Source organism: Medicago sativa, chromosome 2 (assembly GCF_051527215.1).
Source record: "Medicago sativa cultivar Bolivia chromosome 2, Bolivia_mono, whole genome shotgun sequence".
Classification (NCBI taxonomy): Eukaryota; Viridiplantae; Streptophyta; class Magnoliopsida; order Fabales; family Fabaceae; genus Medicago; species Medicago sativa.
The window spans coordinates 26,444,951-26,574,469 of NC_140750.1; the positions used below are offsets into that span (position 1 = coordinate 26,444,951).

The window sequence follows — 129,519 nt, forward strand, 5'->3', positions numbered from 1 at the left end:
AACATATATATTAATATTAAAAGTTGTATATTTATTTCATATATATAATATTAATAAAAAAACTAAAATAATTTGCATCTTTAACCTAAGGTATTGGATAAGCCGCATGTTACACTTATAAAGAATATATATCTACATATTCTTAATTCTTTTTTTTTTTGAAGAGGCTAAAATAAGATATATTACTACGACATTTGGCCCTCCTAGCACAAGGAATGCTTAGGAAGAAACACCAAGAAATACAAAGAGAGTATCAGGAATATTTACAAAGCACCACCACTTGCAAAAAAAGAAAAAACATAGAAAGAAACCAAAATTAGCCTACACCGAGAATGGTAAACGGATTGAGCCACCAACCATGATAATTGAAAGGAAGAGAAATGGTCTTCACCTTCAACCACCTAAAAGTGACCGCCTTAATCTTGTCCACCACCTGAGGAATAGGACTTTCTAAAGTATTAAAAATTCTGTTGTTTCTTTCTTTCCATATTTCCCACGTTGTTGCAAACCAAATAACCTGTAATATCGATTGCCTTGACTTAGCAAGACCGCCAAAATGACTAAATTGAATAAAATGATCTGCCACATTTGCAGGCATAACCGCAGAAACACCAACCCACCGATAAATATAGTTCCAAACTGAGCCAAATAAATTACAATGTAAAAATAAGTGAGAAGATGTTTCGACCAAACCGCAACCTCCTACACAAGATTGAGCATCAACATCAATGATTTGTCGACGAAAAAGATTGTCCTTGGTCAATAGTCTATCACGAAACAAACGCCATGCAAATAACACCACCTTCAAAGGAACGTCCTTATGCCAAAAGACAGGAACCTGAACCTCAGAGCCAATATGAAACTGATCATTCAAATACTTATAAGCACTACGAACTGTGTAATTGGAAGATGAATCGAACCTCCACAACCATCTGCCATTCCTAGTTACCTGCAAATTAATATTATCAAGTAATAACCTAAGTTCCCCTACCAACTCCTCCTCCCAAGCGAACAACCTACGTCTCCAAATCCACGCTCCACCATCTATCCCCCACCCTAAAGTACACATCACTGACACTGACGCCTCCTTCAACATTGACAAATCAAATAATCTCCTAAATCTGTCCCTAAATGACACACCTCCCACCCAAGCATCAGTCCAAAACAGAGTCTTAGTACCGTCACCAACAACGCGACTAATATGACTATCAAACCAAACATCCTCACGCAACAGACATATGTCCCTCCACCACAGGGAACCATCACGGCCCCCTTGACATAAACGACCATCCTCCACACCGTAACGCGCCGACAACACCCCATACCACAAACTATTCCTATCCACCAGCAACCTCCAACACCACTTCCCTAGTAAAGCAGTGTTAAACTCCTTAATTCTCCTTACCCCCAAACCTCCAACCTCCTGACTCCGACAAATAGACTGCCAATCAATCCAAATAATTTTCCTGTGGTCTACACTCCCCCCCCCCCCCCCCCCCCCAAAAAAAAATTATTAAAAAATAGATTCAATAGAGGAGATGATACCTGATGGAGCCTTGAAAAAAGAAAGAGCATATACAGGCAAAGATGACAGGACAGACTTCAGCAAAACCAGACGCCCTCCCAAAGACAAATACCTCGACTTCCAACCCGACAGTCTAGAATTAATACGAGCAATGAGAGGGTCCCAAAACGACAAACGACGAGCGTTACCCCAATTGGCATACCAAGATACATGAACGGAATAGACCCAACCTTACAATTTAAGACTACCGCTGCCTCAGACAACCAGGAACCTGGAACATTCACCCCTACCAACATACTTTTAGAAAAATTCACTTTTAACCCAGACAGTTCTTCAAAAAGCAAAAGAATAGCTCGCAGAGATCGAATGTTAGCCCACGATTTTTCTCCTAAAATTAACGTGTCGTCGGCAAATTGCAAGTGCGACACTACCATGTTATCATGCCTTCCCACTTTGTAACCATTAAAAAGATTGTTAGCAATTAAAGATTCCACCAAGATATTAAACCCCTCAGCAGCGAGAAAAAACAAAAAAGGCGAAAGAGGATCACCTTGCCTCAACCCCCTCTCCAATGAGAATTCATCTGTTGGAGACCCATTTACTAAGACTGAAGCTTTAGCGGTCCCAACACATTCTTTTATCCACTTACGCCACAAAGTCGGAAACCCCATCTTCAACATAACATCCTTCAAATAATTCCAGTCAATAGAATCATAGGCTTTTTCGAAATCAACCTTAAAAAGAATCAACTCCTTCTTACATTTTTTTGCTTCATCAACAACCTCATTAGCCACCAAAATCCCATCAAGAATTTGTCTACCTTTAATAAAGGCTGAATGTGAGTCAGAAATAACAGAGCCAATTACCAAACGCAGCCTATTTGCAAGCACATTCGCCAATATTTTATATAAACTACCAACCAACGATATCGGGCGAAAATCATTAAGGCTTTGAGGATTGTCGACCTTAGGAATAAGCGCAATAAAAGTACTATTTATCCCCTTCGTCAGCTTTCCATTCCTATGAAATTCAACCAAAAATCGCATCACATCTTCCTTTAACAAATCCCAAAACTCCTTGATAAAACCGAAAGTGATTCCATCTGGCCCCGGACATTTAAAATTATCACAATCCCACACAGCATCCCTTACCTCATCAAGCGAAAAAGGCTTAATCAAATCCGCCCCATCTCGACGCGATAACAAACGAAACTGTAATCCATCCATACTAGGCCGACTTACACTACGGGATTTATAATGGGAAGAAAAATGAGATAGAACCGCGGCACGGACATTATCAACCCCTTCAACCAACACACCATCAACAAAGAAAAACGGAATGGCATTTCTACGCCTACGACTAGACATGATCCCATGAAAGAACTTTGTATTCGCATCTCCTTCTCGGAGCCATTGCAGACGCGACTGTTGCCAACAAATACTAGCATTGACCCTTGAAAGAGAGAACAACTCCTCAGAAAAACCATGCAACTCCTCTATCTCACCATCTGACAATACCGAATTCTCACCCTGAAGCTCAAGAGATGAAATTCGATCCTTTAAATCTGAAATACGAGACAGAATATTTTTTGCATGACGCTGATGCCACTCCTTTAAAGATAATTTAATCAGTTTCAATTTTTCCTTCAGAACATAACCGCCCCAACCTTCTAGCTGGAAAGAATTCCACTTCTCTGTGACAAAAGAATTATAGCCTGAGAAATTCTCCCAACATTTTAACATACGCACCGGCCGAGGTCCCCAATTTTCATCATCAATACAAAGCTGCAACGGACAATGATCAGACAAACCTCTAGCTGAGGCCACCTGAAAACAATTAGGCCACGTCAGACATCATCTTTCCGGTAACAAAAAGCGATCAAGACGGCTCATAGACTTCCCGTCCCCCCTGAACCACGTGTATCTACGGCCCCGAAGAGGTAAATCCACCAAACAGGAATCAACAATAAACTGATTAAAATTCACGCTAACAAATGGTGGCACACCAATCCCCACACTTCTACTTTCCTCCACATAACGAACAACATTGAAATCCCCACAAACACATACATTTTGATCATGCAGAGAAGCCAACCGAGCTGCCAAATTTTGCCAAAGTACTTGTTGTCGGTTAGAGTCACAAGGGGCATAAACATTAAAAATAGTAAACTCATCTCCTGACTTCACGAATCGACCTTGTATCCCTAACACGTGCTCAAAGAATATAGTAGACCACACCTCAACCTTTAATTCTAACATACATATATAAGAAAATAGACCCATTGAACTTTAATAATTGTATATTTATTTTCATATTCATAAATCAAATATTATTGCATAAATTTTACAGAAAATATTTATCTCAAATTTCAAATTAAATACTCCTTTATTTTGATTTTCATATGTTGAAGTTCTATCAGCACTCAACAATTGCATTATTTAAAAAGCGCACATTCACACATGTGTAGCTGCGTTATTATTTAAAAATATAAAATTCTCCATCTAATAATAGATTGGAAATTGAATCCTACACCTTTTGTCTATTGGAAAATCCCTTGTCCAGGCGCCAATATTCTTTTGGGATCAAATTTAGCTTTTCTATCTTCAAAAAGTTTCCATTTGGGTCCAAAGTGTTCAATCCATTCTTGATGTGTTTTATTTCCCGTAGTATATTCTTTAATCTTAATACCAGTATCATTACAAAATTGTAATATCTCATGGTTTTGAGCTTGAAATGCTTTCACCTCATCCAAATCATTTGCAGAATGCAAAAGAGCTACAATGTAGAACACGTCTTCATCTGGTGTAACTGTTGATGGTGTAACTGTTGACATCCTATCATCCCACCTGTGAATTTTCAATGCATATATTGAATATATTTAACCCTCACATAAGTATATGATTAGAGATAAACAAATAAATAAATTTATAGCCTTCAATTTTGACATATCTTAATACTTAGTAATGAAGTTAAATAAAAATTTTATGTTTTTCCTCTCTTATTTTATGTTGATAATTAAAATTTAAATAAGACTAATATGTAATTTATTGGTATCATCAAAATTTAAATAATTTAGTAACAAACTTACTTGTTTCTGTTCAAGGGGTAGACTAAAACCAATACGGCCGTAAGATTTTGCTTAAGAATAATGGCCTTGATCACACCTTCATTAAAATCTGAGATTCTAGACTTTGGTATAAACATGTTTAACCAAGGATGAGGAACATCCCAAAGGCCTTTTGATCTAAGAAATAACTCATCTGTATGAATTCTGTTTAGAAATTCCTCGTATGTCACATCTTTTTGGAACATAAATGTAGGGACAAACTTCAACCCTCGGACCAAGTTGTCAACTTCCTATTCAATAAATAAGAACATAAATTCTTTCAAAAAAAAAAAAATAACATAAATAATTAAGTTAAACATAAACATTGATTTCTAAATATAATAAAAAAGGTTAAGCATAGTTCTATCTCTTTTTTGTAGATATACAAAATGACAGAACCATTATAAACACTCACACATAAGTGGAGATGTTTGGGGTTCGAATTCCAATCATAACGTTCGGCCAAAAAAAATTGTCATTAATTTTTACCAATTCAACTAAAACTTATGGACAAACATAATTTTATCTCTAATTTAATCTCTAAAGTATATAAATATTTATAGACTAAAAATAAATAAATATTATATACGCCACAATATACGTAGTTGCTACAAAGTATACAATATGGGTTTTCATATACTTTATAGACTAAAGTTACATATTTTAAAGATTAATTGGATGGTTTGTTAAAATATGTTTGAAATTACCTCCTTAACACGTGCTTGAGAATTTGTGTCATAATATTTGACAAGCTCTAGGACATATGTGATGCCATAGGGATGTTATCCTTGGTTGATCAGAAGGTGGAATGAAAGATCCAATGGTGGCTTGTTCAATAAAAGCATGCCTTGAACATAATTTGCTCCATTTGTGTCATTTATTTTATCGAACGAGATTAGATGTTCTTGGTCTTTTGAAAATGTGGAAAAATCATTGTAAATTAGACGCAGCCAAATCACCTGCAAAACAAAAATAATCAAACAAAGCATTGTTGAAGTTAATGATGACATCTCATAAAAAATATATAGTCAGAATATGAGTCAAAAAAAATAGAGTCATTTTTTTCAAGGAAAAATACGAGTCATTTATGCACCCAAAAAATACGAGTCATTTTTTTCAAGGAAAAATAATGAAAATTTTCATTTTCATTCAACTAGCAGAATTATATTGCAATGAAACATCCACAAAGAATATTGATAGTTCTAAACATAAATATCTTCACAAAAGGAAGATTAAAATACTTGCCCTAGTCGGTGCAGGTAGAAGAGTTATTCTTGCTCTTGTTATCACTCCAAATTGACCTAACCCTCCAAGAACAGCAAAAAATACCTCTGAGTTCTTCTCTGACGAACAAGTTACAAACTCGCCTTCCCCTATAAAAACACGACGAAACAAACCGTATTAATGGAAATCACTTTAGAACAAATTTAATTTGGTCAAAGCAATGGAAAAATTAGGTACACTACTAAAAAAAAAGTGAGCACTGACATATTTATTTATTTTTTGGGTAAAAGATAATAATACTTACATACTCATCATACACTCCATTCGATTCCTTTGATAAAAGATATAAGTGAACAAATATTATATATTTGATCAAATATATCATCAACTTTTGTTAATAAACAAGATGATGTGACTGGTGGGAGTATTATTTTATTTTAGGGTTAAATATGCATATGGTGTCTTTAAATATCAAACCATTTGGCTTTAATTCTTACAAAAATATATTTTTTGCTTTTGATTTTTGTTGTTTTGTTTGAGTTACTTAAATCACGTACTCCCTCCGGTCACTTTTATAAGCAAAAAACACTTTTTTAGGTACATTGAATAATTGATGTATCTAACATATAAATGTGACTAGATACGTTAACTATTCAATGTACCTAAAAAAGTGTTTTTTGCTTATAAATGTGACCGGAGGGAGTATCATGTAGTATATTTGATTATAGTCTTTCAGTGTAAAGACTAAAATGAATATTATAGGAATGTGAATAGATATTGGATAGATAGACGAAATGGCAAAGCCATTATAAACTCTCACACACAAGTGGAGGTACCGGGGTTCGAACCCCGTTCATGGCATCCGGCCTAACAATTTCGGCATTTGGAATGCGAATAGATTTTACAAGTAAAGTAAACACACCGGCATTTGGAATGCGAATAGATTTTACAAGTAAAGTAAACACACAAGTGGAGGTACCGGGGTTCGAACCCCGTTCATGGCATCCGGCCTAACAATTTCGGCATTTGGAATGCGAATAGATTTTACAAGTAAAGTAAACACACACAAAAAAGTAAACACACAAAAAAAAAAATTATTCAATATTTGTGAGGATTAAAAAAACAATCAACGTACTAAAATCAAAACAATTACGTTTGTGAGGATTAAAAAAAAAATCAACGTACTAAAATCAAAACAATTGATATTTACGTGGAACGTTGCATATTTAAGCTTTTATTTTATTTGACATGCACATATTTTATAGAGAAATTCTTACATCAAATCAACTCTTACCTAAGAGATCATTCTTACACCCAACCAATTAAAATCAAACATCTCATTATAATAATAAAAATAATTAATATCATAATTTTTTCTTATTATTTTTAATATTTCTCTCTCATTTTTCCACTTTCCTTAACCAACAAAAACCACGCACCACCATTTATGTTTCCATTTCCTTAATTAAAATCACATTTTTTTTAAAGTTAATAACATGTATCATATTTTTATTGGTTGGGTGTAAGAATAATCTCTTAGGTAAGAGTTCATGCAAGAATATCTCTATTTTATAACGTGAAAAGATATTAAATAATTTATACCTGTAATAACATCCAATTCAAGAACATTGGAGATTTGTGGTCCAAATCTAAAAGTTTGGCCACCAATTCCAGCATTAGAAAGAGTGCCACCAACAGTTAAATACAAGTAACCAGTCCAAGAGAGAGGTGTGAGTCCATGCTTAAGTGTAGCATTCAAAACATCAATCCACAATTGTTCTCCACCCACATCAACATAACAACCTAATGGATTTTTCACATCACAATCAGACACTACAATTCCACTCTCATTTCTAGACACTCTTAAGTTGCGTCATATTCACAACAATTCCATTTTGTGCCATTGCTTGTCCAAGAACCGAATGGCCTTGTCCTCTAACGGATATGGTAAAAGGGTGAGGAAGAGAGTTTGAATAGTTTATCAAGTTGGCAATATCACTAAATGATGTTGGTTCCAAAACGGCAAAGGGACTTTCATGAATAATGTGGCCATAATCGGTTGAGGCTTGAGAAAAGTGTGGTAAGAACCTTGGTTCACTAGTACTTTCCTCTTGGTTTAAGAGAGGTGTTCTTTCTATTGTCATAATAGACTTTGATCTTTTTAGTGGTTTTAGAATTGGTGATTCTAGTTTTACTAATGGTGCAAATAGTTCATCTATTTGTATCTTTTCTTTTCCACTAAATTCTACACTATAATGAGAGTTACTTAGTGCATAATTCATCTTATAACTTATACTAAAAGGATGATTTCCTGGTCTCATAAGATCTTGATCTTTGAGTTTATAATGAATTACTAAAGATCTGTTCAGATCTATATCATTTAGGCTTAACCTATTTGTAAATTTATGTCGAATTTTATTTTTCCACCTATTAAATTTCCTTCACCTTTGGTTATTAGTGAATGCTTTTTATTCATCCTAGCATCTTCTATAAGAAGTTCTAGTTCTGAGTTTATTCCTTTCATAAAAGTGCTTTTTATGATTATTTGGATAGTTGATATATGAATATACCCTATCTTCTGTCTTTTTTCTAACGATAAGTGTTTTAACCTTTCGTTTATTTGTTCTTTATCAATCATAGATATTACAACAGATCCATCTGTTGATTCCATTGGCACGAAAACTTCTCCTACCATCATTCCATATTTTAAAATGTTTTTTCTAGATAGTTTTTCTTTTATTAAAGAAAAAAATACTTTTTTGTTTGAAGTTTTCTTCTGGTTTTAAGGTAAAATCTACCTTTTCTATATGATCTATTGATACATCTGCCATAAAACCAGATGAATTTTCTTTTATCATGCTAAATTCCATTGCAAAATACTAAAAATTGTAAATATAAAATTATACCTGACTTCTGGCTAGAATTTTTGATGATTCTGATCTTTCGACCTTCTGGATTTTGAAATAATCTTTCGATTATTGATATTGAAAACTTTAAAAATCTTTCGATTTGGTAATGACAACCTCAAATCCTGCGAAGTCCTTTCCCAACAATGTTTCTCATAAACTAAATGGTACTTACTTCATCGATTTTAGTTGTGTTTTACAAGTGAGCATCGAGGCTCTAATTTATAGGCAGATGAGACTCACAAGTTGGTCACATGTCTCTATCTTGCCAGCTAAAAAGAAAAGCAAACAAAACACGCAAAGGAAAAAGTAAAAACATTATCGCAAAAGGTGATAAGATTCCTTATCTAAATGGACCCCATCTGACTCAGATGATAAGGTTCCATTATTACATCATGATATCTACATGACGCGTGTCTAGGCTTTCTCTGTAGCCTTATCACTAGCTTCTGAAGTTGTAGGTATTTTGTTTTCTTCTGCCGACACTTTGTCTTTTGCACACCATTTACAGATATGCCCTTTGTAGGTTGAGAAGTATTGGCAACACTCCTGTTGCACTTCATCTGGGATCCGGTAGAGACCATTTTCGAATCCTGAGAATAATTCTTCGAATTGAAATGTTTGTTTGAGGTGCTCTGTAGAGACTTTTTTCTTTGAATCACAGACCATGAAACAATAGTCTGAGACATATAAAACCTTGTAATTGATAATGGATGACCCATATTTAATTAGGTAATCATAGAAACACTTCATTTGTTGAATGAATGAGATTAATGTCCATCCAACACTTGTTGCATTTGGTTCTAGATAGGTTTTGTTTGAAATGCCTATCTTTATGATTGTTCTTGGCCTTACAACCATCTGATTGTTTTCTTCTTTGAACCATGGGTATGTTTGTTCGAATTGGAGAAATATTTCTCTTCCTTTAGCAAGGAAATCATTAAATCTTTTTGTTGTATCACCAATCTCTTTTGGAAGATCAGCGAGTTCTTGAAACCTACAACCTTCTTTTTCCTCAAGATATACAGTCTTGAGCATCCCATAGTCATAGAATTCTTTAAGCAATTCCTTGGATATTCCTAGAACTGTATTAACTTTTACCCCATGTTTGGTATTAGCTAGATAAAAACATTCAAGTGTCAGTTCTTCTTTGAAGTTTGCTAGCCATCTCCATTTTCCCATGAAGTCATCAATGGTCTTTGGCTTATTCTTCTCTTTTTGGAGATTTATAATAGAGCCTACTGAAACCTTCTTTTTAGATTTCATTTTTGATGGTTGACCAATATCTTTTGCTATGGCCATTTCCTTGTAGGAAGCCTTATAAGCTTCTTTTGATTCTTCCATGGTTGGATAAGCTTTATGTCTGACATTTTTGCTATTGATGTGAAGAGTTGCAATTGCCCAATTGCTGTAGATGCCCTTCATTGGGCCGTCAAAGATGACATACACCTTTTTCCCTAGTTGTTCGTTGATTGGATCGACGACAACGTTTAGTTGGTCTGAACCATTTTTTGGCTCTTCATTTTCTTCTTCGACTTTGTCTGCCCATGACTTCCTTGTATCTTCTTCTGGCATAGAACCTGCTGAAGATGTTGATGAAAAACTTTGTTGTTCATTCAAAGTCTTTTTTGTTGGATCTTCTTTTGTTGTTGTTGAAGTTTCAATATTTATGATCTTGGTTAAACTTTCGATCATTTTAATCATCTCCCCCCTCTCTGAAGAGAGCTGTTTCAGCTTTTGGCTATGAATTTCAATTTGTTCATCCTTTTGTTTTAGGCTATTTTGGAGAACCTTTAGAGCTTGCTCCATTCTCTTGTCAAAGTATCTGCAAAACAATTATTTTCTGATTTTATTATTTGAATATAAGGATAGAATTGTTGGATGCTCATTTGCCATCGAACAAGTCTTCCCTGTTTATGATCAACTTTTAAATTGTAGCGCCAAAATCTGCTAGCATAAGTTGAATCAGTTCTTAATAAAAATCTTGATAGAATTAAATCCATTCTCCATTATTCTAAAACTTTTAAACAAGAAAGGGTTTCTTTCTCATTAATATGATATCTTGTTTCAGCATCTTTAAAAGAACCTGAAACATACTTGCATAAAACAAGTTCTTTATCCTTAATTCGGATGTTATTGCTTGAATAATCAAGTTTTGTATCAGTCGAAGCTGATTTTATATCTGATCGCCCATTAGGGATATCTGATTTTAACTATGGGGTTGCGCCCACAATGGTATAGGATTGTTGTGGGGTTTCATCCTCAACATATCCACTGAGATTTAATCCCAGTTTTTGTTTACCATTAGGTAGAGCTCTCATAACTCCTGCCCAAGTAAACTGATTTGCATCAACATTTACAACCAAAAAATCATTTTCTGTTGGGTTGTATAGTTGTGGTAAAACTTTTAGTTTTTCTTTTAAAGATTTTACAGCCTCAGTATCTTTTTGTGTCCATGACCATGACACTTTTTCAGATATTTTCTTCTGTAATTTTTTTTTATCATTTGCTAAATCTTGGAGAAATCCTTCATTAGCAATGTAGTTTAGACATCCCAAAAATCTTTGGATTTGTTTTCTATCTGCTAATTGATCAGGAAAAAGTAGAATTTTTTCTTGAACATGTGGTGATAAATCGAGTTTTCCTCCTTCTCTTATAATCAGACCAAGGAATTCGATTTATTGTTTCAAAAGTATTGACTTTTTCTTGGATAAAACAATACCTCTATCTTTTATTTTGTTTAAAACAGTTGTGACATCTTTGATATGTTGTTCTTTACTTCCCTTAGTGAAAATAAGAATGTCATCAATGTATACAAAACAAATATGGTCAAGACCTTTAAGAGTATTGTCCATAAACCTTTGATATATTGATGGTGCTTGTTTTAAACCAAATGGTAAAACATTCCATTCAAAATGTCCTTCTGGACAACTAAAAGCTGTTAAAGGTTTTGTTTCTTCTGATAACCTTAACTGCCAATATCCAGATTTTGCATCTAGAGATGAAAACCAATTACATCCTCTTATTTTTTCAAAAATGTAATCTTTTCTTGGTAACTTATAAGAATCACTTATGGTTGCATCATTAAGTTTCTTATAATTGATTATCATTCGAGCCTTACCTCTTTTTATCTTATTGTGTTTTCTAACATAAAAAGCTGGTGCTGAATGTGGACTGATAGAAACTCTTATTAGACATTTCTCTAATAATTCTGCTATCTCTTTATTAAATTCTTTTTTATCATCAGATGAATAGGGGATTTTGTATAGAACTTTAACTTCCTTCTTAGGATCCTTAAGCTTTATAACAATTAAATCCGGTATTTTATTTACTACAGAATCTAATGGATTTTCAGAACAAACTTGGTCTAAGTGATGTCCTAAATTTTGTTCAACTGTTAAATAAAACTTTCTTTTATCCCATATACATCTAAGTACGTTAAGATTTTCTTTTATTGCCTTTAAAATTTCATTTTTTGTTATAATATTTGTTGTAACAAATTCACTTTCTTCTGGATTATTTACATTAAACCATTTTAATGTTATAGTATCAAGTTCTTGAATAAAAGGATTATATAACTTTAAAAAGTTATTTCCTATTATCAAATCTATTCCAGAATCATGTTCATAAATTGATCTTACATAAAAATACTTATGTTCGATTTTTATGAAGGTATTTTTTTAAAACAAACCATACCTTATGTTTTGTTTTATCAGCAATTATTATTTCTTTTGGTTTTTTAAACTAATCCATTTTTTGGATATAGATTTCCTTCCAAAACATAGAGTTGCATCAGTATCGATGTAACCCATGATTTTCTTTTTATTCAAGATAACTTGAATAAATGTTGAATTAGGATTTCCATCTTTTAGGATCTTCCTACTCATTCTTCAAATTCTTCTTCAGTAGTATATTCAAAAATACTACTTTCATCAGAGTCTATATCTGATTCTATTGGTTCGAAACCTACATGCCAAATTAATTTTAAAGTTTCTTTTTTAGAATCTTTCTTCTTGGGACATTCATTTGCATAATGTCCTTCTTCATGACATAACCAACATGTACACGTTTTCTTGCCTTTAGGACATGAATTTTTTTTAGGATATTTTTTCTTTCTCCTAAAATATTTTTGTTTGTTAAATTTCTTAGGAAATTTCTTTTTCCTTCTATATTCTGATCGGTCAATCTTTCTGAAGATCTTTCTTTTTCTTCTTCTAGATTTTTTACAACCATAGTTGACTACTTTATCTTGTAGTTTGTCACAACAGAGGTTTATTTTTGCTTCTCTTTTAGCAATTTTGTTCATACATTGTTCAGACACCCATTGTCTTATTGTAGTTATTCTAGCTCCTAGGGTATTTTCCATTCCCATAATATTATTAAGTTTATCTTGAAAAACTTCTTCTACTTTTCTGTTGGTGGAAGTTTATTGTAAAATAATCCAAGAAGATTATATTCAGTTCTTTTGTTTTTGTGTATTGAATAGTAATATTTTCGAAATTCACAAATGAATGGTTCTATTTGACACATATCACAAATTCTCAAATTAAAGATTTTATGAATGTTAGTTGCTTCAAGATCACTTTGTCCATCGTTAGAATCGAATCCAAGAAATTCTTTTCTTAGTTCTCCAAACACATAGGTAGTTACTTCTGAATTCTTTTCAGGTAATTCTGGGTCTGGATCTTCTGAAAGAAAATTCCAAACACTTCCTGTAGTTTTAGTTTTGAGGTAATTAAAGATATCTTTTGATCCAAAAGCTTTTAATTGTGGATCTGTTTGAATGGTTACCATATTATCACGGTACCATGTTCTTAATTCTTTTGCTGCGTCTGCGCTGCAATCCAAGTCTAAGACATCTAAATCTTTATGACGGTTTAATACTGGAATATATTCTGATGGTATATTTGCATATTTCCTTTCATTTATTTTTTCTTGGATAATTTGTTGATCAATAAATTCTTCTTTATCGTCACGGCGTCCTCTTTTACGTCCTTGTTCTGATGATTCCGGGTTATCAGTTTTAACAAGTCCTACTTGTGGTTCGTCTTCGAAACTATCAAATGAATTATCTGAATCGAAATCATAGATAAATTTATTTTCATCCTATAGTTCTTCGGTATTTTTACCTTTTTCACTAATGTCTAGAGTGGCCATTAGGGTTTGTAACTCTTGTAGCTGGTTAGCTATTTCTTCTTTTGTCTCGTCCATTATGGAATTGGAGCAACAAAATGAAGTTCTTGTTTTGGTTCTTCAGATTTTTCTATCATATCTCCCCCCTCTTTCTTGATGAAAGATTGTAATTCTTCTAGGGTTAGACACTTATCTCTTATAGGTAAGGGTTTTAATAGATCGATTAAATCATCCATTTTTAGACAATTTTTCATCTTATAATTTTTGATTTTCTTCTAAATTAGATAGCTTTTCTTCAAGTTTTTCTTTGAACTCATTTTTTTGTAGAACTTCTACTATCTCATCTAGTCGTTTTTGGAGTATTATTAGATTTTCAAAAATGTCTTGTATATTTTCACTTAATCCTTTATTAGCCATTAGTTAGTTTTTGTAACTTTTGACTCAAAAGATTTGCTAGATTTTCATACTCCCAGTATGTAAAATAGTTGTCTTCAATTATTAAAAACGAGAATGATGTCTCTCTACACCATCTAATTTGATTCTTTACTTTCTTTATATCATTGTATTTAGGTTCCAAAATAAATGGTTGTGGTATTATTTTTCCAAATGGATTTATAAGACCTTCCATAATTTATTTGCTAAAAAATCATTTTTCTTTTGGCTTTTTTAAGTCGGTTTTTAGCTAACTGATTTAAAAGGTTCGACTTTTTTAGAAAAGTCGTTTTGATGACCGCACCGTAGAATTGCCTTTTATGGTCGGTCTTGGATTATTTTTGTTTCTGAGAGACGGGTACTACTTATACTTTATCACTTAGCGTAAATTTAGTATCACTTGTACTTATCTCATCTTATTTAACATAAAATTCATTTTTTTGTATTCTGAAGAAAGAAAGAAAGGAAGAAAGAAAAAAAAAAAAATTCCTTTCCTGATCTTAAATGACATTAGTGGTAGAACAGTTTTCCTTTTCCATTGTTGCTCCTCAGTCAATTTCACAAGCACTATTGGTCTAGTGTGACTCCATGGTTATTGGGGAATGGAACACTGTTTGATGTAAAAAAGAGTATCTAGTAAGTAGCACCCACAACAATAGGATTTGTCTTGACATGGGCTTAACACTTGAGACCTTTGGGTGTTTCTTTTTGGAGAATAAAAAATCTAGGGATAATAACAAAAAAAAAAAAAAAAAAGGAAGCAGCGTTTAATTATAACAATGCCTCTTATTGTCAAGATAATTAATAACATCTTTTGTTTGGTAAAAACAAAACCTTCTGATTTTGTCAAAACATAAACTAAACTTTGATGTAATGAAATGCTCTAGTGTCTAATCAATGTTTTGGACATTATGCATCTTATTTTGCATCATATGCTTTATATTCAATGTTACTATTGCTAGCTCTTGGATATTTCGCACATATAAGATCGTGAAAGATGTGGTTATTATCACCCATACCAATTCAAACAATAAAAGATATTGCTACAAGAGCAATGCTATATCTCTAGAAAAATAACATCAAGAATTCTTCAAGAATAAAGAGTAGTCAATCACAATGCACTATTTGCCACAATTCAAGGAGGTGTGGCTGAAAAATAGGAAGTGGACAAATAAATCATCCAATTAAAATTTGCCAACTGTGTCTTGAAAAATTCTTGAAGCTATTTTTCTTGAGAAGTAGCATTTTCCTTGCTACAAATGTACGTAGCCCTCTTTGTACAACAAAGCCACAATTTATAACCACAAGAAAACCTGTTATATTTTTAAGGTTTAATTGTAATTATTGTTTCAATTTTCCTCCCCTCACAGAGTTGATCCCATAATTTTAAAATCCATCATTTTTGCTCTTGTGTTTGGACTAAAAAGTTGTGATATCACATATTTAAAATGATATGACATGAACTTTGATGATGTAAAATGATCAACACTCATGAAATTACAAGAAAATCTTTAATAAATTTCAATTTCAACTTTAGAAATTATTCATTTTCGTTGTTTAATTGACGAAATATTAATAACAAATTTATCTAGATGGTGACATGATCAATATTGCACATGTGTTTTGATGATGTGAAATGATCGACACTCATATTTTAATCGGTGGCTTAATCCCTTTCACTATTTAGGCATAAAGCATGGGTTTGTAACTTTTCTAGTTGTTTTGTAAGCTTGTTTTGACATTGTATTCGTTTCTAAAAAAAATTGTGTTCTGGTCTGGCACGCCGTGTATTAGGCATATCGCTTTTGTTATGTTAATATATTCATTCTATTTTGATTTGTTAAAATTAATAATGATTAACTAATGAGTTAAATTGTAGTTTTAGTTCTCATATTTTAAAGCTCATAATTTTGGCTTTTTCTCAGATATTTTTTACTCAAAAATAGTGATGTGAGATGATCATCATGTGATATTTTAAGAAATTCTCTAAAATTTTCAGTTTCAACTAATTATCCTTTTTTATAATTTAATTAATTTTTTAAGCTAAACTAAGAGAATCTACAAGTTTGAAAATGTTCCAAAGGCATCACAATTAGATTGACACCTTAAATAACAAGATATACATGCATACTGATAAACATATAATAAAAAAGGAAAAATTTAATGCTAAAAAAAGGGGACCAAACCTTACCCAAAAAAGAAAACAAAAAGGAAAAAACGGAGAGAAAACACAAAAGAGAAACCAAAAAAAAGACCTATGAAGGAACCGAACCAAAACACAAGAAAAACAACAAAATATATGGAATAGATAATATTTTTTCCTATAACAAGTCGACTTTAGTTTTCTCTCTAAGTCCTATCTTCCGTTTTCTTCATCGAAGGGGTAGTTTTAAGTCAATTTTCGACCTAAAATCGTCCCTCTTCATCTTTTTTCTCTCTATTTCAATGAAAATAAGTGATTTTCACATAAATTTATGTTTTTTCCTTCGTGATTTCATCGTCTCAGTGTGTCGTTGTGTTGTTTGTCGTCTTGTGCGACATTATTTGACTTTTTTTCTTGTTGCGGTGTTAATTTGGTTCGTATTGAAAGATTGGTTATTCAAACAATGATTTGGGCATCAACGTTGCAAATTTGTAGTCATGTGTATTTCAGTCACTTTAATTTTATCATATTATTATTTTTATGCATTTTGTTGTTGTATGTTACTAACTTGAATGCTGTGAGTTTATTAATATATTCATCATTTACGTTTTTAGCGATGTTGAATGGTGTATTTTATCGATACGAATAAAAGAATATCATTTTAATTTGTAGAAAAAAAAACAACAAAATATGAAAAATTTAAAAACTAAAACTATCTGCAAAGAATTCATTCCTAACTAAGGCAAGAAGAGAATGGAAAGGAATTAACCAAATCATTTTGTGTTTCTATGAAAGAAATTACCTCAAGAGTGTTCTGAAGAGCGAGTAAAGAAGCCTAAAGAAGCGTTCATACAAAAATATATAAAACAAGCATCAATCATATACAAAATGAGAGACATTGTGGTAACAAGGTGACAAAATACATCAATCAAGACAGCATACATCAATCAATTATATAAAACAATGAATAGAGAGTAAAGAAGCGTTCATACAAAAATATATAAAACAAGCATCAATCAATTATATACAAAATGAGAGACATTGTGGTAACAAGGTGACAAAATATACTCTTCATACTTACTCGACATTTACAAAATACATCAATCAAGACAACATACATCAATACCTCAAAAAAAGAAAAAAACAGAGACAACATACATCAATCAATTTTAATGGGAGACAAGAGTAACAAATGAAACATCGTGCTAAAGGTTTGGAAAGATTACACTCATAATGCTAATATACTAAAAGGAAAATGTTTGGTTCATACTCCTTTAAAAAAAAGAGGTGTTATTTAAACAATTATTTGTGTGATAATTTTAATAACAACTATAAATGTGTATAGAAAAGTATGTATTGACACGGAAATCAAAACAATAAAGATATAAGGTATAAACATAATATGAATATGAGAAAGAAAGTTATCATAAAATATTTGTACAAAAATCATTTCTCTTAAAAAAAAAGATAGATATAAAATAAAATAAAGTTTTGAATGAGTGTACGAGAATATGAGATGTTTAAATATAATGGTTGATGATAAAAACAAGCATGAAGAAAATTCTAGATGAGTTGTGCTATCTGAACAACCATTTTAAAAATAACTTTTGGGACAACCATAAATTTACAAAGAAAATGAGGTATTGACACGACAACCAAAACAATAGAGAAAAAAAGTAAAAATATCATACAAGTATGAAAGAGAAAGTTGTCACAAAAATTGTCAAAAAATGGTTGTTCAAATATCATTTCTCATCTAGATTTAGGAAAAAGGAACAGAGACATTGCTTGTTATATTAATTATTATTTAATTAATCAGAATCAATATATATATATATATATATATATATATATATATATATATATATATATATTAGGTTCAGAAGAATTATTGGAAGAATTTTTTAGAGAGAAAGAAGAGATTCTTTCTTTGATTTTTCCTAGAGATTCTTCTACTTTGCACAAGTTAAATAGAAATCGGATTTGGTATTTGGATATATATATATATATATATATATATATATATATATATATATATATATATATTATAGAGTTAAATATGTTTTTGCTCCATACAAATATACCAACTTTTCGTTTTAGTTTCTCTAAAAAAATTCTTCAACTTTTAGTCTCCAGAAGTTTTTCATATTCACTTTTGGTCTCTCCGTTTAAGTATACTCATATGTAGAACTCATATTCTTGAATAAAAATTTGCAGAAAAGTTTATACTATTATAGTAATCCCTAAAAACAAATTAGAGTTTTTTAATAAAACATGAATTAAATATGAATTTTTATATTTTTGGTGATTAAAAATTCATATTTAATTCATGTTTTGTTAAAAAAAATATTTTTTTTTGGAGAGATATTTACAATATTATACACATTTCTGCATAATTTCATTAAGAAAAATACAGATGCAACACATGAGTTGACTTAAAAATTGGACAAAAAGTGGTGATTGAAAATTTTATTGGGACTAAAAGTCAAAGGAAAATTTTTGAGGGACTAAAACGAAAAAGTTGGTATATTTATAGGGACCAAAACATATTTAACTCTATATTATATTATTATAGAATATGATCCATTGTTATTTAACACTCATTGTTGGTGAATAGTTTGGTTGAGCTATATTTCTAAATTGACTGTGATGGGTTGTATCATTAGATTGAGGTCAATGAGAGGTCTTTGCCATCAATTGTTTAGCTATTTAAATGGTGTCGTCTTAGACAGTTAAGAATGTGAAGAAAACCTAGACGGTAAAGAGGATAGTCACCCTCTCGTACCTGCTCTTTGTCACCGACTATTTCTTTAACCATTCTTGGTTTAATATTAAACACAATACAAAGAAGACCATGAACACAAAAGTTTTATGAATTTATCATGGTAGATTCAAATTCAATTTCCATTAAACAGTATAAGGATGATAAATATGCATCAATTATATTACCCACTCAACATTCCAAATACTCAAAATTCTGACGCCAATATCTTTTGGGCAAAATCCGAACAAAACCAAAAACAATTCTCAAGCCTTTGATCCCATCGGCTACAAATATTGGGATTATGTCCATGCTTGGACACACATATTTGAAGGTGAGAAAAACACAAGAAGAGGGGGTTGAATTGTGTTAGCTTTTTCATCGTTTTCTCCTAAGCTGAAATTACTGAATAAAAGCAGATAGAGTTCCACTTCAGAAGTAATGTTCAGGATCTAAATGCAACGGATAAAACAGAGAGAGAGAGAGAGAGAGAGAGAGAGAGAGAGAGAGAAGAAAGTCACAAAGCAATTATACAGGTTCCTTCCACAAACCGGAAGTAGTCTTGTCCCCCTTGCACTTCCAAGGAGAGTTCACTAAAAAATGTAATATCTGATTACAACTACTCACTGCTAAAACTAGCAAGCGACTTCAAACTACTCAAGCACAACTGCAAGAGATTTCCTATGCTCCTGAACACAATCAGGAGATTTCTATTCAAACAGAATTACAAAGAAAAATGTTTGAGGTTGAACACTTGATATACAATCAGTGGTGTTCACAATACAAATCAGATACATACTCTTAAGACTCTAGAATTTCTAAGATATGAAAGTTGTTAAGAAATTCTAAGTGAACTTTTGATGCAGAACAATTTTGACAGAGTTTTGACACTTGTAAATTGTTGTTAAGTCCTCCTTTATTCCCTAACTCTTTACTCCTTTATATAGAGGTGTGAAAGAGACGTTGTAAAATTGCCAGCACATCAAAAAAGAGTCGTTTGAAGCTTTGATCAATCACCAATGATCTTTTGCCTGATATGGTTATTGTCCTATGGATGATCAATTTCAAATCCATTCAAAGTATGAAGGAACATCGTTGCAGGCAAAGCTGTTATTCTTGTCCTGTAGAAGAGACAAAAACAGAGTAGTGGAGGTAGTGGTTGTACACTTCGTACAATTGTACTTTGTTAACGTTCTTCGAAGAACAAGCATCCAATGCCTTCAAATCCTTTCAAAATAGTTATTGCTTCACTCTCCTGGTCTTCTGCAATGCTAGGCGTGATTAAATCCTTTGAACAACCTTTGAAGCTTTAAGTCTCTCATTTTCTGATGAACTTCGGCTTCTGGTGATGTTGCTTCTGATGAGGTGCATCTAATGATGACGTCAACACTTCAAGACCCCTTGACTTCAGGAGCACTTTTCTTCAGATGCTTCAAGTTTCATTCTCGTTGATTCCTTTGCTCTCCTCTGTTCCTTCAGAACCTTATAAGATACCAAAATTTTGTCTATGGTCCTGTACACTTGAACAAATATTAGCATATCCAATTGACAATTTTTAATACCTTGTTATCATCAAAACTCTCAAGGGTATTGTTAAACACATTTTGTTCCAACAATCTCCCCCTTTTTGATGATGACAAACATTAGTATTTAAAAATGTTCAATTGTTGTTAATCTAATTAACAAGTTGACTTTAAGGGTATGAGGTTTGTAAGCTCCCCTGAGTCCAATAGTACTTTAAGGTGAGGTTTGTAAGCTCCCCCTTAGTTCTATCCATGTTAATTAAATTTATCGTTAAAAACGTGATAAAACTCAGAATAATCTCACATTAATAGACTAAGAGATAAGAAGAAGGTCTTATTTATTTAACTTGATTAAAATTAAATTAATGGGGCTCAGAGCCTATAAATACTATACATCTACTCCCCCTTTTGTCATCAACAAAAAGTATAAAATAAAGACAAAAAGAAAGAGATGAGAAAAACAGTGAGAAATTCTATTAAACACAGAGTTCAGAAGCACAAAAAAATGGTTCAGAAGCAAAAACATATTTCAGAATCAGAAGCATGCAAAAAAAAAAACAAAGAAAATAAACAAGCTAAGGTGTGCAACTAAGGTTTGACTTGTTTTTGGAACATCTCCATCATCTCTTTGAGCATCTTGTTTGTAGTCTCTGCTTGCTGCTTCACTTCCTCTTTGAAGGCTTCATTGCTTCTGATCAGATTTTCTTCTCTAATCCTTGCTTCTTTCCTTAACTGCTTGTTTTCTTTTTCCAGTATAGAATTCCTTTGCACCAATTCCAACTCTGTAAAGGCGACTTGAAATTTATCTTGGTTAACCATGAGAGATCCAGCTCCTTAGGATGAACACAAGAAGGAATGACATCAAAAGCATTCCTGCCTGTTATGCACAGTTGAGTCTACTCTTGAGTTCTGCTGACTCTTAACCAATCCTGGAAGTTGTTTTGTGCAATATCCTGAGCATCAAGAGATGATCTTTGAAGTTCAGACATGACAAAATTAACTTTTTCTCTCAATCTCCTCCATTGCTTCTTATAGCTTTCTTCATGAACCAAGTTATTTCTTGCTGCAATTAACTTGTTCAGCTCCTGAAAAATGTTCTCACACACATCTGCTAATATAGTAGAATCTAGAAACAGGGTGGGTGGAGAAGGGCCATTTGTAGTTCTGGCAGGAGTACAAGCTAGAATGGCTTGGTTTGAAGATGAAGGTAGGTTAGGTTCAGCAAAAACAGTATTGGTCTCAGATGGTAGATCAGGTTCAGTTTGAGATTCAAGTTGATCAACAAAGACTTATTCAGGAACATGTTGTTCAAGAACAGATTGTTCAGGAACAGATTGTCTTTTCTTGGCCAAATTTCTTAATGTAATGCCGAAGGATATGTTTGAGTTAGTTGCATTGAGATGATATGGAAGTTGTTCAAGGTGAATGATAATATCTGTGTAGGTTATTGAGTCCATTTTTAACTTTGGTGCTTGTTGTTGGGGGCTTTCTAAAGTGACTTCCTCAGAAGCTACTTCAGAGGCTCTTTCTAGATTAGGCTCAAAACCTGGTAGATCTCCTGAACAATGATTAATCAATTCATCCAGAACAGTTGAGTCAGAAGTTTGAGTAGTTGGTTTGGGATGAGATGATGATGATTCATGATTAATAGACTCAGGTACTGCTGGTTCAGTTACACCCTCTGCATCAGCATGAATAGATTGAAGAGGCTGAATGAATGATGGTTGAAAAGGGTGATCAGCAGGTAACCTAGCACAAACATCAATTCTCATTTGGGAAATTTCACCTATACTTTGCAGTATTTGTGGATACACAGACACAAATTCCTCATTAGCAGACTTTTTCTGGTGTTTGATAGATGATGAAAGGCCTTTGTTTATTGTTGAATAGATTTGGCTTAAGGGAACATCATCTAAGTCTGAGGAGGTTGAGATAGAGGTTGAGTGTGAGGCTGAGGTCGAACTAGATTCTATTTCTATAATATTAGCAGTGTGAAGAGAATCAATATTACCTGGAGAAGCTTCTGAAGCATCTGCTTCTGTCCTGTCATCCTCTCTTTGGACTTCCTCTTGACCACCAGCTAGCACCAACTTCCAGCTTCAATTGCTACCATCTCTTGTACTTCTTCAGTAGCTTTGATTACTTCTTGAGCAATTGCACCAGCATCTTTTCTTACAATGCTCGAAGCAGGAACTTCAATCTCTTTTGCAAGTTCCAAAGCCTTCTGAAGTGTAGCAGCATCTTCAGCCTTCTTTCTCTTAACCTCTATGGTTAGTAGATCAGTAGTAGCTTCAATCTGCTCTTCTTCTTCTTCCATCACATAGTCTGCTACCTTTAGTTTCCTGACAGCATGCTTTCTTTTCTTCTTAGAAATTGAAGGTTGAGCAGGCAGAGATTGTGAGGATTCAGCTGTTTTGCCACTCCTTGTCCTCTTGTGAAGAACTTCAGCAGGTTCTAAGTCTTGGGCTTCTTCTTAAATGCATGGCACAACAGGACCAATATCTTGCTTCTGAGAGTCTCTCTTTTCCTTCTTAGCTCTCTTGGGAAGTGATTCAGGATCTTCTTCGATATACTCAGCTTCAGTGATTGTTCTCTTCTTGGATTTCCTTCTTTTAGCTACAGGCAGAGCACCACCATACATAGTGTCAGGAATGTCACTGAGCTTGATTGTCTTTCCTGTTTTCTCATAGTGATCCAGAATGAAGTTGACTCTTACTTCTAAAGGATCTTCCTTGCATATAGGAGGAAAGCCATTCATCAGGTTAGATACAGCTGATGACTCCTTCAGATCAGTGCTGAGTTCAGTGTATTGTTCTTTTGTGATCAGGTTCATGTGCATAAAAGTACTGCAATTGATCACTTTGCCTATTACTGTGCCTAGTTGTGCATCAGTAAAGATATTGATCTCCTTGAGAGTGTTCAGAAGCCCTCCTTGACGAAGAATTTCTCAAATAAGTCTTCCATAGGGAATCCAGCATCTTTTGATTGTCTGACTTTCCCTAAGAGTCTTAATCATGTGCCTGAAGATGTACTTAGTGATGAGTCATAATTTAGTCTATTTTAATGCATTATTTAGTTTAGTTTTATTAAGATTTGATTTTATTTTATTGCATATTTATTTCCTTTTTAAATCTTTTACTACAAATTGTTTTTTATTTTCTTTTAGGAACGAATATATGGTGGAAGGTGTCTTGGAGCAAAAGAAAGAGGACTGGAGCAAATACAGTGCGAAAATACGAAAATATGGAGACAAAAATATATCTCCACAAGTCTGAAGCTTGGCACGGCCCGTGCCAACATGTGGCACGGCCGTGCCACCCTCCAAAGTCTCTTCTGGTGCTTTTTCTTCGGGCCCAAGTTACTTTGTTGTAGTTTTACTGATTAGCCCTTATAGTTGCTTAGATTTTAAGTCAATTGTAAAGCTATAAATAGAGTAGCACTCCATCATAAACATTCATCTTTTGTTCTTGGAATAAAAGTTCACTTTATTGTTTTTATATTCTTCTTCTCCTTCTTCTCTATGTATACAATGAACATTAGTGAGTAGACTCTTCTTTGTCTTGGGATTGTTGGGTAAGTCTAATGACATAATCCTAACGAACCAAGCTTTAACCCTAATTCTATGTAATCGTAATTTCTAATTTAGATTCACCGTTTTAACATGGATTAACCATTATCAAACTGTAGAAGCGAAAGTGGAGGGTTTGATAATTGTTAATCCATCATCCCAAACATCAATTCATAAAGCGAGAGCGGAGCTTTGATGTTGGAACAAGTGAATCTAGACAATAATTGCAAAGGCAGCGAAATAGTCTTTGCAATTATTGAGACACAAATAGTTTCAATCCTTATAAGCATCTTCTAGAAATCAAGTCTGCGAAATAGGCTTGGTTACTAGAAGTAAACTCTCACCGAACTTTCATCGGAAAGGTGAGGGGCTAAAGGGAAACCGGTCTTTAGAAATTAAGGTGTAAACCATGGAATTAGAAGTTAAAGTCTTGTCTAGTGAAAGATTTGTTATTATGACGAACCAACGATCCCAAGACTCTTTATTATTATTGTTATTTACCTTTAGCAATTAAACCTCCTTTTATAATATTTCTTCTCTTCTAATCATTCTCTAAAAGTTAATTGAATTCAGAACTCCCTAGCGGAACGATACTCTCTCTTACTACTATTACTTCGATAGACCGTGCACTTGCGGTTTGGCCTATCAGGTTTTTGGCGCCGTTGCCGGGGAGTTGCTGCAATTTGATTAACTTTTTTTTTTACGATTAGACTAAAAAAAAAATCTTTTTCATTATTTTATTTTATTGTTTTTCTTTTTATATTTCTTTCTTAAATATATATATATATATATATATATATATATATATATCCATAAATAAAATAAAAAATCTAATAAAAAGGGAAAGAATATTTTATTATTTTTTATTTTTCTCTTTCCTTCTTTCTTTTTCTATTTCTTCTTTTCCCTTTAACTTCTTGGGAAACATAAAATAATAAAGATATGGCTGAGGAAGGCACTCTCAAAGAGTATGCAATCCCATCTTCAAATGAATCATACGATGCTATTGTGTACCCAACGGTTGAGGACAATTTTGAAATAGAACATGCACTTATTCAGTTAGTGCAGCAAAATTAATTTTCCGGATCACCCACTGAGGATCCGAATTTTCATATTTTAATTTTTTTAAGACTCAGTGGAACCTTGAATGCAAACCAAGAGGCCGTAAGGCTGCACCTCTTTCCTTTTTCCTTAGGGGGTAGAGCTAGTGCTTGGTTTCATTCATTGGAAATTGGTTCTATCTTTTCATGGCAACAAATGAGGCAAGTTTTTCTTGCCCGATTTTTTCCCTATTTTAAAACCGTCCAATTAAGGATTCAAATCACACAATTCACTCAAAAAGATGGTGAATCTCTTTACGATGCGTGTGAGCGTTTCAAAGAAATGCTTAGACTTTGTCCCCATCATGGTTTAAAGAATTGGCTTATTATTCACATTTTTTATAATGGTCTTTTGTATACCACAAAAATTTATGTTGATGCAGCTGCAGGTGGAGATTTAATGAACAAGAATTACACAGAAGCATACGCCTTGATTGAAGACATGGCTCAAAATCATTACAAGTGGACCGACGAGAGAGCCATCACTAGATCTTCACCCTCCAAAAAGGAGGCAGGTATGTATGAAGTCTCTAACTATGATCACCTTGCCGTTAAGATTGATGCATTAACCTAAAAATTTCAAAAAATAAATGTTAGTGCCATCTCTTCTTCTTCTTCTGCATCTCCTTTTTGTAAAATTTGTGGTGTATTTGGCCATATTGGCATTGATTGCCAACTAGGTAGTGTTGTTAGAAGTCCTGAGCAAGTAAGCTATGCTCAATATAATCAAGGGTTTAGAAACAACCAATTTTTTTTTAAACCCCTCAAAAAAAATTTGGACAACAAACACCACCACCCAGTTATGCAAACAACCAAAGAGTCCCTCAAAAATCCAGCTTGGAACTTTTTTTAGAAAATTATTTGATAAATCAATCCGAGCAGCTCCAAGAGCTTAAAAATCAAACTGAATTTTTGAAGGACTCTCTTGCCAAACTTACATAGAAAGAAGACTCCATTTCTACTCACCAAATATTGCTAGAGACTCAAATCTCTCAAGTAGCCCAACAAGCGGCTGCTTCCTCTCCTACCTCTAAAGTCCTTCTAGGCCAAACCGAAACCAACCCCAAAGACCGTATAAGTGTTATTACCCTTAGGGATGGTAAACAATTAGAGGACCCCGTTGTAAAAGTTAAGAACAATGAAGGAGAGATAGGGAGTGATGAGCCTCAAGGTGAGAAATCCATAGGAGAGAATGAAAAGCCATTCGTTTCACCATCTCATGAGCCTACAATTCCCTTAACACAAGGTTTTGTTAAATCAAAGTTAGATGACCAGTTTAGGAATTTTATTGAAATACTTCCAAACAAATTGCCACCTAAACTTAAGAATCTAGAAAGTTTTTCCATACCTTGTGTCATAGGATCTGAAAACTTTGAGAAAACCATGTGTGATTTGGGAGAGAATGTCAGTTTGATGTCATTATCCCTTTCTGAAAGATTGGGTATAGGATAGTTAAACAACTTTCTAACCGTCAAGCTAATGACTCTAAACGAGCGCTTCGTGGGAGGCAACCCATGACTTTTATTGCTTTCATTTTGTTTGTTTTGTGTTGTTTAAATTTGTTTTGTAGGTACTTGTCCAAGATGATGCAAAGAAAAAGAAAAAAAGAAAAAAAAATTGAAAAAAAAAAATTTAGAAAAAAAAAAAGTTGTGCCCAAGTCAGAAGCTAGGCACGGCCGTGCCTAAGATTTTTTTTTTTTTAAAAAATAATAATAAATAAAAAAACATTTAAAAAAAAATTAGGGAAGAAGATTGTTTGCTCGGATGATGATGCAGGGAGGAAGAAATCAACACTCCGCAACCATGGCATCCTTTTTAAAGATGACAAGCAAAGGAGTAGGTATAAATCTCTTATCTCTAAATTTATTTCTGCTTGTATATATCATGATGTTAATGTTATGGATATAGGAAAGAGGTAGGGATGATGAGGACTGATGAACTATTTATGTTGTGGGATATGCTTTATAACCACCATTTTATCATTTACTATTATTTGCTTGATTATCTTGTTTCAATTGATACAAAGAAACCGGATGATATAGGTGATATAGTGGTAGGTGGAATCATCACTTTTAATGCTAGGAAGTTTGGGGTGAGTGTGAATCAAGGGACCAAGAGGATAGAGGGAATTATTATATAGACTTATATACTATCACTACTTTGTCCTTCCTTAGAACTCATGACCCTACTCACAATTACCAATATGAATGGAGAATTATTAGAGCTTATTGTTTGATTATTCTACCCAATCCGGACATCTCTAATCCGAAGGTGGTGGAAAATTTGCTTTATGTTGGTACTAACCCACAGGTACAAGATGATGGTGATGATGGTGGTGATGAAGCGGAGGTAGGTGCAAACTTGCACCATGAACAAGAAGTCGGTGGAAGCTATAATGATGAACGGAGGGCATGGATGCAAACCAAAGTTCAAAGAACAAGCACCGACCTACAAAGACAAGGTGTTAAGAAACAATGTCAAAAAGGGGCAATCGAATAAATGAATAAAACAATCAAATGCTCTGAAACATGATCCAACACCTTCACCTCCAAAGTTCACCTTGTGGACCTCAATAAAATTGTGAACCTTCTTCTTCTTCTTCTTCTTCTTCTTCTTCTTCTTCTTCTTCTTCTTCTTCTTCTTCTTCTTCTTCTTCTTCTTCTTCTTCTTCTTCTTTCTCTTTTGCAAGTTCCAAAGCCTTCTGAAGTGTAGCAGCATCTTCAGCCTTCTTTCTCTTAACCTCTATGGTTAGTAGATTAGTAGTAGCTTCAATCTGCTCTTCTTCTTCCATCACATAGTCTGCTACCTTTAGTTTCCTGACAGCATGCTTTCTTTTCTTCTTAGGAATTGAAGGTTGAGCAGGCAGAGATTGTGAGGATTCAGCTGTTTTGCCACTCCTTGTCCTCTTGTGAAGAACTTCAGCAGGTTCTAAGCCCTGGGCTTCTTCTTAAATGCATGGCACAGCAGGACCAATATCTTGCTTCTGAGAGTCTCTCTTTTCCTTCTTAGCTCTCTTGGGAAGTGATTCAGGATCTTCTTCGATATCCTCAGCTTCAGTGATTGTTCTCTTCTTGGATTTCCTTCTTTTAGCTACTGGCAGAGCACCACCATACATAGTGTCAGGAATGTCACTGAGCTTGATTGTCTTTCCTGTTTTCTCATAGTGATCCAGAATGAAGTTGACTCTTACTTCTAAAGGATCTTCCTTGCATATAGGAGGAAAGCCATTCATCAGGTCAGATACAGTTGATGACTCCTTTAGATCAGTGCTGAGTTCAGTGTATTGTTCTTTTGTGATCAGGTTCATGTGCATAAAAGTACTGCAATTGATCACTTTGCCTATTACTGTTATACCCTAATTTTGGACCTAAAAATACTAATCAATCTTTCCTTTCTTGCATTTCAAGTTATTTGAACTATCTCTGATCAATTGCATCTTTCTCTGCACTTCATTTCAATTTCATTTGCAAAATTCACATGTAAGGGCATTTTAGTCATTTCCTATGTCAAAGTTTCTTTCAATCTTTTAAAAATTTGCTTGAGTCCTTTCAAAAAGTTTGAATAAGTCTCTGTTTCATTCTATGTCAAAACCCATTCCAAAAGTTGCATTTGAAGTCATTTTAGGTCAGTTTTGCCCCTAGGGGCATTTTGGTCATTTCAAGTGTCAAGTCACTGTTTAAATCCTAAAAATTGTCTCTGAGTCTTTCAATTTTGCTTGTATAAGTCTTTGTTTCATTTCTCTGTTAAAAATCCATTTTAAAATTTCATCTGAGTCATTTTTAGTCGTTTTAGCCCCCAGGGGCATTTTGGTCATTTCACACGAAATTTCGGCAGAGAGGTACTTTAAAGTACCTCATTTAGGCCATTGGTTCATTTCAGTCCGTTTTGTCAATTTTAGACGTTCCACTTTACGTTATTTTCCAATTACCAATTTTAATTCATTTTATTTTATTTTTTTAGTCCTAAAGTTTCTAATATTTGCACTTTAGTCCATTTTTTGTCCAAGTCATTAGGTCTGTACAGGTGTCAGTTCCTTATTGGTCCATTTGTCCAAGAGTTTGTTACAAGGTCCAGTGCCACGTGGCAGTATGCTATTGGTCCAGAAGCTACACTTGGCAGCCTATAAAGGGCTCCAATCATTGCAGTGCCATTCAGATGCTAACAACTCAGCAAAAAATCAGAAACAGATTCCACATTTCTCTCTCTCCTTCACGCAGATCAAACACCAAAAAAATTCAGAAAACCTCAAGAACAAGATGAAGATTCATCTTCATCCTCAACCCTAACCGCACCAAAACCACCACAAAATCCTCAGAATCAATTCAATTTCACATCAATTTTCACTAATTCAACCATAACAAAATCCATTTCAGCAAGCATTTCATAAAAAAAAAACAGATTCCAGATTCGACGAATCCTAACCGAATTCGATTGAACATCACGGAGGTTCGACGAAATTCGCAGAGGCTCTCAGAATCATCATCATCGAGCAAGAACCGCACCAGTTCTGCAATTCAAAGTGCGAATTCGTCACGAAGTGTGACAAACTCCAGCACCGATCACAGAGGCGCATGTAGATTAGAGAAGAGGAGGAACTCGAAGCTTGGAGCGAACCAGAGAAGAAGAAAGATCGAATTCGAATTCAGTTGCAACACTAAATCCAGCAAAGTCTCAGAATCACAGAATCAACGCAACAAGATTGCAAGTTCAACGAACTCGCAACCTAACAAGAACAACACGCATCAGAAAAGCCCAGGAGTTCAAAGATCCAAACAGATCCAGAGGTAACTAATCATTCCATTTCCGTACATGTTTGCTTAGATCAAGACAAATACGCAGTTGATTTCAAAGATCCGAGTGCAAAACTGAAAATAGGAGGAGAAGAGAAGCAGATTCCATAAAATTTTTTAAGAAAAAGAGCAAGTTAAGCCTTCCGACGCGGTGGCGCCGCCGCCGGAAACCGGCCGGCCGCCGCGTCGGAATTTCTGTCTTCTTCTTCTCCGTCCAAGCATTTCTAGAGAGAAGGGAGAGTAAGTTTGTTTAGAGAGAGAAAGGGAACTCTCAAATGAGGGTTTGGGAAGAGATTTCCCTTATATACTCCCTGCTCGCTCCTACGCGCGCGCGTGCGTTGTATTCCCCTGCTCCCTCGCCCTTATGACCGTTGATCTTGCTGCCTGATCTTGTGTACAGTCCAGATCTGTGCTTGTTTAAGCCTATCACATGCTGTGTGGTTTTTCACCGTTGGATCTAGGGTTTGCTAGATCTGGATCAATCCAATGGCTCCTGAGGCATCTGGATGGTCCAGATCCAGCATTAGCGTTGGGCCTGGGCCTATTGTTGCTTTTGATTTCGTATTCTTTCATTTTTTTGCTATTTTCACACTGTGTTTTGATTTTTACACCACTGCCTTGCCTAAAATCCTTTAAAAAATTCCTAAATCATTTTCTATGTGTTCTTGATATTTTCTTTAACATTTTTGTGGTATTTTTTTGTGCTAAAGCCTGTGAAAAATATTTGAAGTATTTTTTCTCTTATTTTTGTTAGAATTATTAATTTTCTTGCACTTTTTAGTCCAAAAAACCTTTAAAAAATTCCTAAAAAATTCATGTAGATTTCTTGATATTTTGGTAGTATTTTGTGATAATTTTCACATGTTAAAATTGGTTAAAAAATTAGGTGTCAATTTTCTTGCTATTTTTGTCATATTTTGTGCTAAAAATAAGTGGAACTTTGCTTGATTTTAATCCAAATGGCTTGATGAATGTTGGTGACCTATACTACTTGACTTCATAGGGTTGTAGCTACTGTTTGTGTTTAATTTTGTTGCATAATTGTGAATTTTGGTAGGTTACTTAGCTTACAAGTCATTAAGTAGTTAAATAATGTAAATATGCTCCAAATTTGTTTTAAAATGTCAAGTAAATCATGTAGCCTTAATTCCCATTCCAAAACTTGTTTCTAAACCTTTAAAATGTAATTGGAATGTGAGAATTATAGGTCACTTGGTTCTTGCATTTTATGAACAAACTTTAGCCATGTTTGCACTTATTTTCTATCTTTTATATTCTAGTATTTCTTTTACTTCACTTCTTTGATATTGTCATGTCCTACTAACTCCTTTCATTTCATGTTTCATATTCATCATAAGCATCTCTATTTCATCCCATATTCATCTCTATTTCCTTCTTGCAATTTAATTTGTATCAAAATTAGAGTGTAAACACTTAGGAAATTTTGTAATATTCTTCTTATGCTTTTAATTTCTTGGCAAAGAGGCCATAGAATGTATCTAGGGTATGATGTAAAGGACAATGGACTCTAATGATGTACACCGACACAAGCACCGACACATGCACACACACCACTTTAGGTAAATAGCTAGAATATGCATGTTTAGATGTATGTTTAGGATTGTATGTTTAGATGAATGCCTAGGATTCATGCTTAGAAAAAATCAATTTTTCAAACAAATGTGAACAACTTCACTCAAACCATTTTTCAAATAAACCTTGGGATCCAACATCCCATTGATTTTTCCTTTTATTTTCTTAATCAAAAATCCAATGAAAATAATCATGTTTAGACCATATTTTGCAAATGACTAATTCAACCTCACAATTTCCTAATCTCATGCCCTTGAGGCCTCTTTCTATTCTTCAAACTCCATTTTCAAACTTAAAATCAACCAACAAAAACAAAAACATTTTTTGAGAGAGAACTACGGTGGATTTGATCCCTTAAACGGGTACGTAGGCAAGGAACAAAATTCCTTCAATTCAACTAAAATAAAAATCCAAAAACATCCTTCTCCCTCCAATTCTTCACATAGAACATTCTTAGGTGTAAATAACATTTCAAAATAGCATTTAAAAATAAAGCGCACGCGTAGAAATTAAAGACGGTTCCTATAGGTTACTATAGTCGTTATGGGTGCCTAACACCTTCCCGTAGCGAAAACAACTCCCGGACCTCGATTCTCAAGGGTTTTGCTTACTTTTTCCCTTCCCAAGAAAAAATAAGATATCACCGGTTAAAAAGGTTCAAACGTAATCAATGTTTGACACCCGAAAACCAAGATAAAACAGCTGGCGACTTCACTGGGGAGATTCGAGAGTTACGCCTAGTCTTTATTTCCACGCTTGCGCTTGTATTTTTACTTATTGCTTCCTTTACTTGCTTTCCTATGTGATTAAATGTTTAATTTCTTGCAAACGTGTGGGGTGAGAATATCAAAAGTCCTGCACCCGGGCTGAGTGAACTTAGGATTTAGGAGGGATATAATCGACAATTCATTCCGGGGGTTGCCTCGTGTTTTGGATTATGCGATCAATCCCACATAGCTGAGGCATTTTGGGGGTGATGTTGTCGGCGCGTGTCGTCGCGTTTAGGCACTTTGCTTCTAATTGTTCTATGACGCTATGAACCGTAGATAACCAAACCCATCCATGGCCATTTTCTAGGACGTAGTGCGGAGGCTAAACCGAGTGTCGTCTCGAGTTTTAGTCGTCACGCGATACTACACTCAAGCTAGACCTTCTTACGTATAATCATGGCGCGAGTGTTGTCTCGTGGCACCATGAGATACGTCGGAGAGGTTGCAACTTGGGGACCTTTTTAGAACCCGGTTACTATTATCCTAAAACCATAGTTTCACCGGACACCGTGTCCACCCATGACTCCTCGACTTTGAACTTCAAACCCACCATGTTTTCTCCGAACTTGAACATAATCATGCATTCATGCATACATGCATACATGCATAAACTTTTTTCCATGCATTTATCGGAGGACTTAGACAAGTCATCTTTTGAACATCACGGATGTGAACGCCAAGTGATACCATCTCAACTAAACTTTTAGTTTTGCTCAAGATTTTCAAATAAAACCGTGTTTTTCCGTGATGTTCACAACCACTTTGAAGAAGTCCTCTGACAAAAAAGAGTCTTTTCGCATTTGCATATCATGCATCATATGCATCATTCATCGGTCACAGATGGCTTCCCGTCCTCATTGTCTCCTGGTTTTGTCCGCCACAGTCTGAAAAGTGGCTCGTGCTCGCCAAGTTTACCAACCAGATAGAGTTCATCAGACAAGATTGTACAAGAGAAGAAACATGGCTAACCTTGAGGAAGAGAATGCCAGCCCCTCGGGCCAGCCCATTGAAGAGTTTAATCTGGACGAAATTCTGAGGCTTATCAAAAAGAGTGACTACAAGATTGTTGACCAGCTGCTGCAGACTCCATCAAAGATATCCATCTTGTCTCTGCTCCTGAGCTCAGAAACTCACAGGAAAGTGTTGATGAAGATACTGGAGCAAGCTTATGTTGATCATGAAGTCTCGGTGGATCAGTTTGGTGGGATAGTGAGTAATATTACTGCTTGCAATAACTTGGGATTCGGTGATGAACTCCCCGAAGCAGGGAAACATCACAACTTGGCTCTACATATCTCGGTGCACTGTGGGTCTGATATGATATCTAACGTTTTGGTGGACACTGGATCATCGTTGAATGTAATACCTGAGTCCACACTGAGGCAATTAAGTCATCATGGAATTTCCCTGAGGGGTAGCAGCTATCTGGTTAAGGCTTTCGATGGATCCCGCAAAGATGTTCTCGGGGAAGTAGACTTGCCAATCACCATTGGTCCTGAGACGTTTCAGATTACTTTCCAAGTTATGGACATCAATGCTTCCTACAGTTGTCTCCTCGGAAGACCATGGATCCATGACGCTGGAGCAGTCACATCCACTTTGCATCAGAAGCTTAAGTTCATGAGGAATGGTAAGATTGTCACTGTGCATGGTGAGGAAGCATATCTAGTTAGCCAAGTATCATCGTTCTCTTGTGTTGAAGCAGGGTCCGCTGAAGGGACATCGTTTCAAGGCTTGACTGTTGAGGGTGCAGAGCCCCGGAGGGCTGGTGCTAGCATGGCCTCACTGAAAGATGCCCAGAAGGCTGTTCAAGCAGGGCAAGCTGCTGGCTGGGGCAAGGTGATTCAGATCTTGGAAAACAAGCGTAAAGAAGGCCTTGGATTCTCCCCGACATCTGCTGTTTCAAAGGGAACTTTCTACAGTGCTGGGTTCATCAATGCTATTACTGAAAATGCTGCTGGAGGTGGTTACGTGCCTACTTTTGTTATACCAGGAGGCACTGTGAGAAATTGGGAAGCCATTGATGTTCCTTTAGTCATGCATGCTTCCATGTAATGTGTCTTGTTGCTCATGTTTTCTTCGTTTTCAAAATAACAATCCTTTCGCTCTGCCCAAGGCGAAAATGATATCTTTGTAAGGGCGTGTTTGTTTCGGCATTGCCGTTAATCAATAAAAAGTTGTCGTCTTTCTCACGACTCTTTGTTTTTTTTACTTTTAGTGCCTTTTTCTTGGAAATAATGGTAATGCCAGAAAAAACCAAAACATCTGTATTTTTTCTTATTAATTTCAAAAATCTGCATAGAAAACATTTTTCTAAAAAATCATCCCAATCATATTATGCAGATTGAACCATAACAAACCCGTTGAACACAGTGACCCTATGGTTCCTCCAAATTTTGAATTCCCTGTATATGAAGCTGAAGATGAGGATAATGACTATGAAGAGATACCGTATGAGATCACTCGACTGCTCGAGCAAGAAAGAAGAGCCATTCAGCCTCACCAGGAAGAGATTGAGCTTATCAACCTGGGTACTGAAGAGAACAAGCGAGAGATCAAGATTGGTGCTGCACTTGAGCCAGAAGTGAAAAAGAAGATCATTCAACTCCTCCATGATTATCCAGATGTCTTTGCATGGTCCTATGAAGATATGCCGGGTCTAGATCCCAAGATTGTGGAACATCGGATACCGACAAGACCTGAATGTCCTCCTGTCAAACAGAAATTGAGAAGGTCTCGTCCAGACATGGCTCTTAAGATCAAGGCTGAGGTGCAGAAGCAAATTGATGCGGGTTTCCTCATGACAGCTGAATATCCTGAGTGGATTGCCAACATCGTGCCAGTACCAAAGAAAGATGGGAAAGTTCGAATGTGTGTTGATTACAGAGATCTGAATAAAGCTAGTCCAAAAGATAACTTCCCATTGCCTCATATTGATGTGCTTGTTGACAGTACTGCTCAATCCAAAGTGTTCTCTTTCATGGATGGTTTCTCTGGTTATAATCAGATACGAATGTCTCCTGAAGATAGAGAAAAGACGTCCTTCATCACTCCGTGGGGAACGTTCTGTTATAAAGTGATGCCGTTCGGCTTGATAAATGCTGGTGCTACCTATCAAAGGGGTATGACCACTCTGTTTCATGATATGATTCACAAAGAGATTGAAGTATATGTTGATGATATGATTGTAAAGTCAAGTGATGAAGAGCAGCATGTTGTGTATTTGAAAAAGATGTTTGAAAGACTAAGAAAGTACAAGCTGCGGTTGAATCCTAACAAGTGCACATTCGGTGTACGATCTGGAAAGTTGCTAGGCTTCATTGTCAGTCAAAGAGGCATTGAAGTTGATCCTGACAAAGTCCGAGCCATCAGAGAGATGCCGGCCCCTCAAACTGAGAAGCAAGTCAGAGGTTTCCTCGGACGTCTGAACTATATTTCAAGATTCATATCTCACATGACTACTACTTGTGGACCAATTTTCAAATTGCTCAGAAAGAATCAGCCTGTTGTATGGAATGATGAATGTCAGGAAGCTTTTGATAGCATTAAAGAATACCTGTTAGAGCCACCTATCCTTGTCCCACCAGTGGAAGGAAGGCCTTTGATCATGTATCTGTCAGTGTTAGACGATTCAGTGGGCTGTGTTCTCGGTCAACAAGATGAGACTGGCAAGAAAGAGCATGCTATCTACTATCTGAGCAAGAAGTTCACCGACTGTGAGACCCGGTATACAATGCTTGAAAAGACATGTTGTGCCCTAGCCTGGGCTGCCAAACGCCTGCGTCATTATATGGTGAATCATACAACTTGGTTGATATCCCGAATGGATCCAATCAAGTACATCTTTGAAAAGCCCGCTGTTACTGGAAAGATTGCACGTTGGCAAATGTTGTTGTCTGAATATGATATTGTGTACAAAGCTCAGAAAGCAATCAAAGGAAGCGTCCTTGCTGAGCATCTTGCTTGTCAACCTCTTGATGATTACCAGCCGATTAAGTTTGATTTCCCTGATGAGGAGATTATGTATCTGAAGGCAAAAGACTGTGAAGAACCACTGATCAATGAAGGGCCGGATCCCAACAGCAAATGGGGATTGGTGTTTGATGGTGCTGTTAATGCTTATGGTAAAGGAATTGGAGCCATCATTGTAACTCCGCAAGGGCATCACATTCCTTTCACTGCTCGAATAACTTTTGAATGCACAAACAACATAGCTGAATATGAAGCGTGCATCTTGGGCATTGAAGAAGCCCTTGACCTGAGAATCAAACACCTTGACATCTATGGAGATTCTGCACTTGTCATCAATCAGATAAAGGGTGAATGGGAGACTCATCATGAGAAGCTGATCCCATACCGTGACTATGCAAGACGTCTGTTGACATACTTTACCAAGGTTGAGCTGCACCATATCCCTCGGGATGAAAATCAGATGGCCGATGCTCTTGCTACTTTGTCTTCCATGTTTCGTGTCAATCATTGGAATGACATGCCCGTAATCAAAGTGCAACGTCTCGATAGACCCGCTCATGTGTTTACCATTGAAAATATGCCAGATCAAGCTGATAAGGATGTGAATGACAAAAAGCCTTGGTATTACAACATCAAGCAATTCTTGCAGAATCGTGAATATCCATCCGGTGCTTCCAACAGGGATAAAAAGACTCTGAGACGATGGGCTAGTAGATTCCTTCTGGACGGAGAAATCCTGTACAAGAGGAACTATGACATGGTCTTGTTAAGATGTGTTGACAAACAAGAAGCTGAGAAATTGATGCATGATGTACATGATGGTACCTTTGGGACCCATGCTTCGGGTCATACCATGTCAAGAAAATTGTTAAGAGCCGGCTATTACTGGATAACTATGGAACGTGATTGCCACAAACATGCCAAGAGATGCCACAAATGCCAAATTTATGCTGACAAGATTCATGTGCCTCCACATGCTCTCAATGTTATATCTTCCCCATGGCCTTTCTCTATGTGGGGCATTGACATGATCGGAAGAATTGAACCAAAAGCTTCCAACGGACATCGTTTCATTCTGGTGGCGATTGACTATTTCACCAAGTGGGTTGAAGCTGCCTCCTACGCCAATGTGACCAAGCAAGTGGTTGTCAAGTTTATCAAGAATAACATCATCTGTCGATATGGTGTTCCCAACAAAATTATCACTGACAATGGTTCCAATCTGAACAATAGTATGATGCAAGCTTTATGTGAAGAATTCAAAATTGAACATCACAACTCTTCTCCTTATAGACCTCAGATGAATGGTGCAGTTGAGGCCGCTAATAAGAACATCAAGAAGATTGTTCAGAAGATGGTCACTACTTACAAAGACTGGCATGAAATGTTACCTTTTGCCTTGCATGGTTACCGTACTACGGTGCGCAGTTCAACCGGGGCAACTCCTTTCTCTCTTGTATATGGCATGGAAGCAGTTCTCCCTCTGGAAGTGGAGATTCCATCTCTTCGAGTGATCATGGAAGCAAAGTTGACTGAGGCTGAATGGTGTCAAAGTCGGTACGATCAATTGAATCTGATTGAAGAGAAACGTATGGATGCTATGACTCATGGACAGTTGTATCAAGTGCGAATGAAGAATGCTTTTGACAAGAAAGTCCGACCTCGAGAATTCAAGGAAGGCGAACTTGTATTGAAAAGAAGGATAGGTCAGCAACCCGACCCAAGGGGCAAGTGGACACCTAACTATGAAGGTCCTTATGTTGTCAAGAAGGCTTTCTCTGGTGGTGCTTTGATTCTTACACACATGGATGGTGTTGAACTCCCAAATCCTGTTAACGCCGATATAGTCAAGAAATACTTTGTCTAGAAAGAAAAGAACAGCGTGGTAGGTCGAAAACCCGAAAGGGCGGCCTAGGCAAAAATGCGCTTTCCGGTGGATCGAAAACCCGAAAGGGCGATCCAGGCAAAAGTTAGGGACAAAAAAAATGAATATGAAAGAGCTCGCTGAGATTGTACGCAACTCAGGCAAGAATGAGCGCCTCGATGAGCCGAAAACCCGAAAGGGCGGTTCATGCAAAAATGAGGTTAACAATAAAAGACAAGTAACTATATCTGGCAAATCACCATCACCCCTTGGGGCATCTGCAACTGTCAATGATCGTCTTCATCAGAGGTTTCTGTACTTGTGAATTCAAAATTTCTATGAAATGTAGCGGTCATCGTGTTCAATGTATCACCAACCAATAAAATTACCATTTTCCAAGCTTTGTAAATCCGTGAAGTCATGCCTTTGGCTGACTTTCACTCTTCTACATCAATTTGAGCCTTTCTATTTGTTTGAAACTCTATTTTTCTTCCTATTTTCAATGCTATATACAAAACATTTTCTTTCTATTTTGATAATGTCAATGTCTGAAACAAACATCTTTGAAAACTAAAACATCTTTTTCTGTCTATTTTGAAAGCAAACCTGAGCAACAGGGTACATTTCAATGAAACATGCATGAATAAATGAATGTCAATGTCTATTTCAATACATGTTACAAGCAGGTTACTCCCCAGGATGATCTGTGGTCAATGGCAAGAATGAAAAAACAGAATGAAAATGAAAAAATGAAAAATGAAAATGAAAAGCTCGCTAAGTTGAAAACCCGAAAGGGCGGCTTAGGCAAAAATGAGCACCCCGCTGATTGACAACCTATGAAGGCAATTCAGGCAAAAATGGGGGCAATGAAAAGAATATTTTACTCCCCGGTGAATCGAAAACCCGAAAGGGCGGTTCAGGCAAAAGTGGGGTTTGAAAATGAAAAGTGAAAAGAATATAAAAGCATTGACCACAGATGCGAACATCCAATGATTACCCAGCACTGACACGCCTAGCAACGGCGACCTGTATCCAAGAACCTTCCAAGGGTCCTCCTTTACAAGTTTTATTGCCCTCAGCCATAGTTTCGATACGTCTCCCAACGACGGTCTCTCCAAAAGAGGTTTTCCCCTGTGAATATGTTGCAGCACGAGCCATTACGTGCCCAATCTTCCAATGTTTCGTCTGCCTTTGTGAAACTTCTCTGTCAAACTGCCAATCAATCATGCATTTCAAGCATTCATACATGCATAATCATGCATTTTATGTGCTCATACATCCAATAATCTTGCTATACCATACATACATGTTGCATATCCAACTGTCAACTGTCAAAATTCAATTTCAATCTCAATTTCAAACCATGCCAACTGTCAAATTCGAAGCAATTTCCAAATTCAATGTCAAACTGTCAAATTCGAAGCAATTTCCAATCTCCAATTACCAATCTCCAATTACCAATCTCCAATTCCAATTCCAATGCCAATTTCCAATTCCAATGTCGATTCCAATGACAATCTCCAATGACAATCTCCAATGTCAAGGTCAAATTCCAATTTCAATCCAATCCAAATGTCAATGTCAAATGTCAATGTCAAATGTCAATGTCAAATGTCAATGTCAATGTCAATGTCAATGTCAATCTCCAATGTCAATGACAATATCCAATGTCAATTTCCAATCCAATTCCAATCCAATTTCAATGTCAATTGCAACTCTCCAAATCCAATGTCAATGTCTATGTCTCAATCCAATTCCAATTTCCAATGTCTATGTCTATGTCTCTGTTCAATCTCAACTTTCAATCTCAACTTTCAATGTCAATTTTCAATTCAAACCAGTGTCAATCTACTCTCAATTTACTCTTGGGCCAACAAAAATGGTCAGGTCCATTTCCAAATCAAGTCAATAACAATTTACCCTCAATTGGTATCTTGTTAAGCCAGACTTTCAATTGGTATCTTGTTACTGGTCAAGTGCCAGGTTCGATCCAAAAAAGAACCACTTGTACCTGCTTATATACCTATGCTTCCGGACAAACGGCAAGTTCGATTTGAAGAACAGTTTGTACCCAGCTCATGCCTTGTTATCAGTCAGACGGCAAGTTCAATCTGAGGAACAGTTTGTACCCAGCTTATGCTTTGTTATCGGTCAAACGACAAGTTCGATCTAAGAGAACAGTCTGTACTCTCCCACATGATGTGGTGATAATCCAACAAGCAAGTTCGATCCAAAGAAACAGCTTGTATCAACCCTTTTTTGTCTATGTCTCCAGCCAAACAGCCAGTTCAATCCAAAAGAGCAGTTTGTGTCTGTCTATCTGTTTGTATTTTCAACCAAGTGTCAAGTTCGATCCAAAGAACAACTTGTATCTGCCTATATGTCTATGTTTCCGGTCAAGTGCCAAGTTCAATCCCAAGAACAGCTTGCACCTATCTCTTGTTTTGTATTCCTTGGTCAAGTGACAAGTTCGACCCAAAAGAACAACTTGTACCTATCTTTTCTACTCCCTGGTTTGTCTACCCTGTCAATGTCCACCTGAATCCCCAGTGACATGATAGGTTCCATAGACTCCAGTCGTTCGTCTTGCATTCATAATCAAATATTGCATAGCATTCATAATTTTGAAAATCTGAAAATGTATTTTTACGTCCAAAAACAGTGCAAATGTTAATATTTAAGTATCTTCGTCCCGTCAACTCTAAGACTTCGTCTCATGACTCTCCGGACAAAGAAACTTAAATAGGGGCAGCTGTTATACCCTAATTTTGGACCTAAAAATACTAATCAATCTTTCCTTTCTTGCATTTCAAGTTATTTGAACTATCTCTGATCAATTGCATCTTTCTCTGCACTTCATTTCAATTTCATTTGCAAAATTCACATGTAAGGGCATTTTAGTCATTTCCTATGTCAAAGTTTCTTTCAATCTTTTAAAAATTTGCTTGAGTCCTTTCAAAAAGTTTGAACAAGTCTCTGTTTCATTCTATGTCAAAACCCATTCCAAAAGTTGCATTTGAAGTCATTTTAGGTCAGTTTTGCCCCTAGGGGCATTTTGGTCATTTCAAGTGTCAAGTCACTGTTTAAATCCTAAAAATTGTCTCTGAGTCTTTCAATTTTGCTTGTATAAGTCTTTGTCTCATTTCTCTGTTAAAAATCCATTTTAAAATTTCATCTGAGTCATTTTTAGTCGTTTTAGCCCCCAGGGGCATTTTGGTCATTTCACACGAAATTTCGGCAGAGAGGTACTTTAAAGTACCTCATTTAGGCCATTGGTTCATTTCAGTCCGTTTTGTCAATTTTAGACGTTCCACTTTACGTTATTTTCCAATTACCAATTTTAATTCATTTTATTTTATTTTTTTAGTCCTAAAGTTTCTAATATTTGCACTTTAGTCCATTTTTTGTCCAAGTCATTAGGTCTGTACAGGTGTCAGTTCCTTATTGGTCCATTTGTCCAAGAGTTTGTTACAAGGTCCAGTGCCACGTGGCAGTATGCTATTGGTCCAGAAGCTACACTTGGCAGCCTATAAAGGGCTCCAATCATTGCAGTGCCATTCAGATGCTAACAACTCAGCAAAAAATCAGAAACAGATTCCACATTTCTCTCTCTCCTTCACGCAGATCAAACACCAAAAAAATTCAGAAAACCTCAAGAACAAGATGAAGATTCATCTTCATCCTCAACCCTAACCGCACCAAAACCACCACAAAATCCTCAGAATCAATTCAATTTCACATCAATTTTCACTAATTCAACCATAACAAAATCCATTTCAGCAAGCATTTCATAAAAAAAAAACAGATTCCATATTCGACGAATCCTAACCGAATTCGATTGAACATCACGGAGGTTCGACGAAATTCGCAGAGGCTCTCAGAATCATCATCATCGAGCAAGAACCGCACCAGTTCTGCAATTCAAAGTGCGAATTCGTCACGAAGTGTGACAAACTCCAGCACCGATCACAGAGGCGCATGTAGATTAGAGAAGAGGAGGAACTCGAAGCTTGGAGCGAACCAGAGAAGAAGAAAGATCGAATTCGAATTCAGTTGCAACACTAAATCCAGCAAAGTCTCAGAATCACAGAATCAACGCAACAAGATTGCAAGTTCAACGAACTCGCAACCTAACAAGAACAACACGCATCAGAAAAGCTCAGGAGTTCAAAGATCCAAACAGATCCAGAGGTAACTAATCATTCCATTTCCGTACATGTTTGCTTAGATCTAGACAAATACGCAGTTGATTTCAAAGATCCGAGTGCAAAACTGAAAAGAGGAGGAGAAGAGAAGCAGATTCCATAAAAAATTTTAAGAAAAAGAGCAAGTTAAGCCTTCCGACGCGGTGGCGCCGCCGCCGGAAACCGGTCGGCCGCTGCGTCGGAATTTCTGTCTTCTTCTTCTCCGTCCAAGCATTTCTAGAGAGAAGGGAGAGTAAGTTTGTTTAGAGAGAGAAAGGGAACTCTCAAATGAGGGTTTGGGAAGAGATTTCCCTTATATACTCCCTGCTCGCTCCTACGCGCGCGCGTGCGTTGTATTCCCCTGCTCCCTCGCCCTTATGACCGTTGATCTTGCTGCCTGATCTTGTGTACAGTCCAGATCTGTGCTTGTTTAAGCCTATCACATGCTGTGTGGTTTTTCACCGTTGGATCTAGGGTTTGCTAGATCTGGATCAATCCAATGGCTCCTGAGGCATCTGGATGGTCCAGATCCAGCATTAGCGTTGGGCCTGGGCCTATTGTTGCTTTTGATTTCGTATTCTTTCATTTTTTTGCTATTTTCACACTGTGTTTTGATTTTTACACCACTGCCTTGCCTAAAATCCTTTAAAAAATTCCTAAATCATTTTCTATGTGTTCTTGATATTTTCTTTAACATTTTTGTGGTATTTTTTTGTGCTAAAGCCTGTGAAAAATATTTGAAGTATTTTTTCTCTTATTTTTGTTAGAATTATTAATTTTCTTGCACTTTTTAGTCCAAAAAACCTTTAAAAAATTCCTAAAAAATTCATGTAGATTTCTTGATATTTTGGTAGTATTTTGTGATAATTTTCACATGTTAAAATTGGTTAAAAAATTAGGTGTCAATTTTCTTGCTATTTTTGTCATATTTTGTGCTAAAAATAAGTGGAACTTTGCTTGATTTTAATCCAAATGGCTTGATGAATGTTGGTGACCTATACTACTTGACTTCATAGGGTTGTAGCTACTGTTTGTGTTTAATTTTGTTGCATAATTGTGAATTTTGGTAGGTTACTTAGCTTACAAGTCATTAAGTAGTTAAATAATGTAAATATGCTCCAAATTTGTTTTAAAATGTCAAGTAAATCATGTAGCCTTAATTCCCATTCCAAAACTTGTTTCTAAACCTTTAAAATGTAATTGGAATGTGAGAATTATAGGTCACTTGGTTCTTGCATTTTATGAACAAACTTTAGCCATGTTTGCACTTATTTTCTATCTTTTATATTCTAGTATTTCTTTTACTTCACTTCTTTGATATTGTCATGTCCTACTAACTCCTTTCATTTCATGTTTCATATTCATCATAAGCATCTCTATTTCATCCCATATTCATCTCTATTTCCTTCTTGCAATTTAATTTGTATCAAAATTAGAGTGTAAACACTTAGGAAATTTTGTAATATTCTTCTTATGCTTTTAATTTCTTGGCAAAGAGGCCATAGAATGTATCTAGGGTATGATGTAAAGGACAATGGACTCTAATGATGTACACCGACACAAGCACCGACACATGCACACACACCACTTTAGGTAAATAGCTAGAATATGCATGTTTAGATGTATGTTTAGGATTGTATGTTTAGATGAATGCCTAGGATTCATGCTTAGAAAAAATCAATTTTTCAAACAAATGTGAACAACTTCACTCAAACCATTTTTCAAATAAACCTTGGGATCCAACATCCCATTGATTTTTCCTTTTATTTTCTTAATCAAAAATCCAATGAAAATAATCATGTTTAGACCATATTTTGCAAATGACTAATTCAACCTCACAATTTCCTAATCTCATGCCCTTGAGGCCTCTTTCTATTCTTCAAACTCCATTTTCAAACTTAAAATCAACCAACAAAAACAAAAACATTTTTTGAGAGAGAACTACGGTGGATTTGATCCCTTAAACGGGTACGTAGGCAAGGAACAAAATTCCTTCAATTCAACTAAAATAAAAATCCAAAAACATCTTTCTCCCTCCAATTCTTCACATAGAACATTCTTAGGTGTAAATAACATTTCAAAATAGCATTTAAAAATAAAGCGCACGCGTAGAAATTAAAGACGGTTCCTATAGGTTACTATAGTCGTTATGGGTGCCTAACACCTTCCCGTAGCGAAAACAACTCCCGGACCTCGATTCTCAAGGGTTTTGCTTACTTTTTCCCTTCCCAAGAAAAAATAAGATATCACCGGTTAAAAAGGTTCAAACGTAATCAATGTTTGACACCCGAAAACCAAGATAAAACAATTACTGTGCCTAGTTGTGCATCAGTAAAGATATTGATCTCCTTGAGAGTGTTCAGAAGCCCTCCTTGACGAAGAATTTCTCAAATAAGTCTTCCATAGGGAATCCAACATCTTTTGATTGTCTGACTTTCCCTAAGAGTCTTAATCATGTGCCTGAAGATGTACTTAGTGATGAGTCATAATTTAATCTATTTTAATGCATTATTTAGTTTAGTTTTATTAAGATTTGATTTTATTTTATTGCATATTTATTTCCTTTTTAAATCTTTTACTACAAATTGCTTTTTATTTTATTTTAGGAATGAATATATGGTGGAAGGTGTCTTAGAGCAAAAGAAAGAGGACTGGAGCAAATACAGTGCGAAAATACGAAAATATGGAGACAAAAATATATCTCCACAAGTCAGAAGCTTGGCACGGCCCGTGCCAACATGTGGCACGGCCGTGCCACCCTCCAAAGTCTCTTATGCTGCTTTTTCTTCGGGCCCAAGTTACTCTGTTGTAGTTTTACTGATTAGCCCTTATAGTTGCTTAGATTTTAAGTCAATTGTAAAGCTATAAATAGAGTAGCACTCCATCATAGACATTCATCTTTTGTTCTTGGAATAAAAGTTCACTTTATTGTTTTTATATTCTTCTTCTCCTTCTTCTCTATGTCTACAATGAACATTAGTGAGTAGACTCTTCTTTGTCTTGGGATTGTTGGGTAAGTCTAATGACATAATCCTAACGAACCAAGCTTTAACCCTAATTCTATGTAACCGTAATTTCTAATTTAGATTCACCGTTTTAACATGGATTGATCATTATCAAACTGTAGAAGCGAAAGTGGAGGGTTTGATAATTGTTAATCCATCATCCCAAACATCAATTCATAAAGCGAGAGCGGAGCTTTGATGTTGGAACAAGTGAATCTAGAAAATAATTGCAAAGGCAGCGAAATAGTCTTTGCAATTATTGAGACACAAGTAGTTTCAATCCTTATAAGCATCTTCTAGAAATCAAGTCAGCGAAATAGGCTTGGTTACTAGAAGTAAACTCTCACCGGACTTTCATCGGAAAGGTGAGGGGCTAAAGGGAAACCGGTCTTTAGAAATTAAGGTGTAAACCATGGAATTAGAAGTTAAAGTCTTGTCTAGTGAAAGATTTGTTATTATGACGAATCAACGATCCCAAGGCTCTTTATTATTATTGTTATTTACCTTTAGCAATTAAACCTTCTTTTATAATATTTCTTCTCTTCTAATCATTCTCTAAAAGTTAATTGAATTCACAACTCCCTAGCGGAACGATACTCTCTCTTACTACTATTACTTTGATAGACCGTGCACTTGCGGTTTGGCCTATCACTTAGGTACATTTGCCTTCTCCTTGGTCATGAAGAAGTGCAGAAACACTCTATGATCCAGTGAGGGTTGATCTCCACCACCACCTTTTGGTAGAAGATTCTCATTTTGGATCTTCAGGAGCAGCTTATGTTCCATGCTCAAATCACTGTACTTTCCCTTCTTAGTACTGTTGAACATGGTTTATTCACTCTTTCAATCCATAGACTAGTTTTGTTGTTGTCTAAGCCACTGACAAACCTTCCTTCAGATGCTCTTTTAATCACCCAAGCAATCACTTCTTTTGAAATAAACACCGGAATACCCATGATGCTTGATCTTATTTCTGTGCAGGTGAAGGGTTCCAAACCCATTTCTTCTCTTGTTTTACCCTTTAGACTGGGGTCTATCAGAACTTTCTCATCCATTTCCAACTGAGCAGCTTTACGATCGTAGACTTGTGCTCTAACCTAGAAGTGCCTTACCAGGTTCATGTATGTTGGACCATTCAACATGGTGAAGTAACCATCAAGATCATGAGCATGATAGTATGCTTTGAGCTCGCAACCATGATGAGCAAGAGAGATGAAATCAATAGGATTTTTAACCTGAACATTCAGTTCCCATTCTTCTAATGACATTGTTCTTCCCCTGATTTCATAAGCAGGTTTTTCTTGCATGGATGATTCTGGTACTGAACTTGAAGATGCCATTGATGTTGAAGAGAGTTTTAGGGTTCTAAGGTTTTGATTGAAAAAGATGAATTTTTCGCAAAGAATAAGTCACAAACAGAAAGTGTAGGTTGTGAAGTGAGTAATGTGTGTTTTTGTCTAAGTATTTTTAGTAAAACGTTTGCAATTCAGAAGGGGACAAACAAACACAACATTAATGACATAACGGGCGCGAGATAGTACATTCAAAGCTTAAAATCATCATTGCCCGCTTACGTTATACACCAAGACACTTAAGCCACGTCAGAGTTTTTCAGAGTAACTACCAAGTTAGTGGGACAGGTGCTACCAAAAAGTAACTTCCAACGTTTCCACTAACTCTGCTATTTAGGAGCAAAGAGTTCAGCTTCTGAAGTTAAGGTGCTGACATCATCTTCAGAAGCACATTTTCCTCAGAATCTCAGTTAAGAGCTTTTGATGGACTATAGCTTATGAACAACTTCAGAACCTAACTTCTTATTCAAAAGCAAGCAAATTTAATCAGACACAAAGTGCATGTTCAAATTTTTCTTTATAAAATCAAATCTTTCCATAGTTAAAGGTTTAGTAAATATATCAGCCCATTGATGTTCAGTATCAATGAATAGTATATCTAAAATTCCTTTTTGAACATAGTCTCTAATAAAGTGGTGTTTGATTTCAATGTGCTTTGCTCTTGAATGTAGAATAGGACTCTTTGACAAACAAATAGCAGCATTTATCTGATAGTCTTCCAACTGATGTTTCATCCAAAGTAGTTGTGTATAACAACTTGCAGCTGAGATGTATTCTGCTTCTGCTGTAGACATAACAATAGTTGCTTGTCTTTTACTAGCCCAGGATATCAGATTCTCTCCCAGGAACTAGCAGTTGCCACTGGTTGACTTTCTTTCAATCCTGTCACCAGCATAGTCAGCAAAATCCAACCGACTGATAATCTAGGGATTTCCTATAGAGGAGTCCAAGATTAGTTGTTCCTTTCAAATACCTGAAGATTCTCTTAACAACAGTTAAATGAGATTCTCTAGGATTTGACTGGAATCTTGCACACAAGCATACACTGAATAAAATATTTGGCCTACATGCAGTGAGGTATAACAAAGAACCAATCATACCTCTATACAGCTTCTAGTCAACTTTTGTTCCAGTATCTTCTTTGCTTAAGGTGCAGGTTGGATGCAATCGAGTGTTCATCACTTTACAATCTTCAAGCTTGAACTTCTTCAGAAGCTCCTTTGTATACTTTGTTTGATGAACATATACTCCTTCTTTGCTTTGATTGATTTGAATTCCAAGGAAGAACTTTAACTCTCCCATCATGCTCATTTCAAATTCATCCTGCATTAACTTAGAAAATTCATTGCAAAGAGATGCATTAGTAGAACCAAATATTATATTATCAACATATATCTGCACAACAAGAATGTCTTTCTCAAGAGTCCTTCTAAAGAGTGTTGTGTCAAGCTGACCTCTTTTAAAATCATTTTTAATCAAGAAATTACTTAGTCTATCATACCAAGCTCTGGGAGCTTGTTTTAAGCCATATAGTGATTTCTTAAGTTTATAAACATGGTCAGGATGCATAAGATCCTCTAAACCAAGAGTTTGCTTGACAAACACTTCTTCTGATATCACTCCATTGAGAAATGCACTTTTTACATCCATTTGATATAATATTATGCCATGATTTACTGCATAGGATAGAAGTAACCTGATTGCTTCCAATCTTGCAACTGGACCAAATGTTTCAGTATAATCAATGTCTTCTTGTTGACTGCATCCTTGAGCAACAAGTCTAGCTTTGTTTCTGACTACTTCTCCTTGTTCATTCAACTTGTTTCTGAATACCCATTTTGTTCCAATAATGTTCTTCTGCTGAGGTTTGGGTACCAGATCCCACACATCATTTCTTTGAAACTGATTGAGCTCTTCATGCATAACTATTATCCATCCATCATATGATAGTGCTTCATCAACTGTAGCGGGTTCAATCACTGATAACAATCCTATCATAGACTCTTCTTGTCTGAAGTATGATCTTGTTTTTCTAGGACTATCTTTGTTCCCAATGATTTGATCCTCAAGATGTGAAGACTTATACTTGAATGTGTTCTTGGATTGATTAGCTTGCTGAGAGCCATCTTGAGCTTCATCAGAAGCTACTTCCATCCTGAGCTTATGGAGTGGGTTCATCTTCTGGACTATCTTCAGATTCAACATTTTGATCAGGTTCTGGAGTGTCTTCAGGAACCTGTATATCTGCAAAACTTTCACCTTGCTCTGGAGTTTCATTTCCAGGTTCTTTATCATCAAATTTAACGTGCATTGATTCTTCAACATAGAGTGTCTCTGAATTATACACTTTGTATGCCTTTGACCTCTCAGAGTAACCTAAAAAGATTCCTCTTTGGGCCTTGGCATCAAATTTCTTTAGGTAGAGCTTGTTATTTAGAATGTAACAGGTACATCCAAATTGATGAAAGTAAGATATATTGGGTCTTCTTCCCTTAAGGAGTTCATATGCTGTTTTCTCCATGATAGGTCTGATATAGATTCTATTTTGGACATAACATGTTGTATTCACTGCTTCTGCCCAGAAATGTTTAGCCAAATTATTTTCATGAATCATGGTTCTTGCCATTTCTTGTAAAGTTCTATTCTTTCTCTCTACAATCCCATTTTGTTGTGGAGTTCTAGGAGAAGAGAATTCATGGATAATCCCATGTTTTTCACAAAAATTTTCAAATGGCTCATTTTCAAATTCTCCATCATGATCACTTCTGACTTTTAAAATTTTCATTTCTTTTTTAAACTGTATTTGAGTGCAGAAGTTACTGAATACATCATATGCATTATCCTTACTTCTCAGGAATTTTACCCAAGTCCATCTGCTGTAATCATCAACAATGACTAATCAATATTTACTTCCATATAAGGATGCAATGCTAACTGGTCCAAATAAATCAATATGAAGTAATTCTAAGGGTCTGGATGTTGAAACAATGTCTTTTGTTTTAAAAGATGATTTCACAATCTTCCCTTTCTGACATACACCACAAAGTGCATCTGAATGATAGTCAATGTCTGGTAGGTTTTTGACAAGTTGTAACTTACTAAGCTTAGAGATTAATCTCCAGTTAGCATGTCTCAACCTTATGTGCCACATCCATTTCTTATCATTCATTGATAGAAGACAGATTACCTTCTGATCAACCAGTTCAGAGAAGTTAATTTTATAGACATTCTCTATCTTTTTTCCCTTGAATACTATGGACTTGTTATCTTTGTTGATTACTGTGCAGTTGGTCTTTTCAAACATCACATCATAACCATTGTCACAAAACTGATTGATACTCAAAAGGTTATGTTCAAGACCATTTACCAACCACACATTATTAATTGAGATAGAGGAGTTACCAATAGTTCCTGTACCAATGATCTTGCCAGATTGGTTGCCTCCAAACTTCACATTTCCTCCTTCTTTCATTGTAAGGGTGAGGACCATAGACTTCTCTTATGTCATATGTCTTGAGCAACCGCTGTCTAGGTACCATGACTTTTGCTTTTCCTTTGCTCTTAGGCATATCTGCAGTATTGACAATTTTAGATTTAGGTACCCATTGTTTTATGGGTCCTTTGAGGTTAGTACTGGAGGTTTTACTTTTCACTTCTTGTACCTTGTGATGTAAGTTTGACAGCTTCTATTTAATCACCACCTTGGGTTTAACACCTTTTGGTTTTGATTCACCAGAAGCAATAACTGTCTTGTTCTCCTGAAACTCAGACTTTAAGATATCAGACTCTGATTTCAACAGACACTGAGGAACAGGTTCTGATCTCTTCAGAATCTTGATCTTTGAGTTCTTAGAATCAGTGTTTGTCTTTGCTTTAGGCTTAGTGTTCTTTGACTTTGAAATTTTTTTAGTCTTAGAGCAAGAAGCTTCAGGTTCTGACTGAACTACAGTTTCAACGTTAGCACCTTCAGGTACAAAGAAGGTTTTCAATCCTTCCTTGATGCATTCACAACATGCTTGAAGACTGATTTCATTAGGTTTCCTGATACATGGTTAGCAAGTGTACTAACTTATATCGAAGTAATAAAATTTATAAGATTCGTATCCACAGGGACTGTTTCGACTTCTACTCGGGAATGTCATTATTATTAAGGATGTTGTAAAATGGGGGGTGCACTGAGGCAAATTGGTTTTGATTGCAAATGTAAATAAAAATGGTTCAGGTAAAATTGGTTTGAGAGATGATATGGAGAGATGATTAGGTCAATCGATTCATCTATTCATCACTCATTAGCAACTTGTTTCCTAAGTTTACGAATGCTATAAAGTTCAAGACAAATTAACAAAATAGCTTAGGTCAATCCCTTGATCATAAGCCCTCTTTTCTTATTATAATTCCCTAATCCCTTAGGTGAACCTATAATCATCAAAGGTTTTGAGTCCGTTAATTCAATTATCACAACCTAACAACGCTCCATCCCTAGATTGTCCGTTAGATTGAACAGTATAAATATGTCAGAGTTACACGCTAGGGTCAGTAGTCATATATACTCTAAAATTAGTTATATTGGGTCAGAATCATAAAAGCATTAAGAACAATTTATACTGAATAAACTAGAATGGCATTCATAAAGATTAAGAGTTACAGGTTACATAAACATGAGCTAGAACAGAATCATCTCTTGACCTAATCACAAAGGATCTAGCTACTCATGGCTAAAGAATAAATAAATAATATGAAAGAAGGATTCATTACATGAAATTGGTAACCAGATATGAGTTTTGATGGTCTCCAACCTTCTCTCCAGATCTCTAGCTCCAAAAGTCAGTTTCTTTTTCCAAAATTTCCAACCACTGGCTCAGAACACAACTTGGCTTTTATAATAAAAATCTGACTCACGCCAAAATCGTAGTACGATCCTCCAAATTGTAGTACGATTGCCTCATAAATATCAAACCTGAATCGAAGCGCCATCAAAATCGTAGCACGATGTACGAAAATCGTAGCACGATGTAAGGAAATCGTACTACGAAATTTTAGGAGACAAAATGTCACAAAACTGCTCACAAATCGTACTACGATGCTTCATATCGTAGCACGATTTTCCTCTTGCTCCAGCATATAAAATCAATCCTTTTGTAGCTTCTAACTCATGCAGAATCACCTGAACTCGACTAAAATTACATAAAAACTGTAACAAAAGTGTTATATGACCTAGTGTCATCACAACCCCAAACTTGCATCGTTACTTGTCCTCAAGGAACTTACTTTAAAAATGAACTTTAACAGTAAAATAGCACCTACCTCATCAATGGTAAATCAAAAGTTCATCTTCTAGTCATCATTAGTGGGCTAACTTGCTTGGCATAACATTCATTCCACAACTTCACGCAACATCATTGAAAAGGTTCACACAGTCGACACACTAACCACTATATTGCCAAACCTTGAAAAGCTTCTAAACATCGATCAAAGTTACATTACAATACACACTTTTAAGGACTTTCAGGGTGTAACGGGGCTAAGGTCACAGGTGGGATTATTTGGGAAGTAGGCTTAAAATAACAAATTGGAGTTAAGCATTTCCTACTTACTTTGGCAATTTGGAACACCACAACCTTAAATAATTTGCTTAAATTTGAGAACTAGAGAACACAACAGAAGTTCCGGATCACTCAATTTACAAGTCTTTGTCTCAATTTATTTCATAACTATATACACACATTATTTTGAGTTGATTTTTTTTTTTGTATCAATTTGATTGAATTTTTTTTTCTCCTTTATTTTTCATTTTTTTCCTTTATATATATTTACTCATGTTCTCTATATCCCTCACCCCAAACTTAAAATGTTGCTATCCCATGAGCAACCCCAAACTTAGACTTTTGCAAACACACAATAAGTGCCTAACTCCAAAAATTGGGTTAAAATCCTAAGGTCTCTAGGCTTGTAATATGGTTTGTCACCGAAACAACGGGATCTAACCTATTGGCTCAAAATTGGCTTAAAAATAGGAAAAATTCAATGCAACGGGTAGGCTTCAAAGGCTCAAGGTACAAGCACTTTGCCTTAGTGCGTAAGTAACGTAACCAATTGACATAAAGAAAATTTGCAAGTCCCAGAAATAGTATCAGCATGGAACACTCATATTTACGAAAATTGAAAAACAAGATTTGGCTTTGGAACTTACTAGCTGAGGTTTATGGAAGTTGTCAAAATTCACACTGCCGTACACTTCAACAAAGGAACCTCATGCAAGCTCTACCTCCTTGAACTTTTGAATAACCATTGATGAACAAATGCTACTAGACTGGTAAAATTCAAGGGAAAAAAAGCAAATCCATTAATAACAAACAAATGCAGATGCAATTACAAAACATAGGGGAATTTAGAACTCACAACACTAGCAGCAGTTACACACATATTTTTTTTCGCTTTTTTTTTTTTTTGAAAAGAAATACCAGCCAAATAAACGAAATTAGAAAATATGATGGGTTGCCTCTCATCAAGCGCATTCTTTTACGTCATTAAGCTTGACGCCTCTGTTGGAACAAAATGTGTTTAACAATGAACCTTAAAGAGTTTTGATGATAATAAGGTATTAGAAATTGTAAATTGGACCAGCTAATATTTGTTCAAGTGTACAGGACCATAATTAAAAAGTTACATCATTTATTGGTTCTGAATGAGCAAATAAAGAGCAAAAGGAATCAACAAAATTAAAGCTTAGTGCTCCTGAAGGCAACTCGCTCCTGAAGAGAAAAAGCGCTCCTGAAGTAAAGCCGCTCCTGAAGTTAGTAAAGTGCTTCTGAAGAATAGTGCTCCTGAAGACAAGAGGTCCAGAAGCCACATCATCAGAAGCTGCATTATCAGAAGCTGCATCATCAGAAGCTGCATCATCAGAAGCTGCCTCATCAGAAGTCATTTCACCAGAAGTTGAAGATCAACTGGATTTGCAAAGATTCAAGGATTGAAGAATCATCACTGCAAAAGCTGTCTATTGGATTCGAAAACACAACAAAAGATTAGTGGAATCTTGCAACGGTCATTTCAAAGGTGTTTGAAGACATGTGCTTGCAATTTTGGACGAAAGCGTTGACATTGTACATTTGTACGAACTGTACAACCACCTTCTCCACTACTCTGTTTTGTGTCCACGCTACAAGACAAGAAAACAGCTCCAGAATACGGCTTCGCCTGCATAGATGTTCCTTTGGATAAGGAATGGATTTCAAATTAGTTCTTCATAGGACAACAACCAAATCAGGCAAAAGATCATTGGTGAAAGATCAAGCTTCAACAACGACTCTTTGATGTGCTGGCAATTTCACAACGTCTCTTTCACACCTCTATATAAAGGAGTGAAGACTTAGAGAATTGGTAATGCTAAACGAAAGACTCACAACATTATTACAAGTGCCAAACCTCTGCTGAAATTGTTCTGCATTCACTTAGAATTTCTGTGTCTCAAAGTTTCATTTTAGAAATTCTTAAGTTATTGAGTCTATATCTGATTTGTATTGTGAGCACCTCTGATTGTATATCAAGTGTTCAACCTTAAACAATTTTCTGTGTAATTTTGTTTAGTTAGAAGTCTCTTGCAGTTGTGCTTGAGCAGGGAAGTCTCTTGATTGTGTTCTTGAGCATAGGAAGACTCTTGCAAAGTGTGCTTGAGCAAAGGAAGTCTCTTGCAGGTGTGCTTGAGCAATTGTAATCAGATATTACTCTTAGTGAAATCTCCTTGGAAGTGCAAGGGGGACAGGACTACTTCCGGGTTGTGGAAGGAACCAGTATAATTGCTTTGTGTCGTTCTTCTTCTCTCTCTGTTTCATTCCGCTACGTGTAGATTCTGATTATCACTTCAGAAGCTGTTTCACTTAGCTTCTGATCAGTGTGTTCAGTTTTAGGAGAAACGAAGAATTTTTCAAAACACAATTCAACCCCCCTTCTTGTGTTTTTCTCACCTTCAATTGGTATCTAGAGCCTTGGTTCTGTTGATAACACCTAACAGTGTAACAGTCCAAGATCAAAGAAAAACATGTCTGACGAATCTGTTTCTGGAAATGGATCTGGCAATAACAACAAAAGTGTTGCATATGATTACAATTATGACAAGAAATCCAGTGTTGGAAAGATTCCAAAGTTCAACGGAGATCCTGAAGAATTTTCTTGGTGGAAAACCAACTTCTATAGTTATATCTTGAGCTTAGATGAAGAACTATGGGATATTCTAGAAGATGGTGTTAGTGGCTTAGACCTTGATGAAGAAGGAGCTGTTGTGGATAGAAAGAAACATACTCCTGAGTTGAGGAAACTCTACAAGAAGCATCACATTATCAGGGGAGCTCTTGTCACTGCCATACCTAAAGCAGAGTACATGAAGATGAGTGACAAATCCACTGCTAAAGCTATGTTTGCTTCTCTCTGTTCTAACTACGAAAGCAGCAAGAAGGTCAAAGAAGCTAAAGCTCTCATGCTTGTACATCAGTACAAGTTATTCAAGACGAAGGATGATGAAACTATTGAGGAGATGTACTCAAGGTTTCAAACCTTAGTCTCTGGGCTACAAATTCTAAAGAAGAGCTATGTTGCTTCTGACCATGTGAGCAAGATACTTAAAAGCTTGCCTGCAAGATGGAGACCAAAGGTGACTGCCATTGAGGAAGCTAAAGATTTAAACACTTTAAGTGTCGAAGATCTTGTTAGTTCTCTCCAAGTTCATGAGTTAAGTCTTAATGAACATGAGTCTACTAAGAAGAGTAAATCAATAGCTCTTCCATCCAAAGGCAAGTCATCAAAAGCTCTCAAAGTGGTTGAATCTGAAGAGGAAGAACAATCAAGTTCAGATTCTGAACCAGATGCTGCTGAAATGGCCATGGTCTCCAACAGACTTCAGTATCTGGCCAAGAAGAACATAAAGTTTCTAGCAAGAAGGAATAACTCCAGAAGCTCAAGGAAAGAAGATCAGAAGGGATGCTTCAACTGTAAGAAGCCTGGACACTTTATTGCTGAATGTCCTGATCTTCAAAAGGAGAAGTCAAAGAACAAGTCAAAGAAGTCTACGTTCAAACCAAGTAAATTCAAGAAGCAGATCAAGCAGAGTTTAATGGCAACCTGGGATGATTTGGGAAGTGAATTTGGATCTGATAAAGAGGAAGCTGATGAAGATGCAAAGGCAGCAGTTGGGTTAGTTGCCACAGCAACTTCAGAAGCTGGATCAGAATCAGATTCTGAAGATGAAAATGAGGTATATTCTAAGATTCCCATAGATGAACTTGTTGAGTCACTTAAAGAACTTCTTACACATTTTGAAGTAAGAACCAATGAGTTGAAGGATTTAAAAGAAAAATATGTTGATTTGGTAAAACAGCAAAAATCAACTCTATTGGATCTGAAAGCTTCTGAACAAAGACTTAGGGGCTTTGACTTCATGTGTAAAACTTATGAAGATCAGCTCAGGTTCTTATGTCAGAAGCTACAAGAAAAGTGTAATGAAAAACCTTTAAGCAACCATGAAATTGCTCTTGAAGATCATGAAAAACCTTTCTATGAAATTGGTTTTGACAGAAGCAGAGTGGCTTCTATGATTTATAGCATTTACAAGAACAATGGCAGAGGAATTGGTTTTCCAGAAGTTAAACTTGAGAAAACCAATCTCAAATCTTGTTGTGAATGCATCAAGGAAGGTCTGAAAACCTTCTTTGTACCTGAAGGTGCTGAGTTGGAAACTGTTGTTCAATCAGAACCTGAAGCTTCTGGCTCTAAGGCTAAGATTACTTCAAAGCCAAAGAACTCTAAGGAAAAGGCTATGATCAAATCTGAATCCAAGACTTCAAAGATCAGGATCCTAAAGGTGAAACCAAAATCTGAGGTTCTGAAGTCTAAGTTTCAGAAGAAGACAGTTACTGCTTCTGAAGTATCAAAACCTAAGGTGATGGTTAATCAGAAGCAATCCAACTCACAGCACAAGGTACAGGAAGTGAAGAGTAAAACCTCAAGTACTAACCTTTCAGGACCCATAGGACAATGGGTACCTAAATCTGAAAATCTCAATGATACAGGTATGTCTAAGAGCAGCACCAAAGCAAAAATCATGGTACCTAGACAGCGGTTGCTCAGGAGAAAAGTCTAGCTTCCTCAGCCTAACAATGAAGGAAGGAGGAAGTGTGAAATTTGGAGGCAACCAAACTGGCAAGATCATAGGTACAGGAACTATTGGTAATTCCTCTACCTCAATTAATAATGTATGGTTGGTAGATGGTCTTGAACATAACCTTTTGAGCATTAGTCAATTTTGTGATAATGGTTATGATGTGCTTTTTGAGAAAACCAACTGTATTGTAATCAACAAGGAAGACAAATCCATTGTGTTCAAGGGAATGAGAGTTGATAATGTCTACAAAATCAATTTTTCTGAACTGACTGATCAGAAAGTGATTTGCCTTCTATCAGTGAATGATAAGAAATGGATGTGGTACAAAAGGTTGGGACATGCTAACTGGAGATTAATCTCTAAACTTAGTAAGTTACAACTTGTCAAAGGGCTACCAGACATTGACTATCATTCAAATGCACTCTGTGGTGCATGTCAGAGAGGGAAAATTGTGAAATCATCTTCTAAAACCAAAGACATTGTTTCAACCTCCAGACCCTTGGAACTACTTCATATTGATCTATTTGGACCAGTTAGTATTGCATCCTTATATGGAAGTAGATATGGATTACTCATTGTTGATGATTATAGCAGATGGACTTGGGTGAAATTCATAAAGAGTAAAGATGTTGCTTGTGATGTATTCAGTAGTTTCTGCACTCAAATTCAATCTGAAAAAGAATCAAAGATTTTGAAAGTCAGAAGTGATCATGGTGGAGAATTTGAAAATGAGCCATTTGAAGCTTTTTGTGAAAAACATGGAATTGTCCATGAATTCTCTTCTCCTAGAACTCCACAACAAAATGGGGTTGTAGAGAGAAAGAATAGAACTTTACAAGAAATGGCCAGAACCATGATCCATGAAAACAATTTACCAAAACATTTCTGGGCAGAAGCAGTGAATACAGCATGTTATGTCCAGAACAGGATCTATATTAGACCTATTTTGGAGAAAACAGCTTATGAACTCTTTAAAGGAAGGAAACTCAATATCTCTTACTTTCATCAATTTGGATGTACATGTTACATTCTGAATAACAAGCTCTACCTAAAGAAATTTGATGCCAAGGCCCAAAGAGGAATCTTCCTAGGTTACTTTGAAAGGTCAAAGGCATACAGAGTGTATAATTCAGAGACACTCTGTGTTGAAGAATCTATGCACGTTAAATTTGATGACAAAGAGCTTGAAGATAAAACTTCAAAGCAAGGTGAAAGTTCTGCAGAGATACAGGTTCCTGAAGTTACTCCAGAACCAGATCAGATAGCTGAATCTGAAGATAGTCCAGAAGCTGAACCCACATCAGAAGCGTAAGATGAAGCTGCTTCTGATGAAGCACAAGATGGCTCACATCAAGCAGATCCTCCAATAAACACCTTCAAGCACAAGTCTTCACCCCCTGAGAAATTAATCATTGGAAACAAAGATAGTCCAAGAAGAACAAGATCATACTTCAGAAAAGAAGAATCAATGATTGGACTGATCTCAATGATTGAACCTACAACAGTTGATGAAGCACTTTCAGATGATGGATGGATCTTAGCTATGCAAGAAGAGTTGAATCAATTTCAAAGAAATGATGTGTGGGATCTGGTACCCAAACCTCACCACAAGAACATTATTGGAACAAAATGGGTATTCAGAAACAAGTTGAATAAGCAAGGAGAAGTAACAAGAAACGAAGCAAGACTTGTTGCACAAGGGTATAGTCAACAAGAAGGCATTGATTACACTGAAACATTTGCTCCAGTTGCAAGATTGGAAGCAATCAGGTTACTTCTGTCTTATGCAGTTAATCATGGCATAATATTATATCAGATGGATGTCAAGAGTGCTTTTCTTAATGGTGTCATTGAAGAAGAAGTGTATGTTAAGAAACCTCCTGGATTTGAGGATATCAAATATCCTGACCATGTTTTTAAACTGAAGAAATCACTATATGGCTTGAAACAAGCTCCCAGAGCTTGGTATGATAGGCTAAGTAATTTCTTAATCAAAAATTATTTTAAAAGAGGACAGGTTGATACAACACTCTTCAGAAGGACCCTTGGGAAAGATATTCTTGTTGTGCAAATATATGTTGATGATATAATATTTGGTTCTACTAATGCATCTCTTTGCAAGGAATTTTCTAAGTTAATACAGGATGAATTTGAAATGAGCATGATGGGAGAGCTGAAGTTCTTCCTGGGCATTCAAATTAACCAATGCAAAGATGGAGTCTATGTTCATCAATCAAAGTATACAAAGGAGCTTCTGAAGAAGTTCAAGCTTGAAGATTGTAAAGTGATGAAAACTCCAATGCACCCTACATGCACCTTAAGCAAAGAAGATGAAGGAGCTAAAGTAGATCAGAAGCTGTACAGAGGTATGATTGGTTCTTTGTTATACCTCACTGCATCTAGGCCAGATATTTTATTCAATGTATGCTTGTGTGCAAGATTCCAATCAGATCCTAGAGAATCTCATATGACTGCTGTCAAGAGAATCTTCAGGTATTTGAAAGGAACAACAAATCTTGGACTCCTTTATAGGAAATCCTTAGATTATAAGCTAATTGGATTATGTGATGCTGATTATGCTGGTGATAGGATTGAAAGAAAGTCAACCAGTGGCAATTGTCAATTTCTGGGTGATAATCTTATATCCTGGGCTAGCAAAATACAAACAACTATTGCTATGTCTACAGCAGAAGCAGAATACATTTCAGCTGCAAGTTGTTGTACACAACTACTTTGGATGAAACATCAGTTGGAAGATTATCAGATAACTGCTAACAGTATTCCCATTTATTGTGATAATACTGCTGCTATTTGTTTGTCTAAAAATCCAATTTTGCATTCAAGAGCTAAGCACATTGAAATCAAACACCATTTTATCAGAGATTATGTTCAAAAAGGAATTTTAGATATACAATTCATTGATACTGAAAATCAATGGGCTGATATATTTACTAAGCCTTTAACTGTTGAAAGATTTGATTTTATAAAGAAAAATTTGAACATGCACTTTGTATCTGATTAAATGCTTGCTTGCTCCTGAATAGGGTTTTAGGTTCTGAAGTCAGTTCAGAAGCGGTAGTCCATCAGAAGCTCTTTATTGAGGTTCTGAGGAAAACTCGCTTCTGATGATGACGTCAGCATCTGAAGTCCAGAAGCTGGATTTTATGCTTCTGAATAGTAGAGTTATTGGAAACGTTGGGAGTTACTTTTTGTGGTAACTTCTGGCCCACTAACTTGGTAGTTACTCTGAGAACGTACGACGTGGCTTATCTGCATTGGTGTATAACTAAAAAGGGCAATGATGATTTAATAGCTTTGAAAAGTACTCTCACACGCCCCCAATTTTGTCATTAATATTATGTTTGTTTGTCTTTTTTGAATTGCAATCGTTTTACTTTTAACACCTTGTCAATTCACACACTACTCACTCACAACAAACACATTTGCTCTCAAACCTCATGCGAATTAAGCGCAAAAACCCTAGAACCCTAAATTCTTCTTCAATCTTCATCAAATGGCATCATCAAGCTCGCATCAAGAAGTTTCAGAATCTTCTGCACGTATGATCCCTGAATATGACTACAGAGGAAGAAGCATGAAATTGGAAGAATGGGATTTAAAGGTTCAGATAGAGAATCCAGTGGATTTTGAATCACTAGCTTTTCATAAGTGTTGGATCAGAAGCTACTATGAAGAGCAAGGACTTCTGAAATACTTCAAGATGTTGAATGGACCAGCATATGAAGCATTGGTTAGGCACTTCTGGGTAAGAGCCAAAGTTTATAACAAAGCAGCATCTCTAGCCGAAGAAAGTCAAATGGTTTTGATTTATCCAGAACTGGAAGGGAAGACAAGAGAATAAATGGGACTTGAGCCATTTACAGAAGATGAAATCAGGTCAAGCATCTGTGGTATTCCAGTGAGAATTACACAATGGCAGATAGAAGCTGTACTTGGTCTAAAAGCTTCTGGATATTACTCTGGAATTGATCTTTCAAGTCCTGCTGAAGAACGCATTTGGAAAGAAAAAGCTAATTTGGTTATATAAAATTCCAAAAGGGAAAGGAAATATGCTAAATTGGGCATGGAAACTAAGATGCTTCTGAAGATTCAGAATGAGAACTTACTACCATGTGGTGGATGTGAAAAACCCAATTTGGCACAGAAAGTCTTTCTCCAGCACTTCATCAAGAAGGAAAAGGTGAACGTGCCAAAATACATGTTCAAGTACTTGATAGAATCTCTGAAACAGAGTCAACTGCTGAGTAAACCCTGGGTTCCTTATGGAAGGCTCTTATCAGAGATATTCTATCAAGGAGGTGTCTTGGACAGTCTAAGCAGTGCTCAAGCCTTCATTGATAAGATGATTGACACTAAGACTGGGAAGTTCATCAATGCTCATACACTTTTGCATATGAAGCTAATCAGTGAGGTCACCAAACTTCAAACTGATTTGAGTGAATCCCATGTCAGGTCTGATCTTATGAGGGATTTTCCACCTATCTGCAAGAAGGATCCTCTTGATGTGCAGATGTACTACATCAAGGAGCACTTTGAGGCAACCAACGAAAGAATCAGATTGGAAGACGTACCCGAGGAAATGTATGGTGGTGCTCTGCCACGAGCCAGAGGCAGAAAGTCAAAAAGGAAGATGACTGCAGAAGAGTACCTAGAAGTTGAAAAATCTGCGAAGAAGGCTAAAGTCACTTCTGATAAGCTTAAAATTTGTGGTTCTGGAATGCCATCAATTGAAAAAGCTATTGAAGACATGGACTCAAGTTTGATGCTGGATATTGGTATTGCTCTTGATCAACCTGCAATACCAAAGAAGAAAAGGAAGCAAGCAGTAAGGAGGACCAAAGATTTTCCTCTTATTACCAAGAAAGCTGAAGCTGCTACTACTGTGTCAGAAGCTATTGAAAAAGCTGTGGAGATTGCTTCTGAACTTCAAGAGAGGGTAATGACAGAAGCATCACAACTTCTTAAAATTCCTGGCACTGCTGAAGATTATCAAAAGAAGTCAGCTGATTGTTCAGAACCTTCTACAACAGGTAATGTCTCCACACACTCAGAACCTGTAGTACATGAGATATCCAGTGACTCTCCCTCATCCTCTTCAAAATCCTCATCATCATCATCTTCTGATTCTGATGATGATAAACCCATAAGTCTTCTGTTTCGTAAGCCAGTAAAAAGCCATTCAACATCAACCAAGACCAACAAAAAGCCCTCTCAGTCAAGCACTTATAAGCCAGTTGGTCACATAATCAATCAGAAATTAGGAGAAATGGCTGAGCAGAGAGATAGAGTCATCGATACCATTCTCCGCCATCACCCTCAACCTCTTAACATTCAACCACTCCACATGATTGTACCAGAAAATGTTGAGTCTACCTCACAAAAAGCCGCTGAGACAACCCCAGAAGCAGCTGCTTCTGATAAAGTTGTTTCAGAAGAACCACCACAACAACAACCACAACCAGAAAAAGCCCCTTCACCCCCTCAACCTGAACCTAAAACAATCAACCATTCCTGAACACATTGTTCCTGAACAACCAGTTACTGAATCAATTCTTGAACCTGAACCTGAACCTGCTGCTCCTGAATATCATGTTCCTAAGCCAACCTCTTCTTCCACAAATTCTTTACGTGTACAAGCTGTCAAAATCACCCACTACACTGGTGTGTGTGATATGGACACTGATTCTGAGAATGATCAAGATGATCATTCCTCTGATATGATTATCGACAACTATGCTAACCAACCTTCAACTAGCCAACCATTAACCACAAACGACCAATCAACATCAAGTCAAGCCATTGTACCCATAGCTCCTCCAAGACCCTCAAAACAACCTTCACCACCCACCATTTTTCTAGATTCTCATGTACTGCAAGATGTGTGGGAAGATATTACTTCTGAAGTACACAGGCTAATTAAAGGAAGAAGTGACTTGGGTCACAAGATCAGCTATCAGAAGCAATGGAGGAGGATTAAGGAGAGAGTCATCAATTTGATCTCAACTCTGCATGATTCTTGTCTACAAGCTCAGGAGGAGGCCAAGCAGAAGTTGGAAGATTGGATCAATGGGATTGTTGAGGATGTGGATGACATAGAAATCCTTGGTACTTGGGTGAAGAATCCTCTGAGCATAAGAGGAAGGGACCCTGAAGATTTCCTTCCTAACTATATTCATCCCAAGGATTTGGATTTAACTTTCCTCTCCAAGATCAACCTAAAGAATACTGCACCTAACCTGGCTCAGGAGAACACGGTACTAAAGGAAAGGAACAGATAGGGGTGGGAACAGGCCAGGCCGTCCGACAAGGGCCTATGGCCTAGCCTATTTAAAGCCTAGCTCGGCCCAGCTCGTTTAATAAAAAGGCCAGGCTCAAGCTTTTTATAAAGCCTATTTACATAAATAGGCTAGGCTAAGGCTTACAAAAAAGCCTACTAAGCTCGTCGGGCCGGCCTATTAAGCTTTTAATATATAATATGCATTTCATTATTGATAATGTTGATGCTTTATTTTTATAAACTCAAGCTTTCATTTGATTTGGCTATTTAGTAGCAGATATATAGCCCTTCGTAAGTATTTGTTATTTAGTAGAAGTCATATTTGTGTGTTTTAGGCCTTCATAAGTTTTGGCCTATTTAGTGGTAGGCTTATAGATGTTCCTAGGCCTTAGTGTAAAATTGGCTTTTAAATAGGCTTTCAGGCTTCATCAGGCCTTTAAAAAGGCCAGGCCAGGCCTCAAAAATAAGCCTATGACGGGTAATAGGCCAGGCTCAGGCCTATAATTTTTGAAGTAGGCCAGGCTTAGGCCTTACAAAGCCCGGCTCGGCCTAGCCCATTTCCACCCCTAGGAACAGAGAATTAGAGCAGAAGCTACAAGAGCAAGATCAGAAGCTGCTGAGAATTGAAGCTGAAATGGAACAAGCCAGAATCAGGGAAGAAAAGAACATATCAGAGATGAACCAGAGATATGCTGATATTCAAGAGACTCTGAAGCAGATCTTAGAAAGCCAATCCAAACCCTTAGTTGCACACCTGTAGCTTTTGTTTTAACTTACTAGGCTTCTGATATATTCTGATTTATTTCTGCTTCTGATGAAGTCTTTGCTTCTGATATTCTATGCTTCTGAACTTTTCTCACTTCTGAATATTATGATTGTTTATAAGTATTTGCTCTGATAATATTGTTTGCTATGCTCTGTTTATGCTATTTTTGAAGATGGTCAATATGCTTTAAGTTATATAGATATTTATTATGCTCTGAACCTTTTATCTTATGTTTTTCTTATCTCTTCTTTTTGTTAATTTCTTTTTGCTAATGACAAAAGGGGGAGTATATGTGATAGTATTTAAAGGCTCTGAGCCCCTTTAATGATATTTGAAATTTTTTTTTTGAAAAACTTCTATCTTTTTGTTTTACCTAAAGAGGGGTGTATCAAAAAGGGGGAGTATCAAATTTCAAGTAAAAATTAATTGAACCACTCTTCTCATCTATAACTCATTTCTTTTTAAGCTCTGATACTATTGTGCGCAAAATGAATTTAATTAACTTGGATAGAACTTAGGGGGAGCTTACAAACCTCACCTTAAAGACTATCAGACTCAGGGGGAGTTTGAGCTTACAAACCTCAGATTCTGAGCTTACAAAACTCAGAACCCCAAAGTCAACTTGTTAATTAGATTAACAACAATTGATCAATTTTAAATACTATTGTTTGTCATCATCAAAAAGGGGGAGATTGTTGGAACAAAATGTGTTTAACAATGAACCTTAAAGAGTTTTGATGATAACAAGGTATTAGAAATTGTAAATTGGACCAGCTAATATTTGTTCAAGTGTACATGACCATAATTAAAAAGTTACATCATTTATTGGTTCTGAATGAGAAAATAAAGAGCAAAAGGAATCAACAAAATTGAAGCTTAGTGCTCCTGAAGGCAACTCGCTCCTGAAGAGAAAAAGCGCTCCTGAAGTAAAGCCGCTCCTGAAGTTAGTAAAGTGCTTCTGAAGAATAGTGCTCCTGAAGACAAGAGGTCCAGAAGCCACATCATCAGAAGCTGCGTTATCAGAAGCTGCATCATCAGAAGCTGCCTCATTAGAAGTCATTTCACCAGAAACTGAAGATCAACTGGATTTGCAAAGATTCAAGGATTGAAGAATCATCACTGCAAAAGTTGTCTATTGGATTCGAAAACACAACAAAAAATTAGTGGAATCTTGCAACGGTCATTCCAAAGGTGTTTGAAGACATGTGCTTGCAATTTTGGACGAAAGGGTTGACATTGTACTTTTGTACGAACTGTACAACCACCTTCTCCACTACTCTGTTTTGTGTCCACGCTACAAGACAAGAAAACAGCTCCAGAATACGGCTTCGCCTGCATAGATGTTCCTTTGGATAAGGAATGGATTTCAAATTAGTTCTTCATAGGACAATAACCAAATCAGGCAAAAGATCATTGGTGAAAGATCAAGCTTCAACAACGACTCTTTGATGTGCTGGCAATTTCACAACGCCTCTTTCACACCTCTATATAAAGGAGTGAAGACTTAGAGAATTGGTAATGCTGAACGAAAGACTCACAACATTATTACAAGTGCCAAACCTCTGCTGAAATTGTTCTGCATTCACTTAGAATTTCTGTGTCTCAAAGTTTCATTTTAGAAATTCTTAAGTTATTGAGTCTGTATCTGATTTGTATTGTGAGCACCTCTAATTGTATATCAAGTGTTCAACCTTAAACAATTTTCTGTGTAATTTTGTTTAGTTAGAAGTCTCTTGCAGTTGTGCTTGAGCAGGGAAGTCTCTTGATTGTGTTCTTGAGCATAGGAAGACTCTTGCAAAGTGTGCTTGAGCAAAGGAAGTCTCTTGCAGGTGTGCTTGAGCAATTGTAATCAGATATTACGCTTAGTGAAATCTCCTTGGAAGTGCAAGGGGGACTGGACTACTTCCGGATTGTGGAAGGAACCAATATAATTGCTTTGTGTCGTTCTTCTTCTCTTTCTCTCTGTTTCATTCCACTGCGTGTAGATTCTGATTATCACTTCAGAAGTTGTTTCACTTAGCTTCTGATCAGTGTGTTCAGTTTTAGGAGAAACGAAGAATTTTTCAAAACACAATTCAACACCCCTTCTTGTGTTTTTCTCACCTTCAGCCTCAGCCACTGTTAGGGTGGCAAATATGAAAGAAATAATATATCATCTTTCTTCTTCCTCTTGTTTGGTAGGAATTCCATGAACTTCATACAAAAAAGCAGATGCTCCCATGATCCAACTGCTAGACTTTCAGCATTTGAGCTCTCCCACCATAAAGAAGAATAGATATACCTTTGCAAAGGAATGATTTCTTTCAACCCCATTGGTTGAGACTTTAGGTAGAGACCAACACTCCTCACTTGTGCATTTTCTTCTACCACAACATTACACTCAGTCTCCATCTCAACCAGTTACTTCTCACATTCGTTCGCTTTCCCAACAAGATCACCACACTAAACTTCAAATTTCTCAAATGAAACTTGATTTAATATCAAGAAATCATCTAAAATATTTTGAAGCTGAGTATTGTAATCGATGTTGATAAGCTCTTTCAGCCCTTCACAATATGTACCCTGATGATTCGCCTCATGATCACATCTCGTATTTAATCTTGAGATTTGATTGTCCCATTGTTTTATCTTCCAAGAAAGATGATATTTTTCATACTTCAGCATAACAATCTCATCTGTGTCATAAAGGCGTAACATGTCTACTAACTTGTCTATCATAGCTGCAAAACTTGGATAAACTTTTTAGCAGCAAAGTACAATGAGACAAACATGAAGAGCATAAATCGTAATATATATTTTTTTTCAATTTTTTAATATATAGACAAAAAATGTAAATGACAGAAATCCTAAACAATAACGAAATTTCCAAGCTGAAATAATTCAACAGTCCCCGGCAACGGCGCCAAAAACTTGATACGCAAGTGTACTAACTTATATCGAAGTAATAAAATTTATAAGATTCGTATCCACATGGACTGTTTCAACTTCTACTCGGGAATGTCATTATTATTAAGGATGTTGTAAAATGGGGGGGGGGGGGGGGGGGTGCACTGAGGCAAATTGGTTTTGATTGCAAATGTAAATAAAAATGGTTCAGGTAAAATTGGTTTGAGAAATGATATGGAGAGATGACTAGGTCAATCGATTCATCTAATCATCACTCATTAGCAACCTGTTTCTTAAGTTTGCGAATTCTATAAAGTTCAAGACAAATTAACAAAATAGCTTAGGTCAATCCCTTGATCCTTGATAGGCCAAACCGCAAGTGCACGGTCTATCAAAGTAATAATAGTAGTAAAGAGTATCGTTCTGCTAGGGAGTTGTTTAATTCAATTAACTTAAAAAGAATGATTAGAGGATGAGAAAAGTTTATAAAAAGAGAGGTTTAGTTGCTGAAGGTAAATAACAATAATAATAAAGAGCCTTGGGAACATTGGTTCGTCATAACAACGAATCCTTCACAATCAAGCCTTAAACTTTATAATTCTACGTTATTCTTAATTTCTAAGGACAAGTTTCTCTTTAGCATATCAAAGCTTCTCTCGAAGTCAGTGAGTGTATCCCTCCAACAACCACACCTATTCTCATGGGTGATTGCCTTTGGGACCCTTGAAGATCGAAACTTTATGTGTCCCAAGGTTTGCTAGACTATTCTCATGTTTCGCAAACCTTGTCTAAATTCACTTATTGTTCGAATATCAAAGCTCCGCGTTCGCTTTATGAATTGATATTTGTGATGATGAATTAACCATTATCAAACCCTCCGCGTTCGCTTCCACAGTATTATAATAATTAATTCATATTAAAACGGTGAATTTAGATAAGAAATTAAGGTAACATAAAATTAGGGTTTAAGGCTTGGATTGATTCGGATTACGTCATTAGACTTATCCAACAATCCCAAGACAAAGAAAGTCTACTCACTCATGTTCATCGTAGACATGGGGGAAGAAGAGAGAAAACAATAAAGTAAATTGCAAGGAAGAAGGTAAAGGAAAATAAAGACTTTTATTGAAATAATGCTGAAAATATTCTAAGCAAAGGTGAATTGTTTATGATGGAATGCTACTCTATTTATAGCTTTACAATCGACTTAGAAACTAAGCAACTATAAGGGCAAAATAGTAAAGCTGCAACGGAGTAACTTGGGCTTGAAGAAAAGCAGCAAAAGAGGCTTCTGGGGGTGGCACGGTCGTGCCACATGTTGGCACTGGCCGTGCCAAGCTTCTGACTTGGTGGGAACATATTTTTGCGCTGTATTTTCATAATTCTGCACCGTATTTGCTCCAGTCCTCTTTCTTTTGCTCCAAGACACCTTCCATCATATATTCGTTCCTAAAATATAATAAAAATCAATTTGAAGTAAAATATTCAAAAAGGACTAAATAAAGCAATAAAATAGACTAATTAATGACTCATCAATCCTAAGCCCTCTTTTCTTATTATAGTTCACTAATCCCTTAGGTGAACCTATAATCATCAAAGGTTTTAAGTCCGTTAATTCAATTATCACAACCTTAAAACGTTCCATCCCTAGATTATCTGTTAGATAGAACAATATAAATATGTCAGAGTTACACGCTAGTGTCAGTAGTCATATATACTCTAAAATCAGTTATATTAGGTCAGAATCATAAAAGCATTAAGAACAATTTATACTGAATAAACTAGAATGGCATTCATAAAGATTAAGAGTTACAGGTTACATAAACATGAGCTAGAACAGAATCATCTCTTGACCTAATCACAAAGGATCGAGCTACTCATGGCTAAAGAATAAATAACTAATATGAAAGAAGGATTCATTACATGAAATTGGTAACCGGATGAGTTTTGATGGTCTCCAACCTTCTCTCCAGATCTCTAGCTCCAAAAGTCAGTTTCTTTTTCCAAAATTTCCAACCAATGGCTCAAAACACAACTTAGCTTTTATAATAAAAATCCGATTCACGCCAAAATCGTAGTACGATCCTCCAAATCGTAGTACGATTGCCTCATAAATATCATAGCTGAATCGACGCACCATCAAAATCGTAGCACGATGTACGAAAATCGTAGCACGATGTAAGGAAATCGTATTACGAAATTTTACGAGTGAAAATGTCACAAAACTGCTCACAAAGCGTACTACGATGCTTCATATCGTAGCACGATTTTCCACTTGCTCCAGCATATAAAATCAATCCTTTTGTAGCTTCTAACTCATGCAGAATCACCTGAACTCGACTAAAATTACATAAAAACTGTAACAAAGTGTTATATGACCCAGTGTCATCATTTCCCTTCTGAAAATCGAATCCCTTTACCATTGTTTCTGTAAATGCTATAAATCATTTAAGCAACTTTGCTTTTGTCAATACCAGATATAATAAAATCGTCAAGAGCAATTTCATGTTTACTTAAAGCTTTTCCATTACACTTTTCTTGTAGCTTTTGACAAACAAACTTGAGCTTCTCTTCATAAGTTTTACAAATGAAGTCAAAGCCTCTAAGTCCTTCTTCAGAAGCTTTCAGATCCAATAGAGTTGATTCTTGTTGTTTCATTAAATCAACATATCTTTCTTTTAAATCTTTCAACTCATTGGTTCTAAGTTCAAAGTGTGTAAGGAGTTCTTTAAGGGACTCAATAAGTTCTTCTCTGGGAATTTTAGAGTATACCACATTTTCATCTTTAGATTCTGAGTCAGGTTTAGCTTCTGATGTCACTGTAGCAACTAACCATCTAGCTACGTTTGCTTCATCTTCTGCTTCTTCCTTTTCAGACCCAGATTCACTGTCTAACTCTTCCCAGGTTGCCATTAAACTCTTCTTAATCTGCTTCCTGAATTTTCTTGAGTTGAAGCTTGATTTCTTTGACTTGTTCTTTGATTTCTCTTTCTGAAGATCAGGGAAATCAGCAATGAAATATCCAGGCTTCTTACAGTTGAAGCATCCCTTCTGATCTTCTTTCTTGGAGCTCTTGTAACCACCTCTCTTACTCTGAAACTTCCTATTCTTCCTTGCCAGATACTCAAGCTTATTAGAGAGCATAGCCATCTTCTCAGTAGGATCTTCATCAGAATCTCAATCAGGTTACTCTTCTTCAGATTCAATAACCTTAAGAGCTTTTGATGACTTCCCTTTAGATGGAAGAGCAATGGATTTACTCTTCTTAACAGGCTCATGTTCATTTAGACTTATCTCATGAACTTTGAAAGAGCTGACAAGATCTTCAACACTTAAGGTGTTTAAATCTTTAGCTTCCTCAATAGCAGTAACCTTAGGTCTCCATCTAGCAGGCAAGCTTCTCAGTATCTTGCTCACATGATCAGAGGCAACATAGCTTTTCTTCAGTATTTGTAGTCCAGAGACTAGGGTTTGAAATCTTGAGTACATTTCCTCAATACTTTCATCATCCTTCATCTTGAACAACTCATACTGATGAACAAGCATGAGAGCCTTTGCTTCTCTGACCTTCTTGCTACCTTCATAGTTTGCACAGAGATAAGCAAACATTGCCTTTGTAGTGGACTTATCACTCATTTTCATATACTCTGCTTTAGGTATAGCAGTGACAAGTGCTCCTCTGATTGTGTGATGCTTCATGTAGAGTTTCTTTTGAGCAGGAGTATGTTTCCTTCTATCAATAACAACTCCTTCTTCATCAAGGACTAAGTCACCAACACCATATTCTAGAATGTCCCATAGTTCTTCATCTAAACCCATGACATAGCTGTCGAAGTTGGTTTTCCACCAAGAGAATTCTTCAGGATCTCCATTGAACTTAGGAACTTTACCAGAGTCAGATTTCTTGTTGTTTCCGTAATCATATGGAACAACATTGTTGTTCCCAGATCCAGAAGTGGAGTCTTCACCAGACATGTTTTTCTCAGATCTTTTTCTGTTACACTGTTAAGTGTTGAAATAACAGACCAAAGCTCTGATACCAATTGAAGGTGAGAAAATCACAAGAAGGAGGATTGAATTGTGTTAGCGTTTTCTTCGTTTTATCCAAAGCTGAAATTACTGATCAAAAGCAGATAGAGTTCCACTTCTGAAGTAATGTTCTGGATCTAAATGCAGCGGATAAAACAGATAGAGAGAAAGAAGAAAAACATAAAGCAATTATACAGGTTCCTTCCACAAACAGGAAGTAGTCCTGTCCCCTTGCACTTCTAAGGAGAGTTCACTAAAAAATGTAATATCTGATTACAACTGCTCACTGCTAAAACTAGCAAGAGACTTCAAACTACTCAAGCACAACTGCAAGAGATTTCCTACGCTCCTGAACATAATCAAGAGACTTTCTATGCTCAAGCACAACTGCAAGAGACTTCTATTTAAACAGAATTACAAAGTAAAATGTTTGAGGTTGAACACTTGATATACAATCAGTGGTGTTCACAATACAAATCAGATACAGACTCTTAAGACTCTAGAATTTCTAAGATATGAAAGTTGTTAAGAAATTCTAAGTGAACTTTTGATGCAGAACAATTTTGACAGAGTTTTGACACTTGTAAATTGTTGTTGAGTCCTCCTTTATTCTCTAAGTCTTTACTCCTTTATATAGAGGTGTGAAAGAGATGTTGTAAAATTGCCAGCACATCAAAAAAGAGTCGTTTGAAGCTTTGATCAATCACCAATGATCTTTTGCCTGATATGGTTATTGTCCTATGGAGGATCAATTTCAAATCCATTCCAAGTATGAAGGAACATCGTTGCAGGCATAGCTGTTATTCTTGTCCTGTAGCAGAGACAAAAACAAAGTAGTGGAGGTAGTGGTTGTACACTTCGTACAATTGTACTTTGTCAACGCTCTTCAAAGAACAAGCATCCAATGCCTTTAAATCCTTTCAAAATAGTCGTTGTTTCACTCTCCTGGTCTTCTGCAATGCTAGGCGTGATTAAATCCTTTGAACAGCCTTTGAAACTTTAAGTCTCTCATCTTCTGATGAACTTCAGCTTCTGGTGATGTTGCTTCTCATGAGGTGCTTCTGATGATGACGTCATCACTTCAGGAGCCCTTGACTTCATGAGCACTTTTCTTCAGATGCTTCAAGTTGTGAAGAAGATTTCCTTCTTAGACTTGGCTTGGTTTTGATGATAACAAAGTCACATCACAAAAGAAGAAAAACTATGGAGGGCTTAAATTGAAGAATGAAGATAACAGGACTTAGGCTTCAAAGTTATATTGTTGTTAGTATGATCCTTATCTTTTACTTATCATTCTTAACTAATGGAATAACTTAGAATGCTCAGAAAATAATTACAAACATTTTTCTAACTTCCCCATATGAAGCAATGCCTAAAAATTTCTTGAAAAGTGATTTTGCAAGAAAATATTTTTTCGCTAGAAAAATATAATTGATTATGGATACGAAATCATTAGTTATGCCAAATAATATTTGCTTCAGAATGTTTCAAAATATAATGGCATATTTGATTTAATAGCATAATGGATTATGAGGCCAAATCATGTTGCATATCATTTTTCTAAATGCTCGTTATTACATAATATAAGGTGCAATGGCTGGTTGATTAATTTGAGCAGCAACGGCTACCTTTTTAATTTAACTAGCAACGGCTATTTTTCTTTAAATTGACAACGTTCTTTTTTATTAATTTGGCAGCAACTATTTTCTTTTTTCAAAAGTAGCATTGCTTCATAAATATCTTTTTAATCTTTATAAATTCAATTGAGAATCAAAGCAATTTACATACACAACAACTTTCATTATCTCAATTGACATTTTCAATATCACTTGCTTTTAAACTTTCATTCAAATTGTTTGAAAAACTTTGCATACACTTTAACATTTACTAAAAAGTTTTCTGAGCACTAAGTCCATTTTTTAGAGTGATATTGATAAAGATATATAGCCATACATTTGTTATTCTTCAATTACTTTGTTGTAAAGTTTCTTACCATTGTTGGTGAGAATTATTGTTAAAGATAGTGGGGTGCTATCTTGTGATTGTTGTAAAAGGTTCTTTGATTCGGGAAAATTCAGAGTCCACCAAAAGTGTTTGGTGTTTGTGTTGTAATCAAGAGAGAGGGTTTCTTTCTTGTGTTTATGTTAGAAAGATTGTTAGGGGGTCTTGGGGGTGAGATTGCTTGTAACAAAGATTCTAACATAGTGAATTCCTTCGCGGGGTGTGAAGGGAGTGGACTGACCCTAAGGTTTAGAGGGGAACCACTATAATTCTCTCGTGTCTTTTCTTCTTCTCTTACTCTTTTATTTTTCCGCACTCATACCTTCATATTTAGTTTCCGAAAAAATTATCAAGAACGTTAATCTCTTAAAAATTGACCAATATTCCTAGAAACCTAATTCACCCCCCTTCTTAGGTTATAATCTGAACTTACACAAGCTTCATTCATGTTGATTCCTTTGCTCTCCTTTGTTCCTTCAAAACCTTATAAGATACCAAAATTTTGTCTATGGTCCTGTACACTTGAACAAATATTAGCATATCCAATTGACAATTTTTAATACCTTGTTATCATCAAAACTCTCAAGCATAATGTTAAACACATTTTGTTCCAACAATCTTTTGAACACAAAATAAAGTCGGCAAACATTCTTGTCTTATATACTTTAAACATGGTGTTAACTATACTTTTCCAAAATGGTTCCTTCAATGGTGGGACTACTTTGAACCAATTCCACAAATATTTCCTTCTCAAGTTCAAGAAGGATTCAAAGTGTTTAATAAAAGGATCAACAAGGACCTTGACAATCTTACAATTTAACCAAAATTCTTCACCAAATTCTCATTAACATGGATATTTTCATGGCAACACAAATACAGAACAAAACTGAAACCCAAATGTTTTGCCAATTCTACAAAAATAAGCTTTTGTCAAGTGGTGGATTCGTTTTGATATGTAATATAGATCACCCATGTAAAATTTTACATAAATATAAAATCATTTTATATGTAATTAAGCCTTATCAGGATTTTAATGGTGTTCAATAAAAATGCATGAACCTTTGATCTTGACGAGTTTTAATAACATATCAAATGATTTTAGATTTGTGTAAAATTTTAACCGGATCATCTATATGATATAAACTTAAAATTCAATAGTCAAATTTAAAATATTTGTATCAGGTAAAATAATAGAGTGGTTAATAACATATCAAATGATTTTAGATTTAAAATATTTGTATCAGGTACTACTTATACTTTGTCACTTAGTGTAAATTTAGTATCACTTGTAGTTATCTCATCTTATTTAACATAAAATTCATTTTTTTGTAATCTGAAGAAAGAAAGGAAGGAAAAAAAAAAAAGCATTCCTTTCCTTGTATGGTTGATCTTAAATGACATTAGTGGTAGAACAGTTTTCCTTTTCCATTGTTGCTCCCCAGTCAATTTCACAAGCACTATTGGGCTAGTGTGACTCCATGGTTAGTAGGGAATTAAACACTGTTTGATGTAAAAAAGAGTATCTAGAAAATACCACCCACAACAATGGATTTATCTTGACATGGGGTATGTCAAATGCATGGCCATTTGTAATTGTAATATACTATTAACATCTCCATTTAAATTAATACACACTTGAGACCTTGAGTGTTTCTTTTTGGAGAATAAAAAGTATCCAAAAGTTTATTATCAAACGACAAAATGCCGTGAAGAAAACAACCTCTCTAAATTCCAACAATATCTAGGTATAATAACAACAACAACAAAAAAAGCAGCGTCTAATCAGTGTTTGGACATTATGCATCTAGTGTCTAAACATAAACTAGACTTTGATGTAATGAAATGCTCTAGTGTCTAATCAGTGTTTTGGACATTATGCATCTTACTTTGCATTGCAGCATAGGATTTATATTACAATATTACTATTGCTAGCTCTGAGATATTTGGCACATAAAAGATCGTGAAAGATGTGGTTATTATGACCCATACCAATTCAAACAATAAAAGATATTGCTACAAATGTACGTAGCCCTCTTTGTACAACAAAGACACAATTTATAACCACAAGAAAACCTGTTATATTTTTAAGGTTTATTGTAATTATTGTTTCAATTTTCCTCCCCTCACAGAGTTGATCCAATAATTTTAAAATCCATCATTTTTGCTCTTGTGTTTGGACTGAAAGTTGTGATATCACATATTTAAAATGATATGACATGAACTTTGATGATGTGGCATATGCTTTGATGATTTAAAATGATCAACACTCATGAAATTACAAGAAAATCTCTAATAAATTTCAATTTCAACTTTAGAAATTATTCATTTTCGTTGTTTAATTGACGAAATATAAATAACAAATTTATCTAGATGGTGACATGATCAATATTGCACATGTGTTTTGATAATGTGAAATGATCAACACTCATATTTTAATCGGTGGCTTAATCCCTTTCACTATTTAGGCATGGGTTTGTAACTTTTCTGGTTGTTTTGTAAGCTTGTTTTGACATTGTATTCGTTTGTACAAAAAATTGTGTTCTGGTCTGGCACGCCGTGTATTAGGCATATCGTTTTCGTTATGTTAATATATTCATTCTATTTTGATTTGTTAAAATTAATAATGATTAACTAATGAGTTAAATTGTAGTTTTAGTTCTCATATTTTAAAGCTCATAATTTTGGCTTTTTCTCAGATATTTTTTACTCAAAAATAGTGATGTGAGATGATCATCATGTGATATTTTAAGAAATTCTCTAAAATTTTCAGTTTCAACTAATTATCCTTTTTTATAATTTAATTAATTTTTTAAGCTAAACTAAGAGAATCTACAAGTTTCAAAATGTTCGAAAGGCATCACAATTAGATTGACACCTTAAATAACAAGATATACATGCATACTGATAAACATATAATAAAAAAGGAAAAAGATAATGCTAAAAAAAGGGGACCAAACCTTACCAAAAAAAGAAAACAAAAAGTAAAAAACGGAGAGAAAACACAAAAAAGAAACGAAAAAAAAGACCTATGAAGGAACCGAACCAAAACACAAGAAAAACAACAAAATATATGGAATAGATAATATTTTTTCCTATAACAAGTTGACTTTAGTTTTCTCTCTAAGTCCTCTCTTCCGTTTTCTTCAATGAAGGGGTAGTTTTAAGTCAATTTTTGACCTAAAATCGTCCCTCTTCATCTTTTTTCTCTCTATTTCAATGAAAATAAGTGATTTTCACATAAATTTATGTTTTTTTCTTCGTGATTTCGTCGTCTCAGTGTGTTGTTTGTCGTCTTGTGCGACATTATTTGACTTTTTTTTCTTGTTGCGGTGTTAATTTGGTTCGTATTGAAAGATTGGTTATTCAAACAATGATTTGGGCATCAACGTTGCAAATTTGTAGTCATGTGTATTTCAGTCACTTTAATTTTATCATATTATTATTTTTATGCATTTTGTTGTTGTATGTTACTAACTTGAATGCTGTGAGTTTATTAACATATTCATTATTTACGTTTTTAGCGATGTTGAATGGTGTATTTTATCGATACGAATAAAAGAATATCATTTTAATTTGTAGAAAAAAAAACAACAAAATATGAAAAATTTAAAAACTAAAACTATCTGCAAAAAATTCATTCCTAACTAAGGCAAGAAGAGAATCGAAAGGAATTAACCAAATCATTTTGTGTTTCTATGAAAGAAATTACCTCAAGAGTGTTCTGAAGAGCGAGTATTATTTACCCGAAAAAAAAAGTGGTAGGATATATATTGATTACATCCTATAAATAAGTGAGTATTAGAGAGAGTGTTTAAAAACGAGTGTTGTCAGCATTTCTCTTTTGCTTTGAGTAGTGATAACAACACTCTATTTTAAACACTCTCTCTAATATTCATTCTTTTATTGGTTTAAATAATTGTGAATCTATATTTTGAAAATATAATCGATACAAAGTGGAAGGACATAGATCGATGAAAATATAACCGATGAAAATATAACTTTTGCTTTGAGTAGTGATAACAGCATTTCTTCTTTTTCATGCTTTATAATTTATTTAGTGAAGTTGTACTTTTTATTGTTTATGGAGTTACAATAAAATTTGTGATATGAATGTTTTGCTGTGAATTTCTTTTAATTAATAGCATGTAAATAATTAATCTATAGGGAGACAACAATTGTAATTTTTTTTTAAAGATGCAAAGGAAATTTTATTAGTATAAATAGCAACCTACAACATAAGTTATGTTGAGCAGAAGCATAATAATACATGAATGGATCACAGTGTGCAAGATACATCTCCCAAAATCAATTCCAACTAATATAGAACATAACAAAAAGCCACCTATATTGCATGAATGGTATCGTGTAAAAAGGCATTCATCCCGTTGAACACAAAATAAAGTCGGCAAACATTCTTGGCTTATATACTTTACACATGGTGTTAACTAGACTTTTCCAAAATGGTTCCTTCAATGATGGGACTACTTTGGACCAATTCCACAAATATTTCCTTCTGAAGTTCAAGAAGGATTCCAAGTACCTTCCAATTTAACCAAATTCTCGTTAACATGGATATTTTCATGGCAACACAAATACAGACAAAACTGAAACCCAAATATTTTGCCAATTCTACAAAAACAAGCTTTTGCCAAGTGGTGGATTCGTTTTGGTAGCTCCAAAGCAACGGGAAAAAATGTCACCATATGGTTAAAAAATAATGCAAAATATTTTCAGATTGCAGATCCTGAAACTTGTAGATTTCTCAATCAGAGAGCAAGAATAACAGCTGCCCTAGAAGCCTCGTCATCTGAGGATGACTTTGTAGAAAATCTACAAGGTGTCCATAATCTCTTAAAACAAGATAATTAGGAAAGCAAAACGGGAAAGCAAAATCAATATCTTTCTTCCTCCTCATCATCTACATCAAATTTTTGTTCAAATGAAGGCGTATGTTACGGAATCTATTCACCAATAAACTTAGCAAACGACTGAAAACAACCCTGCTCAATTATAATTGCATATATATATATATATATATATATATATATATATATATATATATATATGAGTCAGGATCCATTGACACCAGGTGTCAACGAATTCGTTAACACCAAATTACATCCGTTGATTTTATTTGATCCAAAGGTTGATATTTGTTTACTTAAGACTATCATGTACCATATCTTAATGTGATTTTCATTTCCTAATTTGCACTACCAGTTTCTCTCTCTAATTACTCATGATTTTCAATTCCATTAAACATTTCTTCTTTCATGAAATTTCCAAAAAGTGCATCCAACAATTTAGGTTATTAAAAAAAAACAATTCAGGTTATTTTGTATTGGTGATATGGTGTGGTAGATAGAATCAATTCAACAATCCATTGCAGATAAAATCATGATTTGTATTATTACGTGGCACAAAATTCTACCATTTTGATTCAATGACTTAATTTAAGTTTTATCGATAATGAGAAGAGATGATGAACAAAATATGGGTCAAAATAACGCGTGTGATTGTGGAAAAATAATTGATTTGTAATTGAAATATGAAATTAGGTTAAATATATTTATATTTTAATCTTTGATTCAATTGATCTACACCGCAATCAAATAGTGGGATTTTCATTTTCATGAGTAGCACATTAGATTGGTGAAATGTTTGAGCATGTGCAAACACGGGAAGGAGATGAATTTGAAATCACGAGTAATTAGATGAAGAAGAAACGGAGTAATTAGATGAATGTGCAGCAAAATTATTTTCATGAAAGAAGAAACGAAGCAGCTTGCTGCACATGCAAAACAAAATGATTTAATGGAATTAAAATCACGAGTAATTAGAGAGAGAAACCGGTGGAACAAATTAGGAAATGAAAATCACAATAAAATATGGTACATGATAGTCTTAAGTAAACAAATATCAGCCTTTGGATCAAATAAAATCAACGGATGTGATTTGGTGTTAACGAATTCGTTGACACCTGGTGTCAACGGATCCTGACTCTATATATATATATATATATATATATATATATATATATATATATATATATATATATATATATATGAGTTATGATAGAAGACATCTTTTGTGAAGGTGTCCTTTATCAAGTTACTCTATGAGCATTTGCGAAAAGACACCAACTTACTTTTATGAAGGTGTCTTTTAGCAAAGTTATAACTAAAAAGTGAAAATCACACCTTAAGGTGTGACTTGTTAAAAGACACCACCAAAGGGTGGCTTGTAACAAAACCATATATATATATATATATATATATATAACCGATGTAATGTTACAACAGTGTTAGACCGCTCAATATCGTTTACTCTATACATTTTATTTTTCAAATTTTTCTTATGGATTATAAGTTTATATCATATAGGTCACCCATGTAAAATTTTACATAAATATAATCAAAACTATCAAGGGTAATGTTAAACACATTTTGTTCCAACAATCTTTTGAACACAAAATAAAGTCGGCAAACATTCTTGGCTTATATACTTTAAACATGGTGTTAACTATACTTTTCCAAAATGGTTCCTTCAATGGTGGGACTACTTTGAACCAATTCCACAAATATTTCCTTCTCAAGTTCAAGAAGGATTCAAAGTGTTTAATAAAAGGATCAACAAGGACCTTGACAATCTTACAATTTAACCAAAATTCTTCACCAAATTCCCATTAACATGGATATTTTCATGGCAACACAAATACAGAACAAAACTGAAACCCAAATGTTTTGCCAATTCTACAAAAATAAGCTTTTGTCAAGTGGTGGATTCGTTTTGATATGTAATATAGATCACCCATGTAAAATTTTACATAAATATAAAATCATTTTATATGTAATTAAGCCTTATCAAGATTAATGGTGTTCAATAAAAATGCATAAACCTTTGATCTTGACGAGTTTCAATGATTTTTTATTTGTGTAAAATTTTAACCGGATCATTTATGCGATATAAACTTAAAATCCAACAGTCAAATTTAAAATATTTGTATCAGGTAAAATAATAGAGTGGTGGAACATTACATAGGCGTCAATTAATATATATATATACACACACACACACACACACACACACACACACACACACACACACACCTCCACGTAAAACATGAAGATTTAAATTAGCAAGTGTGCACATTTCTATATGTATACTTTTTTTTGAGGAAAATATGTATACCTTTTTATCAATCGAAAAAACATATGTTCATTTCAAATGTTGAATTGATATCAATTAAAATCATTTATTTATCTTCCATTATTTATGCTATATTTTTTTTTGAAGGAATTTGTTTATGCTATGTGTATAACATAAATTGTAGAAGAAAAATGAAAGATTTTTATTGATGTCAATGCAGCATGAGTAACTCTACTCAATTTTTGTTGATGAGTAATGTAGTTGTCACATTATTTCAATATTTTTTGTAATGTTAACTTCAGTTTTTTGTAAAAAAAAAACTTCAGTTTATAATTGTCTACTTAAAACATAAAACATATAGAAGTGTTCATCAATAAATTAGGTGTAAATCAACAAACATTTTTAATGAAACTTACAAAATTAAGTCTCATTTTACTAGTTTTAAATCATAAACATAAAAAATAAAAAAAATTGATCAAATAGAAATGACACACTTACTAATTAAGACCTTCATATTTTTAATTACGTGTAAATTACCAACCTTATATCCACACACACAAAACCAAATCATTAAAACCAAATCATTAATGTTTAATTCAAACAAAATTAAAATCTTTATACTAACAATTTAGAGTTTTTAGAAATAGCCTATTCCAAAATCCTCTCTTCTAAAGATGTCCACATCATCATAATCCTACTTGGCATTTGTTCCAAATATTTCTCCTAATTTTTAATACAAGCTTAATAATTATAATTATTATTAAAACCCGTTTTTTTTAAACATTAAATTGTACATAAAATACATAGTTGGTTACAATCAAATAATTATTAAAATAATAATTGTTTCGATTAAAATTTATACGTTACATTAAAAATTTGTACGTTACAATCAAATAATTATTAATATAATTATTATTCGATTAACATTTATATGGTACATTAAAAATTTGGTCAAAATTATAATAAATAACTTGAATAAATTATATTTTGAATTTTGGTCCGTTACACTATGACAGTAACCTACTAATTAAAAATTTAATTGTAGTAATTAGTTTTTAAGTTATATAATTAATTTTTATTCGTTACAAAATTATGTTACTTAATATTAATAAGATATTATTAAATTTCAAATGTTATGAAGTTAATTTATTGTAGGTTACATGAAATATAATCTAATCGTTTAATGCACATTTTATAATATTAAATACATTGATGATATTAATTTTAAAACGGTCAAATTAATAATTAATAGATATTAACAGTTATGGCACTATTTTTCTATATAAATAGTAGCGCTTTTGGGTACGAGTACACAACAATCACAAAATATAGTTTTTCTTTTTCTGTTCTCTGGTTCTCTGATATCTATGTTTTAAGTTATTTCTGTAATTTTTTCTATTACAAAGAAAAATGTCTACCAAACACGGCTTCATCTCTGATGTTTCGCCAAAAAAACAATAGTGGACATTAGTTGTGAGGGTTGTTCGTGCTTGGTTTATAACAGAGGTAATCATACATCTTATTAATTAGATATATTTTTAAGAATATAGTAATTATTTATAGTATTTTTATATTTTAAGCATAGTTGTACTTTTTCTCATTATTTTATGCAGAGTTGGCATGTCCCTTCCAACTTTGTCTCAATTCTAAATATGAAGATAAAGTACTACATAATATCAAAATTTTGAATGAAATCAAACTAAAAAAGTCAAATAATATCCAAAAAAAACTTATTTATGTTTAAACCCCGCTAAAAAAATTTAAATAAAATGTATCCCGTGCTTGGCACGGGGCGTTACACTAGTAAAATACATAGGAGACATCTATGCTCTCTGCATGTCACGTAGTACTTCCTCAAATTCCATGCAAGTACGACTGTATATATCTAATCTAGTTGCACTACAAGCCAAGCCATAAAAATAATCAAGGGTGACATGGATACGATGGTGTTTTAACACTGAATTTGTTTTTGTTTTTTTCTTTGTGATCACGTGTGTTGATAACTATTTTGTTGTTCTGGTTAGCAATAGCATGGATGATCCCCATAAAGATTTCCAGTATCTTAGTAACAGTCCCCACCATGAGCTTTTCTATTATCTCTTTCCCATTTTCCACTGCAATGCAGGGTACTGCCTTCTTTCCATTGTTTCATTGTCTCTCTTGAATAGTCGATATATGAACACTCCACTACTAATAAATATGCAATGCAATGTAAAATATGATTATGATGATTAGTTTAGAGAAAAATCAGCTTATGTAATTATGTATTGGGTCTTGTTAACTTGTCCCTTATGACACATGTGCAATGTAAAATATGATTATGATTATTGTCTTTAACATTACACCAATATTAAATAAGGATAGTTTAGTAAAATTATCATGTCTTTTGACATCATTATTGCATTTTTTTTTAAATTTATGTGTAAAAACCATAAATGACACTCATTTTAAAATGGAAAGAGTATATAATAACGAAAGAAAATCAGAAAGTACAAACAACATGGTTCTCTAGACAACGATGAGGCTATAGAGAACCCACGCACTGAAAGAAAGACACAAGGGCAACACCATTGGCTAGAGACAATATACGACCCCAAACCCACAAGAGCAAAAAAGAAAAACCACCTAAGGCTATACACCAAAAAGAGAGGGAAAGCCACACCCTGGTCACCAAGCAAGAGGACCTTTGAAGTCTGGGAACCACCCCAAACCCCCAAAGACACATATCAGATCCATCTCTGCCCAAAACCTGCCACCTCTAGTAGGTCCAACAAACACTTTTGTGCCATTATGGCGGGAATGGCACCTACCATTGCCCAATCCCTTTTTGACACGCGACACACCCTTATTAAAAAAAAAGACTTTCAAAAGAAACAGAGAAAACAGAGAAAGAAAATGCATGTGAGAAGAGAGAAAACACGGTCGGCTCAACACCATCATTAAATCTCGTCGATCCTCAAAACGCCGTCGACCCATCACCATCATCAAAATGTTGTCATTCTCCACCGATGTTCCTTTCTTTCCTCGTGCCTTTCTCACATTTGTTCAATCCCCACCGTCCTCTTCCTCTCATCCTCCTTTCTTCACTCCAGTGACCGAGCAACTGCGTTTTCTCAGGTGACCCCTTCTGTGAAATTTTCTCTAGCGATTTCAGATCAAATCGTGATGTTCAACTTTCATCGAAGATGCATCGAGAAATCTGTAGATAATCTTATATTTAAGGACAAATATTTTTTTATAAATGGTCTTATAATTAAGGACGGAGAGAGTATAATAGTTTGCAACTTCAACAAAATCACAGTACCACTTAAATATGGCTAAATTTTAAGTAAAGGTGATTAACTAGCCATAATATAAATGAACATGTTGAGCAGGGCCGTTCCGGTAAAATTGGAGCCATGTTCAAATATTAAAAATGGGCCCCTATGGAAAAACAAGATTTTTTTAAGCAATAGTAATAATCTATTTAAGTTGTAAATAACATAAAAAAATAGTCATTCTTATTAAGTAAAAGTAAGTTTGTATGGGAATGACTAACTAACTTGTGTTGAACTTCACTAACCACTAATTGTTTTAATATTAAAATTTGGGTTCATATTTCATAATAAAAAGAAACACCAAAAACTAAAAAAGAATCATCCCTTTGTTTAGTGCAAAATGGGTCTTAAGTATATTGGTTTTTGTTGCTTAAATAAAGTGTCTTTGTTATCTAAATAGTGACAAACTAATACTAATATCGGAAAAAAATAGTAGCAAATTAGTACTAGCATGCATGATTAAACTTAAAACAATAGAAAAAATACTAATTATTTAACGGATTTAATTTGCATTGTTAATGGAAATAGATGGAAAAAAAAAATCAAGTTATATAGTAGTTTTCTACATTCATAGTTAACTCTGAAATGCATTTTAAATTGTAATGACCTAGTAGTTGTGTATGTAATTGAGACTTTTATATTTGGTTCAAATTCACACAAATGCTCGGAATTGAACCTCAAGACCGATGACTCAAGTGCATTCTATTTTACCACTAAACTATTCCAAGATGTCTATTGATTTTTTATATTTTATTATATATACCTAACACTTTTGAGTGCTATATTAATTTTTTTTAGGCTCCTAAGATTGCGAGGCCCGGCACCGTAGCTCACCTTGCACATGCCAAGGGCCGAGCCTGATGTTGAGCTAAACGGTGGAGGATTGACTCAAGTTGCATTAGATATTTTAGGTGATAAATCATGTTTTTTGAAGAAATCTAGAAAGATGCATTATGATAAGTAATTGGCTTAAGAGGAGTGCTATTCATCGCGAGGTATTTTTTCAAGAAGTTCCGGCGAAATCGATGGTATAACCAATCAAAATCTGCTCATGGCCACAATTCACAGAAGTTGGTGGGCGGAAATAAAATTGATGGGCCCAGCTATAGTTATAGTTGTGCTATCGTGATCTTTTCTGAAAAATATATTCGCTATATGCAAACATTTCTCGTGGCTAAATTGTTCGAGTGCCAATGTTATAAATAGTGATTGCTGATTCATTACGTTTTTAATTAGTACTATTCGGTTTAATTAATTCGGCCTGTTGTGGACGTTGGGATGAATATTAAGTTTCCGAAAAAACGTCTGAGAGTCTATCCAATTCAATTAGCCAGAATAAATTTTGATTAGAAAATTTGACAGAGAGAATGTGTGTCATTTAACAAGTTTAAGACTCACAAATCACAATATTCAAATGAAAACACGTTCATTTTCATTCTTTGATCAAAGTACAATCACACCCATCAAGCATTTTGTGAAAGTAAGTTTATTTCAAGTACACACAATTTACACTTTAGCATATCCTTGAAGTCTATTTCAAGTACACACAGTCTAATCATGCCAAAAGTATCTAAAAAGTTTTTTCTACATTACTCTCTTTTGTTTAGGGTATTTACCCCTTCAAGATATCAACCAATCAAAATGTAATATACAAATGTAACATTAAATGTCAAATAAATGAGTCAATTTTTCAATTTTAATCCTAAGGTAACTTTTAATTTTTATTTAATTATATTTAGATATATAATCTTAATTAATTTACACTATAAGACTTGTAACAATTCAAATTTCACATCAAATTCAATCTATCATATACGTTCATAAATTTTGTTGTTGATAAATTTCGTTAAGAAGATTACATATCCTCCAATTCCAATTAGTTCAGCCAGTGCAGTGCAAGTATAAGATCATAATAATGGTTCATTAAGAAGATTACATATATATCCTCCAATTCAAATAAGTTCAGCCAGTGCAATGCAAGTCTATGATCATAATAATGTTATGTTCGAAGTCCAATTTACACAGAATGCATTTTAGAAGGGAAAAAACAGAAGAATAGAGGTGGAAAATATGAATGAATGCATTAGAAGTTAAAAAGGAAGATTTCACATAGTTCATTTTATAATATCAATTAGTAGATTATTAGCAATTAGTAGATTATTTGGTTTTGGAATGGAACAACAAAATTTATAAACGTATATGATGAGTTGAATTTGATGTGAAATTTTAATTGTTACAAGCCCTATAGTGTTAATTAATTAAGATTGAATACCTAAATATAATTAAATAAAAATTAAAAGTTACCTTAGGATTAAAATTGATTTTTTTTTTATAGAAAAAATTGACTCATTTATTTGACATTTAATGTTACGTTTTGATTGGTTGATATATTGAAGAGGTAAATATCCTCTAAACAAGAGAGGGTAATCTAGGCCTCACCAAAAATAATTCACGCCTGAAACATAGAGACACATGGATTTTCACTATAACGTCCAAAAATAACAACCATAGTCACTCATGTTCTTAATTTTCTCATGAATTTCTCAATTTCACAAAAACATTCATCATTTAAATCACTTACAACATCTCATGACAACATTTTATAAAATCAAATCAAATCCCTTATCCAACATCAAGAAGTTTCAAAAATCAACATTGGATTTTTAAATTTGAAGAACTAAAAGGTAATTAACATGTGAAACCTTAAAAGAGATAAACTAACTAAGAACTCATGTGATTTCAACCATAAACCATTTCATACCATATAATCCCCTACCAAACATATCCTCTATTCTTATGTTGATTTTCCCAAATGTCATTAATCTTCTTTTTTATATATTTTGTCGAATGCAAAACCTTGTAAACATTGCAGCACTCCAGAAAACATATATAAGTAGAAGAATTTTCAATATCACAAAGTTTCAAGTAAAGATCTTTGATATTTGTACGACTATTTGTGACAACTTTTGTGATAATATTCTTTACTCTTTTTTTTTGAACGGAAAAATTTATTTAAAACCAAATCTCTGCTCAAGACGAACAGAGACTGGTAAAACAGAGACTACAAAACAAAAGTGACATATATAGCGGAACACCTAAAAGAAACACAATAAACAACACCATAACACACATCACCTAACAAAGACCTACCTTCAACAACCATCAAAATCAACTTCAACACCCATGAAAACAACAACCATCAATACCAACTTCACCCCCTAAATCAACTCCATCGTGAGCAACCCCTGAAAATGAAATCCATAAACACCCATCGCCGACTACTAACCCCGACAAAAACCACTCTAAATCAAACATCCTCTTCTCATCACCATAGTCGAGTCACGCCTATAAATGTCATATTTCAACGCTCGTATGGCTTTCACCACCTTTCTTTTTATTGATCAAAAGCAATAGAGAAAAAAAGGAAGAGGATAAATAAAAACATAATGTGAGTATGAGAGCTGAGAATTGTCAAAAAAGTTATCACAAAATAGTTGTATAAATATCATTTCGCATTTATATAATACTAACGAATTTACTACTGTACACCTAGTTGTTTGTCTTTCATATAATTTGATCCATTATAATAGTCGTGTCCTCTCATATTTATTAATATCAAATCTTATAGTTTATAAAATATTTAGTAATTTTTTGATAAAATTATTCTTGATATCTAGCATTTTCCTTTTTTTTAAATATTGTATCTCTAATTATGTCATTAGTGTCATACCCAAAAACGGAAACTCAGAAAAACGCTTTTAATATTATAATTGTTTTTTGTTTTCAAAAATGGTCATGTTAACTTGTGCCCTTAGGGCATAAGTTAAGGAGCTTGAAAAAGAAATTAAAAATAAATTTTATATTGAAAGTATAACTTTTGCAACTTTTAAGATATTGAATGCACAAGTTCCAAAAAAAAACTTTCTACATTTGCTTTCTTAACTTATGCCCCAAGGGCACAAGTTAACATTTCCCTTTCAAAAAATATCATAATTGTTTTGATTGTTATTTCAACTTTGAAGTTTAAATAGAGCTTCAATTGATTTTTTAAGAAAGTAACTCAATGCATTTCATTATTTAAAATGGACATCACTATAGAGGTAGTAGTTAGCATTACCTTGAGATAACATCACTATTCAAATCGCCGCTCATCCCAATTGTGCCATAGATTGAATTACCCATGGCAACATAAAAATATGATTAATGGTTTGATTTGATTTGATTTAATGATACATTGAACATACACATTATATAGTAGAGCCATTATTTCTTCAAAAAAAAAAAAAAGTAGAGCCATTATAGAGATTGATTACCATATATTGGCATGCATGTGTAATGTTTTTCTTAATTGATCATGAATCACAAGTAAAAAAGTGTCGAGGTTTAGTCTCATTCATTGATGGTGGCAACACATTACATCTCTCTTCTATTCCCAACTTCATTTTGGTATAAACATTTCCATCATACGGATGTTGTGGACCTACATGCACAACAAGATGTAAATTTGTTTTGGCGTATATAGAGAGAACAAACAAAAAAGAGAGAACAAACAAAAATTAATTTACAAATTATTTTTCAACATTTTTTGAAGAGGATATATGAGATATGTTTCGTTAGGTATAATAATCTATCACTATTTGAACATGTGGGATGGTAAACATAGTTGTGCCCATCAAATTCGGGATTTTAGTACATATCTTCAATATGTGTAATTTACATGGAAAAACCCTTCAATTTTTATTGGCCCTACCCGTTTTGGTTAGTAATAAAATCCAAGGTATTTGAAGTCCGTTTTCATTGAATTTACTCCCTCTGTTTCATAATACTTGTCCATTTTAAAGAATAATTCTGTTTCACTTTACTTGTCACTTTCAAGTTTCAATACAACATTAATTATTGGTTTATCAATAATACCCTTACCTATTTATTGTAGAGATATAAATAATAGAATGAAATAATAAATGAGTAAGAATATTATAGAAAAAACACAAAAAATTTCATCAAAAATGACAACATTATTTGATTCTTTGGTATGTGTAATTTATTTAAAATGGACAAATATTGTGAAACGGATGGAGTAATTTATTAGTCATGCATGAATCACATGGTTTGTCAAAGATTACAATCTTCAATTTGAAGCATTATTAGTGGAATAAATAAAATTCCATGGAGTCATGCATAGTGGATATACTATGGTTTTCTTGTTTTGTTTGATAGCTCCTCGTACCTGCGAAATCTATAGGTCAAAGATTGTTCCTTGAATGCCATTTGTTATTCAAATTTAATTTAAATCCTTCCAATCAAAGTCTTTTGTTTACAACATGAGATCATACATTTGTCTTTGATTAATTTTTTAAATCAATTTGCCAGATCCCCAATAAAATAAAAGGTTGGTAGATATTTCCACAGTTCTAAATTTTATGTGGCCTATGTTATGGGACTTAGTGGTATATATTAAATTTATGGTTGATGCTAAATAGTATGTTATATATAATAGTAGCATTGGATTTGATTTTATCTCAAATTTAGATTTGATTAATATTTTATCTTGTTTTCTTATTAATTTTTTTGACCAATAAAAAAATCAATCTTGGTAATGGCCAATTGCTAGTGCTGTTAGTTGGTCTTTTTTTTTTCTTTCCTCAGAAGGGGCTAGACCCCAAGAAAGTATAACTAACTAAGCTAGAACCCTTGCAAAGAAACAAATTCAAGTAAAATATGCTATAAGGGAGTAACTAGGAAATCTAGAACAAATAAAAAAATCTTACAAAGTGATGGGCATAGTAATTTTAAATCTTACAAAGTGATGGGCATAGTAATTTTAAATTTGACTAAAGCACTTGCCACTTGATTGTCATCTCTCAAGGCGTTCACCCAATGAGGGTCATTAAGTTCACTAAAAAAAATCTACATATGACTTCCACTTTAGGATGACTTAAGAGTCTTAGATCACAAATTTTAGCCAACAAATAAGTTTTCAAATATTAGAATGATGGAACAAGGGCTACCTGAAACACAATACAATGGGTTAGAGTGCCGTTCTCTTCTCCCTATCTAGAAACCATTTGTGTAGTCCATTTCATGATAAAGGAGCGACAAAAGTGGCCCATAGTTTCCTAGAACTCTTATCCATGTGAATTTCCATACCAAGAATCTTCTTAGCAACACATAAGTCCTTCATGTCAAACTCTTTTTCCAACATGATTTTCAATTCATTTTCAACACGTAAATTATTAGTAGCAAACAACATATCACCACAATCAGGAACCGGAAGATAAAAGAATTGTCATCAAGACTCCTAACAAAACACAATAATCATACTCACATCTGTAATCAATAATAAAAAAACCTAATACGGTACATAGTCTATTTGTTCGGGGTCACCCACGTTATATTCCCACATCAAACTCATAAATAGTGCTGTGTGTGAGGGGTGTATTGGGAAATCCCAAGTTCCACATGGAATGAAGATAAAACCTCTTAATATTTTATAAAGCACCCTATAAATTGATGTTGTAAGGATGAGTTATGTTCAATATAAAAATCAAATATATGGTATCTAATTCGGGTTTGACCCTACCTGGTGTGTCAATGTTCGAACCTTATGTCAACAAATAACACCATATATTTGAGTCTACCCAAGACCCATTGATCTACCACTATCATGTCTCTTTCTATTGATCCACCCGACTAACGCTCTAGTTGTTTAGTCCTATGCATGAAGTGGGTGTTAAGATTCTACCATTAGATGATATAAGACTTGAACATAATTTTGTAAGTGAGTGCAAACTTCATTTTACAAATCAGTTTGATAATAATGAGTTAAAGCCAATATAAAATCTAGGAAAATGCTAGATATCAAGAATGGATTTTCTTGATGAATTCAAGAATGACATGGCAGAATAATCACCCTTAGATTTCAATATTATTTATTAAAGTTTCAAAAAAAGAAATACATAACACCCACCACCCCATGATTTCCGGCCAGGCTGAGATTTTATTGGCTAACATTAATTTCGGGATAATTTCTTGATAAAATCTTTCTTGATATATAGAATTGCTCTAAAATCTAATTGTCACCCTAAACCAAACATACAATTAATAACTAGCCATGATTAACAACCAAACCGCATATAATCTTTTAAATTCTATTAGAATACTTTTTTAGTGTCTATCTTAGTGACCGTTTGTTTGAGTATTCCTAATATTTATTTTGGTTACATGAGTATTCCTAATAATTCCATAAATACTTTTATTTTGTTTATAGAAATATCTAATTATCGAATATTATTTTATGAATGTATAACCCCTCAGGAGGGAGGCTAGCTAGCTACAATTAAATTAAATTATTATCAAACTGGATTCTCTTGCGTGTGCATGGCATACAATTGTTTTCTTCCCATATTTTTGTAGAATGCATGTCAGGTGCTTTTAATTTTTAAATTGTCACTCATCACCATATGTAAGGCTTAGCAAAGAACAATTGGAAATAAATTAGGCATAGTTCAACTAATAATAATTGATTAAAATATGAATCCCCCCACTTTACCAATTTAATAATGGAACGGAATCTATAATCTTTATTTTGTTTGGCTCAGAACATGTTTTATCTAGAAGAAAATCACGTTACTTATGTAGACATATTCTAGTGACTTTATCTGTACCAAAGACAGGCACATATATTTTTTTCTTGGGTAATGGTTTTGGTTCCATTTCCAAACTATATACACTTTGCATTGATTACGTGTTTCAAATATATAGATATAGATAGAGGCTATATCTAACAAAATCTTTGGCCCAAAGGAAAATCTGTTGTGATGTATCTTTCTCGGTTCCCATTGACATTACCCTTCCATGAACAAGAAAAGTTGAACGTAACATACCTTGTTTCATTACAAGTACTCTGGTCCCCAAAACAAAATCTTGGAAGATCCTCTTGATAATTACCCAATTTTGAGGAAATTCTATTTTGGCCAATATAAAACTAATATATAGAACAGTGTCATGTATATACATATACATGAATCTACAATTATCAATGAACATATATAGTTGGTCCAAGTGGTAGAGGAATTCAAATATCCTAAATATTTGGTTAGAGATTTCATCTCCGACTTTTGTGTACGAAAAAATATGTACAAGATAGAGAATTCATCTCGTGACTTGTATACATAAAAAAATGTTTTTGATAGAGATTAATCAATATTAAACGATACTTGATATTTCGTACATATAACGATTATAAGATTGGATTGTAAAAAAAATACTCAAAAGTTTGAATAGATTTTTAAATGAGAATTAATCAAATGTTATATTGTAGTAGATACATCAAACATTTAATATAATTAGAAGAAAAAATGAAATGAGAAATACTTGACCAATGTTGACGTTGACCCATTAATTACAATCCAACGGTCCAAGTTAAATTGAATTTTTCACAATGTATAAAGACCAACAAGATTATTTTATTTTTTTGTGAAAGAAAAGGCCAAGAACAATTAATAGAAAGAAACTTGTGGGTTCAATTACTGGGAATCTTGGTGATCACGATGACGATACAAACATACACAAACAGAGTCCTAGAAAACAATCACCAATTGGGAGGCCACATATTGGGGAAATAGTCACTTTAGTCCTTGAATGGGAAATGAGTAGTTACTTTAGTCCCTGAATGTAGAGAAATTGCAAAACAGTCCCTGAATGTAGACTCTGTTGGTCAATTTCAGGGACTAATTAGTGACGAACAGAGTCTACATTCCGGGACTAAATTGACCAACGGAGTCTGCATTCAGAGACTAAATTGACTATAACAGAGTCTACATTCAGGGACTATTTTGCAATTTATCTGCATTCAGAGACTAAAGTGACGACTCTTTTCCTATTTAGGAACTAAAGTGACTAATCTCCCCCAAATATTTCATTGCATAATTTATTTATTATTATATTTATGTTTCATTTTATTGCTTCATAGAAATACTTCATGACAATGGCAAATACTCTGTCCGTAGCGCGTATAGATTGTGCGTTGAGGAATTAATTGATACGTCTCATATACGGCGCCCGGGGTATTGGGCAGGTATCTGGAAGCTAAAGGTTCCACCAAAGATTAGAAATTTAATCTGGCGAGTTTGTAGAGGAGTTCTGCCGACTCGTATGAGGCTTCTTGATAAAGGCGTGCAATGCCCAACTAATTGTGTCAGTTGCGATTCCACACATGAAGATTTATGGCACCTTTGCTTCGACTGTCCTTTCGCAATTCAGGTTTGGGGTATGACAGATTTATGGCACGCAATTCAGTCTGCAATCAGCCAAGTGAACACGGCTGCTGAAGCAGTTTTCCACCTTCTGCGTACACTTAGTGCAGTTCAATGTCAAGTTTTTGCAGCTACCATTTGGAGTCTATGGAAGCACAGGAATCTAAAGGTATGGGAGGACAAAAATGAGTCTTGCGCGATGACTGTTGACAGAGCCCGAGTTATGATTCAAGAGTGGCAAAATGCGCAAGAGAATGGCAGAGCAAACACTAATAATGTGCTGCCAGCAGTGTACACATTGCAGCAAAGTGTTGTGCAGAATGACAGCAGTGCCAGCAATTCTGGTTCGCATCCGCCACACCAATTGCAGTGGCAGCGGCCTCCCCGTGGACGACTTAAGTGTAATATTGACGCTGGATTCTCGACTTCTATGAACAGAACCGGCATAGGAATATGTGTGAGAGATGACGACGGTGCGTTCGTGCTAGCCAAAACATTGAGTTTTGAAGTTGTTCATTCAGTTAATGTAGGAGAAGCTTTGGGTCTGTACTATGCTTTCGAGTGGTTAAGCGACATGCAACTTGATCATGTCAACTTCGAGACAGACTCTAAGATCACCCATGATGCTTTCCATTCCCGTAAAGTTGATGATTCTGAATTTGGACAAATTATTTCAGCTTGTCAATCTCTCTTCAGCACTCATTTCACAAACTCTCGGGTCGAGTTTATTAGGCGACAAGCAAATGAGGTTGCTCACGCACTTGCAGGAGAAGCCACATTATTAGCTAGTCCCATTACTTATTTTAATCCCCCTCGTTGTATTAACAATATCATTTTTAATGAAATGCTATAAGCGCCTTTTACTTCAAAAAAAAAAAAAAAAAGAAATACTTCATGACGTTTCAAAAAGACGGCCAAATATAATCTACGATGTGGTTCAGTCGTATCTTTGAATTTGACATTTAGCTATTTCTTTCTTAGCACAAGGTACAATGATCAGTTTCCATTTTTCCTTTAGGTACGTAAAAAAAATTATTCTGTTTTTATAATAGAGAAACAAAATAATAAAAAGTATTTTATTTGGTTTCTTTGCTCCAAATACCAAGTAATATTCCATAATGTTTTGTTTTGGTGTGCTCCTCATGGATATTTAAATATTACATTAAAGTATTTAAAAAAAAAAAAAAACATTTACACCAACTTATTTTTAGTTGTGTAAATTAACACGTTGCTCTTTAATGTGTATTGGATAAGTTTTTAGTTTTAATTAAGTTATTAGAAGATTTGTTATTAACTTAAGCTTATACAACTAAATTTTTAGTTGGTCTTATAAATTAGTGATCTACTCCTTGTATTTAAAAAATTTGTTGTAGGTATAAAGTGTTTGACGATAAAAGTCGGTTTTGAAAAGACATATGATTCAGTCAATTGAAATTAGTTGTATATAATGATGGTGAATATGTATTTTGTTCTATATAATGGAATTGGAGGAATGTTTGTGTGTTCTATGGTTTGAAAGAGGTTAAGACAAGGAGACCCGCTTTCACAATTTTTATACTTAATTAATGTTGTTGAAGGTTTAACTGGAATGATTTAGAAAGGGGTTTCGATAGCATATTGGCATGACTATAAGGTAATATAATCCTTATCGTTCTCGTTGTTGCAGTCTGTTGATGATACCTCTCAAATTCGAGAGATCCTTGCAAATTCGTGATGGATCCACGTCGTGCAACATTGCTCAACGATTTGAGAAAGAAAGATTGTGATGAACCTCTTGAATTTGACATTGTAGCTCTAATAGGGAAGAAGATGGATTACAATCTGTAATTTTGATTTAAGAAACTGGGGAAAATGAGCTCCAATAAACCCTAATTTTGATAAATAGGGGAAATTATCAAGTGGGAAGAAGAAGATGCCAACTCACACATTCCACTTATATTCCTAACATCGTTAGCTTGTAATTGATGGAAATGACTAGTTAGTTACCGCTTAATCAAATGGAATTATCAATATAATATATTTTTTTTTTGTTAAGGGATTAATATGAACTTCAAAATTAAGATAAAAGATAAAAATGTGTTTAAGCCTATGTTTATTTTATAAAAAATAGTAGGTGAAAATTGGTAATTCTAATACTTAAAACAATCTCTATAGAAATTTAATATTTAAAATATAGTCTTAATTGGACCACATGACCAAACAAATTAACTATTCACAACTTTCCATTGGTAAAACTCGAAATATTCTTGTGAAAAAAAAAAAAGCTAAGATATTACTAAACTTTAATTCAACTTTAAATTTTCAATTAACAACAACTGTCATAAAATCTTTTATCCTTTGCATGATATAACAAAAGTCACCCATTTTCAATTATTAAACTCAAAAGACAAAAGATTCTTCTCTCTCTCAAACACACACTATTTCCATCTTTTATCATGCAAAGTCTTCTTCTATTCTATTTATAGACCCTCCCTCTTCCCCATTCTTCCACAACCATATCATTCACCAAACCAAACACTCCTTTCTCTATTTTTCTCCTATATTAATTCTCTCAACGCACACAAAAAAATGTCTCAAAATTACCCTTTTCCAATATACTTCATTCTCCTAATAATAACCATACCACGTTTAATATCAACCGTAGGTAAAACCGAGCAATGGAAATCATCACTACTAACAGAATTATTCACCACAAAAAATTCCAACATATCTCAAAAACTCATAAACGATCCAAAAGCCATTGAACTAGCTTCAAGTGATTATGGCAACCTCGTACATGAATTCCCAGCAGCAGTGTTCCAACCATCAACGGTAAACGACATAGTAAGTCTTGTAAAATTGTCGTATAATAGTTCTGTTCCTTTTCTTATAGCTGCAAGAGGACAAGGTCATTCCACACGAGGACAAGCTATGGCACGTGATGGTGTTGTTGTTGACATGAAAGGGTTGAGAAGATTAAATAATAATAAAAATGTTAATGATGGTGTTGTTGGAATTAAGGTTTTTGAGGATCCTAAGGTTGGATTTGGATACTATGTTGATGTTGGAGGGGAACAACTATGGATTGATGTGTTGTATGAAACACTTGAGTATGGACTTGCACCTGTTTCTTGGACTGATTATCTTTACTTGACTATTGGAGGGACACTCTCTAATGCTGGTATTAGTGGACAAACCTTTCGTTATGGTCCTCAAATTACTAGTGTTCATCAATTGGATGTTGTTACTGGTATGTATTATGCACATTTTCTTCTCCATCTAAATTCATTCTTTTATTTTCTTTTTCTAATCAATGTTCCATTTTTATGTTGGTTTTCAACTTGGAATTCTATATACTTTCTCGACTTTTTGGCTAAGATAAAGTGTAGTGTATGTTCTTATCAGTTTAATATCGGATATGTGGTCAAATGGGTCACATGATATCAAATTACTTTTTTGAGGGGGAGATGCCACTTCGATAGCTTGCTATTGGGCTTCTCATGCGTCGTCTATGCGTTGCACTATTGCATAGACTTCACGCATCCCACAAAAAAAAAATTGGAATTCTCATTTTGATATTTGTAGTTTTTCTTGTTATATCCAAAAAAGTTTATTTATCGGAGTACAACGGGTACATGAACTCGTACAAGAAGAGCAATGTTAACTTAATTGCATAGTAAGAAAACTCTACGCACCTTCTATGAAAGGTTGCAGAACTTCCACTAAATCATATGCTCGAAAGCCGAGGAAAAAACAAAACACCAAAACTTTTACATAATGTTTCTTTCTTTGGTTTTGCATGAGTGTGTTTTCTCTTTCTCTAATTATTTGTTATTTTAAAAACTAAAGTTTGTTATGAAGTGTTTTGGGGACCAAAATTTATTTTTGGTCTAGTTATATGATCCGTATGATTTAGATAAACCATTTCAAATGGAGAAAATAACAATCTTCCATGTGCATTTTGGCTTTCCAATGCACAGTGACATATAAAGGAAAACCTTTCTAGCTTCTTTTTATAAAAAAAAAACATATGTTAGGCTTTAATCAAATAACCTGTTTTATATATGATAAAAGATTTGGTTAGATTCTATTCCTCTACTTTTAAAATTTTTGTTGTAAATTTAACAATGTTGTTGTCTTGGGATTTTTTTTCTTCCTATAACTGTATTACACTATTTACTACTACCAATTTGTGGTTGTTAAGGGAGTCTTTATAAGTTATAGGTGAAGTTAGCAAGTGATTTCCACAGGGTCCCTTTCTTGTTTTTGAAAAATTCTAAACTATAGAACCAGTTCACATTGTCGACATAGTCGTCTCCAATTCTTGATTAATATTTTCTTTTAATTTTGTTGACTATTGAGTATACATATTATTGGTCCATGTCTATAATTTTAAGGTCAATTCCTTAACTATAATATTTTAAATTAAAATAATAGATACAATGTTGTATTTTATCCACATGAGTTTGTTAAAGAATATATGTATGCATGCAAGTATCTTTTTATCATATTATATTATCATAAAAAAATTACTATACATTATACAATTTTATATATTAAATATTTTGTATATGCAAACTTTATAAATAAGTGTACAAGACCTTTATATATACTTGAACAAATAAGGAAGAGAGAGACTATTCAAAGAATCAGCTACAACAACTACTACACCCCCCAAAAGGCTTAACAACTCAACTAAAATAGAATTAAATGTTGTTTATACTTAATCAAGTTTTAATTTTTGGTTATTTTTCAGGAAAAGGAGAATTTGTAACCTGTTCTAAAGAGAACAATTCGGAATTATTTCATGGAGTTCTTGGAGGATTAGGACAATTTGGAATTATAACAAGGGCAAGAATTGCTCTTGAGCCAGCACCAAAGAGGGTACGTACACTTTTGTCTTTAGCAAAAATTGACTACAATTTTTGCCTTGTAGCTAACTTCTTCTTCCAACCATTCATAATAATCCCAATTCTTCACGTTGTCACATTTGTTCAACCATATATCAAAATCAAGCTTTACAAGAGCATCTAATGTACTTTTGTCCAAAAGCACCGTCATTGTACACTGTGTTAGTGGTGCATTCTAGTCATCCAAGAATTATATATGAGAATAGTTATAGCCACAGGTATATGTCGATTCCTAAGATTAAAAAAACATTTAAATAGTCTGTTTGAAAAAATAAATGTGGAAAGTCCTTTGACAATAATAATTGTAAGTGTTAGATAAGATTCATTGTCTAACGTTTGACCAATGCATGACATGTTTTTATTTCCACTATAGTCTTCTAACACATGAAGGGGATACTTAGAAATAGTGATTCAAATTGTGTGAAATCAAAATACTAATGTATAGTGATTCGAATTGTATGAAATCAAAATACTATGTATTGTAGTTACAATAGGCTTCTACAAATAATTTGGTCTTGTTTGTTTAAAAAAAAAATCTAAATTATCTCCTCATCCTTATGTATAGTAATCAGATATTTTAAGGGTTGAATTAACGCTCAAAAACCTTACGCTCTACGGTCATTATTATAAGAGCAATGCTATTTATCAAGAAAAAAAACATCAAGAATTCTTCAAGAATAAAGAGTAGCCAATCACAATGCACTATTTGCCACAATTCAAGGAGGTGTGGCTAAAAAATAGGAAGTGGACAAATAAATCATGCAATTAAAACTTGCCACATGTGTCTTGAAAAAATCTTGATGCTATTTTTCTAGATAAATAGCATTTTCTTAATAAATAAAAACTCAATTGTTGGGTTCATTGAATAACTGATGAATCTGGTTAATAATATTGACCAGATACATCAATCATTAAATGAACTCAAAAAATTAATTTTTACTAATAATGAAGACTAGAGGGTGTATATTTTAACTTTGTCAAAACAAATTTTAAGTATATATTCCAAAATCATTTGATCTTGATCCAATAGTTGAAATAAACTTAATGTAGTGATCACAAAGTATATTTGACACTATTAAACATTTAGTTTTCAAGCATTTAACTTTATCACTATAATAACATAACATGGATTTGAAACATTACATAAACAAGATGTACATTGCAATGTATATATCAACTAATGGTGAATTTCATTTTTATTGGCAGGTTAAATGGGTAAGACTTTTGTATAGTGATTTTTCTGTTTTTACCAAAGACCAAGAACGGTTAATCTCAATGAAAGGAAACAAAAATAGTGCATTGGATTATTTGGAAGGAATGGTTTTAATGAATCAAGGACCCATAAATAATTGGAGATCTTCTTTCTTCCCTTTAGCCGACCATCATAGAATACTTTCCCTTGTAACTCAACATACGGTCCTCTATTGCTTGGAATTTGCCAAATATTATGATGACCATTCTGAAAACAATGTGAACAAGGTAAATTCTATTTTCATATGTTCAATTGTTACTATTACCTACTATTTAATACCACTTTAATTTTACTCGTTGATGAACGTTTATAAGAATAATGTTAACGAGCGCTCTACCCTTTTCATAAACTAAACGGAAAAAATGAAAATAAAAGAAATTTGTTTTCAAATCGTTATGAAATTTAGGTTTTTCTGTCTCTAATATTCCGTCGCTAATTCAATATTTTTCTAGTAGTACAATTATGAGTAAAATACATAAGATGTATAATTACAAAATGCAATGAATATTAGCTAATTAATATTTTTTATGTTTGTGTAGGAAATTCAAGTTTTGCTCCAAGGACTGAACTATATCCCTGGATTTCATTATGAAAAAAATGTGTCATTTGTTGAGTTCTTGAATAGAGTCAGAAGTGGAGAGTTGAAGCTTCAATCACAAGGGCTATGGGATGTTCCTCATCCATGGCTTAATATGTTTATACCAAAATCTCGAATCTTAGATTTTAATTTAGGTGTCTTCAAGAAAATTATTCAAAAACGTAACATTACCACAGGACCTGTCTTGGTTTATCCCATGAATAGAAACAAGTAAGTCTTTAATTAACCTTGGTTCACATTATTTTTCTTGTATAAATAGTAATATATTAACATATACATCTCCTCTGTTTTTCTCAAATAATTTATTGGTATATACTTTTAAAAAGTTGAATAAGTTTATTCTATTTAAACAAATACATTTTTTATCCACTATTTAAAAATTATAATAATTTGTATGCATTGTCAATGTAAAATTAGTCACACCGTCGGTCGATCTCAATTCATTATTCGGTATGATTTTTAAATTAGATATAATGAATTTTTTTTTAATGGTCGAACAATTAAGACTGACCAAACGATGCGAAAAATATTTATATTATTAGTACATATGAATTAAATCCTTTAAACATAGCTTGCTAAGTATGATTTTTCCTTTTATTTTCTTTAAAACTCTTCATTCATTTATTTTCCTTCCATTATATAAATTTGTAAAAATTAAAGCTAATTAAGAGGAATTAATTTAATTTTTTTTTCAGATGGGACAATGAGATGTCAGCAACAATACCAGATGATGAGGATGATATCTTCTATGCTGTTGGATTTTTGCACTCAAGTGGGTTTGATAATTGGAAAGCATTTGATGCTCAAAACAAAGAAATTTTGCAATTTTGTAATCATGCTGGGATTAACTATAAGCTATATCTTCCCCACTACAGCACACAGGAAGAGTGGACAAACCATTTTGGTCCTAAAAAATGGAAAACTTTTTTACAAAGAAAATATGAGTTTGATCCAAGAATGATTCTATCACCTGGACAAAGAATCTTCAACAACAATTAAAACCATAGTATATAATATTTTTTAATATTTAATTTCTCTAATGAAAAAAATATTTAGGATGGGACTACCTAGCTGGCTGGTCACAGGTTGTGTATATGATGATATGATCCAAACCTTGATGATCAGAATCATAGCTTTTTTGTACTTTGTAATTTAATTTTGTTAGAGGGTGGGGTTATGTGTTGCATGATTTTGGCACATATATAAATCAGGTTACACATACCTTAGATATGTTAGGTTAACAAAATCATATGTGAAAGGTGGACACGTCTAGCTGTATCTTGCTTTTTTCTTTCTTGTGTGTCCCAAAGTACACATTAGTAGTTTTTCGAGCCTAGTGTAGAGAAATTATATAGTAAACGTTTATATTGAGCATTTTTTAATTATTATATTCAATTATATGTATATCTTTCAATTCTTAATGGGTAATGACTAATGAGAAATGATATGTTGACAACCACTTTTTGACAACGTTTGGACAACTTTCTCTCTCATACTCACATGATGTTGTTATCCTCTCTCTTCCTTTTTCTCTCTCCATTGTTTTTGACCAATAAGAAGCGAGAAAAACAAGGTTGTCAACAAAGTTGTCATCAAATGGATGTCAAAATATCATTACTCATGACTAATGAGTGTGTTTGGTGAATTAATGGGTTCTTTGTCTCTATTTATATTACACTTTTTCCGATTATCTTTATAAACAAAATTATTTTTAAAATTTATTGAAATATTTATGTATCAAATGTATTAATTATTCAATGAAACTAAAAACTACTAGTAGTTTTTACTTATAAATATGAACAGAGAGAGTATTTAATCGTAATAGATTGTTTTGGCTCTCTAATTTTGTACATGGGCATCTCTTTGAGATCCTAGGTTAAGAGGGGACATTATTATTATGTCTAAAATTGAGAGGCCTAGCTGTATGCCATACTCATTCATCGTAGGTTGCTAGATAGATGATATGATAACGCCAAATGCCTTCAAATACTATAATCTTGATCTTCATTGCAAGATCTTTCTTTTTAATTATCACTACTTTACAATAGATTACAATTAATAATAGAATTCTTAATAAGAAAATGATATTACCTTCGTCCCAATTTAATTGACACAATTTTGTTATTCACACATATTAAGAAAAATGTATAAATAAAGGGGAAAGTGAAATATATTGTATTGGGAATGATAAAAGTAGTATTATTTAGTGTTATATTGTATTGGGAATGATGAAAGTTGTATTGAAAATTGAAATGAGTCAGTTATTTTGGAACACTTTTTTTTAGAAAATGGGTCAGTTATTCCGGGACGGAGGGAGTATCCAAGTTTATCTATATTCAAAGTTTGTCCTCGTGAGCTTAGCTCAGTTGGTAAGGACAATGCATAAAATATGCAAAGGTCCGGGGTTCGAACCTCAGCCACCACCAAAAAAATCTATATTCAAAGTTTATCTACATGGCGTTGGGGGAGTATGGAGGAGCATGGAGGAGCATAATATCAAGGGTTAAAGACTTGTTGTATCATTGAAAGATTTTGACACCACATCCTTACATTAAACATTACTATTTTCTTGTGTGAAAACATGACTATTGTCTTGCCTCACTAAATAAATTTTTAAACCAGCCCCATCCTAAATAAAATATATATAAGAGAAGTGACAACAATCTAGTGAATTTAAAACCACCTCACTATTGATTCACAATTAACTCCAACAATCTTACTTTCAAGTATAATATGAATCTCCCACTTCACTATATTTGATCAAGTACACTTGAATCTACCGCCACTTCCCAACCAAATTAACTAAATTATGACTCTAACACCAATTGTCGGAGAGTCAAGAGAGATAACACCAGGAGCTACAATAGGTCAGCTAAAGACATAAATCACTAAGAAACCTCGACATTATATCTAGCCCAAGACTGAAAAACATTCAATATATGAGTCATATTTCATATTTATTCGTTATTAGATTATCCATAGTTCTACTTGTTTAGCTTTACTTTTGGAATTCTTTGAAGTATTTTTCAAGTACCAAAAACAATTTTAGCTCTAAAAATTATGTTTAGTATCTTTTTGAGAAATCAATTTTGAGGACTTAAAACAATTCTACTTAATGATACTATTTGTTGCTTTTGATTTTAGAAGAGATTTTAATACACAAATTTATAATTGAACTTTAAATAAACACAAATGACTTCATTTGCAAATCACTTTTACTCCGAGTCAACTTTACAAAATCAATTCATTAAAACTCAATTATTATCAAAGCAGAACCAAACATACTCGTGTGAATAATATGTCACATTTGAACTGCAACCGATAATTGGTTCGGTTGGTAATCATTCGGCTTATATTTCATAAGAGTAATACACTCTTTAGCATTTCTCAATTTTATTGATAAAAAAAAAAAAATGATGATGTCGTTCTTATAGTGTATTTAATTAGAGTGTAGACACATGAATAATTAGGATGATGAAGGAATAGAACCTAGCTATACGTCTCTCAATTTATGTGAAAGATCAATTTGGGTATATTTTTTAATGTCACTGAATACAAGTAGCCTTGATTATCTATTTTTAAATAAAAGTTTCGATTAGATTCTAAATACTCCCTCCGTCCCTATATATAAGCACACTTTGTCTCTAATAAAATGGTGCTTACATATAGACACGGAGGGAGTATTTTCCTTCTTTTTCCAGCAAAGATAAAATAATGTCCTCGAATAACTAAGTCAATTACAATCAGACAACAAAAATACAAAAAAGAATATATGCAACACTGCACCTCTGAAAAGGAGGATTGCAGTAACGACATCAATTATTATAAAATAAACTTGGCAGAATATCTCAATTCTCAATTCTCAATTCTCAATTCTCAATTCCCATGTAGATAATTTTACCATATGCAATTTTTTTCCACCACTTATATGTTTCTCGTGTTTGGGGTAACTTTACCTTCATGATGAGGAGAGTACTTGTTAATTTGTAGTAGCTTGTACCATAACTTAGTAGGACAAATCGCAGAGTTGAATTATGATAGAATCATAAAGACGATTATTATCTTGTATGAATCAAACTACAGGTCTAGAGGATTATGTACCTGTTTACACTATTTTTGGTGATTCAAATAATATTATCCAAAAATCATTAAGGATTGAATTAAAGTCATTTTTAGGGTTTTTTAGGTTTAGCTATTTATGGTCTCTTTTCTTATGTGTTTGTTGAGAAAAAATTAAATTGTTCTTATTAGGGTTAGAATTGCTTTCAACAACTTTAATATAACAAGTTATGAAATGACAATTTAAAAGAAATAACACTTAAATGTGTTGGAACAAAATGTGTTTAACAATGAACCTTAAAGAGTTTTGATGATAACAAGGTATTAAAAATTGTAAATTGGACTAGCTAATATTTGTTCAAGTGTACAGGACCATAATTATAAAGTTACATCATCATTGGTTCTGAATGAGCAAATAAAGAGCTATGGAAACAACAAAAAATTTGAAGCTTGGACGCTCCTGAAGGCAACTTGCTACTGAAGAGAAAAAGCGCTCCTGAAGTCAAGCTGCTCCTGAAGAAATAGCGCTCCTGAAGTAAGCTGCTTCTGAAGAATAGTGTTTCTGAAGACAAGAGGTCCAGAAGCCACATTATCAGAAGCCGCATCATCAGAAGCTGCAGAAGTCATCTCATCAGAAGCTGCATCATCAGAAGCTGCCTCATCAGAAGCCATTTCACCAGAAGCTGAATATCAACTGGATTTGCAAAGAATCAAGAACTGAAGAATTATCAATGCAAAAGCTGTCTATTGGATTCGAAAACACAAACAAAGGATTAGTGGAGTTTGCAACGGTCATTTCAAAGGTGTTTGAAGGTGTGTGTTTGCAATTTGGACGAAAGCGTTGACATTGTACTTTGTACGAATTGTACAACCACGTTCTCCACTACTCTGTTTTGTGTCTGCGCTTCAAGACAAGAAAACAGCTCCAGAATACGGTCTCGCCTGCATAGATGTTCCTTTGGATAAGGAATGGATTTCAAATTTGTTCTTCATAGGACAACAACCAAATCAGGCAAAAGATCATTGGTGAAAGATCAAGCTTCAACAACGACTCTTTGGTGTGCTGACAATTTCACAACGTCTCTTTCACACCTCTATATAAAGGAGTGAAGACCTAGAGAATTGGTAATGCAAGAACGCTGAACGAAAGACTCACAAGATTTTTACAAGTACCAAACCTCTGCTGAAATTGTTCTGCATTCACTTAGAATTTCTGTGTCTCAAAGTCATATCTTAGAAATTCTTAAGTCCATTGAGTCTGTATCTGATTTGTATTGTGAGCACCTCTGATTGTATATCAAGTGTTCAAACTTAAACAATTTTCTGTGTAATTTTGTTTAGTTAGGAAGTCTCTTGCAGTTGTGCTTGAGCAGGAAGTCTCTTGATTGTGTTCTTGAGCAAAGGAAGTCTCTTGCTTGTGTGCTTGAGCATTGGAAGTCTCTTGCTTGTGTGCTTGAGCATTTGTAATCAGATATTACTCATAGTGAAATCTCCTTGGAAGTGCAAGGGGGACTGGACTACTTCCGGATTGTGGAAGGAACCAGTATAATTGCTTTGTGTCGTTCTTCTTCTCTCTCTCTGTTTTATTCCGCTGTATTTAGATTCTGATCATCACTTCAGAAGCTATCTCACTTAGCTTCTGATCTGTGTATTCAGTTGTTTAGAGAAACGAAGAATTTTTTTTTTTAAAAACACAATTCAACCCCCCTTCTTGTGTTTTTCTCACCTTCAATTGGTATCAGAGCCTGGTCTGTTGTGTAACACTTAACCGTGCAACAGTCAAAGATCTGAGAAAAACATGACTACTCCTCCTCCTAATGGTTCTGGTTCTAGTGATACTGGCTATAAAAATGTCTCACATGATTATAGTGATAGTAAGAAAACCAGTGTTGGAAAAGTTCCAAAGTTCAATGGAGATGCTGAAGAGTTCTCTTGGTGGAAGACCAACTTTTACAGTTACATCATGAGCCTTGATGAAGAATTATGGGATATTCTGGAAGATGGTGTTGGTGATTTAGTCCTTGATGAAGAAGGAGCTGCTGTGGATAGAAAGAAACATACTCCTGAACTGAGGAAACTCTACAAGAAGCATCATATTATCAGAGGAGCTCTTGTCACTGCCATACCTAAAGCAGAGTACATGAAGATGAGTGACAAATCCACTGCTAAAGCTATGTTTGCTTCACTCTGTTCTAACTACGAAGGGAGCAAGAAGGTCAAAGAAGCTAAAGCTCTTATGCTTGTACATCAGTACGAGTTATTCAAGATGAAGGATGATGAAACTATTGAGGAGATGTACTCAAGGTTTCAAACCTTAGTCTCTGGGCTACAAATTCTGAAGAAGAGCTATGTTGCTTCTGATCATGTAAGCAAGATTCTCAGAAGCTTACCTGCCAGATGGAGACCTAAGGTGACTGCCATTGAGGAAGCTAAAGATTTAAACACTTTAAGTGTCGAAGATCTTGTTAGTTCTCTCAAAGTTCATGAGTTAAGTCTTAATGAACATGAGTCTACTAAGAAGAGTAAATCAATAGCTCTTCCATCCAAAGGCAAGTCATCAAAAGCTCTCAAAGTGGTTGAATCTGAAGAGGAAGAACAGTCAAGTTCAGATTCTGACCCAGATGCTGCTGAAATGGCCATGCTCTCAAACAGACTTCAATATCTGGCCAAGAAGAACAGAAAGTTTCTCTCCAGAAGGGGTAACTCCAGAAGCTCAAGGAAAGAAGATCAGAAGGGATGCTTCAACTGTAAGAAGCCAGGTCACTTCATTGCTGAATGCCCTGATCTTCAAAGAGAAAAGTCAAAGGACAAATCAAAGAGGTCTACATTCAAACCAAGCAAATTCAAGAAGCAGATTAAGCAGAGTTTAATGGCAACCTGGGATGATTTGGGTAGTGAATCTGGATCTGATAAAGAGGAAGCTGATGAAGATGCAAAGGTAGCTGTTGGGTTGGTAGCAACAGCAACTTCAGAAGCTGGATCAGATTCAGACTCAGAAGATGAAAATGAGGTATGTCTAAGAGCAGTGCCAAAGCAAAGGTCATGGTACCTAGACAGCGGTTGCTCAAGACACATGACAGGAGACAAGTCCATGTTCCTCAGCCTAACAATGAAAGAGGGAGGAAATGTGAAATTTGGAGGCAACCAGTCAGGCAAGATCATAGGTACAGGAACTATTGGTAATTCCTCTACCTCAATTAATAATGTATGGTTGGTAGATGGTCTTGAACATAACCTTTTGAGCATTAGTCAATTTTGTGATAATGGTTATGATGTGCTTTTTGAAAAACCCAACTGTACAGTAATCAACAAGGAAGACAAATCCATTGTGTTCAAGGGAAAGAGAGTTGGCAATGTCTATAAAATCAATTTTTCTGAACTGGCTGATCAGAAGGTGATTTGCCTACTGTCAGTGAATGATAAGAAATGGATGTGGCACAGAAGGTTGGGACATGCTAACTGGAGATTAATCTCTAAGCTTAGTAAGTTACAACTTGTGAAAGGGCTACCAGACATTGACTATCATTCAGATGCACTCTGTGGTGCATGTCAGAGAGGGAAAATTGTGAAATCATCTTTTAAAACCAAAGACATTGTTTCAACCTCAAGATCTTTAGAATTACTCCATATTGATTTATTTGGACCAGTGAGTACTGCATCCTTATATGGAAGTAGATATGGATTAGTCATTGTTGATGATTACAGCAGATGGACTTGGGTGAAATTCATTAAGAGTAAAGATGTTGCGTGTGATGTATTCAGTAGCTTCTGCACTCAAATTCAATCTGAAAAAGAATCAAAAATTTTGAAAGTCAGAAGTGATCATGGTGGAGAATTTGAAAATGAGCCATTTGAAGCTTTTTGTGAAAAACATGGAATTTTCCATGAATTCTCTTCTCCTAGAACACCACAACAAAATGGAGTTGTAGAGAGAAAGAATAGAACTTTACAAGAAATGGCCAGAACCATGATTCATGAAAACAATTTACCAAAACATTTTTGGGCAGAAGCAGTGAATACAGCATGCTATGTTCAAAACAGGATCTATATTAGACCTATTTTGGAGAAAACAGCATATGAACTCTTTAAAGGAAGAAAACCCAATATCTCTTACTTTCATCAATTTGGATGTACATGTTACATTCTGAACAACAAGCTCTACCTAAAGAAATTTGATGCCAAGGCCCAAAGAGGAATCTTTTTAGGTTACTCTGAAAGGTCAAAGGCATACAGAGTGTATAATTCAGAAACACTCTGTGTTGAAGAATCTATGCACGTTAAATTTGATGACAAGGAGCTTGAAGATAAAACTTCAAAGCAAGGTGAAAGTTTTGCAGAGATACAGGTTCCTGAAGCTACTCCAGAACCTGATCAGATAGCTGAGTCTGAAGACAGTCCAGAAGCTGAACCCACATCAGAAGCACAAGATGAAGCTGCTTCTGATGAAGCACAAGATGGCTCACATCAAGAAGATCCTCCCAGAAACACATTCAAACACAAGTCTTCACATCCTGAGGAGCTAATTATTGGAAACAAAGATAGTCCAAGAAGAACAAGATCACATTTCAGACAAGAAGAGTCAATGATTGGACTAATCTCAATGATTGAACCTACAACAGTTGATGAAGCACTTTCAGATGATGGATGGATCCTAGCTATGCAAGAAGAGTTGAATCAATTTCAAAGAAATGATGTGTGGGATCTGGTACCCAAACCTCAGCACAAGAACATTATTGGAACAAAATGGGTATTCAGAAACAAGATGAATGAGCAAGGTGAAGTAACAAGAAACAAAGCCAGGCTTGTTGCACAAGGGTATAGTCAACAAGAAGGCATTGATTACACTGAAACGTTTGCTCCAGTTGCAAGATTGGAAGCAATCAGGTTACTTCTTTCCTATGCAGTTAATCATGGCATAATATTATATCAGATGGATGTCAAGAGTGCATTTCTCAATGGTGTCATAGAAGAAGAAGTGTATGTTAAGCAACCTCCTGGATTTGAGGATATTAAGTATCCTGACCATGTTTTTAAACTGAAGAAATCACTATATGGCTTGAAACAAGCTCCCAGAGCTTGGTATGATAGACTAAGTAATTTCTTAATCAAAAATGATTTTAAGAGAGGACAGGTTGACACTACACTCTTCAGAAGGACCCTTGGGAAAGATATTCTTGTTGTACAAATATATGTTGATGATATAATATTTGGTTCTACTAATGCATCTCTTTGCAAGGAATTTTCTGAGTTAATGCAGGATGAATTTGAAATGAGCATGATGGGAGAGCTGAAGTTCTTCCTTGGCATTCAAATCAATCAATGCAAAGATGGAGTCTATGTTCATCAATCAAAGTACACAAAGGAGCTTCTGAAGAAGTTCAAACTTGAAGATTGTAAAGTGATGAACACTCCAATGCATCCTACGTGCAACCTGAGCAAAGAAGATGAAGGAGCTAAAGTAGATCAGAAGCTGTATAGAGGTATGATTGGTTCTTTGTTATACCTCACTGCATCTAGGCCAGATATTTTATTCAGTGTATGCTTGTGTGCAAGATTCCAATCAGATCCTAGAGAATCTCATATGACTGCTGTCAAGAGAATCTTCAGGTATTTGAAGGGAACAACTAATCTTGGACTCCTTTATAGGAAATCCTTAGATTATAAGCTAATTGGATTCTGTGATGCTGATTATGCTGGTGATAGGATTGAAAGAAAATCAACCAGTGGCAATTGTCAATTTCTGGGTGATAATCTTATATCCTGGGCTAGCAAAAGACAAACAACTATTGCTATGTCTACAGCAGAAGCAGAATACATTTCAGCTGCAAGTTGTTGTACACAACTACTTTGGATGAAACATCAGTTGGAAGATTATCAGATAACTGCTAACAGTATTCCCATTTATTGTGATAATACTGCTGCTATTTGTTTGTCTAAAAATCCAATTTTGCATTCAAGAGCTAAGCACATTGAAATCAAACACCATTTTATCAGAGATTATGTTCAAAAAGGAATTTTAGATATACAATTCATTGATACTGAAAATCAATGGGCTGATATATTTACTAAGCCTTTAACTGTTGAAAGATTTGATTTTATAAAGAAAAATTTGAACATGCACTTCGTGTCTGATTAAATGTTTGCTTGCTCCTGAATAGGATTTTAGGTTCTGAAGTTAGTTCAGAAGCGGTAGTCCATCAGAAGCTCTTTATTGAGGTTCTGAGGAAAACTCGCTTCTGATGATGACATCAGCATCTGAAGTCCAGAAGCTGGATTTGTTGCTTCTGAATAGTTGAATTAGTGGAAACGTTGGGAGTTACTTTTTAAAGTAACTTCTGGCCCACTAACTTGGTAGTTACTCTGTGAACTTCTTACGTGGCCTGTATGTGTTGGTGTATAACTAAAAGGGCAATGATGATTTAAAAGCTTTGAAAGTACTTTTCACGCGCCCCCAATTTTGTCATTAATGTTATGTTTGTTTGTCTCTTTTGAATTGCAATCGTTTTACTTTTAACACTTTGTCAATTCACACACTACTCACTCACAACAAACACATTTGCTCTCAAACCTTTTGCGAAGTAAGCGCATTCTCTCAACCTTAGAACCCTAAAATCTTCATCTTCTTAAAATCTTCGTCAATCATCAAATGGCATCATCAAGCTCAAAAGTTTCAGAATCTACATCAAACAAGCAAAGCGTATCAGAATCTGGGTCCATCTACAAAGAAAAGACTATGGATATTCCATGGGAATCCTTGTTAGTCCAAATAGAGTCACCAGTGGATTTTACTTCACTCAAGAAGTACGAAGTAAACATGGAAGGTTTAATAGAGACACAGGAGCTGTCTGAGTACTTCAGAATGCTAAATGGGCCAACATTTGTGAACTTGGTCAAGGACTTTTGGTTAAAAGCTGAAGTATACAATGAAAAGCCTGCAAAAGTCGTAAGCAAACAAGCTGGGTCAAAGAAAGGGAAAATGGTCATGGATATGAATCCTACATCGTTTGACAGCTTAGAAATAAGGTCTGAAGTGATGGGCATTCCTATAACCATCACTGAGGAAGTTATAGCTAAAGCTTGTAGAAGGTATGCAGAGGGAAGATTCCAAGAAATAGTCAGGAAGGAAGATGTCCTGCTACAAGGTTACTACAACACTCTTTTGGGTGGGAAGAAAGATGCAAAGCCTTCTGAAATGGAGATTCACAACAGGATGTTGGTGAAATTCAGTAATGATTGCTTCTTTCAAAGAGCAGGAGGATCTGACCAACCCAACAATCAACAGAAGCTAGCAATCTACTTCATGGCTATTCTGGAAAAGATAAACTTCCCAAGATATGTAATGGATCATCTCTGCTGGGCCATAAACGAAAGCATTACAAGAGGAAGAAAACAAGTACCCTATGGAAGATTGCTGTCTGAAATCTTTCATCAAGGAAGGGTGCTGGAGTTCTTAAAAAGGACAAGGAGTGCTTCTGATAAATGTTTCGAAGTCTCTACTGCTGAAAGGACTATCAGTAGCAGGAGCTTACACTCTATGAAGTTCTTCAAAGAAGCCCCTAAAGATGAAAAGTGGTTAGAGATGACAACTGCTGAGACTGAGATAATCAGGGACTTTCCTCCCATCTTTAAGGAAAGCAACCCTGAAATCTTAGCCAATTTAGTAGCTGAGTACATCTTGGAGGAAGATGCAAGCACTCAGGATGAAGCTGCTCCTGTTAAAGTGAAGAAAGTTAAGAGTGCTACTGCATCTGGAGCTGCTGCTGACAAGGGCAAGCAACTTAAAGGTGTTAAGAGAAAGAGAGGAAAGACTGAAACTGTCTACCATAAAGAGAAGTTGGATGAAGCTCTGGACGAGTTAGAAAAAGAAGAAGCTGATCCCAAGTTGAAGAAGAAGAAAGCTCCTCTTGAGTTGAAAAACTCTATGTTTGAAGTAACTCCAGCCATGAAAAGGATGGCTAAGGAATACGCTGTTGATAAGTTAGCAGATAGAATGGAGAAGAAGAAAATTAGAGCTGCTTCTATTCCCATAAAAAGAAGCAAGGACAGATCAGAGTCAGTCATCACAGAAGAGCATCTGAATAAAGCTCTTGATGGGATAAAGGCAAATGAGCACAAGAAGAAGGCATCTGAACTAACCTTCACCCCAATGGTTGAAATAACTTCTGATATGGAGAAAGAAGCTGATGGGCAAGCTGTTCAGATGCTAGCTGAGTTAAAAAGGAAAGAAGCTCAATACAATTTGGAGAGGGATCAAAAGCTCAAGGCTTCAGGTCTGGAGAATTGTGATGAATTTTTCAAGAAGAAGTCCGAAGAAGTCAAGGAAGTGGCTGTTAAAGCTTCAGAAGCGGTTCTGAAAGCACCTAGTACTATCACTTCTGAAGCTGGCCCTGCAGATCAGGTAATCCAGATTCCAGTCACCTCTATCCCCACTTCACCCTCTTCACCATCAGCACCTGAACCAATAGAAGACACTTCTGTCTTAGACAATCTTGCTCTCCACTACTCAGGTGAGTTACCCATAGACAAAGCCTCAGAAAAAGCCTCTGAAACAACTCCAGAAGCAACTGCTTCTGAAAATGTTGGTTCAGAAAACCCTCATCAACAAACACCTGAACCACATAAACCCACAACACCCCCTCAATCACCAATAGCTACCACTGACCCCCAACTCAACACTCAAACAATAACTTCACCACAACAACCACCAACTGAAACTGAACTTCAACCTTTACCTGAACACTCACCAGAACCAACTCCCATGGATGTTGACATCTCTCTAGTCAACGTTCAAGCCTCAACCTCCACCACACACATTGTTTCTGACCAGCCCACATCTTCAAACACACAAACACTCCTTACCATTCCAGTTCCTAACCCTATTCAAGATTTAGAAATCAGTGATTCTGATCTTGAAACCCTTGATCATCCCCCCACAAACATCCTGGAATCTGGATATATTAATTCTGAGCTTCTGACAATCTTGAGTCAGATGCACAATCTGGTGGATCAAAGAAGAACAATTGATCTCACAGGTGCATATGAAGACTCCTGGGCATCTCTTCAGAACCGGGCAGCTGGGCTTATTGAAGAAATCAAGGCCAAATGCATCAGAGTCAAGCAAGCTTCAGTCAGAAGGGTAATGGAGCATGTGAATCAGAGTCTGAGAGTAAGAAGCTCTACACTGCTCCTGGCAAACCAGCCTTTCTTCTTTGAAACGGATTACTTGACCAGAGAAGCAAGGCTGTGTAAGCTTCTGAAGAAACAGATGGCACAGCAGCAGCAAGAAGCTAAAGAAAGGGAACAAGCTCTTCTTCAGAGGCAACAACAACTTGAAGAACTGTTGAAGAAGAAGATTGAAGAAATGGAAGAGATGAAGAAACAACAACAAACCAACCCTTAGTTGCACACCCTTGTGTTTTTCTTTGTTTGTTGTCTGTTTTAAAATTTCTTAGTCCTTGCTTCTGAAACCATCTTGTCTTATTTCTCTTGCTTCTGAATGCTTACTGATTCTGACTGTTTAGCTGCTTCTGACAATTGAATATACATGATTTTTGCTCTGATTTATTTAGTTCATTGCTTAGTATACTCTCTCACGTTTGAGTTTTTCTCATATCTTTTTGTCTTTTGTGCTTAGATTTATTTCAATTTTTTTTGATAATGACAAAAGGGGGAGTATATATGACAAGTATTTAAAGGCTCTGAGCCCCATTAATGACATTTGAATTTTTTGAAAAACTTCTATCATTTTTTACCTTATTGGTATAGGCTATGAACGAAAGAAGGAGTATCAAAATTCAAGTAAAATTAATTGAACCATTCTTCTTATCTATAAGTTAATTCTTTCAATGATTCAATTTTGCTTTTAAGCTCTGATAATATTATTGCGCGAAAAATGAATTTAATTAACCTGGATAGAACTTAGGGGGAGCTTACAAACCTCACCTTAAAGACTATCAGACTCAGGGGGAGTTTGAGCTTACAAACCTCAGAACCCCAAAGTCAACTTGTTAATTAGATTAACAACAATTGATCAATTTTAAATACTTTTGTTTGTCATCATCAAAAAGGGGGAGATTGTTGGAACAAAATGTGTTTAACAATGAACCTTAAAGAGTTTTGATGATAACAAGGTATTAAAAATTGTAAATTGGACTAGCTAATATTTGTTCAAGTGTACAGGACCATAATTATAAAGTTACATCATCATTGGTTCTGAATGAGCAAATAAAGAGCTATGGAAACAACAAAAAATTTGAAGCTTGGACGCTCCTGAAGGCAACTTGCTACTGAAGAGAAAAAGCGCTCCTGAAGTCAAGCTGCTCCTGAAGAAATAGCGCTCCTGAAGTAAGCTGCTTCTGAAGAATAGTGTTTCTGAAGACAAGAGGTCCAGAAGCCACATTATCAGAAGCCGCATCATCAGAAGCTGCAGAAGTCATCTCATCAGAAGCTGCATCATCAGAAGCTGCCTCATCAGAAGCCATTTCACCAGAAGCTGAATATCAACTGGATTTGCAAAGAATCAAGAACTGAAGAATTATCAATGCAAAAGCTGTCTATTGGATTCGAAAACACAAACAAAGGATTAGTGGAGTTTGCAACGGTCATTTCAAAGGTGTTTGAAGGTGTGTGTTTGCAATTTGGACGAAAGCGTTGACATTGTACTTTGTACGAATTGTACAACCACGTTCTCCACTACTCTGTTTTGTGTCTGCGCTTCAAGACAAGAAAACAGCTCCAGAATACGGTCTCGCCTGCATAGATGTTCCTTTGGATAAGGAATGGATTTCAAATTTGTTCTTCATAGGACAACAACCAAATCAGGCAAAAGATCATTGGTGAAAGATCAAGCTTCAACAACGACTCTTTGGTGTGCTGGCAATTTCACAACGTCTCTTTCACACCTCTATATAAAGGAGTGAAGACCTAGAGAATTGGTAATGCAAGAACGCTGAACGAAAGACTCACAAGATTTTTACAAGTACCAAACCTCTGCTGAAATTGTTCTGCATTCACTTAGAATTTCTGTGTCTCAAAGTCATATCTTAGAAATTCTTAAGTCCATTGAGTCTGTATCTGATTTGTATTGTGAGCACCTCTGATTGTATATCAAGTGTTCAAACTTAAACAATTTTCTGTGTAATTTTGTTTAGTTAGGAAGTCTCTTGCAGTTGTGCTTGAGCAGGAAGTCTCTTGATTGTGTTCTTGAGCAAAGGAAGTCTCTTGCTTGTGTGCTTGAGCATTGGAAGTCTCTTGCTTGTGTGCTTGAGCATTTGTAATCAGATATTACTCATAGTGAAATCTCCTTGGAAGTGCAAGGGGGACTGGACTACTTCCGGATTGTGGAAGGAACCAGTATAATTGCTTTGTGTCGTTCTTCTTCTCTCTCTCTGTTTTATTCCGCTGCATTTAGATTCTGATCATCACTTCAGAAGCTATCTCACTTAGCTTCTGATCTGTGTATTCAGTTGTTTAGAGAAACGAAGAATTTTTTTTTTTTAAAAACACAATTCAACCCCCCTTCTTGTGTTTTTCTCACCTTCAAAATGAGCATTCAAAAGAAAGAAGAACGAAAATGAAAGGAAAAGTCCATAATGTAGTAAAGAAAAGGGAAAATAAAGCGGCAAAAAACAGTTAAATTGCAGAGAATCTGCTTATGTCCACTCCTGAACCTAATTGCTCTCATGGCGTGGGTGTTACAGAGCTTTCAGAAATCAAAGATTTCGCCCCTTGTTCTTATTACAAACCGATATATATAGACCTATATAGACCTTGTAGGAAAAAGTACAATTAAGTCCTACGATCTAACTTAAAAGTAGAAATAACTCACTATACTTAGAGCCCTGCACTTGACGTAATTACAAGACACTAGAAAATAACTTTCAACTTGTCAAAAAAAAATTAACTTTCAGATTATTTCTCCTTATCTTTGGTCGAAAACCATATACATACAACACATTAAATCACTTGGTCGAAAATGTGATATGTCGAAGTCTATATGCTCTTGGTCGAAATCCCTTTGCCCTTTGCAGCATGTCGAAATATTTTATTTTTGGTATTAACAGTACCCTAGAAAATTAAATAGGTCTAGAGGATGATGTACTCTAGAGGGTCACAACAGACATAGGATGTGTTAGTTCATAAGTCTAAGTGTATAGTTGTTAGAGCATCCACAATGGAGACATCCATTTTTGGGTTCTTAAATGGGTCTCACGCGTACACATCACTCATTTATAATTTTTTAATAGAAGTACTTAATAAGCACTCAATCCCTCCGACCCATATCTCACACAAAGTTCTTAAATGGGACCCACTAATCAACTATCAATAACTTTATATCACTACATTTCAATTTTTTAATATTAAAAGAGTGCGGGCCCCGTTTAAAGTTGGGGGTCTTAAGTAAGACCTCGGCTCTTCTAAGACCCTGAAAAAGATTATCCCCAATGGGGGTACCTAATAGGTACCGGGTCTTAAATGTCTATGACCCTCCCATTGGAGATGGTCTTATGATCTATATACTTTAGATTAGCACACGGTTGTTAGAGTTCAATTACTTGAGTTAGTAGTAAGTTAGATAAGGTTGAGTTAGTTAATCAGAGAGTAGCCAGATCACATGGTTTACTTGGAAGTCAAGTAACTATAGTTAGTTAGCAAAACCTACTTCATATAAAGGATTATTAGAGTGTGTATTTGATCATGAATTTGACAACTTCTCCATTTTTTTAAGAAGCTCAACTAACCCATCATAATGGTACAATTTCTCCATTCAATAAATTTTACATAATTTTCAATCAAACTCTCTCATTCTTCTTCTAGGTTGCAATTCACTTTACATTAATGTGTACGTTTTAAATCCAACATAGTGGTATCAGAGCTTATATCCAAGAAAGTGAATCTTTCATAATGAGAAAGTTTCAAGAAGATGGCATGACACGACACTTTTCATGTGAATCTTCAAATTCTTGATGGAAAGAACCGGAAAAGATGGTTCAGGCAGATGTAGATGTGTTTTTATTGCAATTCATGATGTGTATGAAGAGGTCACCAATGGCATGGAACCCCTTTATGCAAATGCAATAGACGTGCAGAAAAATGTGCATAAGTGGTTTGTTAAAACGGGACGCGAGAATAATAACAATAATAATAAAAGATAGAATAACTTTTTGATTAAGAAACTATGTTTTCTTTAGATTGAATCTCAATGAAAGTTTTTGCAAAAGTCTACACAAGTCACTGACAGGGCTCTAGATACCAATTGTGAGTAAAAGTGTATTCTCATTGATTCACCGATCTAAGGCTATGTCTTTTATATGTTTCAATTACAACACTGACAGTTTACTTAACAAGCAAGTAATCACTCTTAACAAACTCTAAAACTGCCAAAACTAACAAACTAACTTAACAGAATCACATATATTTTTTACGTTGAAATTTGTCAAAAAAAATAATATAGTATTTTTCATTGAATTCTAATCAAATTTTCATGCATTAATATTTGGCATTTCATGATGAATGAATGATATATACTTTCTTATAACTTTATACTTCTTAATTTTTCAGAAGCTCTACTTCAAACTATAAATTTTTTTTTAGCGGAGAGTCTCTTATGAATTAGAAGCTGATCCATGCATGTTATTCTTTATATTTTTTTAGATATATTATAATGTGTTCGAAAGAATTTATTTAAACTTATTTCATAAGAGAAAATACGTAGATTAATGTTTAGATCCACTTTAAAATTAAGAATTCCATAATATCATATAAATAAAATCTTAATCAAGTTTAGTACAATACTCATTAAATATCAAGGAGCTTGTGCATGGAGAAATATGTTAAATTTTCATAATGTGATGAATATGTGTTCGATTTCGACTAAAAGAAATGTCAATATTTAGTGTCTAGCAGTGACTACAATAAATTACTTTTAGTTGAGGTAACCTATAGGAAAATAAGTATAATGATTCATTAAGTAAGCATTTTATAAATTGTTTACTAATTAAACACATCGTTATTCTACTTTGTACTATCTATCTTTTTTTTGTTAAGGATTTGTACTATCTAACTATTCCGAAACAATTTGTACCATAATTCAAATTCAAAAGCAGAGGGTTTGCAATATGGTGGCATTTAGTATGCACAAAGCACAAATTTGTGCACATTTACAAAGTTACTTTTTCAATGCACAAGTTTTTGGTACACCATTAGATCAATGAGGAGTACCGATTTTATCATGGTCTAGCTGTATTATATTTTTTACATTCTTTATCATGTTGTCTTCAACCTCCATTAGTACTAATTTTTTCAGATTTCAGAATTTTACATTCACACACCACTGATAAAATCCCAACATAAGTTTGTTGTTGCCTGGGCTTAGCATTTTAACAGGATTCAAATAATTGAATGTGTAGAAAAGGACAGGATTCAAATAATAGATTATTGGCTGGGCTTATCAATCCGGTTAAAACGTGTGCATCTTTGCTCATGAACCATTTCGTTAAAGATTCTATTTTTCTGTAAAAGTATTGAATATATTCATATTTTCAACTAACCCATGAAAAATAAACAAACAAGCATTTTCTTCAACAACTCATCCTCTTCAAACTTAGCATCTTGTTTCACATTTTCACATAAAATCTACATATGGTTTTCACATAATTGTACAGAGTTGTATCCAAATGTATTACAGATCTGCATATAATAAGAACAATCAGCAGATAATTGATTTTACAAACTAGATCTATAAATTACAGATCTGGAAAAAAAAACTTGATATGCTTGATGAACAACGATTTTTTATCTAAACTGGAGCCAACGGTTACAGGTGGTGGCGCCGTCGAGAAAATTCTCTGTTGGTGATGAACGACGGTAGCACCACCGCCAGATTTAAGTCCCCATCTTCCTCCACCGTTTATCTTTTGGTTCAACTTTAATCAGATCGTAGAAAATGTTAAAATGAAGATATAGGAATAAAAATGAAGTTTTATGCTTTTGAGTCTGGAGAATGAAATGAATGAAGGAATGGAAAAGGAAAAGATTTTGATTATTTTTTTAATCAAGACAATCTGGAAACAACGACTTGGAATAACATGGTGTTATTGGTTTGGTGAAGACAAAGTAAGAAAGATGTGATATGGGCAGACTACAATAAAGATCAATGTTCTTTTTAATCTAATGGTTCAGAAAATACTTTCTTTAACTTGTGTATGATACACAAATTTGTGCAGTGTGTAGGCTAAATGCCACCTTGCAATATGTTTGGTACAATTAGTACAATCCAAACACCACCTATAAAAAGTAAACACTTCATATGTAGAAATCGAATATCATGAACGTGATTTCTATAAAAAACAAAAATATCATGAGTATGATGGAATATTTAGCAAATAATAATAACATAAAATTAAATCTAGTGTTGGAATAAGAATATGTTTTTGCTTTTGGTGTTTAAGACATAGACCCACACGAGTGCTTTTGTTGTCACAAAGTGTAAAGCAACAAGTTCTATACTAATCAAAATGTTCATTTAATTTTAAATTAAAGTAAACTTCATTAGTTGTCCATGTTATTATATAGTATATTTTTCAAATCAGTATCCTTTACGTGCGCAACTGTGAAACCAATCCCTCGAGTCTTGTGGGATTCAAATGAACGACAAATTCTACCTAAGAGTTTTAACGCTGCTGCATGTTCAAGATTGAATTTGAACCCAAAACTTTAGTTAAGCTAGATGAGAATCATGTCATCTTATCTAAATGCTTTTGAATTGTCTATGTTATTATATATCAATAAGAGGGTTTCATCTTCTGGCATAATATATTGTTAATTATTTAAGCAAGATTTGCTAATAAGTCACCATGATCTTCCCCCCTATAAAGTGAAACTTTTCTTTTTCAATTTTATTATGTTAACCTACGTACTTTGCGGCCTACAAAGGTACCTAAGTTTATTTAATTGAAAGTGCTTATAATTATATACAACAAGCTATGTAACACTTAATTCCAGCTTACAGGCAACAAGGAGACAACAAAAGTTAGGACTCTCATCATTTTGTTGACTTTTTCTTATGCATGATAGTATAGAATATAACTTAATGCTTTACTGGTTCGATCTATGTTTAATTTCTGTGGAAAATCAAGGACAGGATCCCAACATCACACACGGTTACATCATTTCATAATTTTTGTAACTTTTTTAGTTAAACTATTTGTTCCCCAGCGTAATTGCAGAGACTAATACCTAGAGTCAATTAAGATTACAATAGACGTCAAGACTCTCATTTGAGAGTTTGAATGTTTCTGCATTTTCATGCATGATTGAATTCAAACATAGAAACTCTAATTATGGGGGAAAACCTGAAAGATCATCCAAGCGCTCTTGGTAAAATTATTTAATAAATGTATATTTGTGTCAAAATATCCATAATTTTTTTCATTTATTTTACAAATACTTATTTTGTAATGCAAAGCGCTTAAAAACTCTAGGGTGTAGTTGGAAAACTAATCTCAATTATATTTTGAATTTCTAAAACATTCATTATTTGGAAACAAAGAGATTGTGCAAGAAAATTAAGCAAAAGAAAAAATGCTAAAACTAGCAAAAAAAAATCAAATAAGATGGAGTGTATAACTATTGGCAAGAGATTGTGCATGTGCAAATTGCAATACTACATCCGTTTGTTTTTAATTTTAGTCTTCTTAAGAAAAAAAAATCTTCCTATTTATGTTGTTTTCAAGTTTAAGTTAACTATTTTTTATCATATATAAATTTAAGCTAACAATTATTTTAAATATAAATTTATGAATAAAATAGTAGTTAGATGATTGGACCGATTCAAAGGTTTTTAATTTTTTTTAAGAGGCAAAAACGAAATAAATTAAAAAACTCTATTTGAAGCACAAAGTGTGTCTAAAAGGAAGCCAAGAGAGCATACATAACAGACAAGCTAAAAACAATGTCAGGAAAACAAAAGCAAAACATTACAAGGGAGCATGACCCATAGTACACATCAGAGGATTAGACCACCATGAATTGAAGACGTAAAAAAGGTTAGGAATGTGCGACTTTAACCACCACCAAGAATAAATTAATACGATCAGGACTGAACATATTTTTCTCCAATATTATTTTTTGAAAGGTTTTTTTTAAAAGGTTATGATTATATTTTTTTGAAAATGACTATGGTTATATGAGTAAAACAACTTTAAATGGCACCTATATGAAAAATACCTACTCAAATCATGACAACATCTAATCATAACCAAATCTTACTTCTATACCTCTTTTCCGTAAATCCTAAAGTTTGCCGCGATATCTATCTTACCCTTTTCACATTCTATGTCCTAACATCATAATTAGTTTAGTATAATAAAAATACACCTTTTTACCTAAGTTACAAGTAGAATGTTTTTTTTTTGAGAGAAAGTTACAAGTAGAATGTTGTGCTCATAATTACCTTATATGTTGTGCTCAAATCTTACTGTTTTCATGTTGAACTTGTTGTATTGATGATTGTACTCTTGTGGTATATTCTTTGTATACTTTGTGTTCAGTCTAGATTTATTCAATATATTTTGCCATTAAAAAAAAATTGGCTTTGTTTAGTTGGCAACAAGCCCTCTTTTGAATCAACTGCAACCCATAACCACCGTGAGCAGAGGACTTCCATCACTCTTCTTTTGGGTCACGCTATCAAGTCAAAGTCGACCACCGCACTTGTGATTTGGGTCACGCTATCATGTCAAAGTCGACTAGACTCAAGTGCATAAAACGCTCACATCAGGATATATAGCGACGACAACATAATCGACATCCATCTAAATCCAACCAAACATCCCCCAAATTTACGAGGGAAACCCCCACTTTGATGAGTGTGTGTGGGTTTGGGTTTTTCCCAATATTCAAAGTCGGGAGAGGGACAGAAGAAACCCCACTTTAATGAGTTTATGTATGGGTTTGGATTTTATTTTCCGAAAAAACAAATACATTCCGATTTTATAATCCAAAAGCCCCCAACACATGCTTCAAAGTAAAATATACAAAGGGTTTGTAGATTATAAAATCTGAAGTACTTATTTTTTGGCTTTTAGTGTTATGAAACATGGCATCCATGGAAGGAAAGAGGGAAAAGCTTATGAAACTCTTTGTATTGATGAGAATCGGATATTACAAATGATGAAGTTACCCACTAATGGGGAAGTTACAAGCTATATATACTACTTAACTACTAGGTCTAATATGCTACTAGTCTATATTTCCAATAGTCCCCCACAAGTTGGAAGGTGTTCACAACACTTCCAACTTGGAATGAACAATAGAAAAGTACATCAAACAAATGAAAACATAAGGAGAAATGCCGGAAATACATCGGCCAAAAGTAAAGTCAACAACCAAAAACCTATCCAACAAGTAGAAACCACAACTCAAGGTTTAACCGCTTGAAGGATGAAGCATCAAAGCAACGCTTAACCACCATCCGGTAGAAGCCAAAATCAACAAAGCCTTAAAAGGCACAACGCTTAACCATCAAGAGTGTTCAATCACTCAAGATAGAAGCACAAGAAGAAAAGAAGTGCAAGGAAGGGTCATAGTCTACAATGGAAGGAGGTCATATACAAGACCAAAGGTTCCAAAGATAAAAAATGATGCCCTCCAATGCCGAGTCGAGACAAGAAAAACCAAATGCAAGGAAGAGCCATAGTCAACAATGGAAGGAGGTCATATGTTGAACAAACTTCACACCAAAAGTACCATGAAGCAACAAGACCAAGCTTCCAAAGATAAAAGTGATGCCCTCCTATGCCAAGCCGAGACAAGAAAAACCAAATGCAAGCCAATAGAGATGCATAGCCATGTGATGTGCCTTCAAACCATAGAAAACAAATCCATGTTGATGCAACTTCAAGCTATCGGCCAACAAATCAATGCTTCCAATAATGAAGCTAAAACAAATCCAAACAATAGTCCTCAAATTGTCACAATAGTAGACAAACCAGAAGCAAAACAATGGGCCAAACAGAAGCTTCAAAAATCAAACCACTCCAAACTAAGAAGGCCGGTAACAAATGCTAACTAAGGCATGGTAGCAACGTACAAGAGATGTTCCATCAAACACCAACTCTGTGTACAACCAGGTATGGAAACCTCACTAACGATCCAGGACATAAAGACAATCATGAGCTAGAGGCAAAAGAAACTTGCAGAAATCGGAGCTGGAACCATAAGTCTCACCAAATAAGGCAATATCAACAGTGTCAGAACAGAACCAACTATGAAATACTAGGCCTCAAATCCAATTTAACAGTTTTTTTTTTTTTTTTGTGCAATCTGCTCAACTTGAGAATTGCCAAATCAAAGGTATATATGCAGGTGTAGCTCTCATAGATCATCATATTAGCAACCAAATGGAGAAACCAATCTACCAAATGAGAAACCAATACACAAACAGAAGCTACCAAGCCCAAAAATCAACATTACAAGTAGCAATATGCCAAAACTAACACAATTAAGCATCCAAAAAGGAATACTGATGCAGAAACCAGAAGCAATCAAATAACCATTTCAACAATAATAGAGAATCCCAAAATACCATTCCATGATCAATCTCCCAAACTTCAAACAATATTCCAAACTCGGGAGAATAAACCAGTTGCTACAAGATACAAGATAACATACCAAATTTTGATAGATTGTAGCAGAAGAGTTGTACAACGGCTGCAAAAAAAAACTTTCAATGGTATTAACTGTACCAGAAAATGCAGTGATGATGTCGAGGTTCAAGGCAACCGTAGCGTCAACACGTTGATATAGAAATTGCAACAAATCACAACCTCAAAACTTTCACAATCATCAAAACAGATCACAACCTCAAACAGAAACACAACTCCACAAAAGTGCATCCTCTCAACTCCACAAAAGTCACAAAACAGAGTCAGAGTCACAAAACGCCAATATATATTCACTGAAGAGTTTTATCAAACACCTTGTGATCTCAATAGTCAAAGGCTGCAAGAATCAAAGCACCACCGAAAATCTCACAGCACATATAGAACTCATCAAAACAGAATTCAGGATCTCAGATGAAGCTTCAAACAAAGCAACATAATTCGAAAACTCGAATGAAGATGGAACGTAAACTAAAATTGAACAGAAATTGAAGCAAAATTGGAACCAGAACCAAGCGAAAACAGATCGAAATCAATCAAAGACGAATGGATCGAAAATGGAAACGGAATGGCAATCTGAACAGAATCAGGAACTATAATGAGATGCGATGGAAACAGAGTCATGATCGCAAGAACAAGAAGAAACTATATCACGGAATCGCAAACCCTAAGATTTGGGGAAAAACGCAAAACACAAAGTGGAATCACAAAAACAAAATCATGATCGATCAAAATAGTGAAAAAGGAATCGGGAACAGAGAGAACACGAAGGGAAAAAGAAGAAAATCCAAACAGAAAATTGTAATGAGAAGAAAAGGATTTTCTCGGGAAAATGAAGAAAGAGAAAGAAAAGGAAAAATGGAATAAGAAAGAAATTGAAAGTGAGAAAAATGAATTTTCTCTAGAAAATGCAGCGGAAAATTCCTTCAAGGAGGATACCAAATTTGCTCTGATACCATGTTATGAAACATGGCATCCATGGAAGGAAAGAGGGAAAAGCTTATGAAACTCTTTGTATTGATGAGAATCGGATATTACAAATGATGAAGTTACCCACTAATGGGGAAGTTACAAGCTATATATACTACTTAACTACTAGGTCTAATATGCTACTAGTCTATATTTCCAATATTTAGAATCCGAATTGGCGAAAAAATTATTTTTCCACAAAAAATATAGGAGAAAATCTCAATGTGAATTAGATAATCTGAAAATCCAATGACATTTTTTGAATTTTGGAGGATGCGCGAGAAGTGAGTAGGAACGAAACAGAAACTCCCAAACAATTTTCCATAAACTTTTGAAGGGCCTTGCTAACAAGTGTCCCCGGGGACACTCTTTAAGTATTTTAAATTAGGAAATTATTCTTTAAAAAAGTCAAATAGTTCAATTTCCAATGCATTAAAAACATGAGTTTTTTAAAAAAATTATCATTTAAGACCCTTAAAGAGTGCCCCGGAGGCACTCGTTAACATTACCCATTTTTTAATTACAACAGATTTTGGAGTTTTTTTAGGAACATATTTTGGAGTTGGATTTTCTTCTGTAGCCTCTCCGAGGGGAAACCATGTTTAAAATCCAATTTTCTATGATTTAAGATTAAGAATCAATTATGCACAGAATTCTTAAATTCAAGAAGTTTTGCTCACAAGTCTACAGCTTAATAATAAACTTATATTGTTTGTCTTGTCAAATATACATATTTGTAAATGTAAAGATAAATATTAATTTTTTCAGGCTATATCACATTCAACGTGGACTCTCAACAAAGTGTAATTCATTAAGCATAGAGAAAGATCAATCAAATTTGCCCTTTTCCAATATCTCCAACTGGATTATTTACCATGTTTAAATTAACCATATAATGGTGACAAATATCATTTGGAAAACAAAATAATATTATAGGAAAATAAGGAGTTTAAATCCAAGCAAGAACATGTCTAGCTAGCAGTAACCTTGTTGAGGTTCATGGTTTCCTTGTTGAAGCTGACAACAACTGAGGATAACTCATTTTGATGATTATTGTATGCATGATCAGCTCCTTCAATGACATGCAACTTGTGGTTTGATATGATCTTATCAAACGCGTATGCATCTTGAACGGAGTTAATTTCATCGGAAGAACCGTAAACTGTAAGGACCCTGCCATATATGATGTAATTTGACATTAGCATATCTATGCATCAATGTTAAGGGACTATGAAGCAGAAGAGATCAATCATCTTTTGTCCTCGTGATCTTAGCTCAGTTGGTAGGGACAATACATAATATAATATATACAAGGTCCGAGGTTCAAACCCCGACCACCATCAAAAAAAAAAAGATCAAGCATCTTTTCCACTAACCTGCATTCTCTGTCAATATGAAGGCATGCTTCATGTATATTTATACCTAAGCAATCCTTCAAAATTTCTTCAGTAAGACGGTAATCAGAACTTCCTGCAACAATATATGTTCTCAAATGATCATTTAATAAATTATATAGTAATTGAGAGATTGAAAATATAACTTATAAATTTTCATTATCCGCATCGTTCACGTTGAAATTTACCTGGCCTCTTCACATCAATGAAACCGTCCTTCCTAATTCTTTCCAAATAATCTTTACCAAGGCGTTCTTCGATGCCTGCCTTCAGATCATAACGTCCAGAGAGGTTGACAACAGTTTTAATGCCATGATATTTGGATGCATAGAGAAGAACTTCGATACCTCCTACATCAGGACACAAAAACAATTGCTAATAGTTCAATCATTATAGCAAACCTTGGTCAAAAGAAGCAACACCGACAAGTCAACTTTCAAGAACAATATGTGCATGAGTAGTGTTAAGTGTTAGAAGTGGTAACAACTTCTGGTGTATTTTCTTTTGCTTCATCTCATGCTAGAAGTTTGGATAGGCAATTAGGTTTACATACAGGTGCACATTCCTGGTTTTTCTTCAACGAATGATTGTATAAATCGGCACATAAAATCATATATCCAAAAGCATAACTTCATATACCTTATTTTTCATATAAGCAAACAAATCAAGATACCTTTACTGTGTCCGACAATAGCACGGATTACACGATTTGCTTCATGGAAATGTTGAGCAACAGAGCGTAAATCATCCACCTCTGTCCAATAGTTACCATTATGAAACGAACCTTCACTTTCCCTTGAAGAAAACCCATTCATTAAAGTTAAAACAAAGTAAGGCTAATGATGAAGACAATATATCATAAACTTTAGAACGTATTACTCGGTGTAAATGGAGAAATACCACCTAATTTACACAAGAAAAAGGAGATCATTAATATTATTTGTATATTGTAGAATCACAGACGAAACAAACAGTGACAAAATCAGGTCACTGTTCCGGACTAGGCAGAGAACAATTCAATAACGGAACTCGTCACCCGAGCATGTTCAATTATTAAATCAAGACAGCCTGATAAAGATAATAACATGTTCTGTCCACAGCTGCCATCCAAAATAACTGTCCAATTATGGTTTTGTGTCCTAGGAACCGTAATCTTTCTTCTTTAAAGGCTAACTATATGACTCACATCCAGGTACATGATTCTAACCCTAAAAACCTCACACTCAAGACTCTTAATTATTTGATCGTCAGAGTGTTTGCAAGTACACCACCACCTCTATGGAGCAGCCTCTATTCTCAGCCACTCAACTGTCCCCCAGGCCGCATATCTAAGTCTAGTAAGGATCAGTTAGCATCTAACACGGCGATAAAATTATAAGGAAATTGAGTCACTGGGGACAGTATCATAGTATTACAACTAATCCAACCATTTTAAACTAACAACTAGTACTGTAAGAGTAATTCTAACAGTAGTTATTAATAATAAACAAACACGTCAGGCTGCCAGAAACACACTATTTCAATGATTATACTATCATAGGATTCATATTCCATAAGCATATGCATGCTTTAGGCACACCAATCACGCACCTATGATCAACCCCCCCAAATGGAACAAGCTTAAAGCATTGTCGCAGACACGAATAGTGCACACGCTTTCTATTGAAAGTGTTGGTGCTACATAGGTCATAAACTACATGAAATCACAACAATCCTATATATATTCGCTTAATATGGTTGTGTTCAACATTATATTCCACCCATCCCAAAATATCTAAGCTATTGTCCCAAAATGATTTGGCCCCTTTCAGTTTTCAATACAACGTTAATTACTTTTGTGCCTTGATCAGCTAGATCAATTATTTGCGACCAATGTAACAATAAACTTACCCATTTCCTGAAAAGTCAAAACGGAAAGAACTAATTCGTGCCTTTTCCAATGCAACAGCAAGGTTCATTATGAGTTTGGTATCCTACATTGGAAAAAACAAAACATACAAATTAATTAAAATAATCTAGTAAAACAATGTATGCATACATTTAAGTAAAAAAGGAAAAAGTAACTAACTTTGGAGCAACGAAAACCATGACACAAGATAACAACGTCGTTGCTTGTTCCAGAAGTTTCATGTAATACGCCAACAAGTTTTTCACCGTTTTTGTTCGGTATTATGATTCTTTGATGATGCTCAACAGCTGGAAAAACACCAAATGAGAGATAAATCTTTCGTCCATTTTATTTATTTTTTTGAAAAAATTATATATAATGTAGGAAACTAACATGGATTTTGTGCAGCTAGGGACATCCTCAATTCACTGAAGCTTCAAAATTTCAGAATTTGAAGAGTAAGATTTCTATCTACAGGTGAAGTTGAATGAGAAAGCCAAAGATAGCAAAGAAACAAATTAAGATTAGAAAGGTGGAAAAGCTAAGCAATGCAAATGTGCAACAACTAAACAAGTAAAAGAAATGTTATCAGAATTTGACAAAATGCTTTCAAGAAAAGGAGTAAAAAAAAAAAAAACCTATTTGATGGCTTCCACTGTCCATCCTCACATTCCAACCTTTCATCAACTGCATTAATCAACACATGTTTTCATTGTACCAGGTACGTACAGAGGCGGAGCCCCTTTAGGGCTCGGGTGGACCACGGTCCATCCCATCACACAAACTTTAAAAAAAATTATAAGGGAAATTACTGAAGTATTATTCACTTTTAAATAAAATTACTTTGCGGTCCACCTTCTTCTTCATCTGAGCATGTTTTAGTAACACCCTTTCAAGTTACTTAAGGTATGTAATTTAATTTTTCTGAAGGTCAACTTTGTGTTTAATGCTTGTTAAAACATAAATTTTGTGTATATATATTGGAAAATGCTATTTCTCTAGAAAAATAGCATTAAAATTTTTTCAAGACAAGCTGACAAGTTTTAATTGCATGATTTATTTGTTCACTTCCTATTTTTCAGCCACACCTCCTTGAATTATGGCAAATAGTGCATTCTGATTGGCTGTTCTTTATTCTTGAAGAATTCTTGATGTTATTTTTCTAGAGATATAGCATTGCTCATATATATTATAGTTTATTTTGTTGGCCCACCCAAATTTTTTTTCCTGACTCCACCACTAACATCCATGATTCCAAATAACACGACAAAACACAAGAGAACACCGTCAAATGGACGTGGACCTCACTGCGAAAAGCAACATCAATACATTGTCCCACATTTGGATTACTTTATAAACACCTGAATGGCTGTTTGAGAAAGCTTACAAAAATATCTTATTGTGTGTTCATAAGCTATTTTCAACTAGTTTATATAAGTTTTCCATAATAGCTTAATTAGTAAAATAGATTACATTGGATAGCTTATATTAGCAAACATAACGGATAATTGATAAACTATCTTATAGCTGATGAGCTTATAGCGAATAGCTTATAGAAGATAAAAAAGACATAAAAAATATGTTTAATTAATAGTTATTATTTTTTTAAGTAAGATAAAAAAGACAGTCCAGTGCATTGAAGTTTTCGCATACACAGTTTCAAAAGGGGTCCCATTATTTGATGTATTGTAAGCATCACTATCCTATTTTTTACACTATAATGTCGATGAGAGAAATTATATTTGTGAGTTAAAGCATCGTGTAAACTTGTTTGTTGCTTAATCTACATTTTGTTAGCCGAAATTACCACATAGTGGTTAAGAAACCCACAAGCAACATTAGGTAGTGATGTTTTTTTTTTTTTTTTTGACAGTAAAACATAGCTTCATTCCATAAAACACACAACATTACAAAGGGCTAATGCTAATATTGAAAGGGCATTACCCAACAATTTTTTCAGAGTAAATTCTAGAGAGGTAGGCTACTGAATCATGATGTAAATTAC

General features: G+C 34.5%; 5 protein-coding genes, 2 non-coding genes and 3 pseudogenes across 7 annotated transcripts; 3 read left to right on the forward strand and 7 right to left on the reverse strand.

The window, feature by feature from the left end:
• Positions 1-316: 316 nt before the first annotated feature.
• LOC146945852 (uncharacterized) lies at positions 317-3,783 on the reverse strand. Its single transcript, XM_085748105.1, has 3 exons — positions 3,517-3,783; positions 1,714-3,351; positions 317-1,441 (listed from the first exon to the last, which is right to left on the reverse strand). The coding sequence occupies exons 1-3, from the start codon at positions 3,781-3,783 to the stop codon at positions 317-319; spliced, it is 3,030 nt and encodes a 1,009-aa protein (XP_085604231.1).
• Positions 3,784-4,064: 281 nt separating this feature from the next.
• Positions 4,065-7,999, reverse strand: LOC146945853 (cytokinin dehydrogenase 3-like; annotated as a pseudogene).
• Positions 8,000-21,649: 13,650 nt separating this feature from the next.
• Positions 21,650-23,070, reverse strand: LOC146945854 (uncharacterized; annotated as a pseudogene).
• Positions 23,071-25,626: 2,556 nt separating this feature from the next.
• On the reverse strand, positions 25,627-25,733 carry LOC146945855 (small nucleolar RNA R71). Its single transcript, XR_015029480.1, has one exon. It is a non-coding gene; the product is annotated as a small nucleolar RNA R71 (small nucleolar RNA).
• Positions 25,734-46,247: 20,514 nt separating this feature from the next.
• Positions 46,248-46,939, reverse strand: LOC146945856 (uncharacterized). Its single transcript, XM_085748106.1, has 3 exons — positions 46,835-46,939; positions 46,488-46,696; positions 46,248-46,416 (listed from the first exon to the last, which is right to left on the reverse strand). Exons 1-3 carry the CDS (start codon positions 46,937-46,939, stop codon positions 46,248-46,250), a joined length of 483 nt encoding a protein of 160 aa, XP_085604232.1.
• Positions 46,940-47,780: 841 nt separating this feature from the next.
• Positions 47,781-71,029, reverse strand: LOC146945857 (uncharacterized; annotated as a pseudogene).
• A 21,674-nt stretch (positions 71,030-92,703) lies between these two features.
• Positions 92,704-94,518, forward strand: LOC146945858 (uncharacterized). The gene is made up of 2 exons (XM_085748107.1): positions 92,704-93,552; positions 94,471-94,518. The coding sequence occupies exons 1-2, from the start codon at positions 92,704-92,706 to the stop codon at positions 94,516-94,518; spliced, it is 897 nt and encodes a 298-aa protein (XP_085604233.1).
• A 775-nt stretch (positions 94,519-95,293) lies between these two features.
• Positions 95,294-100,931, forward strand: LOC146945859 (cytokinin dehydrogenase 3-like). Its single transcript, XM_085744150.1, has 5 exons — positions 95,294-96,033; positions 97,540-97,667; positions 98,900-99,172; positions 99,485-99,753; positions 100,239-100,931. The coding sequence occupies exons 1-5, from the start codon at positions 95,373-95,375 to the stop codon at positions 100,540-100,542; spliced, it is 1,635 nt and encodes a 544-aa protein (XP_085600276.1). The 5' UTR covers positions 95,294-95,372; the 3' UTR covers positions 100,543-100,931.
• LOC146945860 (U2 spliceosomal RNA) lies at positions 96,137-96,331 on the forward strand. The gene has a single exon (XR_015029376.1). It is a non-coding gene; the product is annotated as a U2 spliceosomal RNA (small nuclear RNA).
• A 24,087-nt stretch (positions 100,932-125,018) lies between the features above and the next one.
• LOC146945861 (uncharacterized) lies at positions 125,019-128,298 on the reverse strand. Its single transcript, XM_085744152.1, has 8 exons — positions 128,153-128,298; positions 127,908-127,985; positions 127,695-127,822; positions 127,517-127,599; positions 126,300-126,421; positions 125,815-125,976; positions 125,609-125,702; positions 125,019-125,405 (listed from the first exon to the last, which is right to left on the reverse strand). Exons 2-8 carry the CDS (start codon positions 127,930-127,932, stop codon positions 125,204-125,206), a joined length of 816 nt encoding a protein of 271 aa, XP_085600278.1. The 5' UTR covers positions 127,933-127,985; positions 128,153-128,298; the 3' UTR covers positions 125,019-125,203.
• Positions 128,299-129,519: the final 1,221 nt, after the last annotated feature.

Coding starts and splice junctions, on each gene's coding strand:
- LOC146945852 (XM_085748105.1), bottom strand. CDS start 3,783: ATGTTAGAATTAAAGGTTGAGGTGTGGTCTACTATATTCTTTGAGCAC. Junction 3,352..3,516: donor GGATTGGTGTGCCACCATTT/GTTAGCGTGAAT, acceptor AATTGTTTTCAG/GTGGCCTCAGCTAGAGGTTT. Junction 1,442..1,713: donor ATCTTGGTATGCCAATTGGG/GTAACGCTCGTC, acceptor ATTGATTGGCAG/TCTATTTGTCGGAGTCAGGA.
- LOC146945861 (XM_085744152.1), bottom strand. CDS start 127,932: ATGTCCCTAGCTGCACAAAATCCAT. Junction 127,600..127,694: donor ATGGTTTTCGTTGCTCCAAA/GTTAGTTACTTT, acceptor TTTCCAATGTAG/GATACCAAACTCATAATGAA. Junction 126,422..127,516: donor TTTGACTTTTCAGGAAATGG/GTAAGTTTATTG, acceptor GTTTTCTTCAAG/GGAAAGTGAAGGTTCGTTTC.
- LOC146945858 (XM_085748107.1), top strand. CDS start 92,704: ATGAGGCTTCTTGATAAAGGCGTGCAATGCCCAACTAATTGTGTCAGT. Junction 93,553..94,470: donor TTAGGCGACAAGCAAATGAG/GTTGCTCACGCA, acceptor TCGTTGTTGCAG/TCTGTTGATGATACCTCTCA.
- LOC146945859 (XM_085744150.1), top strand. CDS start 95,373: ATGTCTCAAAATTACCCTTTTCCAATATACTTCATTCTCCTAATAATA. Junction 96,034..97,539: donor TCAATTGGATGTTGTTACTG/GTATGTATTATG, acceptor GTTATTTTTCAG/GAAAAGGAGAATTTGTAACC. Junction 99,173..99,484: donor CTGAAAACAATGTGAACAAG/GTAAATTCTATT, acceptor ATGTTTGTGTAG/GAAATTCAAGTTTTGCTCCA.
- LOC146945856 (XM_085748106.1), bottom strand. CDS start 46,939: ATGGCATCTTCAAGTTCAGTACCAGAATCATCCATGCAAGAAAAACCT. Junction 46,697..46,834: donor AATGGGAACTGAATGTTCAG/GTTAAAAATCCT, acceptor AGGCACTTCTAG/GTTAGAGCACAAGTCTACGA. Junction 46,417..46,487: donor AAAAGAGCATCTGAAGGAAG/GTTTGTCAGTGG, acceptor CATGTTCAACAG/TACTAAGAAGGGAAAGTACA.